Below are 140,273 nucleotides of genomic sequence, written 5' to 3'. Positions count from 1 at the left end.
TCTCGCTTCTCTGATCTGGCTTCACCGCAGCGTGGAGGAGTGATGTTAACTAAACCAGAGGAGACTTCTTTTTCTGTTGTTGTTGGTTCCTCCTTCTCCTCCTCCCGCTGCACACAACCTCGTGTCCGTGTGTGTGTGTGTGTGTGTGTGTGTGCGTGCGCCCCCCCCCCCCTCTCTCCTGCACCCCCCTCCTTATCTGAACCACTCCTCTCATTTAGCCTATTGCTCCCGCTGCAGAGCTTTACCTCTCTCTCTCTCTATCTGCTCCTTAGATCTCTGTTTGGTCGAGGGCTCTTCTCTTCTCTTCTCTTCTCTTCTCTTCTCTTCTCTTCTCCGCGTGTGTTTACACAACGAGCCAGCAGCTATTATTCGGCGCGAGGCTGTGGAGCTGCTGACTCTCTGTCTGCTCTTCACATAACGAGGATTTCTTTAGTGAGTGGTAAACAACAACTCCAGGCCATTGACAGCGTTATCAGCAAGTGTTTGTTGTCTTTGACTGTGTGAGATTCATTAGGCCATTTCAATTTCTCTCACTGCCTTAATACTGTTTCTCCATCGGCCGATAACAATACTGTAACAGCTATTGTAGCCTAAACAGCATTGATCCTTTCAGTAAGTATAGCTACTGATACTTCAAACCAAACCCTGCAGTCCAAAATATATTTGCATAGGCCTAATTACATAAAGTAGTAATGAAGATAGGGCAACTTATTTGCAAATTGACCATGAACATTACTTAGCTGTTAATAAAGCATCTAATTATAAAAAGCATTTTTATGTTGTAGTCGCAGCTTATAATAATAATAATAATAATAATAATAATAATAATAATAATAATAATAATAAATTCCCCAAAAATCCTAAATGTAAAATATGAATGAACTTTCTACATCTCTAAACCAAGTGAATTGCAGAATACAATATTTTCTGATGTACACAGAACTTGGACATTCTCAAATATTATCAATATGTCTTGATTAAATGTTATAACTATTGGAAAATTAAACATCTAAATAATTATAATACCCATCACTCATAAAACCTAGCATAAATTATATGACTCATCATATCCTGCAGCATGATGATGCGTCATGTGCATACAGTGTTGGTGAAGAGCAAATATAAAAATAAAAATAAAAAAATAAATCAGCAGCTAGCTAGTCCAGTTACATTCATGTTTGTGTTTGAATTCATGTAGATCAATCACTTTTTGCCATTTTTTTGTGTGGTTAACTAACACAACCTCAAAGCTGTAAAAGGAAAGGAATGATGTTTTATTTTGCCTAGCGTCTCTACTGAAATTAAACCCCCTCTGACCAGCCCTGCCTCCTTATTTCTTTTATCCTGACCACTGTGACGAATACCCAGGCCATACATTCCTCAGGCGGCCACTATCACATACTTGACCGTTGTGTAGTAGGCTACATGTCCAAAAGCTATAAGGCAGTGGTGTTGCTCAGTGCTCACATAGCGACAACATCATCATGGATAAACATCCTGAATCAAGAATCAACCCGGCCATAGTTTTTTTTTTTTTTTGTAGGACCTTTGACATTTCTTACTCTTTTCCATGCATACTTATTTTGTGGGTTAATGTATAAGAGTGTAAACAAGTAGGGGCTTTTATGTAATATATTGGCCTGTGACTTATTCATGTTACATTTTGTTAGAATTTCATATTACATGTAGATTGTAAATTTATATGTTATATAATATATATATTATATAATTTAATTTATATAATATGTTTTCACAAAGTAGTTTGAACTGCTTTTTATTCAGTTTATCAAACTTTTTTTTCCTTGGCTAGCTTTGTTGTCATTCAACTTTCAGTATGAGGACACTGGCTGCTTTCAGGACGTTAGGGTTAGTAAGTATGGTGTTAAGGTTAGGTTTAGGGTTAGGGTTAGTGGTATGTTTTCAGAGTCAGCTTCCTCTCAACAGCACCTGCTGACCACTTCCTGAGTGCAACCATCATATTTTCCCCATAAGCCCCTCTGAAACGGAGGAGACACACTGCAGGTGTCTCATCCTCTGCCTTCCCGTTTGCTTAATATATTCAGGCTATGTGTGAGTGTGTGTGTGTGTGAGTGTGAGTGCCCAGCATTGTGCCATTGTCTCCGTGTGTATTCTGTAATATGAGGAAGAGTGTGTTGGAGCTTGGAGCAATGGCTCAGAAGGAAACAGGTTCTTCTGAGCGGCGACAACAGGATGCCCTCACTGACACCATCTCCACACTGACATGGATACGAGATTTGAGCTACTCTTCATCTGGGCTCGCTTTGGCATCACTGACCTTTCCAAAATAAAATAAAAGAACATCCTCCAGGGTGATACATTTTACAAAAAATGCTGAATTACAACTCAAGTCGTGGATGAAGATGTGTTTTTTGCACGATGTAATCAAACAAAAGACACAGTTATTGGGTCAGATTGAAAAAAAAAAAATAGGCTAAACATTTTAAAAGGCTTTATGCGCAACTCCACTACTTCCTGAACTTAAACTTAAGACAGGAAATAAAGGAGCTTGTTTAAGTTCAGGAAGTAGTGGAGCTGTGCATAAAGCCTATTGTTATAAACTTGCACTTGCACTTTAGAAACTGGCACTTTATACCAGGCACTTTATAGATCACATGCACTTTATGTATAGGTATGAATGTGTATATGATTGTGAACCACTGTATAATTCTTGTGTATTTCTGTCTGTTTGTGTGTTACCTGCCAAGGGACTACGGATGCAAATTAGCAAGTTGGTAACTCTGACGCATTTACATTTGTGTTTAATGTGTATTGTCCCTTTTAAATAAATAAATAAATAATAACCTAAACATGGGTACACATCTATTCTGAAGTTTGATTTTTTTTTTAAAGCATTATCTCTGATGCATTCTTGTTGTTATGTTGTGTTGTCACTTACGGCTTCATTTCCTCAATCCTGCCCATCATCAACGTACAATAATTTCTACAATCCTCTAGAGAATGTGCCTGAACCTGTCGCTATTGGCACTTGTCAGCTGTGAGAGTGACAGCAATAAGGAAGAGAGAATACTTTCTGGTCTAGAAAATGATTTACGGCCCTCACTCAGTGCACAGCATGGCTTGTAGCAACAGCAGTGCATTCTGGTTTATTGAGGTTAGAGTCAGGAGAGGAACTGGATTTTTTGCCTCGTGTGATGAGTGATGACAATGACGAGTGTGGAAAAGAAGCTCTCAGTCTTGGTCTGAGATACAACAATGTTATGTTGATGATTTCATCCCTATATTTCTTCTCGCCAATGTTTATGTTTAATGAGTGTATGGAGGGTAAATACGGGAAGTAGTTAAAAGTGCAGCACAAGGCTTGTAGGACAGGGAAGGTCATTTTGCCTTCAGTGCCATTAGAACATTTATGGAGGGTTGTTCAAATGTAAAATATTTTTACAATCTCACAGATATAAAGCTACTTCCCCCAAAAATGATTTAATATCTGAATGAAACCATGTTTAAATTCAAGATTTCCACAGACAACATTGCTCGCTCTTCTCCTCTTCTTTGTTGATCGTGTATGTTACGTCTCTGCAGTCTGTGGAAACAAAGTGGGTTTAACCACAGGCAAAGATTTTTATCTGTCTGCACAGACAGAAGACATCTGCGGGGTCACAAAAATACCTTTAAAAATACAACTTCCCGCTGGTTAAGGGGATAAAATAGAATACATTTTGACTTTTCCCATATGGTTTGTGTAGAGAAAGCTGCATGACTGTTAAAGACTGTTCATATGTTTAATTTTCTTCTGATTACCACTCACAAAGTATGTTTGCCAGTATTTAAGATCACACACTGACAAGTTTAGGTAAAATTGCAATTATTCTTCAACAAATTAGCAATGATATTAAAATTTTCCATAATATATATTTTTTAATATCAGAGTAATAAAACGATTCCACAATGAAGTAAGAAGCAGTTATCCATTAATGCACAAAAAAGACAGACATATTCAACCATTAAGAATAACATCCCGTTTTGTTTTTTTGTTTTTTTTTACTGGTGCTTGTAATAAAAGTTGTGACTCATGAGTAATGATGATCAGCGACACCAGGCTCATTGTAATTGATTGTGACAATTGTTGTTCAAAAACAACCCTAAGACGTCCATGTTCAGTTTTTTGGACAAGGGGTTATGTTGTGTCGTGGGTGGATGTTGGACACAAAAAATCAAAAATGATCTTCCTAAATGATTGTCTTATAAATGCTTTGTCAATAATAAAAAGACCATTGAAAGAAAAACAACCCCAAGACAAACTAGAAAAATCCTTCATTGTCACATTGAGGCACCAAATGACATTGGCTTTGGGAAGTACGGCGACCCAGACATGATGAACCAGTCTGCCTCTGGTTCAAACAGCAGGCGGGCAGGCAGGCTCCTTTCTTCCACTGGAATGTGTGGTGGAGAAATAAAAGCTGCCATTGTCTCTCTCTTCCTCTGATGACTTCAGTTAGCTGTCTGTCTATCCTCTCGCCAGCTGCCAGGATCCACTGACACACTCTTACTGTCACAGTCGTGTCATCGGCGTTCCTCCTGTCACGAGACGGGAACGGGGTGAGTCTTGCGTTTGGCAGAGAAGAGAAAGATGTCAGCTGGGGGCTTTTAACCAGAAATGAGAACGTAACCCGTGCTGATGGAGATGCTCATGTCAAGTTCAACTTTTTGTTGTGTGAAACTCTGATGTGAACGCCGCATGAGCAAGACAATCCCATGCTGAGGGAAACAGAGAGTACTCGGTAAAGAGAGGGAGAGAGAATATAAACACGAGGAGAGATGAATGTAATATTATACTTTGCAGGGCTTAACGCAATGTGAAAGGGAGCGAGAGCCCTATAACCACCACATCTGCGTTTAGATGCCCCCTCTATCCAGTCTGCAAAGCATAAGGCCCATATTGCCTCAGCCTAATCACCCCTTAGCATCACCTCCAACTTCAATCACAAAATCCTCCCTTTTTGACTTGAAAGTGCCTGCAGCACACTTGCTTTTTGGCAATTCCCATCTTCATCTCATTCTTTCTACATTTTTGTTTTGTTTCAGTTTGTACCACTCACTCCTGACAATAGTTTTTCCCATTTGGTAACACTTTACAATAAGAGCCTTAATTAACGTTAGTTAGTACATTATTAAGCATTAATTAACTGTTTACAGATATATTAACAATCATTATTATGTATTAGGAAAGACATTAATTAATGTAGCCTAAGCAGTTAATTAATGTTTACTACTCAAAGTTAGTTGAATTAGTTATCATTATGTAGCCTATGCATTACTCATTACATATTATTTAACACATTAGTTTATACATTAATGCTTAATAATGTACTAACTAATGGGACCCTTATTGTAAAGTGTTACCTCCCATTTTGTGATTCTTTTACTGTCTACTTTTTGTTTGCGGAGAAACAAAACACGGTATCTGTAAAAAAAACAATGCCACTTCGATTTGTTTGCTTCCTATAAACGAACCTCCCAAAAGCTCAGAAGTTTAAAACTACATCTGGATCCACAACTCCTCATATATCAACTCCAGTAAATGACTTTAAGATGATTCAGACTTGATGAAGCTTCGCGTGTATGTGGAAATCCTCCACAACAAAGCAATCTGACTGTTTACAAAAATATAGCTTTTCTTAAAAGGGGTCATACATGGTTCTCACAAAATATTACCTCATTGGTGTTTTGACACTGCTATTGCAGTGCTAAAGCCCTCATAGGGTTCTGGTTGCACTGACCCACAGCGTATGTTTTAAAGTCACCACACAGTTCAGTGACCGTTAAGGTTCTGTACGCAAACATCTGCAAGTGTTATGTTTTCCGTACTTTGTTGCTTTCTAACTTTTAACAGCTAAACCTACTCCAGCACAAGTAAAAACGTCAGTGTTGAGAGACCAGGAGGCATATTCCCACTTCACTCCTCTGAAATGATTTTCCCCTCCCTCTGTCTCTAATAAACACACCCAGCATCCCTCCATTACTCCCCACTGGGGCCAGTGATGGAGCAGCCCTCCCTCCCAGTGAGACAGCTCTCACCCATGCTGCTTATATGTTGTGTGTGTTATTTGACTGACCCTGGCCTCTAGCCGTGCAGCCGAGAGGCCCCTCAGGAACACACGCATGTGCAGGGCCAAGGTAGGTTGTTTTCCCAGTGTAATATATTGCAGATCTCTATTTGATGAAATAATCCAAACATTGATAAAAAAACAAAAAAAAAAACACACACACAAAAAAACTATTTGACATTTGATTCCCACTTGCTGTCGGCCTTATACAAGTACAACCAATACTTCGTAATAAACAGTTTTTACTTTCCTGACTTCTCCTTCATTCAAATATGTCAAGTAAGATTTAAAGGGATACACCAACATTTTTTTGTGTCTTGCCTCATTCCCGAGTCCATGACAAGCAGATAGACACCATCCTTTTGACTGTGTGTGCAGTAACAAGGGAGATAGAGCCGTATCGTAATTAGCTTAGCTCAGACGCTGGAAGTCTATAGGTAGTGTTAGCCTGCCTCCTACCCGAGCCGAAATCAGCAGTCAGAAGCTGATTTCATTTTAGCTCTAAACTCTGTAAATAGTATATCACTTTATCGACATTTCAAACATTTTTAGGCGAGAAAGTAGCCGTTTAGATCAGCAGTGTGTCGTTAATTTGTCTAAATACCAGCTGTTCACAATTTTGTTCGTACGAATTTGGCACTACTCAAGCCAGCCGTTGTGACCAACGCACTTCCGGTTCCTTTCACAAAATAAAACACCCGTTGCCCTTTACATGCAGAAAACCATGACGATAGAATTTGTGCTTTTATTTTGAAATAGGAAGCTAACCTACCCTCGATGTAGCTAGCTTGAACCAAAATAAACCGTCTTTGCTCGAACCCTCCGTTTTGACCGATCTCGTCCCATTACCGGCATTTGAGCGCTCAAGATGCCTTACCGGAGAGTTTTGTCAGCTCTGAGATGAAGATTGGCCCGCCGGTTTCCATTTAGAGTTGCTGAGTTTCTCTGATGCCTTTAGGTGGAGGCAGGCTAACACTACCTATACACTTCCAGCGTTTTAGCTAAGCAAATTACGGGCGATACGGGCTCTCCCTTGTTACTGCACGCACAGTCGAAAGGATTGTGTCTATCTGCTTGTCATGGACTCTGGAGTGAGGCTAGACACGAAAAAAAAATGTTGGTGTATCCCTTTAATTTACTAAATATATGAGATTAATCTGTAGAATGATTAACTTACTTTTTATAGACCAGATGATAGATTTTGTGTTATACAACCAAATTATTTTCAACCCATTGCATGCAGTCCACCTTCACTGCACAGGAATTTGCCCCCAAAGAAGCAGATATACTGTACACATGGAGGAATCTATACACTGGCCCACACAAAAGCAGTCATATGCTCATATACCCCTTCACTGCTGCTCTGCACCCATCTTCGCCCTCTTCGGTGCCCCCCATGTCTCAGGAATGTGGGAATGATTGCCTTAATTTTATAAAGCGCACAGCTTCCTTTGGTTCAATTTTCACCAACACCATAAAAAAGAAGCAGTTGTAAGGTCAGCAAGAACCCATCTGGTTTTGCCATTGCTGCGGCTTTAATGACCAGGTAATAAAAATTCAATTTGACAGAAATTACAACAGATGTTTCAGGCTGTAAGCCTCAGACAGAGTTGGTTCCACAGCAGGATGAAACCTCAGCCTGCAGGAGCTGCCCCATTGGACTGATATAGTGGATAAAATCACTAATGTTTGTACAGCATGAGAACTGCTCACATAACAACACATACAGTATGTGGAGGACTCCCAGAATTATGTGCATCGCTTTTCAGTAAACACCAGCTGTCTTATCTGTAACGCTCATGTGTTTAGATAATTTCACATGTAACAATGAAGGAATGCAACTCTATCATTAGTTATCACATTATCACTGAAGGTGACACATCAACATTAATACTCTAACGACACAATGCAATCCATTAAAGGTGCCCAGTGATAAATACAGCCTTTGTGTCAGCAAGATGATGATTCATCTCTGGCAGTTTGTGAGTCTGCGGTTCAATGTGTCATTGTGTTGGATTGTACTACAATGTACTATAAGGTGTTCATGTTTTTTTGTCCCTAACTTTCCAAACATGCCTCACCTTAAAGACTGCCATTGAATTGTAACATAGTATATGGCACATTGCTAAACATAATTCTCTTTTGTTGTGTTGGTAAATTGACTTGATGATATAACAAGGAATTTAACTTTGTCATCTCAGGCTTAGTTAATTTTCTATATGAATATATTTTTCACAATTTACATTTATTTTACTGAGCAATGATCAACTGCTTCTCTGAGAAGTCAGCAGATAAGTTGATAGCAACAATAACCACTGATAACAGGCTATCACTGTTTGCATATATTTCCTTTGGTTGTTGGTTTTTTGTTTGCACACACCGGATGAATAAGTTGTCACTCAACATCGTTAAAATTTTCAGTTTATTTACTGTCAGACCTGAACTTGTCAGACTCATCATCCTCAGTAGCAGCTACTGTACTGTTCACTGAGGATGTGTGAGAAAATAAACTGTCTGGTGACACTTTTCTCACCCTACCCAGGAACTGTAGCCCATAACAGTAAACGTTTAGAGGAATGTCTCAGCGGATATGTAGAATTGAACATCCTCGGGGCAGGTATTCATTTGACTCTTCTCTGTCTTTTCTCATGTGTATGAAGTAGCTGTGTCAACCTGTGTGAAAATGAAATACATTGCTGCTCCCTGTGTGACACACTTTGTGAACCCAGAATCAACAAGATGCCACTTGTGAAAAGGCCCAACGCTTTAGAGTACAATCTGATACATAGAATCTATCACACACCTGAACGACTGCACAATATACTGTAAATCAGAAAATCTCTCAATACTGTCCAAGGTGCAACTCTGAAGTTGGCTCTCTTCTTCAAATGTTCTGGTCCTGTTCACAACTGTTCAATTATTGGGAAAGCATACTAAGAACCATATCCAAGATAACTAAAACACCTGAACCAAGGTCAACTCTACCAGGGGACACGTCGATGCTACCTGTAAAGGGCAACAAAATCAGATTTCTAAGAATAGCTTTGACAATAGCTAATAAATGCATACCTCTTAGATGGAAGAGTGAACACCCACCCCACCCTCTCTTTGGCTCAGTGAACTGACCTCTTGTATCCCCAACGAGAAAATAATGTACAAACAAAGGCCAGATAAATTTGAGGGAATATGGGGTAATCTGATTGAACATCTGAATTCAGTGGACATAGTTGATTGAAGGGACACACCAAAGCTGTAGCTGCTGGCTAGAGATATTAAACTATCTATATTTTATTTGACTTTTCCTTTTATTAATTTATCTATATATTTTCACTATGTATCTTCATTTGTTTTGTTTTATTATTCATTTAATTATTATTATTATTTATTTTACCTATTTTATGTTATGATCCTGTTTGTACTATAATTTGTATTTAAGTACAGTATATCTTTATAGACATATTTACCAGTAATGGGAAATGGGAGGAGGGAGTGCGAGGGGGGCTTGGATTGAAAAATATGTTCACAATGTGTTACTCAAAAAAAATTCAATAAACAGAATGTTAAAAAAAAACAAAATAAACAAAAAAAAACAGGATGCCACTTTGACCATGCAGTCACAACTAAGCTACTGTCTGTACCAGTGCAATTCTGAAACAGCTACAAACTGCTGACTGAAAGACAAACACAAATGTGAAACACAGCTGGTGTTCAAATGACAGCCCAGACGATCGACACTTGTTCTCACTTGTGGTGATTTATAATTCCCCTATGTATGCAAATATAGCAAAACCTCAGACAGTCTGCCTCTCTCCTATGATGGACGATCTCCTGAGAGAGTTCTGCAACCTTTTCGCTTTTTGAAACCCCCTACACCTATACTGCCATTGAACTGACACACAACAACACACTCTCAGCTCTTCCATTTCCTGTGCACTGGCCCAGAGGTGAGACAGATACGTTCACATGGAGCGTTGCACGTTCCCACGACAGAGCAGAACTCATTGGACTTTAGGATCCATGCTTGAAAGCAAAGGGCTTTTTTTTTTTAACCTCGCTCTCTCTGAAAAAGACAAGGCGTGTCGAGAGTATTGTATTTCTGTGCTGCCCATGTGACTATGTGGAATGGTGTGAAGCAGTTTCACAACAACGTGGCCTTTTGTGTTATTGACAATGAATGTGTTTTTCTTCAGATTTTTGACATTGCTGGTTGATGACAACACTTCTATAAGTGGTTTTCCTTCAGGTAATGGTTTTTAAGAAGATCTGGGAAAAGGTATAAGATCTACTTTGCAGCATTTGCGGCATCAAAAATTAAAAAAAAAAAAAATCTAAATGCGAAAGTAACAAAATATGTTCTGAACAACATGCCACTTTCCCATACAGAGATGATTTTCACCGTGCGTCAATCACTTGTCCTGCTGATGTTTCCATAGGCAAAATGCTGACTCATTCACAAGCTGTTGTTGTGTTTGTCGGCGCTGTGCCCTGACCTCGATGTGAGAGGGAGGCATGGTGAAAACTTCCTCACCAACACAGATTAAGTATCATATTATTAGACTGTTTGCATTTTTTTCCCATGAAATCTATTCAGCTTTTATTCAAAGTGGTGACAGTCATGCTGCTCTTCATAACTAAAATGACTAAAATATAGATGGGTTAGTGTGTGTTCACGTCAACATGGATTTAAAACAGATTTAATTAAATCCTTATTTGCCATAGACTCTCCATCTACACTACTGTGTGTTAGTTTTAAAATGCATCACTTTTGCAACATTTATCCCTGGTGTCCACATTACTTTTGGATGGTGCTGGCCCAGTTTCAGTTTGTCTTGAAGTTTTCAGGGGCAGAAGCAGAGCCTTTTGGAAACATATAGGCTACACCCACCGCTGCCTCCTGATTGGGGCTTATACAACTAGTGAATGCAACACAAATCATGAAATACAAACATTACTGACCTTGCTAGCAGCTATTGAGCAGTAAATGCTACCACTGTGATTACTTTTCGTCTTTGGTCGTATTTTCTACAATTACAGAACTGCAGAGTTCTAGCCTACTTCCTGTTTACACTGACATGCACAAGCCCAGTATGTAAATGAGGTCTGTGCTGGTATGGACGGCGGTTATGTTCTGATGCAGCTTTCTTTTCCTGGTAAACAACAGACCCAACGAGTGGATCTTTGTGGTCTAACCTCTCCCAAGATTCACAATACGCCATAACTGACAAATTATCACAGCATTTCATGTAACAATATGACTGTCCACCTGTTGATGGTGTCACCCTATTCTTCATAGGGTTTTATGTTTTTATTATTTCCTTTATCTTCATTCTTAATTCTTAAAGCAATGTGGTTTGTAAATTATCTCTACTTATACAGTAGGCTATCACAAGCTTTTATATTATTATCCATTCTAAGCTCCATGTTGTCTGATGTGTGTTGTATTGACTATTTACAGTATTTATTGACTGTTTATTGTGGGCCATGTAGGCTATATAAACCACGACAACCTGCTGCTCAAAATGAATTGCCCATTGTGGGATTACAGTAATGAAGTTGTTTGAATTGAATAGGAAAGGGGATGCTTACAGTGTCGATCATGCTGAACTGAAACAACATTCAAAACATGGCACATGGCACCAGTAACACTGATAGTAGAAATGTATCTAGGTGTTGGGGACAAATAAGGGAGTAAAATGATTGGGGGGGGGGGGGGTTCTGCTTGTCCTAATAAAACGTAATGACATGCATCGATAAATCTAAAAAATAAGGGGTGAGCATGTGAGTCACTTCTGCATGATTCTAATTTCTACAGCATCTCAAAACGTCTATCTCACAAATATTCTATTTCACTATGAGCACTTATTTTAAAAAATATAATTACACTTAATGAACTTAACCTGCGGCACTGAGCATTACAAAGGGATCACTGATCCCATCCTACTCATCACATAGTAAAACAATGTCAAGTATTGCCAAGTGCAATCAAATAGGATATGCTTTTGGAGGAAAAAAAAAAGTCACAGCCATTGTTAAAAAGTACCAACTGGCTGTCTTATGTTGCTGTTGTGGCAACACAACAGAGCAATAAATGAGGGGAAGGGATTCCCCGGCTAAATATGCAGCAAACAAACCTCAGTGACAAACATCACATGAACAGAGCCGCAGCAACTCATTTTAATATAGAGCAGTACCATACATCACAAATGTTCATGGCCTTTTAATCACTAGGCAAAAAACAAAGCTTTTGTGTTGGTTTGTGTGTGTGTTATGATAATGATAAGGGATTAGAGTTGACCTGTGAGGGTACTGCATGATGTCATTGCTGCCTGTGTTATGTTGGATTCCCATGGCTGGAAGGCTAAAGGAAACTAGAGTTCATTACATGACCTGTGCGTACATGTCTGTGTGATTTCTGCCTCTCTATTGGAAGGCACAGAGAATATTTAATCACTGTCAGCAAAAGGAAGTGAGTTGCAGGGGACAGAGAGTAATAAGATCAGGGGAAAGAGGAGAAAAGAAAGAATGAAGGAAAGAAAGGCAGAAAAAGAAACATATTTTCAGTCCTAAAGTGAAAACAGTGTTAGGTTTAAAAAGAAAATGTAGATACTAAGACAGAAATAGAGGACTTTTTTTTATTTCATTGGCTCTTAGGAAGACCATCGATGAGTCCTCATCATTGGGGACAAGCTGAAAACATCTCTTCTCATAAATCCTGCTCAAAAGACGAAAACAGCAAAGTTACAGAAAATGAAACAAAGAAAGTGAAAGATTATTAACACAAGAAAGCGCAGGGTGTTTTTTTGAAAAGAGACCATTTCAAATACTTTCTTACGGGTTCCTAAGTTACAGACGCCCTGCTGGCTCGCAATCTGAAACAGATTTTAGTCTTAGAAAGAGAGAGCAAAGCAATAGAGGAGAAACTGCTTTTCCTCTCCACTGGATCAGACAGTTCTTCACAAGACAATCAAATAATAGAAAGAACTGTAGGTCAGAAATAATGTTAGAGACCTATACTGTGTGGCCATGACATACTATTAACTTGAAAGATGTTGCTGTTCTTCTTTCACCTGGAGACAGTTTTTATTTAAATTTCTTTTCATTCATTTTATTGTAGTCTTCCAAATGAAATTTTACAATATGTCTGAGAAATTCTGAAGCAGGCAGATTTACTTTTAATGAGGATAATAAAAAGACTGGATAAACGTTTGCTTAATTAATATTTATTCAATAAACAATAACAGGAACATTGTTGTTAAATGGATTATTAATATAAGACAAATTGCTGTGGCTGGTTTACCCATCTGTTTTCACGGTGTTAATATTGATTTATTCCAGAATGAAATGTGTGGAAAGGGCTCTGCCCTTGGCCTTTTGACCTTTTCACCCTGTCACCCAAAAGCTTGCACATAGGTCACTGAAATTGATTGCTGCAAATCAATAATTTGATATCTGATAGCGTAGAAGAGGAAGCTAATGGATGATTGTGGAGATTTGCAGAGCTGGAAGATGTGCATAAAGACCAAATCACAACAGCAGCAGCTCTGACAAAGACGTTTCTCATTGTAGTTTGTCCCTTTCTCCCAAAGGAAATACTTTTTAGAGCAATGATGTAAAAAAAAAAAAAAAAAAAAGTGAAACCTGCATTTGAATTTGTGTTTTTCTCTTTTGGAATTGATATGCAGAATTAGACTTTTAATACACCACTTTTCATCAACTACTCAATGGAAATTGCTAATGTCAACACTAACAAAACACATAGAACATCTATTAACTGAACATATAATTTAATGTATATTTGTCTGACTAGGAATATTTCACTATTAGTTCAGTTCATCTTTACAGTTTGCAGCCAAAATAGACTCTCCTTCCACCATTTTATCCCCCATGCACTCATCTTTCATATCTCTGTTTTCTTCTTTTGTAGAGGCAGCATGTTCCTGTACTTGCAATTTAAGACATTGTTCTTATCTTACAAAATTTTGATACAACCAGCTCTTAAAAGAGTATTACTGAATTACCCTGTGGCTTACATTCCTTAGCTGCTGAATAATCTGTGTCACCTTTTCACCTTCATGAACGGAGAACAGAATCTCAGAGAACAAGGAAATGATGTGGGAGAAAATTGTGATGAGAAGACGAGACACTTGTTTGACTCCCATAGTAACTTGCCCTCAGTGATCAGGATTGAAACTCCCTCAGGCTTGTTTTCTCTTTTTTCTTCATTGTTGAAGAGAAATAGAAGGGAGGGGCGAGAGAGAGAGAGGCCACAGGTGACCTTTTGGATTATCAGTTCGATGCCTGGGGTGATTGAATGAGAGAGAAAGAGGGAGGGTGGAAGAAGAAAGGTGTGGATGCATAGGGGTAAAAGGTAAGAGGTGTGAAAAAAGGAGCGATGTGTTCATTTCCTCTCTGGTCTGCTTGGTGGCTCCAGGCAGTGGATTTTCACCGTGGCCTCACGTTGTTGCACATTGTCTTGTCACTGCAAAGTGTGTGAAAACTCCGCCCACAAGGAGCTGAACGCTGAGGGAAAGAGAGAAGGTCTCAGTGTTAACGCTTGATGATAAAGCGCCCAAAATCCCCAGTCACAGATGAATGTAAAACAGCAAATGAAGAAGCATCACCTTACTTGAGGGAACACAATTTCACAATGTAAGAAATACGTGCTTAGCCATGTATATTTCTCTATTTATCATCGCACACACTGAAACGCACCAACATTGTGCACACCGTAAATCGACCCAAGACTTTCCAAAGCAGTTTGGCATACAAGTGCAAAAACCTTTTGCACACAGAGGACACTTGATCCACTTTCATTGAGACCTGTTGTATCTCAATACATTCTCTTGTCAGTGCATGTATGGTGTATTATTTTTATTTCCATAGTCAATGCTTATAATGTATATTGTATTCTAGTTTTTTCATATCATAATGACCCATGGGTTAACCCATAAGGACTATGCTCTTGTCTCTACTTTGCCAATATGATGCTTAGATTTTAATCTCTGTGATGACTTTTCCAATTTTGACCATGATTGTATAAAATCTCTTTAGTTTCGTATGATTCTGCAATTTGTTATGAATATAATTTGATCATGAATCTGTTTCTGAAAATTATATGAGGCAGCCTGCTCCCATATAAGTTACTATATCTAGTCTATAGTCCTTGATTCAGGTCAATTCAGTAATGTCAGTCTTGCTTTTCATGAAATCACATTAAGTCGCTATGACTGCCCATTCCCCTTAAGGTTTTCCAATATATTTTGTGTTATGAGTGGACACTTTGAAGTTTGTCACACTGTTTCCATAGAGATAACAGAGATGTCTTTATGTGAGCCTTGACACATCCTACGAGCGCCAAAATATGTAACATTTCATGGTTGTAAACCAAACACTGACTGAGGGCAGTTTGTCATCATGTCAGTCCAAAGCCTCAGCCCGGTGCGTCATTTTGTCATTTTGCAGACATGAAAATCAAAACCACACTAGACAGTGAGATACCACAAAATTGTACTGGGACACTACTCAGTGGCCATAATTGAGCTCCAGTTGCAGAAAATCACTGTAATTTCTTAAATGTACATCTATTACAAAACACTGCAGATAATAAAAGTGAACTTTAACTTTCATGGGATAATTGTTCATTCTGATCTTTCACAAACTAGAAGTCAAGAGAAAGTTAGAAGATCTAAGAAGTCGACAAGTTGATCAAAAATGTCTGATCAGTTTATGTTTGTCATACATTCTGTATCCTCTGTGTTTTTTCATCTTCCTTCGGCAATGTGTTTTGCGCTGTCATTTTTGCACCACTAATTCCATTGTGATTATTATGTTTTCTCTCAGTAAGAAAAGACAAGTGTAAAGCCTGACTGTACCCATCCCTGTCCTGCAGACAGTGCTGTGAATCCACAGAGCGCTGAGGCCCAACGCGTTTATGGCCATTATCTCTGAGCGGTTGACAGGCGTTGGAACGCCACACACAACCACACCTAATTAGAACAAGACTGTTTGACTTACTGCATTAGCCTGTTATTACTCAGGCTGGGAGTGAAGGACACATGGCTTAGTTTTAATAACTCCACACACAACTGAGGGAAAATCTGGTGCAATAAAAGTCAGACAAACTTTATAGCATTCATCACTCACGGCTTCTGAACTCCGCCTTTCCCAAATTGTCACTGTTGCTTCTGTTTGGATGGATGGAAAACGCCCACGGACACACACACGCACACACCTACACACACGCATACATATTAACATTAATGATTAACAACCCCCAGAGTCTCTCCAAAGATGATCAATAATTCATGTATCTGATCAGGAACATAATCTATTGACTAATTTAATCATCTGACAAGTAAAGAGGCTCTTAAAAGGCACTGTTCTTTCTATTAAGGTAATCACTCTATTGATAAACCACCAGGATGTAAGTAGCCCAACTGTCTTGGGACCATGACTGATGGATGCTGAGTGTTTTCTTTGCATTGTGAATGACCCTCTATAGTTTGACCATCCCCCCCTTTATGGTTTTACCAACTCAGTCTTACCACTGTCACACTGTGGTTGAGGAAAACTGTAGCATGACTCAATGGTTAAATCTACCCCATTTGGAAAAAAAAAGACATTCTTGGCACACAGCAGCAAGCATGAAAGTTAAACTACACGGTGGCCCAACAAAAACTCACCAAGATTTGGGCAAGGTCACATATTTCTCAACGGGATATCTAAATTCAGCAGCATGAGTTTCAACTTTTGAAATCGGTTTACACAGCTGAACTTCTTGAGCTGATAGTACAAGAGCCCAAATCATATTTTTTCATTGGAGTGCAACATTTTCCCAAAAGATCATTTGCTCAAACTGTCACCACGTTGCGCTGCTCCAATCCATCTTAGTTACTTATCTGCCTTTCATCTCCTTCATCCAGAAAGGGTTTTCCTTCCGTCTTTTCACCCTTGCGATTCACGCTGGCAACAGTGAATGCTGACCCAGTCCCTCTGTTGGCAAAATCTTTCTCCATCAGTGCAACCACACTGTGATTCTGACAAGTCTGAACAGTTTTGGGAGCGATAGAGGCACAGTCGAATGGCCAATATTAACCCTGGCTCACTGGGTCCTGTGACAAGGCTTTGGAGAATGAGCGCCTGTTTCAGGCTTAAGGGTTGTGATAATAGTACTTCAGGGATCCATAAAAACTGATGGCTGCAGGGGTGTCTGCATGTCTCAATGTGTGAATCATGTTTTCTGCTTCTGAACTCAGCTTGAGCTCAGCTATATGGTTTGAGTTTGTGAGAAATGTTTTTGGTTGTCCCTGTCTTTATCACCGTCTTTAGATGTTGTCTGGCAGCTCATGAACACAGGATCCTATAGCTATATGCTGCATGGTCTGAATTATGGAAAAGCTACATGTTTTGCTGTATCTGTAAAATATTAACTGTGCTTTTGGTGTTTCAAACAGCACTCCTCTGGAGGAGTCTGCTCATCGTAACTTTAGGGAGTATAACTTGTTTTTAAATAATCAGTTTTGACAGTTCAGATCAGTGTAATAACTTAAAATCATACATGCCATTCAGATTTCAATGAAAAATTTGTTTCCATGTAAAAAAAATTACAAGATGTTATTAGCTTTACATGTTTCTTGGTTTGGTTTTGTCTTTTAACAACTGTCGTTAGGGCTTTCTAATTAATTATTGCAAAGTAATAGACTATTTAAAGCCATCAATAAATCACTCCTTCTAAAAACTTAAGTGCACCTAATCCAAGGCTGAAAATAGTCATTGATGCACAGAAAATATGAAAAGGAGGAAGTTACTCTAAGGTATCGCCAGATTCACTTTAAACTCTTGACTAAGTCATTATTCTTCATCACAGACTATTTAAGAGGGGAAAAACTCATTTGTATTTTTGTGAAAACACTGCCTGTTTTTGTAGTTTAAAGGTAGAGTCTGGAGGTTTTTGCTCATGATTAAAGGTTAAACTTATACGAATGGAATCTGGCTTAATCATCACCTATGGGCTTCTAGTCCTGTGTGGTGGTGACTGTGTCTGCAGAGCCCCCTCCCCCGCCTGTAGGAGCCCCGCTAACTTCCGCTAGTGGTGGCGGCTAGCATCCGCCGCTAGCACCCGCTTTCCAGCTCACCACAACAGCCCGTACTTGCAGCATAATTCTTGAGGCTCCCGGTGTTGGTGATGGCCGGGTATCGGTCCACCGCTCCAGCGCTTCACTCAGACTGCATTTCCATTTCTTTGCAGTCTTGATTAGTCCTGACTACTACTGCTGCTGTCAGGGGCAGGAGGCTGCACAGTTGAGCCCAAGAGGAGGGGCCCAGTTTGAATGTACAAATTGCTACGAACAAACCTCCACTCTACCTTTAACTCTTCAATCTTATATAATGTTTATTGTGAGGTTATGCAGTTTTTCATGTCAGGTAATTTTCATGTCAGTTTTAATCTGTTGAGCTGCATGGCTACAAGGGTCTGGATTAGTAGCAGCAACAATATACACATACAATTCTGTTTGTGTTGCAGAAAGAACACCTACACCATTTAATAGCAGACACATATTTTGTATTCAATTTTGAACGCAATGAAAGAGCCTTAAGACACAGACATATAACGTAAGAAATAATAAAACGGAATAACAGAATAGAATAAAACAAAATTACATAAATGATAAACATTAGAAACTGAAAACAGTAACATTTTGAATCAAGAGGCACGCACATGGAAGCACTACAATGGCAGATGCACACACAATTTTGATTCAGAAGACTACATTTGCATGTGAAGAAGATTAGTTTCAGTTTCCCAAGTTGCTGAACAGACTTTGCACAACAAACCACAAACTGCTTGTTTACCATCATTGACCATTAATTCAACAGCAAGAAAACATTCTTTAAAAGTGGACACTGTGCTTATTTCAAATCTCCTGATCTTTTAGAGGCAGTGATTTAAGCCTCAACTCACAGACAGGACCCTCGTACGTGGGTTGGTGAACTGCCTCTGGAGGGGGATAAAACAATGGGTTCCCTAATTTTCCTGGAAGTGAATTGCAACATTGCAAAATATCCAAGATTGGGCTCCAGAGGACATTGAGGACATTGATCAATGAGCAGAGACAGGAAAACAGCTCCTCAGAATCTCCATCCTTTGGCTGTAGGCCTCAGCATAGACTGATGACGAAACACAGACATTTGTCATTGGTCTTGTCTTGGGTTTGCTCTGTAAATACCATGCTCTGGATGCCTGGTTACCTACACTGAACACCTGGTGGAATGGAATTTGATGCTGAACTCAACAACATTTCTTCTAGATTAACGGATAGGTGATTATGCTAATGTTTGCTAAGAAGCAAGAGCAAAACTTAAAGAGTGGCCTATACCTTACCTATACAAACGGGCTAATAGGGAGTCAGCAAGTAATGAGTTGGACTCAGATATTATTGGTTTTGATTTTAAAACATGATGTGTTGACAACAAGACAAAATACGGAATATCACCAGACCTCTTCTTAAGTTATAGTGGACTGTCCTCTATTGCAGCAAAGACACTCTACAAAGTGTCATCTTTGACATTAACAGAGTTAGAAAAGTTTTCTAAATATTAAACCTCACTAAGAACATTTCTTAGTGAGGTTTAATATTTAGAAAACTCTGTGTGAGCTTTCCAGTTCATATCAAGACCAAGGCTCTGAACAGCTGCTGCTACACTTTCTCTCTGTGATGTAGCTGGGAAACCTGAGCTGTACTATTGATCAGACTTCCACTACAAGGTTATTAGCTCGCAGCCTGATGTCTCCACATTCACTTCATGACCCTCTCCTAAAAGAAAGTGGGAATGTGATGAATGATGGATAAAAATATAGCTACCACATAAATCTTCCCAGTAGGATTTCAGCCTTCAGACACTCAGAGGGGTGTCTATTTTACTTTGCCTTCTTGTTCAAGACCGATAAGTCCTATAATGCTCTGTGACCATTTCTTTCTTTTTTATGATGTATATTTAACAATAATTACAAAATTGATGTCTCCAAAGTCTACAAATAACTCACTGCAAAGGCTTCTACTAATATACTATTGAGAAAGGTATGTTCTCCTACTGTCACTTTGAATGTTTAAACACATTGATGTGCCTTGGTTGAGACAAACCAGGCAAACTTGGATTTATTTTTTCATACTTTAATGATTATCTGGCTGGCTGTGCTCAACATTATTTTACTGCAATGTCACTCCGGCCTGTGGACATGGTTGTTAAACTTGGCCTAATCCTGCCTAAGGAAGAAAAAAAAAAGAAAAAGGAAAAGCCAGACCAGTGAAAAGATAGGCATAGCGCAGGGGGGACGCTAAAGAAAAATATCTGAACGGCATTTTGCTAAAGCACCTCTTAAGTTGAGAAAACATAGGAGTTGAGGAGAAACAGCTGTGTGCACTGAAGCCTGGCATCCTTAGGATGAAAACACAGGCCGTTAATAATAAAAATAATAAGCCTGCTGAGTTCCTAATAAAGGGACCCTGATGAGATAATTCAGTCAAGTCAGGGGCCCTCGCTGCATCACAGGCTGCCCTTGTCACCACACCACATCAGCTCCAGCACCACAGAAGAAGAGAAAAGGAAGGAGTTGGCAGGGACAGTGGGACAGTGGGATGCTGCTGGCTTGGTTCTCTGGTGCCACACACCAGCTTTACCACAGGAGAAGAAAGTTGGCGGGACGAGCCGGTGTTACTCCACGGTGCCACACGTGGCCATGGACTCTACCATGTTAATGTTGGAGCAGAGCCAGCAGCTGGACTGAATACTTCAGCATTTATGTGTGGGTATATTTGTGTGTGAGTGTGTGGTTTGTGTGCATGTTTGTGTTCCTAGCTTAATGCAGAATGCCAGGGGAACCTCAAACCACCCAGTTTTTCATCCTGTCCTTTTCCTACCTCTTTTTTTTTTGCCATTTCTGTCATCTGTCTCCCCCCTCCTTCTCTCTTTCTGCCATCTGGCTTCAGTGAACAGACCCCTGACAGAAGAGCTCAGACAGCTCAGTCATACTGGTCTGTGTGGTGTTAACGGGGCTCATTTTATTCCTCTAAATCTCATAGTGAAAATTTCAGTGATGGCTTTGCCAATAAAGACTTGGGGGCAGACAATAAATAATTGTAGCTTTCTTATTCTGTTTTTATGAGTGGAGAAAGATGGGAATAGATCATCAGTAATTATCGCAAAATTTATTGCAAAAAGAAATGACTGAATGTCAGTGATGTTCAGGTACAGTTTCAGTCGTTGATTGTCCCTTGAGGAGTGTTTGCTGTGGCATGAGTGGCACGCAGCCAAGCTTGGCTCCATATCTGCACTGATTTATGGGAACCCAGGGAGAAGGGATAAATGAGAGAGAAGCGTATTAGAACATAAATCATCATCATCACAATAACCACGCCGTCATAAAACAGCAGCCAAACCTTTGGTTGGGGCAAAAGGGAGATCTTTAAAGTCGACAGAAAAATGAGAACTGTGAGAAAAAGGAGCGAGACCAAAGGCCAGATATGGCCAGTAAGCTAATACTGCCAAGACTGGTCATGTCGTCAGTGGTCTTCCAAAAATTACCCTGCATGCCCATGGACACCATCTACAAAGGGCTTTGTTTGTCTTTTTATTTTTTCAATGAAAGTTAAGCTGAATGAATGTTTTCAGTGTCTCAATGCACCGCCAGTCAAATTTTTCAAATTATGAATTTATTAATTCCTGTTTACCATCTGACAAAGTCATAAATAAAACATGTGCAGAGTGTACCTGTAGAGCCGGAAGTGACATGACAACAGTGGAGCTGAATGGTCAGCTCAGCCTCTGACCCTGGGCTGTGGTGGTATTGTTGTAAAGACAGTACAGGGAGTTGGCCAAGGAGGAAGTTAAAACAGCATCCATCCACACACATGCAGTAGGCCTATACCCACAACACATACATGTTACTCCTGGGTATCTGTTTCAAGATGCAGTGGCCACTAGCCAGCTGTTAACCACCACTCAGTGGGAGTGGAGAAGGTGTTAGTTAGTTAATGCTGTTTATGGTTCCTTAGGGCAACTCCAGTGAATAAGAAGAAAAGCTGCTTATGCATGAGGGAACTCCCTGTTCTCATTCTCTATTTAATAGTGCACTGCAGTAATTATGTCATTTGATTGTCCGGATTCTGTCTGTATTGACTCCCTCCAAAAATGGAGCCTAACTTTCTCCTCATAGGGTCATGATGCAAAATTATGATGACAAATCCACACAGAAAGTACAATTTAATTAGTTAATTAAGTGCAAACTGTATCTGATAAAATAATAAAAGACTTAGGGTGAAGCAATTACTAAAGTGTAAAATTCTCTCAATCCAAACAACACACAGCTGCCACTGACAGCACTGAGGACCAGCTTACACACAATGTGGAAATATGGGCTTAATGTAACCTGTTACTCCACAACCTAATGTAATGAGTTAGTGTGGGAAGTCTTGGCCACAGAATTAATAATTTTTACTTTTCTGAATTGAACTACTTCGCCAGACACGCTACCATTAGCTTAAATTATTTCTTTTTGTTTTACTTTTGTGTTTTTGGATTTTTATGGACTGAAAGAAAAAACACCCAAACTCTGGACAATCTCAGATGTTGCTCCACATTGCAGCTGCTCCATGCACGCCATCTTCACATGGAGGGAATCCAGAATTTGAGAATACAAAGACGTGCTATTACTGCTGGTAGATGATTGGATGGTCACCATTTTGATGGTCAATTTTTCACAGATTTTCAAAATCAAATCTGAATGAATTGGTTCTTAATTTAAGTCTAATTTTTTAGGAACGTCTAACCTAAAAGAAATTGTCAGATGAACAGATATCAGTGCACTGGCCCAAGTCTGATCATGTGGTGTTGTTTCAGGGCATAACCTTAAGCTCTGTGCAGTTCGTCTGAAAGCCTGACCACAATGTGTGATGTCAGTATTTGGAGAGCTTAGACTGGAAACCAGCCTTTCCCTCCTCCCCATCTTTGCTCCTTTATCCCCTTTTCCCCTTGCACATATACGGTTCATGTGTTGCTGATTACCCCCAAGTCCAGGTCTGGACCCTGGGCTTCCACCTTCTCTGTTCATATGGTTTGAAGTAGCAAAAGTCTCTCGCTGAAAATCCCCCAACAGATTCTCATCTTAAAGCATGCGGCGTGTGCACAGGTATGTGATGTTTGCAGTTTGTGCACACAAGCACACATCCAATTCCAAATGTTAACACATGCACATACGTACTGTATGCAAACATACCCACACACACACATACACACAAGTGCATGCACATGTCTTCCCCTCCTTTTCTTCCCTGGGGTCCTTTTGATTGACAGAGCCTGTTCCTGCAAAGGATTATGTGGAAAACGGTGGGGTGGAGGGAGGGGTTGGAGGTTCTGGGGAGGGGTGACAGGGTTTGAGGCCATGTCGAGGGAGAGGGCTGAGGATTAGGCCCACTGAGCTTCATTAACCTGAATGTTTACACAAGCTGATCTCTCGCAATGAGACCCTTTTCCTTCCCACAAGTGTCTCCTTCAAGAATCCGCTGGCCCTTCCTCCATCCCCTCCATCCCAGTGAAGCAATGAAGCACCATCCTCAGCCATCAAGTCAGGCATGCAGTCCAGCCTGATAAGAGGCCAGAGTCGTTGTAAAGTAGCATTAAACAAGCAGCAGCTATGAATGAACTCAAAATGTATTTTTTGATATGAAAATGTAGGATTAAAAGCCTCAAAAATGAAATTGAAATGAGAATGGTTTGAGATATACCGTTTCCACTTTCCAACACCTTAGGTCCAATAATGTTTGCAAGATTTACAGAATGGGCTTTCTGAAAATGTTATGGTTGTTACACTTTTCAGAGAAAAACAAAGTCTGGAAATGATAGAGACAGAGGCTGGAGGAAGCCAGTCTGCTTGTATTTTAAATGGTCCCCATCAGCCTGTTTCCTTTTCCAAGGCCAACACTGGTAATATACTGTATTCAAAAATTATTATAATGGTAAGTAAAAACAACTCAAGGGCACATGTGACCTGTGGAGATATGTTACCCAACTATGTAATGAGGCTATATTGCATTATTAAGCTATTTTTCACTACCATGTTGTTTTTTCTTAGCTTTGCAAAAGTTTCAGCGATAAATCTGCATTAAGTCTTTGCATAATGTTTCTAAAAAAAATTAAGGCAATAACTAAATTAGTACCTAAGGTCATTGTTTTGATTTGCTACTGTAAAAAAAGGGAACATTTGAGATTTTGTTGGATCCCATCTGTGGTTTTCCATAATGGATGACTCTGAGGATTTCAACTCAGAGCAGAACATTTGACACTTTTGACAAAGCAGTTCCTGTTTTTACTACGGCAGAATAAATCACAGATATTCTAGAGGGTATTACAAGATCATGTAATGCAAATGTACAAAGGGGCTAAAGAGCCAGTAAATTAGTGCCAATCACGAGGCGGACTTCAAACACGCCGACTTGTGCTTTTGTTGCTGCTCTCCAAGGACCCATTGAGCTGTCCTGAGTTGTGCCTGAGCTCTAAGGACAACACTTGGGGCTATTTGCTTCTCAGATTAAAGAGGCTGAGCGAGATAGCCAGCTGAGAGCGGCAGCAGTAGGAAGACAAGCTCCAGAGGTTCCCCCCCCTGAAGAGCAGTTAGCAGCAAAGGACTGCCTGTATTGTTTAGCATCTCCAGGAAAGCGGGTGTTTTCTCTCGGCACTGAGGTGGAAAAGTAAATTAGCATTCCCTCTTTTCCTGGCTCTGGCCATGACGAACTGAGAATGGTGTGTCGACAGCCACAAGATTGCTGTCTTCAAAAGGTTGTGACTAGGGGACATTGCTCATGCTAAAGTAAACAGAACGAAATCTGGGGCTCTTAGTCAGACAGACAGGCTGTAGCATGCATTTCCAAATCGCCATCACATCAAATGGAGAGGCGGATCAACTGGAAGTTATTCTGAGAGACGCACTTCTGTGGCGGCATCTGCCATGTGGGTCTAATTTTTCACCTTGAATGATTGTGAATGCTGTGGAGGGTCAACGTGGGTCCGTGCCTTCTTGACAAGATGCTGATTCGAGAGACAGAAAAAAGGGAAAGGGAGGGAGAGGTGGAAGGGGGGGGGGGGCATTTGAGACAGAAAAAAAAAAGACAGAAAGACAGACACACAGAGAGCCAACAAGAGTGCCAAATCACGACTGCTGAGGACCAGCCGTCTACACAATCTCAGACAGGAAAGGGAATGTGGGGGAAGAGAAGGGGAGTGAGCGATTGGAGAAAGGGGTGCAGTGAGGAAAAGAGAGAAATAGTTTTTGAGGAGACATCTGGCTTTGATTAAGAGGGGCAGTGTGGACAAGCCAGCCTTTGCCGCTTGTTTTGACTGGGCTTTTGAGGGGGAAGTTGATGGTGTTTGTTTTTGAATAGCAAGTAGTCTGTTAATTGATAAATACAAGGCATGGACACAATGACTGAGCAGAGATTAGGCATTTCAGTAGTGGTGGCACGACCCTGTTTTTGTATCAATGTCAAGTTATGGGACTGGGTTCTTCAGTTTTGCCTGCAATGTGCTTTGATGTAAGATGGACATGAGCACCTCCTTTTTTTTCTTCCAGAATCTTGCTAAAAAAAAAAAAAGCCACAGGAATTCATGGAGTTGATGCTGATGAAGAAATAAACCAAACTGTGCTGAAATGCATTATATTATGGAAGAATAGAAAAGAATGGAACTGAGGGGAATAAAACAAACATTGGAGAAAAAAAGCTTAAGAATAGAGAACTTTTAAACTTTGCATGACTAGAGTTAAATAAAAGAAAAAGAATTACACTAAAACCCCTTATTTGATAGTTGAAAGAAAGAAAACATCTGCATCATGCATTTCTGGAGAGAAATACAGTGAGAATCTGTGCCTGTTTGCTGACTTCGAAAATGATTGTTGTTTCAATCTCGAGGTGAAAGCGAAACATTTCAAAGGCCCATGCAGCAAAACTGGGGTTCAGACTTCCTTTCTGTCACTTTCTTGCAGACGTATTGAGTGCGAGAGGAACCTCATGGCACAGCGTCCTGCACCGCTGAATATGAATAAACCATCAAGTGCAGAGACTCCAGCCAAGCCAAACTCAGCACGCAGGCATCACAGCAGAACAGGGCAGGAGGCCCTGGAGCTCTTACTGGCAAGCACAGACGAACTCCACCACCTCCCTCCCTCGCCGCAAAACTCCTGTTCCCGAAGTCAATTGCCCATCAAAAAAAAGATAATGACTTTAAAAAAAAAGAACATGATATCATCCTGCAGTGATTTTTTTTTCTGCTCTCTGATTTTCAATTATTGTTATGGTGAGGACGCAGGCATCTCTCGCAGAAGGAGAAGATACTGTATGTAAACTGAACGGGAATCCGAGGGAATACTGCTGAGGCCGGAGGGGTTTTGAAGAGTGTTGTAGGGTGAAACTGGAGACCCGGAGTCAGGCTTGCTTGTTCTCGGGCCGCTCTGAGGGCTGTGATGATAATTGGGAGTGATGTGTGTTTGGTAGCTCCTGCTTCTGCTTCAAGGGCAGCTGAATAAATGTGAGCAGGGTTTGAACCTTGGTTCTCTGGCACAGTTTTGGCAAACTTAAACCCAAAAGTGTGTGAGGGATTGAAGAATGATTAAGAGTGGCATTTATTGGCGAACGCTGTCTGAAGGGCAACCAGGTAAGACGGCTACTTGAGCAGTGCATTAGATCAAGTGGGACTGGCAGGGACGGGGTGCCAGTACTAGCCTCTTAAATTCTGGCAAAGTACAGGACAGATTTATAACTGATCTTTCAGAACTATAATGTTGAATGAATTTAAAATGTTCAGAAGTGTGTTATTTCAAAATGCTTCATCTGTTTTGGAGAAAAACTTTCTAATTTGTCTGTCAATATTTCAAATCTACCGAAAAATGTCTTGCAGATGATCTCAACAATCCTGGAACAGATTTTAACAGATTGAAATGAAATGATGGCACATTTAACAGTTTACGCTCATCAAAGATATAGCAAAAAATAATCATTTACTGTAAAACAGGGCTGTTTCTTGGCATGTGTGATTTCTAATGACACCAAAGTATTGTTAACACCTAAGACAGAGGATAAGCTTGTTATCAGTTGTGTTAAACTGGCTCAGAGGTCTTGAACCTCATGCCACTGCACCTTGACAGCAGCAGCGGCAGCAGCACAGTCAAGGGATGAGTGAAACATTATCCACAGGATGGGAAACCACCTGGGGAGTGGAGAACGGGAGCGGCTCAAGGATGTTCTCTCTGCTTACCAAACAGAAATCCAAGTGTAACTGATCCAAGGGTGAGGAGGAAGGTGTTAAACAAAGTATCAATATCCTGACTCTTCTCACTTATCTGGCGTGTCTGTCACTGAGTGTGATCTTATGCACACTTTCAGGTTGTACAGTGTTGTACAAAGGCTCCCGCACACTGTCTTCACTTGCATAGGTTTATTAAACAACATTTCGGTCCTGAGACCTTCTTGTTTCCAAGTGAAGACAGTGTGCAGGAGCCTTTGTTCATGTTTCTCGACCACGCAGGTCTTCTCCGACGCACCTGTCCATTCGTGCCGGTGCATGAGTCTCAGCTCAGGTTTTACAGTGTTACCAGGAATGAGAATTTGGCACGATATTGGGAGGAGGGGGGAAAAACACTGAGGTTATAGTTTACTTCAGATGTGTTACTAAACCACATCCTTCTAAGGAAACTGTTCCCCATATTTTCTGATCATCAACTTTAATGTAGCTATTAGCAATATAGCAATTTTCAACTTTAATTGTAAGAACCACTTGACAGTCAGGGGTAATACACCAATAATCATAAATAATATGAGTCACAAGGTAACAATGTCACCATTACATATTTGTAATATATAATATATAATCACTGTTTCTACACTTCACAGTCAGGCCGGCCTTTTCTTTCACTGTTTTCTTGGGCACCTGCCTCATCCCAAAAATGAGCCAATCAGTGCAGGAGCACCAAGAGCAGGTGAGTGCAGGCGAGACCTGTGGCTGTCTGTCATTATCTCATCAACCCATCAATCAAATGGAAGCACCGCCCTCGGGGCAGTGTTTGCCAATAGGCACACAGGTGAACCCTTAAATCAGCTTTAATTGGGCTGCTGAGTAACAAGCGTGGTTGAAAGGTGTGGGAAAGAAAGACTGTTGGTGTTGGTGAACTTTATTGGGCTCTGACAGGCTCCCTGCCAACCGCCGAGGCACAGTGCTAATAGTCTCCCTATCATCACTCGTTAACCAGCCAGAAAACAAAATACACAGAATAGTTTTGTCATGAAACAGAATTATCAGTTCCTGTTCCTTATCCTTTACACATTTCTCTCTTACCATTACATAAACTTACACCATATTAGTATATATTTCATTTTAATTATTTTTTTGGGAACATTGCTCATTTCACCATAACAGTTGTTTGATATTTATTTATCATAATTATATGACTACGAGCAAGGTGATTTTGATGCAGGTGTAGATTTTGCTAATTCCTATTTCATATACTGCATACAAATTATTTTGATACTTAAATGACTGACAAGACATGCTGCTAACCAATAGCTCCCAAAGACAAGCACCCACCCAGCACAGGAGCCCAATCTCCTTAGCTATAGCCATAGATACTTCTCTCAACTCAACACTGCAAATTTATTGACAGCTTTTAAAAAATATTTACTGCCCCACTTCCTCTCCCAGCGGGCACCTAGCCTGTAATCTCCCAACCCGTTTATTAGATCATTTGTCAAAGCCCCAAGCTTTTCTTCTCTCTCTTTTTTCTTTTTGTCATCATCCTCTCCTTTTACTTTCCGCAAAGGAGGAGTGTGTATGTACTGTAGGTGCATGTGTGAATGAGAGAGAGAGAGAGAGAGAGAGAGAATACAGGGTGAGACATAAAAGTGCAATGGGCCTTGGAGATTAACTCCTTCCATGCCTTCCTTTTCCTTTTTAAAAGAGAATTTACAGCTGATTAGCCTCCACTGTAAAGACAGGCCCCAGTTCCCAGAAGGAACGCTGCTAAACATTTATGCAAGGCCAGACGCAAAGACCCTTATTAAAAACATGTGTTCTTGCAAAGACCCCTCAGAGAGACATCTAGGTGGGGAATGAATGTAAATGCTGCAGACTGAGGGGCTCATTTTCATTGTAGTCCTACACTGGACACATGAAAGGGCCAAATATTGACACATCAGAGTAAAAAAACATCTGTGCTCAGACAAAAACCAAAAAAAAAAAAAAAATGATGACAGGTTGTTTTAGTTTTTGAAATCTATGTGAATTTGTTTTCTTGTTGAGTGTAAGATAAGATTATTGATACCATTCTAGCAACTGTATGATAAGTGTGTAGCTGAATCCAACGGACGGGTAGCTTAGCATAGCATTAAGGCCGAAAGCATGGGAACTGGCTTGCCTCCAAATGTAACAAAGTCTACAGTTTTCCAAATGGACTTTTGGTTAGCATTCAAAGTTAGCACTGAGCTCACCATGGCACAGAATCACCCACTGTTCCCCCTCATGTCTGTGTAGTGTGAGTGTGTGTGGGCAGCAGAGAGGGGGGAGAGGGCACGAGGCGGTGAAAAGTAAGAGTAATATAAAAGAGCAAAAGAGAAAAGAAAAAGAGAAGTGAGAGTGAGTTTTATTATTGCTGAAGACGTGTATGGTGAGGAGGCGGCTGGCGGGGACACCCAGAACCGTAGCTACTGTTGCTGCCAGGCCTCAGCTGCTACGTGTGCTTAGTCTTCACCACGTGCCCACAGAGTACACAAGGGAGCCACAGGTATGTCCCCATCACCCGGGGCAACACCGATCACAGCCAGGATGCTGTCAGAACTTTTTGGGTATCCCGTCAAAATAATGAGTTGTGACTGAGTCTGTGCTGCCAGCGCGCAACCAATTGTTCCATTCATATAGCCTCCACTGATGTATGGAGACTTTCCTCTCTTGGTCACAGCCATCAAGGAGGGACCGAAGATCATATGTGTATGTATGTGTGTGTGTGTGTGTGTGTGTGTATGTGTGCCCTAGGGTTGTCTGTTTATACAGACAGCGAATGTATACATATGTATCTGAGCCGTGTGTGCGTGTATGTATCCATTTATCTGTTTGTGGGTTTGTGTCTGCGGGTGTTCAGTCTGGTTTGCCACAGTGGAAAAGATAATCATAAACTGGCTGATGGTGAAAATGTGTCCAGGTGGACTGTGTGTCTGTGGGTCTGCGACTCAGCTTGGCTGAGATCACAAAAAGGTCCCAGTGCTTGGTGAAGTTTGCGGTAAATAAAATGTTGAGCTGTACACTTCAGCGCAGCCGACGGATTAAAACTGTCACACAGCCGGCTGGTGCAACAAGAAAAAAATGCTCCACACAGTCATCTGCTGGAGGAATCATGGCAACATTAAGCATGTTTTTCTTCATCAGTCATACCCTGGAAGCTGAGAGATACCGACAAAACCTGATTTTCTTGCTGCTGACTCATCCACAGCGTTTCCAAATCCAAATGGAATCACCTAAAATAATAAATCCTAATCCTTTAAATTAGAGATTTTGCTCTGATCATATAAGCAATCACAGTAAAAACAAAAGTTCTGCTCAAATTCCCTGTTTATGAAATTTTGCCAGACTACATGGGGTATTTTACAGTACAAGCTATCAAAAACCTGTGTAAATATGTGGCAAAAGCTCAAGCAGGCTAATCACACTCCAAGAGGATAGAAAAATTAGTTATGGGCAACGTTTCCAACTGACATAATTTTAGCTATTTGAGATTCAACATAAACAGAAAAAGGAATGAGAAAATAATTGTGGTTGACTGGTGTGTGTGGTAATCCGTTGCCGTCTTCATGTTGGATGTGGTGTGCTTTTTCCAGGGTTTTGGATTTCTCATTATATGTTAGGTACATGAACTTGCATATGGCCTGATACATGGTGTTAGAGTTGACTGAGTACAGTGGTATGTCCTATTCAACTATAAATCTCAAATGAAATATTTAGTTATATAGCCGGCTCTGCTGTGGTGATGGTAGGATTTATGATGACATTCTTGACGCTCTTGGTAGCCTATATGTTGTCACTTCATACACTAGTTTTTACAGGAAATTATGAAAGGTCTTCACAACTGACTTTATATTATTTGTCTTTATGGATCATAGGATTTTTATCCGTATGTGCTTGAGAATTGTAGTAATGATACGCTGAAATAAATTCATGTCACTGAAACATTTAGGAGGGGGCAATAGAGGCCAAAATACTGAGATAAGTGATCAATACATTTATGATGAAAAATGAGATATGTTTGATAAGTAACTCAATAGTTTATTTATTTTTTTTATTTTATCAATCACAAAAGTGATTTGTAAATTATAAAGAATAATTATAATTCGATAATGCCTTTTGGGAATTTGTGCACATTTGCTTTCCTCTATTTTCTCATGTTTAAAAAATGAACAATTAGTCATTTAATTCAATCATAACCACAGAAACAGATTAATCAACAGTGCAACTATGGCCAAGATACTATTTTTTTTCTTTCTTTTCAGTGCACAAGATTATCCCCAGTGTCTCCCCACCTCCTCCTGCCCTTGATAAATATGAGTAAATACTCCTCTGCTCTGCTCCAAATAATTTCCTTCCAGCTCTGTCCAGAGAGATTTTAGGGACCAGGCAGTTTGGATTTTCTCCTTCACAGAGCTTGTGCTTGGTTGGCTGGAGGGCTAAGGGTCCGGCTCTATCAACTAGCGCCAATGTAAACACAGCAATTCCTCCCCAATTAGAAACGCTAAATGCATTGGACTCGGTGCACTACCAGGGCTGGTTGGTGCAATTAATGCTGCCTCGGTCTCCACTGGCTGCTTCGGATGGCTGGGATGGTTGAGATGTATACAGTTTCAGTTCAAGGCCAGTCAGTGGAAGTCTGATTGGGCAGGTTGGACTCATCATGGAAGTATAAACATTAGATTGGATGGGTGCTCAGTGGTTGGGGTTTTCTTTGGGTCAGCCGTGCTGGGTAGCACCACAGCAGGCCAGAAAGATATGTGTGGTAGGAGGATCAGTCAGGGAGGGGGTTACGGTTAGGACTGGGGAGGAGGAAGCCACATTTTCAGCTGTGCAAACTTTTCAGATCTAAAGTAAAAGAGCAGAGCATATCTGATCAGTACAGCAAGGATTTTGATTTTTAAAATAAGACCGCAGTTTGGTAGTTCATTGCACTTTTGTTTTTTTTTGTTTTTTTTGTTTTTTTAAGTATATTTTTTGGCTTTTCATGCCTTTATTCGATAGGACAGTTGAGAGTGTGACAGGAAATGGGAGGTAGAGACGGGGGGAATGACATGCAGGATAGGGCCGTCCGACGCGGGACTCGAACCGGGGCCGCCTGCAGCGAGGACTATAGCCTCAACACATGGGGCGGGTGCTCCACCAACTGAGCTAAACTCCGCCCCTGCACTTTTGTTTTTATCTGATATGACTACAAACATGGAGGCAAAGTCACCCGTACCATTTCACAATTGACGCGCAATCTGAAGCCAGAATGTGTCACTGCCAGTAAATATATTTTCATGATCCTGCTTATTTAAAAAATCACAGGATCATATTCATTTAAAAGTTTCCATGTAGTCTTCAATGCACACTCACCCTAACTGTTTATAACCTATGATAGTCACACTTCTACTATCCATTGTCAGTTTCTTATCATGTGAGGGTACCTGTGACAACACACATCTTTCTCTGTTACGTAAAAATATGGTAAATAACAAAAAGCAAACAACCCTCCAGCTTCCAGCCACCCCACTTTGCCTGTGCAATTATGTGGTTGTTCATTGTATTTCCAATTTACAAAACTTAAAATTAATTCCTTTTTATGGCTGATATAGTTGAAATGTATTGCATAAGGGTGAAATAAAACATTATGTCAGTTTGTGAGTTACTTAACACTGAGAAGATCTGTGCTGAATGTTTAGGTGCATTGGATACAAGCTGGCATAAATACAAAAAACTACAACAAAGCTCAGAAAATGACTAACCAAACATGCTAGACAGGAAGAGTAGACCATTGTCCATTGTCTTATCCCCTTTTGTCCACTGCCCATTGTGCATTGCGTGTTCCTGAGGTGTTGGTTTGCACTATCAGCTTGGGGTGCTCCACTGTCTCAAAGATAGTTTGCTAACAGAGCTTTAACTCCATTGCCTCTAATGAAAATCCATACTAAACATTTAGCTCTGTGTGAGAAAGGGGGGAAATTCAATAAGACACGTAACGCAATTTATAAATTACAGGAAGAACCAATCGAACCAACAGGCAAAATGGAGAAATGTTTTTATGTTTATATCTGTTCATTTCACCTCATTTTGGGAACCACAATAGCAGCTGCCAGTGTGTGGTGAGCATAAAGAGGTCAAAATCCATGTTCTCAACCAAAATGAAGTCCAGCACTGTGTTTTTATTCAGTCTTATTTTCCACACAGATTATCAGTCATGCCGCCAGAGATGTCTCCACTGGGGTATTCCCCAACTAATGGTCGCTCTTGGACAGCACCATCGATAGTAAACTAATCTGCAGCCTGCAAGGCACAGGAAACAGATCTCATTAGCACTCATTGAACTATCTTCCAAGGAAACTTTCATCTTTAGACCACTCTGACAGCAGGCCTGAAAGCCAGACTAATGTCACTTACTAGTTCTGGGTTTAATGGCTGACTGAAAATGTTTCATAGATGGATGAGCAGTTAAAGAATGAAGTAATCTGGGGTTTTATGCCTGCATACAATTAAAATAGTGTATTTTTTGTAATGTAATTAGCCTATCTAATCTTGAGTAGTATTTACTACTACTTATTCATACTTATTCATCACACTTTGTTATATCCTCCTTTTACTTTTAGCTGATTATATGAATATGTGCTTATGCTATCCTGTGTTTGCAGAGTGAAACAATAAGATTATAGCCTACTGACGAAGTAGTAGCCTAATAATCAAAAGTTGCTTATCTGCTCGATGATTATGATATTACACTCACCTTTTCCACTGCTTCATACTTCACTGGCAGCTCCCATCAGAAACTAGTAAAGCCATATTTGGACTGAGACCTCCACACTGTGGCCAGAGCTTTAAAATACAGATTTCATGTGTTGGTCATTCAGCCACTAGAGGGCGACATCTTATTAACCGCACATCCCGCGATGTTTGCGGCTCTCTCGTTGTTTGTTTACAACTTGAGTAGCTTGGTCCACACTCACAGCAAGCTAACTGGGGGAATAAACTTCTCAAGTCAGCAGTCAAGATGGGATGTGACGGTGGAACGATTCCGAAAAGACACGAGTTGGTGAAAGGTCCTAAAAAAGTCGAAAAGGTGCGTAATGCAAATGTATTTTACAGTTCCCTTGGCGACGTGACGGAAATGTATCTGTAGGTTGCTGCTCACTATTAGCCAGCTAACATGCTAACACGACATTATTGTGGCTACCCGTCTGTCTTGTAGGTGGTTACATTGCTAAAATAGTATTTATTTTAGGTAGACACGTTTGTCACAAACGTTACCTATTCAGTGTATGAATCAAATTCTTTCAAGGCTTTCTTGATGATAATGTTTAGTGCATGAACGTTGCTAGCTAGTTAGCTAACGCTAGCCCTGACAAAGTAGTGTTTATGACAACGCTTGGGAGGAACAAGGCAAATTAACGCACTTTTACTCGGTCATTTATTCTGTCTTTTATCCCTTGCGACGTTTCTTGATGTGAATCACGTACAATATGCCATAATGGATAAGTGGCCAATGGCTTTTGTGTGGAGTAACAAGAGCTCGTACACGAAATCATATACAGTATCTGGATGAGTTATATGGTTGTGTCGTTAATTGTGTGTCCAGGTCGATAAAAATGCAGAGCTGGCTGCTAAGTGGAAGTACTGTGCCTTGAGCCAGGAGAAACTCAGACGCCCCATCGTTGCTTGTGACCTGGGAAGGTGAGAACTAACTTAACATCTACCATTGGGAAAGTAGTTACAGACTTTTGGACTTCACTGTACACATTGTATGATGTCAATATGTGATTATGAAAATAAAAGCTGCAGTCATTCATGTCTGATGAGTCAGTTTGACTGAAAAAAGCAATTCAATCGCTGAAGACAAGTAATGGAATCATCACTGTGGGAATACAAATCTTAAATCAATTAAAATAAAGCGAAAATAGGTCTGATATATTTATTTAGTGTGCTAAACTCCATGTGCAGCTCTGTTTTACATGTGAGGTATGAAACAGCAAAAACATGTCCACTTATTTATACAACTGTGCTGCTCACTATTAAAATAATATGATAATTGTGAAGACTATTGTTTCTGGTGGGATCCTGTAGGAATGATACCTCAGTTTCTGGTTTGGCAGTTGAAAGCTCTTTGTCTGATCCAAGTTAACCTGCTTGGGAGCAGGTTAGGAGTTTAACATAACTTACCATGTCCTGGTAATAAGTGGGCCATCCTAGTAGGAGTGAAAATTAATTATACAGGCCTCAGTTTTTATGTGGTCAGCTGCCTTGTTGCAAGTGGGTAAACTAGATGATTTGATGCAGTCACACATGCATTAATATATGTAACTCAGTCACAAACATGTCTTAATTCTGTGTTAACCCACAATCTAACATGGTTGTCGTTCCACTTCCTGTGCTACGAATGGTGTGATTTGTAGATTAATTGTTTTTTCCCTCAGGGGGCCTACCCAAATCTTGTGTTTTAAGTATGGTGTGTTATTGAGGCTATTTAAAGTGAAATCCCTGCTTAAATTGCACACAATGTATACTGTATGTTATGTTTCAGGCTCTATAACAAAGATGCCATCATTGAGTATCTTCTGGATAAGTCTGCTGAGAGACCCAATGCTGAGGCTGTTACACACATTCGTGGGATAAAGGTATGGTAAAATAACTGTAGTCTTCTAAGTTTCCTCTGTCTAGGTCTGTTTATGTGTGCATATCTACATTTCTCTTTGACTGCATGTGTGACTTTGTGATTCTGTGCGCGTCGATTCCCTTTCTCCATTTCTAGGATATTAAGGAGCTGAACCTGACCGACAATCCTGAGTGGGAGGGAGAAAGAAGAAATGCTAAAGGAGACCGTTACGAGGACATCCACTGTGGCATGTTCATTTGTCCTGTTGTTGGGTTGGAGATGAATGGCAAGCACAGGTAAACAATAACAATTAGAAAGGGATATACTCACTGTTGAGGCACGTTCTGAATCATTGTGTTCTCTAGAAATACGTGTCTGACATGAGCTGTCTTGATTCCTCCATTTATATTTTCTACAGTTGTTAAGCTATATATCATTAAAAACACTGTAAAAATGCACAAGAATGTATTGTGTACAGGGAACAGCTACAGAAAAAAGTTAAACAAATAAATAACTTATGTTTCCTGCTATTTTCCTTCTCAGGTTTTGTTTCCTGCATACCTGTGGTTGCGTCTTCTCTGACCGGGCCCTGAAGGAGGTCAAGACAGAAATCTGCCACAAGGTGAGCAGGATTTCATCCTGTCTTTCTCTGTCACTCCTCTTCTCATACCTTTTTTTATGTTCATGCAGCTTGTATTGACTTTGGAAGTAGCGTCTCCCTTAAAGTATACACTTTTAAAGACCAGTTTTACTTCACAATACTTATTTTTAAATTGGGGCGGATTTTGTTGACGGTTTAGTAGTGTCCCAGCTCTGACTCTTTTTATATTTTCCTGATAGATTTTTAATATACCCTCCCATGCAACTGCTTTTAATTGCTTACTCCTCACTGTTTGACAGTGGCTATGATGGTATGATTCACATATAAATAGTTGTTGTTTTTATTTTCATGTCAATTTGACCAGTCAGTAACATGCCACATTCAAATAATCATAATTCAATAAATATCTCATCAGGCGCGCAGAAACTAGAGTAATATACTGGATCAAGGTAGATCGCTTATTTATTGATATGTCAGTCCATTATGAATGAATTTATGTACGTTCTGGGTTTATGTATTAGTGTACTCCAGGGCTTTAGTTTTAGACAATACAAAATTGTGCATTTTATAACTTACAGGAAATAACACTCATGGAGTACCTCTATAACTAGTATTTCTGACTATTCAGAATTTCGTAATGCCCCCCAATAAAAGCGGTCCAGAACTGGGCCTGATATGATACTGATGATTTCCTGTCTTTGGAGGAAACGGTAACTCAGCACATGTTAGTCATTTGACCCTAAATGGAACAGTTTCTGAAACCACAGGAAGATGGCGTGTGTAGCCGGAAACAGACTGAAAAACCCTACCAGTTGACTGTAGAAAAGTAATGTCATTTTTCACTTCATAGAAACAAAATCACAGTTTATTTATAATTCTGATATCCACATTCAGTCTGACATAAGTTACAGTGAAAATTCAGATAAATCTGATAAAACATCAGCTTTGTTTTTTAAATAGAGAAGAAGGGAATACTTTATCTTGTAATTGCCCTTCTTGGTTTACCTTCACCAACCATTCCTTCATGTAATAAATGTACCGACAATAATAGTATTTATGTTTCTGGACAACACTCAACATAATTAAATAAAACTATATCAACTATTAAATAAAATAAAAACATTCAATATATTATTCAGTAATTTAGTCAATACTTGATGTAGTCTTGTCTCAAAAACAGTCTATGGTGTATTATGTACTAGTGTGTTTTTTAAGCCTTTGTGCTTCTGCTTTAACAGTGTTGCTTTAATGTAAAGATATATTTTGTTAATCCCCTGCCAGTACACTGGCATAATACAGTGTCTCTTGATTATAAAAACAAAAGAAAAGAATAGACAAACACATCTTTGAAAAGTACTCATGCTATTGACACTGGAAGTGTACAGTGTATCATCCCTTTGTTCTGAATTCAGTTTTTTCCTGCTCAACTCTTTGACATTCAGAGTCACTGTGCAAATAATATAAACTACACAAAGTCCAACTTTTGTGATCAACAGTGATTTCATGCTTCAGTACTGTTGGTTATGTGGCTACTGCTATTGCTTGAGTTGCTGTGTGTATTTAGTAGCCATGATGGTTCTATAGGAAAAGATGCCTGACTCAGCACTTTGTTTCTGTGCCACTGCTCCAGACAGTCCAGTGCCTCCGGAAAGGTGTTTTTCTCAAACTTGTTGGCAAACATGCCTTTCTTGTTAATGATCCAAGCCAGGTCTTCTACTCCATAGACACAGATGTCTCGCACATAATGTCCTGGAAAATGACATCAGCAATTTTATTCAAGCAGATAGTGTGCATTGTATATATATTGTATACATAAAAAATAATATTTTTTTTCTTCTTTTTTACAGTTTTACCAGTGAAAGGTTAAACACAGACTAAACAGATAAATCCTAAAAACGTCATTTCACAGTATGAGGTATACTGATGTGATTAATATGACATTAATTAATACTAGTATTAGTATTGAGATGAAGCATGAATTATTATTGTGTATCAGGTTCTAGATGAGATTTTGATAGCATCAGGAAGTATACCTGACCACAGATAAGCTCTGCAGTGCAGGTATTGATTAGTAACATAGTACCTCCCACACATGCTCAGCTATTCCGTACCTTTGCAGCCATTGTGCGTCTTTCCTTCTTGATCCCTCCACTTGATCGCTCGAATGGCTCCCGCCCAACCTCCATCTATGTGACTGCCTGGAGCTCCTGCAAACACATAACCAGATAGAATGAATAATTAGCATGTAATTGAATTCTAAAGGATTTTCTTTGCGAGCATTACATCCACTGTGTGGGAGATGTGCCCGGATGCTTCTCATTGAAAAGCCAAGGGAAGTTGCTGTGCTTCCTCAGAGGTGGAGAGGTTTTCTAGATATAAATTTCCCAAGCAGCTCAGCTCCTCCTTTTCCTGTGAAACATTCTTTCCTGTAATACTGAAACAGACGGTTTGAAACCACATCCTGTTAAGTCAATCTTTGTGCAACTTTTACACCACAATTGCGTGCCTGCTTAACCTTGCCACCACCTGCAGTCACAGCCACTTAAAGAGGAATTACAGTATGCAGGTTTTTTAGCTTAACTATGCTACATTTTTACCTTAATTTAGGTTTAATAAATGACATGTACATTTTTGTGAGGGAGAATGGAATCGCTCTGCCTTCCAAGTAGCGCCTCTTGGCTGAAAACCAACTTTGCAAGATCAGTGCCACCGCCCCAGTGTCCCAGCTCTCATCTCTGCGCGCCGCGACACAAACGTGCTCCGTAATCCGTAATCCGTAATCTCTTGTTTATGACAGATAAGAATACACAAATATACTTGTAACATTGTATATGATACATAATGTTATGTACCGCTCTATCAATTGCTTTCTCGTTGGCTTTGGTGTAAACAAATGCACATGAGTAGGGTTAGCAAAACAGAGGAAAAGTGACAGGACTTGCATAGTTCCCCTTTAAATTAGCTTTTCTAAATAAGACCAGTATTAGACAGCAAGACAAAGCAAACAAATTCTACAACATATACTGTTATCTATCTTTATACCAGCAATCTCAATATCAACACTGTCGGTTTCCTGTTCAAGGCCATATTTCCTCAGAAGTAACATACGGCACCTCTCCTTTGCTATCAGCAGGAAATGTTGAGTTGTGTTTTACTAAATCTGACCTTTCTGATACTTGACTCAAGAATGACTCTAGTATGAGAGATGACAACAAACAAGGGCGTGTGGTGACAATACAAATGGTAGGACTGTAGAGAATTAGGAACAGCTGCCTTCAAGCACACAGTCATTTGTTGCGTTACATTATAAAAAAACATCATTTTCCACTGAATTTTAAATTTAGTACAGTCACCATCATTTTCACTGTTGTTGATTGCTGTTAGATTTCCTAATGTGTCAGAGCTACGAGGCCAAGTTCCCAAATGATCCCAAATTTACCACTTTTATACTTCTAAATGTAAAAGCCTTTAAGCAATTTTACATTTTGAATTACTTACCAATTCTATTTTTATTAAGATTTTTCAATTGAAAAATGCACATTAAAGCTTAGTGAATAAAAATGCACTTAATGTGATAGCACATCCAAGACTTGAGACTTCACTGTTTTTACACTAAATCCTGTAACTTCTTGGATCTCTTTTATTGAAACACTGCAATTTGAATTGTACCCCTTGAATTGGAGTTAATCAGGCTTTCTTCTTCACATCTTTAGATTGTACAACTCACGCAACTGTGAAATACTGAACTGATTAAAGTCACAGCCACTGAGCCAGCATACAAATAGTTAATGATAAAGTTTGCCCTTTGACTTTGTTGCATAGATCGTATTTCTTTATCTTAAAATATCATAATGGCACTAGTTAATGATTTGTAGTTCTTCGTGAAAATGTGTCCTGCAAAACCCAGAGAAAAGGTTATGTCAGTTGTAGTCAAAAGTTGCTGCGTGTCTGCAGACCCATTCAGAACAGGCAATTTACCTTTGACATGGTTGAGTGTCACCCAGTAGTGCTCGTCTGGACTGAATGTATCCTTGGACCACTCTAGGAGGTCGTGAGCTATTGGGCTGGTCAGAACAAAGTCGACGAAGCCCCTTGTGAGAGCATAGTAAGCTGTTCCAAAGTACACTTCCAGATTGTGTGGCGGAGGACCTTTCTTGGGGCTTCTCCTTTTTGGAGCTACATGTGACCCCGTGATCTCCAGGTGCTGGAGTTCTGTCCTGTGCTTCATAGACACCGGCTGCTTGACCCCAGGCGTCATGTTTCTGTCCCTCCACTCTTTGCTCTGCATGTACCGCACTAGTTCCAGGTTGCTCATGATGGGGAAATCCTGTCCACACAGATTCACCACCTTCTTCCAGCCGGTCTTGGACTTTGCGAGATCCCCCATGCAGTTCAGATCTGCTTGCAGGCGGGAAAAGCCAGCGTAGGTCACTTTCTCGCTGCGGCTTGAGAGGAAGGTATTTTCAAAGCAGCTGACGAGTTTCTGTACGGCTCTCTGGTACTCCAGTGGAGCCTTAGCGTCCACATGAATGCAGTAGACATTTTGCGGCATGTAAATGGCCCGCAGCAGGCGCACAAAAAGCTCCAGCTCTTTGTGAACAACTATGATGAATGCTAAAGGGTAGTCTTCCTCCTCACGGCTCAGAGGTGTTGTGATGAAGTGTAGGTCTCGCGTCAAATCAGAACACTGTATAGGACGATTGAGAATATAGTTTTCTACCTGCAGACAGAGAAGAGATGCATCAACATTACCATTAGTATATAACATTAAAGGTACATTGTGTAGGAATTACTCCCATCTAGCGTTGCGGTTGTATATTGCAAGCAACTCAGTTTTTCATGCTGCATTCACGTGAAATTGGGCAGACGGCAGACGGACAACAGCCGCTGCACGTAACGGCATAAACAAGCCTCTATGTAAACAAGTGGTCCGTCAGCACGAGGCAAAACAATACACGTGACAATATGTTGTCATGGCGATGTCGTATTGTTTACCTGACCCACGTTTTACCGGTTTTCTCTGGACTTAAGTGACTAAAATGGAACTCAAAAACAATCTGGTTTGTTACCGACGGCCGTCTGCCCGACTGCACGTGAATGCATTATCAGTGTAACCATGCGTTCAGACCAAACGTGATGGACGCGATGCCATCGCCCGTAACGCGAGCATCGCGTCGCTTGACATATTTGTCACATTTTTCACCATCGCTTCATCGCGCTATGATGCAACCCACCTCCCGCTATTTTCTTTCTCTCCTCAACCATGGCTGAGAAATAATAATAAATATAAATACATATGAAATATTCACAAGGAGGAAGCTGTAGGTCCTCTGACCCTCTGCAGGCTTTATCTTTTTTTATTACGACCGCGGTAAAAGTACGACGTCGTGTCATAAAGCTCTGGGAAATGGCCATGGATGTATATTATTGATCTGAGGAAAACACACACAGCCCCTGGGTTGTTGTTTTTTTTTTTACACAGCCACAGGTTCTCTGTAGGAGGGTCTGGTGAGCGAGACTACAGCCACAGTGATCTTCTCCACCATGTTTTGAAATGTGTGTCTGCAGCTGTGTCGGTGACGTGGTTGAATATCAACACTGATTGGATGTCGCGGCACAGCGTCATGCGATGTCACTTGAAAAGTTCAAATTTTTCAACTTCAAGCGATGGACGCGATGATGCGATGGCCGCGATGGACGCGTCATCGAAACGAAACGCGCCGCCCGACGGGCCATCGCGTGTCATCGCGCCATTTACATTGACTTTTAATGGAAAGTTGTGGCGTTCATGGCATCCATCGCGTTTGGTGTGAATGCACCGTAACGCTCCATTCCTCCTCACTGCGTTACCGCGGTGACTTTTCACAGACGCCACCTCGACCTGAGCCAACAGCTCCGGTGTCTCCACTGAGTTTCCGTGGTTTCCTACCCGCTCCATGTATGAATGATATGAACTACAAATTCAGAGCCGGAACACTTCAGTTTGTTGATGGGGGGGGGGGATTACTGATTAATGAAAAACATACTTTTGAACCAAATAATTGATTTTCGCGAATAGATAACAGTAGAAGTTACACAGTGTCCCTTTAACTTGATGTTATTAGAATACTGGTAGTAGTGGTATTAGTCAACTGGTCACAAATGTTGTTAACATACATTACTGCACTTTCATTGTCATGGAAATATGAACATGTGCATTAAACGGAACAGTAAAAAGTGACTGAAACTCAGTGAAAGGCTGCGACCTCTCTCTCTCACTCTCACACACGCACGCACGCACGCACACACACACACACACACACACAGCAGACAGCAGGGGTGGCGGTGGAAACCACTTTTGGAGGTTTCGGGAAATAGTGACTTTGTTTTTAGTGTTGGTGTGATCATAACCTTTGCTATTATAAAGGCAGTTATCATATACCTGTGCAACAAGCTTGCTGAACAGGAACTGTTACTTCACTCAGCAAATCACAAAATCTATAACACAATATTGAACAGTGCTATTGCACATCCCAGATTCTCCTCATATGGTGCAGGCCTAGTCACAGAGACTGGGTGATTCAGTTCAGTTTACCTTATTAGTTATTGTCATTTCTTAATTTTGCTCATTTGTTTTCAGCATGTAAATAAGTACATTTTTATTTATATAGCACCCACATGTCACTATCACTAAACAACCTTATTTATATCAAACCTAGTATGTGACTGGTAGTCTTGTTAAAAGCACATGTGTGTCATTGTGGTAAAACGTGGTCCTGGAGACATCCCTACTGTAGCAGTGGAAAGTACCTCAGTGGTGGCAGCACTGACAACATTGCAAGGCGGTTGCATGTCTCTAAGGTTTTGTTATAGCAGAAGCATCACAACAGGTGTCTAACATACACTTTGCAAAAAAAAGCAGTAATAAAGAACATAGAAAATCAAATCAAACGTACCTCCCAGTCGCGGTGGAACCATTCTACTCCCTTCTCAGTGCCGGGCAGAAAAGGTTTACATTCAGTGGCAAAGGGTTTCCAATTTGAAGGCTGTGGTTGTAGGAGTTCTGTTGTTGTTGTCCGTGCTCTCAAGTAAATGAATGAACAAATAATAATGCTCAAGCCCAGGCACATTATGAAGCTGCATTTTGTCCCTTCAAGCTGCCACATAATAACCTCACTTCACCTTATCCAGTCAGAACCACCACCGGTAAAACTCCTGCAAGAAAGACATCCAGATGAGATATGAGATAAGAAGGGTCCTGGACCCCATGAGAGTTATTAAATAGGGTTAAATATGTAGGTTAGCACAAATTGATGAAGCCAGTTTTTAGCTCAAGAAATGTAGATTAGTGTACCAGTTTTAGTCTGTTGATAATTGATACTTTAAATGTGACACATGGCAACATGTTGTCTGTTACTTGTATCTGAACTGCATTTAATTGTAGCGTTCCCAGAATATATGTGAAGGATAATGCCCCACGAGGTGTCCCTTATCAGAAATGAATCCATTAATTACTGATAATTGGACACCTCGAAGGGCATTATCCCGCTTATACCATGGTCACTTACGAAATAAATATATATTAAATCAATTACTAATAAGTATTTATCGTTAAAATCATACAATTTTCACAATAAGCGGCTGAGTGGACTATTTAATATAGTATTATTTCAGAAGGCCAGTGCGCTTCTTACCACTTGTGTGTTTATAGACTCCAGTGTCATGATGCGCTGAAGAAAAGTGTATCCGTTGCTGCGGTTACCAACAAGCGTTTGAGCCAGCGCAGTAATATTTAGAACCGTAATCAGGCAATTTGACTGGAACATCTTTATGGGTGTCCATTATCACTTTTTTATGGACACCCCGCAGCCAATCAGAATCGAGTATTCACTCAGACCATGGTATAAAACATTATAACCTTCCCTGCTTCCCACCTCAGCTGTAATGCAGAGCAAAAATGATTTAAAGAAGCTGTACTGTTTGACAAACATAGGAGCAGGTATACAGAGAGCTGACTAAGTCAAGCACTGTTGTCATAGTAGTTTTTGTTTTAAAGTCTTAAATTCTTCGTAGGGCTATGAATTGAAACTAAAATTTGATTTGCTGCATGGTTTATGTCTTGATTGAGCAATAAAAAACATGTAATGTAAAATTTTAAAGTAATGCCTCTGTTTGATGCTATTATGACTTTACCTGACACTGGCCTTTTACAAAAGGTCATAGAGGCTCATTGAACAAGTTCGGCCTGCATAGTCTTCAACTGTCATAGACACATTAGTTACAACAGACAGCAATAAGTAAACAAACAGCATTTTTAAGAGATATCCATAACTGATTTCTGATCGATGAGCATGCACGTTTACTGCATAAAAGCAATTTTTTGCCTGAGTGAAACAAACATGTGATACAACAGCTCATGTTGCTTTCACTTTGAGCTGTGAGCTTCCGAGTTCACATACACACGAAATAAAGATGGGAAGCATTGTGCGTGGGCACAAAAATGTATCTAAAACCCCAGTGGTCTCCTTAAAGCACAGATGGCTTGGACATATCTGAGGATTAGTCCTAGTCCCAGATGATTCTCTGTGGTCAAAACCCCAGTCTTGAGAACAGCACCAAAGATGCCCCCACCCCTACCCCCACCCCACTTATCTCATCCAGCGCTTCACTGATATTAACAGAAAAACCAGACAGACCATTCTAGCACTCTGAGTGCAAATGACTGGCTAGCTTCTGCTGCTAATTGGTGTGAGAAATGCATTTTAGTTTTGCTTTATTGCTCAGCCAAAAACCTTTTGATTGTAATTTGACATAACAATTGATTCACATTTGTTTTGCTATTATATCTATATCTATTATTTCACGTTTACATCTGTCTACATCATGCTTTTATCAATGCAAAATATGTAAACACATGCTGCTACGGTATGTAAATAAAGACAAGATAAACAACTCACCTTCGAGGTAGTTCAGTTTGTAGTCCTTATGATGAGGAGGTGAAACATTAGACACCAGCGCCTGTTGTGATCGTTGTTACTGAAACAGCTACTCCGAATGCGTTACTTGAATCCATCCGGAGAAAATCAGAGTTATTCCCATAGGCGACATCATCAGGTAACAGGAACGGCGTCGGGGAAGGTTCGTCTATCTGCTCCTGTGAAACCTCAGTGTTGTTTCGTTGTTCTCTGGCAGCGAGCCACTCAGGAAGCTGCCTCTCTGTGCTTCAGATCGTGTCGGAGCAAGACAGAGTGTTTTTCTTTTTTCTTCCTCTCTCTAGTTGTGTTCGGAGCTCATCAAGTCGCCTCCCCACAGCAGCCTCATGAGATTAGGGCCCTCCCTGCTTGGTTACCAGATGTAAATGCACACACCTGACACATAGGAACACAGTCATAGCTCTCCCCCACACGCACACACTTTCTCTCTCTCCCTAAGGTTTTTTCCACACTCCTCCCCCATGCAGTTTCCTACTCACAGATATGTTGTTTCTTCCCTATTTTGCTTTACATGATTTCTCCTTTTTTTTTTTTTTTACTCAGGTCCCTTTTTTTCTCGAAAATGCGTTGTGTCGGAGTTCATCTCTACAGTCGCATGCGCACATGTCAAATCAGTGTTCTGGTTGACTTGCCGACTGACTGACTTGACGATAAGGTTCCCAGCTCACCCGGCGGTCCGTGTCGTTGGGGTAATGGCAGCAGCAGAGTGAGGGACTTCACCCACAGAGTTGATTTGCTGCCTGGTCAGCTTCTGAGATTATCCCTCTTGTGTTGAACAGAGCACATGGCCTGGGTTCACACCCACTGAGCCTGCATTACAACCACACAATAGATCCCCTGCAGCGGTTTGATAGTTGTGTATGTGTGTGTTTTCCCCTTTTTTATGAAGCAGTCATGCCGCATGTGTTGGTGTCATTTCTGATTAATACACAATTTTTGGGGGGGATGAGAGAAATGTCACTGTTTGATGATTGTTTTTTCAGAGACTGCACCTGATTTCATTGTGCTATTTCTGTTAACAATTAACAAACTCTATATAAATAGATAATGTATCAGGAAGTAAAATACCCTACTACATTTTAGTCAGTAAAACTGGACAAGGCTTTCTTGTTATTGCCACCTTATCAGCAGCAGTCAACTCAATCTACATTCTGTGAAAGATACAAAGCAGGTGGATTTTTAGATTGTGGATATAAAAACAGACTTGCATCATTTATTCATTGCTCATACATTACAGTGAGACTGCGTGGTGCAGTAAACACAACATTTATTGATTCATTGATGTCATCGGTCATTAATGGGTTTCCAGCTTGTCTCTGATTATGTTCCCATTAGGGTTAAAGAGCATTGTTCACAAAAATAATAATTTACCACTTCTTGTGCAGAGCTGTTACAAGCCCACGCATTATGTCACTGTCTTACTGTCTTTCTAACTGACTCACTGACTTGACTGTTTCCATTGCATCACTTCAATTTGAGCATGATTTTCCTCAGAGGAGACCAAATGGGTCCCGGTTACAAGTAAGACGTACATACAAACTTTTAAAATCTTTTTCGTATAGCTTTTAGCTGAATTTTATTTTATGCAATGTTACTTTGTTTTTAGCTGCATTTATTTATTTATTCTCTCATTTATTGTCAGGTTTATTATAGCTTTTATTCCTTAGCTTTATATTTGATTTCTTTTTAACATTACCTCCTTGTGTTTCCTCATTACAAAGTAATGATTACGTTTCCTCAGTTAGCTCTGGTTTATTACAGCTCTCTTAGGATGAGGAACAACAACGCACACCGTAATTGTAGAGGTGCTGGCGATGGATAAGGTTGAGAAAAGAAAAGAAGAACGCCGCTCAGCTCCAGTTGCAGAGATTTAGCCTATTTGAAAACGTTTCGGCCAAGGCCTTTGTCAAGTCTTGACAAAGGCCTTGGCCGAAACGTTCTTCTATTCTTATTACAGCTCTCTGTCAAGTACTTTCATGATGACATTGATTTGTGTGTGTGTGTGGGGGTGTGTCTCTTATGTCTCTGTATGTAAAGCACTTTGTGTTGCTAACCTCGTATGTAAGGTGCTGTACAAATAAAATATGTTTTGATTTAGATAAGATGGGACGTGGTGTTACAGGGAGATGATTTGGTTGCTGGCCTTTCACAATTGTGCCATTTTATACAACTTGTCAACATGGAGTATGTTTACATATCTGTTTTTTTCCTGGAGAAAAACCCGCAGCCATGATTAGGAATAGCTTGAACCATTATACCATTTGCTTTTCCAGTCCACCTGTCCCTGTCACAGAGACCTCACAAAAAATTAAGATTTCCATCAAGCTGGATAAACAAATCATTGTTTTGCAAGTGAAAGTAGCATTACATCTCCCCACCTGTTGTGCACCTGATCTTTTTTTAAAGTGCAGCATTTTGGCGTTTAGCCTAATCATATGTAATGGTAAGATAATTTGTTTTATAAAGAAAACACCTTTCTTCCCAGTGGAACACATCTATACAGTAGCTTTACATGCAAATATATATTTGAAACAGTACTACAGTATGTTTAAATACTGTCCAGGAAAAATCCTCTTGACAAATAAAATGCTTAACTCTCTCACACACTGTAAATGTGTAGCTTATCACATTTAGCTCAATCTCACACTATGTGAAAGGTTGCACTGGGCTTTTTTTCTTATGAGACCTGTGTTTCAGTTGTCAGCAGATGTTTATGTCACTCACACAAATACATAATCCTGACCTCATTCAACCGACTGGTGAGCTGTCTTATTTAGCAGAACAATAGAGCTGGGTGGGGTTGTAGTGTGTGGACGGAGTTGAAATCAAAACCTTTGATGTTTTCCAACATCAATGACATTCACAGCATAACAAACATATGCAATTGCTGCATTCAGCTTTGTTTCACTGCTGTTGCCACTGTTATTACTTAGACAAAACTCAGCAAAGACTTTTCTCATATTCATTGATTTAGAAAAGCCTATAAAAACACAATATGGTTGTGTCCTCAGTTAGTTTTATAGCCCCAGTATGTAACTTATTTGGCTTTTTATTGGCAAAAATCAAATATTTCTTTCATAAATACGTATTTCACTGAAGTGGAATCACACCTGCATACAAATGAAAGCTTTCTCCTACCTTAGAATGAGTTGTTACAAGTCGTTACAAATACATAAGTGGGCGACGCACTGAACCGAGGCTGCCATGTTGCATCGCCATTTTTTACGTTGAGTGGCAGCGTGACCGTAGGTAACCATAGAAACTCACCGGTGCTGTCAGCTCGTGGAGAAAGTTTTCCAGGTAGCGCCTGTTCAAACTGTCACCACTGTGTAGTGTGAGGAAGGACGGACGCACTGATGTTGCATTCAGGTGCAGTCAGGCAGACGGCCGTCGGCAAACCAACCGGATGTCATTTTACTGGACGAGAGAAAGACGGTAAAAAAAAGACGGTGGGTCAGGTCAACAATACGACATCACCATGACAACATATTGTCACGCCTGTATTGTTTTGCCTTGTGCTGGCGGACCACTTGTTTACATAGACGCTTGTTTATCCTGTTACATGCAGCGTCTGTTGTCTGTCTGACGTCTGCCCGATTTCACGTGAATGCAACATCAAGAACCGCACCGCTAGACGGGGGTGATTCCTACACATTATACCTTTAAGCTATTGTACTTGGACTTAGTGTTGTCTTATATTTCTTCACATTACATTTGAAGTTTTAAAGACAAATGTCATGTTTGTGCTTTAGTGTGGAGACCCGTTTAAAAATGAGGACATCGTTGTGCTCAATGGTGCCAAGGAAGAGGTAGAGAAGCTGAGGGAGAAGATGGAAGAGAGACGGGCCAAAGCCAAAACCAAGGTGACTTAAAATTCTGATTCTTGTCTTGGAATAATGTACAAGATTGACCTTTGTCAGGAACAGTGATTTCATTGTGTAATTAATACATTACCCCTCCTTTTTTAGAAATCTAAGAAGAGCAAAGCAGCTGAAACTGTGTCCACGCCGTCAGAATCTAAAGGTAAGGCGTAACTCAGTCCTTGTTAAGCATTTACATAAACAAAAACAAGCAGCTAACAAAACACCGGAGCCTTTTTTTTCTTTATTTGAATAATATTGACCATCCTGCAGTAGAGTGTTCTGGGTTATTCAAACTTTTAACTTCCATGCAAAATACATATACCCTGACGCTCATGATGTATACAAGTTGTGGGAAGCAACATAGATCCAAACACATTTCATCTTGTAATGTATTTAGTTAGGAGATGATAGTCCAAAAATACTAAGTGACACTGGTGTATAATTTTCCAGGACAGCACAAAGCTCAGGTTGGAATTGAAGAGGTAGCATTTGTGAACTTTTGTTATTCAAATCAAAACTGAGAGTGCAGTGAAAAGAGTTGCACATAATTTTTTACTGTCCATTAGACAAACTAGATTGATGATTTCAAATCTAATTATTCTCTGACTTAATCATATTGTCTGACTCTGGTTTGTTCCTGCAGAAGACACACAGTCTCCTCAATTGGACGTAGCGGTGGGGAGCTCCAGTGGGGACAGCCCAAGCACTTCCTCAGGTAGCTGATGCTTTGCTTTAATATACACATACATATACAAAGACAGATTAAATAGAAACTCTAAATTGGTGGTTGAAAATGGTATTTATACCTGAATTATTTTGGGGAATCCTCCCTGCCGTCAGAAAGCATATCATTGTGAAAGATTACTGGTTATATGCATTTTTTTTAAACAATTTTTGGCATCTCCTGTGAACAGCCCTCAGATTTTCAATTGGATTCAGGACTGAGCTCAGGCTGGGGCATTCTTTGACTTTCATCTTCTCCTGGTGGAGCCCCGTTGCTTTTTTTAATTTGAATGTATTAAAGATACTATTATCTAACATTTATTACTATTTATTATAAATTTAACATCAGCAGCATCAATTATAATAAACTTAAACCCTTGTATCAACTGAGAAAAAAGTTAAAACCCTTAGCAGGAAAAAAAAAAACAGGGAAACCTCAGGATGAGTGACAGGGGGAGGGAACCCTCAACTAGGATGGGCAGATGTGCAATAGATGTTGTGTGTGTATAGTCAAGAAATCAGTTAACAACAACATGGAGTATGGAGAGGTGCAGTCAAGAGGAGCTGATGCAGGCTGCTTCATAAACAAGGAAGGCAGGCATGTTTATGAGCAAAGGAGGAAGTGATGCAGGCTACGGTTGGTACAGTGACAAAAACAAAAAACAAAGACAACGGAGAGTCCGAGAGACTCTATGTGTTATCTATAACAATAATAACATTAACAATAGCTTTAGTTGTTCACTTGTCTCCTGTGTAGTGCTTTCACCTTTGGTCACCCCAAAACTCTAATGTCACTACCGTATCTTACCTCTTCCATTTCAGTATAAAGCCCCCTCCCCCCCTCACATCTACTCCTTGGCAATAACCACACTATGATAAATAATTAAAAAACAAAACATCACACACACAATGTGCAAAGATGCAAGTGTGTCTGACCACAAGTGCATCACATTTACCTCTGTGCTGCAAAACGATTGGTCAAACAGTGTTTGCTCTCATATCTTTTATTCCTCCCTATAGGAGCCACATCTGTTTATTTGTCTGTCTCTTGGGTTTGCGTCAGGTCTCCACGGGTGGCAGTATAGCGTTTTCTTTATTATCACGGGTACAGGTAATCAGGTGACGCATGGGGTGGAGGATCATGCGGTTTTTACCGCTCGCCAGGCTCACCTCATCTCACTCCTTTGTTTCCAGCCGCATCACTTTATTAGTTTATTTTTGCATCAATCAAGTCATATTTTGTTGTAATCATTTTTGCTTATTAAATGGGAACCTCACCCAACATGGACCAGCGCATGGACAGTTATTTATTGAGCGCGTCAAAAATAGTCTCCCACTCCCATGCAGAGTGACTACAGAGGGCAGGATAGTCGCTATACTCCCCTTCACTCAAATAATAAGGGTGTGTGTGTTCACATTTATGTGAACTAGTGGTGTGTGAATCGTGCCCTAAGCTGTATCTCAGGCTGATACAGAAAAAGAACGATTGACTGACCCAGTAGCTCCAGCTCACAGCTCATTCACACCTCCCTCTCAGCTCGTATAGAGCCCCTCCCTTCCCGGAGAAGACTACACAGCACATACAACATACATTTAGAAAATTATAGATTTTGACATGTAAAATCATAATCCTAACTAAGTGATGATAACAAAAATCCTTTTTTTTGTTTGACTCAACTCAAACTCGAGTCAGTAAAAGGAATCGAGTATACAATCATTAATGTTTGAAAGGGATGGTGGAAAGGGTTCGTTAATGATTTCACAAAATCTAGACAAACAACCATCTTCTAATTCTTTGCCTTGTTTTTCTTTTTCCTTATCTACCCCCTGTTTTCTGTTTCATTTTACCACCCAGATGTGGCCGGACCCTCTGGATCCTCCAGCTCCTCTAAAAGTACAAAGTCTTCAACGACCTCTGCCACCAAGAGGTCCATCCAGGACATGGCAGGGAGATCAGAGGCCTTCAAATCCCTGTTCACCAGCCACAGCTCCGCCAAGCGCACCAAAGATCAGACATCCAACTGGGTCACCCACACCCCATATCACTTCTAAGTAACAACCACCCAGAGCGAGGACCACCACTTTTAGATTGTTCCAGAAAGTGTGACCCATTAAAGACCAAATACTGGTAAATCTAGTCCTGCATACCCAACTCCAAATGCGCATTACCTACATGACCTTTAATAATGTCACCAATATGTGGATTCATTCCCAATTTGTCTCTTTGGTCCCCAGTAGCTCAGTGTTTACATGTTGTGAACATTTTGCTAATAGCTCCCTAAGCTGTTCAGATGCCTTGTTTTGTAACCTAATTCCTCCCCCATGTATTCTCTGGCATCACTGCACTCTGTCATTGGTGCTTTGAGAATTGATGCGAGGTAGACTTTGTCATCTCTGTCACTCTGCTGCTCCCTGGTGGTCAGTGATCTCTGAATGGTTGTAACAGTCAGTATAACAATATAAGTTTGAATTGGTATCATAATTATTATTCAGTATGAATAATAACACATGAGTTTTTCATATGTTCCACAAGAATGAGCTTGGCATTCATTTTACTCTTTGTAGAATATATTAAACAACTTTAGCGGAGAACTCTCAAGTCACTTTTCTTTCACTGTATTGGTTATTTATAGTAGAATGGTAAAAAAAACAAAAAAAACTGAAATATTTTCCCAGACAAACTCTTCCAGCTGTCGGGTTTCTATGGGTCTTTTGCCTTTGATGTGACAAATAACAAATGATGTTATATTGGCTTCTACTTTGTGATGGCAAAATGTGGTGAAATTCAGTTCTTTTTCAGACAGTTTGAGTTTTTAAAGGAGATTAGAAGTGTTGTGCTTCATCTTGTTTGAAACTGCAATTGCAAACAATTTTTTACATGTAATGAGAAAATGTCAAAATAAAGTTCTATTCAGTCACATTAAGCTGAGTTTTCTTAAAATGGATTTTGTCACTTTGTGTGTGTTAGTGTGCTGACTGTATTATAACTGCAATGCAAATCAAGTTGCCTATGTTTTGTTTGGCCCGTGACATAAAGCCTGGTCGCACAATGCATGAAGTGCAAAGAAGAGCAATAACAGCAGCAACAACACCCTGTTGTGCACTTCACAGGAAAATTTGCAGCATAAACAAGCTATAAAAAGTTCTTCATACAGCAGCTGTTGTGTATTTACATGTTAAGAGGTGTGAAACTGAAATCTGTTGTGAGGTTCAGTCTTCAGTGTGTTGGTCCGGAGACACCCAGCTGGCAGCGTCTGCTTAGTTAATCTAGCACATATGGTCTCAGGTGGTCTCATTAGGAGACATTAATGTCTTTTAATAACAGAGGTGGATGGAAAGAGCAGTCTCTGATCAGATCAGACAGTGATGGAGCAACTGTTCAGATATTTTACGCGGTAGTTACACAACACAGCACCATAAACATGTTTTTAAAGAAAATAATGAATCCACATTAAAGTCCTATAAGTAATTTGTGAAATAATGTTAATAACACTTATGATAATACACATTATTAAGCATTATTCAAAATACATTAGCTACTAATAAGTAGGATTAGTCAGATACCAATTAGTGTATAATTTATAATTAGGAATTAATGGGAGGTAAATGTTTAACTCTCCTTTATCTATGATAAAAGATCTGTTTACTTACACAAAATATTTAAAGCAGAAGTAAGTGATATATTTGTGTTAATATAAGTCTTAAATAGTTATATCTTCCGACAGCAATCACTTACATAGAGTGTTTGGTCTGAAACACGGGTCTGTCAGTCACTCTGCTCTGCTCTGAGCCGAGGAGAAAACATTTATCGTATCCTACAGTTTTTATCCAATGAGGAGAGAGAACGGCATGCAGGGCTGTGTGTGCAGCCAAGGGATGCGCGTGAATGTGGCGACGCAGGGACGAGGACTGTTATGGTGCGTTCAAGGCAACTCGTAACTCCTGTTTTTCCGACCTGTGAAGTTGTACCAGTTTGATCTGGTATGAGTTCACAGGTCGGAAGTTACGAGTGGCCGTTATAGTGACTTTTCACAGGTAAAACAGGTCGGAAAAACATGAGTGGGTTGCCTGGAACGCTACAAAGTCGTAAGTTGTGACTTGAAGCTGTAATTTACGATTTCAAAAGCCTGCCTGGAACGCAGCATTAGCGAAAACGACCGGATCGCTTACTTCTGCTTTAATGAACCATTGATATCTACGTGTTTTTTACAAATAGATATCAATGGTTCATGAAATATTTTGTGTTGCTGGATCCAAATATTACAAAATATAAAGCACAATCAGATCAATAATACAGATGATCTTATTAATTTAGAGTTAATTGATGTTATACTGGATTTATACATGCCAAATCCATTCATTATGTATATATATATAGAAAGTATGAAAATACAATAATTAAACACATTATATATGAGTTTATTCATCAAGAATTAAACAACTGTAAACTGTGGTTTTTTTACATACTATGTCCGTGTAGGAAGGATGTTGTTAGATGCTTATAAGCAAGGCAAGGCAATTTTATTTGTATAGCCCATTTTTACAAACAGTTTGTCTCAAAGGGCTTTACATGGCATCATAACAACATCCTCTGCCCTTAGACCCTCACATATGACTTAATTGTTTAATAAAGCTTAACTGGCATTATTATTAAGTGTAGTTATTGTTAACTGTTACCAATACGTTATATCTGAAATCATTTCGTCTCCAGAAGTTAAAACATATTTTAAATTGACAAATTTACTATGTTTTATAGATTCATCACAGAGGTTTTAGGCACTTGTGGTTAAAATAGCGTGAAGTTTCTTAAGATAAGATAAGATATAATACATCCTGGAGGTAAGAAACAACTTAGAACTATATTAAAGAGGTGTTGATCCAGTTGCATCATAATTGTGGAGGATGTATTATGTGCTGTTGATCTGCATTGTGTTTTGTTGACAGGTGTTTCTGTTACTTTGTCCACCACATTCATAGCCAGGAGGGACAGACACACCTCTGTGTACTATGAAATGGCCTACAGTTCAACAGCAGCACCACCACAAATTGCATCCTACACCTCATGAGAGTAAACATATACAGTATAAACACACAACACATCCATCATGTGACATGCAACATGTGATCTAACAGACCTTTTGGAAGGGTTGAGGAAATCTTAACTTGTGAAAAGCCTATGAAATTCTTAGTGCAAAAATCTTTAGTATTTCTTTATTTCACATGACCTGGGTTTTTGATGTCTCAGACTTCTTGACCTCGCTGTATGAGCTCAACATATTCTGTGTTTTGTGTTCAAGTGTTAATCTTAACTGAATTGCTGTCTGCAGTGGAATAAAAAGTAGTACCCTAGTTGTTCCTTCTGACATGTTACAGTGGCATATGAAAGCCGCCCTGTGGTAATGTGAGGGCGCAGCCACAAGGCGGCAGCAGAGGCGTCCTTATTCTACCCTCTGAGTTTATTAACCCAAACTGTGGCTTAGTGAAAAAAAGAAAAAGAAAAGCAAAAACAAACGGAACATACAAAGGAGAGTCTGCCTGCTTCTCATTAAATGTAAGTTACACCATAAATAATCCAATCACTGTGGCTGAAAATTTAAATAAACACTCCATCCTCTTGTCCTCATCCAGCTGCAGCCTGTCACGTGTTTTTCTGTTTGTTGTTGGTGTATATGTAACTGTGCACATTTACATCACTGAGTACAGTTATAAAGAAATAATGTATACATGTAAAGAACCCTCGAAAGTGACAAAAGTCTTCTCTGTTTTTTTGTTCTCTTATTAGTAGGCCTACCATAGAAACTTTGCGGAGGGGCAAAGAGGACTTTTGTTTTTCCTTTTCAAAGAGCCCCGTCACTTGTTTTACACATTTGTTTTACATATCACTATAATTTTTTTTCAAAGCATAGAAAATGTTCCACAATTTGTGGATCTCCATGGTAGAATAACTGATCTGAATGGATGTTTCTATCGAGCTCCAAAGTGAAGCAACCGTGGGATGAATGGATCTTTATCTCAAGCTTCTCACTCATTAAAATATGAATATGCATTTTTTTTTTTAATAAATTATGATGGGAACTTTTTTTCATATTACATTCGCATAATTATTATTTGTCAAGACCACACAGGAGAAATATCTAGACTTCTAATGAAGTTGGGAACAGGCCCAACGAGCTCCTCGTGCGTTTGGTCCTTTTGCGATTAAGAGACAATTAATGTTTTTATAAATATAAAAGTGTCAATGGAAGACACGCACTGTTGTTTCCATCGTCTCTCCTCATTATGTGGAATGACATTGTTTGATGAGAGTGTTTCTTTTTTGTTTTGTTTTTTTGAAAGGCAGGTGTCAGGCCAGCAGATCAGATTTTTCTCAGAACGAGATATGTAAGCTACTTTCTCAACCACATAGCAAAGACACTTTGATCTGTTCATTAGTTTAAGCTAAAGTATTTGGAGATCAGATAACAGGAGGCATTTTAGGCCTTAAAAAGCTTCAGTGGCTTTTGAAAGCAGATTCTTTTGGTCAGCCTGAGGCTATGTGGCTTTGGGGGTGGAATTACCTCATCTTGAAATTTCCCTACGTCTTTTTTTTTCACCTTTTCTCAAACTGTAGACTCTATTACATTGTTTCTTTTTGAACTCAACAATAGTAGATAATTATAAGACTAACCATGGGCCTAAATTCATAGCCTTGGTTTAATCGAGTGACTAATATATTTAATCTCATGTTATTTCCAGTGGGCCTATGGCTAGAATGGTTTTTAATACACTTGGCCTATACGCATTTTTCTCACCTTAATTCACTTGAATGAAGCCTTTGCTTTAGGCTGCATGTTGTTGTTTTTTAATTAGAACAAGTATAGACAATTGTTTTGATTTAGCTCAGGTGTATTACACTCACTGGTTGGCGCATGCGCACTGCGCAACCATCAGGTGAAGTCGCCAATGTAAAACCTCTCCTGGTTTCACTCATTCGCTGCGTCTCAGTGGGATTGCTGCGACCGGAGCCTTTCAGATGTCTGTGCTGGAGAGGATAGACTGGAGGGTGAGTTCACTCGCGTATTTTCCCTCTTACAGCTGATTTAATTTAACCCAACCTGCATCATGTTTATCGCTCTTACTGCTGAGCGTCTATTTGTTTTATTACTTTCCACGATAATCACCTGTTTGTAATCGCCCAGCGCCGTGTGCGCTTTGGAATAACCTGTGATTAATGTCAATAGGGCCAAAGCTGTAGCCCATTCTCTCCACAGCTCCCATAGGATTGGTCTGAAGCTCCTGATTATGAACCCAAGACGTTCGTTAATGGTCGAATATGAAAAAAGAAGAAGGCTTTCATTAAAAAATAGAAGTTCTGTTGTTTCTCTGTGACGAATTACAAAATCAGATAAAACACGAAATAATTTAGATTATTATTTATTTGTATTAAATCTTAATTCTATCACAGAAAACAGTCCTACAGGAGCAGCGTGATCATATGGGAATCAAAGGTTGTTAAAGTCATTATGTTCAGTAATAAGGGATGCATGAGGTATATTCTAATGAAGCCTATAGGTTGGGCTATATAACAGAGACTATAGGCTGGTGTGTTATTTAAGGCGTTTGGGGACTTGTGTGCAGTTACCTATAAATAAGGCAAATTTTATGAGATTCATTGAAAAGCCACGTCACTTTTTTTCTTAAATATGGACACTATAGAAAATCAACTGAGCAGAACTCTCTCATTGATTTGTGTGATATTATTTAATCTGTCCGGGTATGGATCCATTTAATCCATATAATCTTTTACACCTGACGTCGGATAAGCCGGTTGTCACTGTGGTCGACCGTCATTAAAATGACAAGCGGAGCATCATCAGGGTTGTTGAAAACATCACCGTTAGGCCATGCGTGACTAACTTCCTTTAGGTCTGCTCCGTGTCCAACGCAAAATAACATTTAATCAGCGCGCATTTCTCTTCTGCTTCGCATCACAACAAGCCAAGGACCAACACGCACAAAAAAAAAGACATAATCCTCAGTGGCCCATGTCCTGTTGTTCCCATGCACAGCCGATCATCACAGCTTGGGTGGACGGACGCCACAGGCTGTTATCCTAAAAGACAAAGGTCTGTCCATTAATCTCACAAATTATAATCTGACAAATTGATATTTAGTGCTCCTCAAATTATACAAAAGTAATTAATGCAATTTCTCCAAATAGCCCATTGAATTTAGAGAAGCCTGCCCGGTGTTACTTTCTGTTGCGGAGGGCGATAGGCCAACAAAAACTAACACAAAACAAACTAACATTAAACTAACTAAGCGTCAAGTCGTTAGAATAAAAAAAGGAGAAGAAAAACATCTTTTGTCCTCTTTTAGAGATTTGATGCATATCAAAGGTTCAAAGCAGCCTTGTTTTGGACATTGCAAGACTCCACCAAAAATGTAAATGAAGTTAAGAAAGAGTTGTTTGTTGAGCTCCTTTGAGCTTTAGAGGTTTTGGAGAGACTGGTGCTGCTAAGCCCTCGGGCTTATTGCGGTTTGGAACAAGCAAACACCGCTGTGAAGCGCCGACTTTAAAATATTAGGGGTGTATTCGAATGATTATTATTATGTATGTGCGACTCAGATCGAAGAGATGCATTATCTTGATAAAATGCTGATTAGCACATCAGAATTGTATAGATTCATTTTGAGTTAATACAGATAATTAACACAAGGGTTTGGTTAAAGGACATGTAGCCTATAAAGAGCGTAATGTAAAATTAACTATAAGCCTATTGATCTTACATTGCAGATAAGATGCTATAAGAATCAAATATTGTTTAAACTATGAGCATTATCAGACAATGATGAACGAAAGAGTGAAATAATTGCAAAAAAAAAAAAACCTAGCTACGTTAGACTTTTACACCAGTCGATACCTAATTAGTTAGATGGATAAGTATTTAGATTAAAAAAAAAAAAAGTAAAGTAGCTAAATACATTTATAATGGGCCAAATAAATTAATTTAAAAAAGAGAAGATGATTATGACAGGTCTTATTAACATACTTTAAAAGCCTCCTTACCTCCGTCCAGTGAAAACAAATGAATCCTGTTTATCTGTCACGTTGTCATCTAATTAGCTAATATAATTGTTCACGACTATCAACATTCTCCTAGCTAGAACCCTGCAATGTAATTGGCCCAGAGGCATTTCACAGGGTGTCACAACTTCACCAGCAGGCACTGTCTTGGTAACAGCAACCCATCACTGTATAGTCTGGTTGGTTCTGACACACAGACATCATCATCATCATCATTATCATTATCATTATTATTATTATTATTATTATTATTATTATTATTATTATTATAGTCCTATAATTATTATTTTCAGATGCAAGTGCAAATAAGTTGATTCCTTAAAAAAAAAAGAATAAGGGGATTAGGCTATTTCTGAGCGATGAGCATTGTGTCAAAAATGCTAATAATCCTGAAAGAGCCATACAGGCGTCCTCCTTTCAAATGAAAAGCCCCGTGTTTAAGTTAGCGGAGGGACTCATGGAGACTAAAACAAACAATAAAACAAACCTCGGTGGTGTGAGACTTCCCTCACTGTAAGCCACGGTAAGTGGAGCAGAGAAAAGACCCTGCTTGTAAATGTCTGACGCTGTACAGACGGACAGGATCCTGATTGGTCCCTCGTTCCGCCAATCAGCAATATTTTAATTTCCACGCGCAGCTACATCACCCCCACACGGCGACGCCCACTCCCAGTGGTTGTGCAGATAATAGTAACAGTGCCCAAGTTTGCATCAGTAAGACTGAACGTCGCTGTTTTGTCCATAAGAGGGAGTCAAGTTTCTTATATGCACACTTTTCGCTCACTTGCACAACAGAGCCACACAGCGCAGTGACCGGAGAGGGGGGAATATTGCTTGTCAACGATTATTTTCTGCCATAGCGGCTGTTGGAGGATCATATCTGTGGTCGGACAGTGAGTCGGTCGGTCACTTCGTCCACTTCAGCTTCACCCACAGCTTCGCCTCTTCGCCGCAGCCCGAACAACAAGAGGGTTCATGAGCACCAGGAAGCTCTTACTTTTTTCTTACCTGGATTAACTCACAGGCGACGATATACTCTTTTCTTTTCTTTTCCCTTTTCCTCATTTGAAACGGGAGAGACTATTACTCGGTCACAATGTTGTGGAAATTAGCCGACAACGTGAAATATGAGGATGACTGTGAGGTGAGTTTTAGTCTAATAGAGAAAATAAAAATGACTTTTGAGTGAGAAAGTTTGCAATTCAACGACAACAATGGAAGTGGGTTGTTTTTTTGTGATAGGCCAACGTCGATAATGATAAAACAGATAGATAATCCAACTAAACGGAGTTATGATGGATATTTTTGAAACAGCCAGAGCGACAAAAGCTGCTGAAAAGTCTATTTAAAAAAAAAAGTTGAGGCGCCTACAGCTGTACAAAGAAGACACAATTTTCAAAATAAATGTAGGTTATGTTTCTGTTATAATAAAAACAACTAAAATCATGATTAAAAAAAAAATGCAGCCCATCTAAAATAATTTCTGTCAGCAAAGTGGCAAATAATTTATTATGCATCTTAATTTGGGGCATTTCTAACACTCAATAATAATATTTCCCATGCAAAAACGTTAATAAAGATAGGCTTATACGTATAGGGTAATTAATTGAGATTAAATTAAAGTCTTCCATAATTTTATTTTTTTACAGTGGACAGTGAATGACAGGCACTTAGCCCCCCTGAGGGACAAATGTTATCACTATACCTGCCATATTGTTGTCATGTCTCAGCTGCCCTGTCTCCTCCGTCCCTCAGGAAAGGCACGACGGCAGCAGCAATGGGAACCCCCGGCTGCCCCACCTGCCGGCGGTCAGTCAGCACCTCTACAGCCCCGCTCCCGCCCTCTCACACTCGGCCAGTTCGGACTTCCAGCCCCCGTATTTCCCGCCTCCCTACCAGCCCATCTCTTACCCACAGTCCGGTGACCCTTACTCTCACCTCAGCGACCCCTTCAACATCAACTCCCTACACCAGTCCCCGTCGTCGAACCAGCAGCAGCCGTGGCCCAGCCGGCAGGGCCAGGACGGGCTCGGCGCCCACGCGAGGGGCGGACTGGCGAGTCAGATCCTGGGCCTGGAGGGAGGCTCGTCCGGGGTGAGGAGGGAAGGATTCCGCCGGCCGGAACTGCTACCCGCACACGCGCACAGCCTCGACTCCTCGGTGATCGGTGATAACATGGGGATGCACGACATGGGCCACGGACTGGAGGACGTTCAAGTGAGTGGATTTGTGCTGAGGAAGTGTCTCCAAGCGGGGGGAAAGTTAAAGTGGCAGTCACCAAGGCTGTAGCGTGCATGTGCTGCTTAACAGTAACAGACAGTATGCATTTAGGAAAACCACATAATAATAGTAAAGTAAAGTAAATTCATTTCTTTTGTTGCATGGCACATTATTTCGATCACACAATAAAATAACCAAAGGCCACTAAGGACCCATTACATGTCCAAATCCCCCATTGAAAATATACAAATTATATATTTTTTTGTTTGTCTGAAGAAGAGGAGTGGAAGAGTAATTTGGATAAATTAAGAAAATTATAGCTTGTATAGCTAGACAATGCAAAAATTAATTCCAGCTTGCTATGTCTATCATTTTTAAAAGTGCATTTTTGCTTATTGCTTCTTCTTTTCTTTTTTTATCAGCATGTAGATGACCACAGTATTATTATGGCAGATCAGACAGTCATCAAAAAAGGTGAGTTTGCTCCAAGTCCACTCGCAAAAAGAGCAGCATTGCTATTAATCTGTGAGGAAAGAAAGTTTTGGAAAATCCTGCCAGGGGTACATGGGCCTTTGTACAGCCAAATAAAGATGCAGCAATTTAATTTTGACTTTTTTTCCCAGCTTCTTCATACTTGAAAATGTCATAACAATTACCTCTATAGTGGCATGTCAAGGCACTCAGAGCGAGAGTACAGCAAAAGGATGAGTCTTCTGTTTGTGCTCAGTGATAATCCTCACAGCCATGAGATGCACTTATCTAAGCTTGATGTGATCTTTAGCCTATTCTGTTGGTGAAGGTGCTTTGAATGGATGCCCAGTGGGAAAGAACTGATCCCTTTTCAAAAAACGGCAGGCTATATCTGACATGACATGAAAATTGAGCAATCTCACAAGCTCTGTGTTGACTGTGAGAGGAGAGGAAAGCTTTGGATCATTTCTAGGCTTGGATAAGCTTGCAATTGCAGCTCTTTTCAGATTACGTTAACAGGAAATTATGAGTTGATCTTGAAAAGCAGTGTTTGGCTCTGCGGAACCAGCTTTCGGTGGGGTGTGGCATTAGGCTTGCATGTGAAGGACAGTTTAGTAATTTGTTGGGACATGAACTGTTTTGAAGGAGAACTTATCCCTGCTGTTTTGTCATCAGGGCCTTTTAACAGACTCTGAGTTAGAGAAAAGATCAGCTTGAGCAATTATACTGTACTGTACTGCTTAGTTTCGATTCTTCATTATATGATAGATAGATAGATAGATAGATAGATAGATAGATAGATAGATAGATAGATAGATAGATAGATAGATAGATAGATAGATAGATAGATATATAGATATATATATATAGATAGATAGATAGATAGATAGATAGATATAGACAGATAGATAGATAGATAGATAGATATATATATAGATAGATAGATAGATAGATAGATAGATAGATAGATAGATAGATAGATAGATAGATAGATAGATAGATAGATAGATAGAAGTTTTATGTTTCAGTTTACAATGTAACCGCTATGCTTTAGTTTCATATTATCATACTTGCAGCATACTTGCACTCCATGACATCTTTGTGACATTATATATTGTTTTGTTTAAGCATACTATGGTGCACACTTACAAGCAGAAAGCCATGTGCACAGCACAATAAAGCAACCGGTCTGTATTTGTTACGGAAATCAGTGATGGTTCATTATATTGTTCCCATGCTCAAGGGCACGCTATGGGCAATCTAGGTTTCCACTTGTAAACAATGGCATGTCATTCCCAACCATGTGCCCCAGAGGAGCCTTAAAGCACTCATGTGACTCTGTGATTTCTGTCTCAGTATTAGGACTACGAGGTGGCAGGAACCTTGATCGCTTACAGAGGACTTATTATCAGGGGGGCATTCTTGCGGGTGAGGATGAAGTTAGCTATGTTTTGTAGTGTTGCTGTACTGTTTTTGTTTGTCCGATGACTGTCAGTGCTTTTGTGGGTGGTTTTTGTAACTGAATTTTTTAATTTTCTAAATTTTGTCCAACCTTTTCGCGCAGCTATACATAAAAGAAAACACAACAGCTTTTAAGATACTGAGGAGAATCTGTAGCTCCGACGAAAGGCAGTGTCAGTGTGTATTGTATGTGTGTACCTGTTTGTGGATGGTGTTTGGGATGAGGGCATCTTAGCTGTTTAACCATCAGGCACCCAAGTGTTTGGAAAACCACACAATATTTCAGAAGTCTTCAATTGCTGATTCTTGTGTATTTTTTCATGCGGCAGACACCGGTTTTGTCAGTTGTGCAGAGCTGCATACAAGAAAACACAGGCTCCCTGTTGCACAGACGGGATTAAGTTGATTAGAGTTCATGCATATACACAGGAAAGCTGCATATATAAACAAAATGCTATTGCAAATTCGGATTAATTTCTTTCTTTTTGTTTTTGCCTTCTTTGTCTTCGTTTCACCCTTTAGCTCACAAACGTATTTTTCTGCACTCCACAGGTCCCGTCACTCTGCCCAAAGGCAACGCACTGGGTCTTCCCTTCCAGAAAGAGTCCCTGCTAGGTATGGTATCGAACCCCACAGAGGTGTTCTGCTCCGTACCAGGCCGTCTTTCCCTGCTGAGCTCCACATCCAAGTACAAGGTCACCGTGGCCGAGGTCCAGAGACGTCTGTCGCCCCCGGAGTGCCTGAATGCATCGCTGCTGGGAGGGGTTTTACGCAGGTCAGAGCTCAGACTCGACTTTCTGTCTTGTGGTTGTCCGTTCAAGTCCTCTACGTAACAAAGAAACACATTATGACATAACTATCAAGGGCAAATTAGCTGAAAGCGATTAATTTTGTTGGTTTTTATCAATGGTTTTTTTTTTTCTGGGCACAGTTGATGAGCTTGTGTGATTGACTCAGCTATGAGAGGTCATTATTAAGCTGAGGAGTTGTAGCTCTAGCGATCTGTAGACTAAAGCTCGGCAGCCCATGGGAAAACGTTTTCTAAAAGCACAGCTTGGCTCAGTTGCTCTGGCTCATCATATTTTTTTTTTTTTGGTTGTTTTTGTTTTTTGTCTAAGGTTTGTGACTTTCTTTGTGTGGTCTGCAATTTCTCTTCTCCCTCTGGGGATAGGTTACAGGAACACAGTTAGCACCAACCTAAAGACTCTGTGGGTGTGTGTGTTTGTGTGTTTGTGCGTTTGTCAGGCGCTGCACCATGGGTATAGGTTTTATCTGTGGCAGAGCAGTTGACCTCATGGCACATATGTTAGTGAGGGAGTGTGTGTAGGGACTGTGAGGTTACGGTATGTCCTGACCGGAGCAGTTTGTGCTTGGAGTGGCACGTTTGCCTGCTTCCCATGTGTCTGTGTTAATGCTGACATGTACACACACACACATACACACACACATACACACACACACACACACACACACACACACACAGACAATCACAGCCATTTTTAAGTAGGTCATATAGCAATAGGAGCAGGATCGTTATGTGAAGAAGGAGGAGGGGAGGGGGGTGCTCCCTAAAGATGCTCCCTCTCTCACCCGCCATGCAGAGGGAGAGCTTGCCTGCCAGTCATGCGGAAAACTGAATTGGCCATGGCAAGTGCAGAGTTTAAGTGTTTGTGCAAACACGTGTATGAATGATTTCTCCGCTACGCTTTTTGAGAGGAAGCATCAATTGTGTCAGTGTTTTTTAGGTCAGGGGAGCCTGTTTGCATGTGACTTTTATCAGACGTGTAGGATGAGACCTGCAGACAGGAGAGGGACTGGTCATTTCTAATGTGTGTTGTTGTCTGTGGATTTTCAGTGAAAGCACAATAATATCATCATCATTTACTCTGCATCTATTGGAAGGACCTTTTCTCATGTAGAGGGTTTTCTTTCTTTCTCTCTTTCTTTCTTTTTATTTATTCCAACCAAGGCAATTTCACAATTTGACAATATCATGGCAAATCACAACATTTCTTTCACTGGTTGGAAGGGAGCTGGGAGAAGATATCTTATATTGTCTTCCCCTCACTCAATATCGAATTATTTTAGTAATCTGTCACTGAGCAACATTCTTGCCATGAAACATACAAAACGAAACAAATAACAAATTTAACCTAATAATCTTCCATAATCTGTGTAAAGTGAATGACCTCATATCCTGAATCTCTTTTCTTTTGTTCTCTTTCTGCAGAGCCAAGTCAAAAAATGGAGGCCGCTCTCTGAGAGAAAAGCTGGATAAAATTGGACTCAACCTGCCAGCAGGAAGGAGGAAGGCCGCCAATGTCACTCTACTTACCTCACTAGTAGAAGGTATGACATGTCACTCAGTAGTTCACAGCACCGACTCAGGTGTAATTGCTGTTTGCACTGGCAGGAATGTCGCTCTAATAGTTTGAGAACGTGGGAATGTCAATCTCTCCAACCGACTGTATGTGTTATAAGCACTGTGGGCCGTCTTATAGCATTTTCGTGACACTATAGTCATTGTTGAAAGACTCTGATATATACAGACAGCATGGCGAAAAACGGTGCAGAGTTTTTGCTATTGACTGACTATGACAAAGTTGTTTTGTTTCACGGCGATGCTGTCCATTTAGTGGCCGAGCTGGTGCTTAAACAAAAAGCCGGTTGACGCAATAATCAATTTCAGTTCAGAGCAACAGAATCGTTCACAACACATCTTTAGCACAAATTCTGCCTTTCAAAGGCAAAGTGCAGTATCTGTCAAAATGCCAAACTGAGAAAAACAGCTTTTTGTGTTCAAATTATGAATAACTACCGAGTCTATAATTGATTAGATAACCATTTTTTTGACCGTTTTATGGCATATTTTGTGACCAATTTTGACAGTTTTATGGCAGATACTGCACTTTTGCCTTGGTTTTGGTGCAGATACTGCATTTTGGCTTTGTAGGGCAGTATATGTTACCATTGTGAAAATACAACCAAACCTAACCACTGAGCAAAGTACTCTGAACTATGTGATCAATATTTTGACAACTTTGACAACTAAAACATGGTCAGCCATACCATAGCCAGACAGTGACGCTTTTCTGCCTTCATGGTATCACTTCCATCACATCTACCTGCCGTGGGCTAACATAGAATATTTTTCCCCGTCTTGCTGCCTACATGGCTAATTTTTTTTATTTTTTTTTATAAATGGGCTGATGATTGTGTGCAGGAGAATGACTGGAGGCCTGTGTTATTTAGAGACCTTCAAAGCTGAATTAAGCCTTGTTATCTTGTGTTCTGCTTGCCAGAAGGGCCGGCTGACCTTAAAGCTTGTGCTTCTGAATAGCTGCCCGCATCCTCAAGTGATGTGCGTGCCTATCAATAAGTGGTGCTGTTGGTGCTGTGGGCACTCTGCGCTAACATTTATCCACATAAGCCCATTATGACCGTGCAAGTCAAACCACCCTCAAGACGTAAATATATTCATCTCACTAGTTCTTCCTCCCTGGAGCTAGAAGACTGAGCACAGCTGATTATTCTGTAGTTCAGATGTTTCACTTCATGTGCCTTGATGCTCGGGTATATCAGGTCCAAAACAGACCGCTAGTGTAATGCTGCAAATTGATAAATTGCTGACCAGCTTACCACTTGATCTTTGCCCAGTGTGTGAAATCACATGTTGCGATAGTGTCTGTGTAAATAATAAGGATCTTTATTTTATTCATGAACGTACAAGTTCCAAGAGCCAACGTTGTCGTAGACGTGGATTAACAGATGGCTTGTGTTGTTTTCTCTCATAACAGCGCTTCATTCCTTTATTTCTCCTCTTCTAGGTGAAGCTGTTCATTTAGCACGAGACTTTGGCTACGTGTGTGAGACAGAGTTCCCCGCAAAGGCGATCGCCGAATACCTCGGCAGGCCGCACGTAGAACGCAACGAGGTTAACTCTCGCAAGAACATGCTCCTCGCTGCAAAGTAAGTCTCTTGATGTGTGTGCCTTTAATTTGAACAGAATTGCATGTATTACTGCAGTGTAGTTGCTCATTGACTTACCTGCAGTGTTGTCTATGGAATTTGCTTTCAGGCCACAATGAATCAGTTTATTTAAGTATTTTCCTGCGTCCCCCCTAAATCAATCTGTGTTTTTTTCCCCCTCCCTTCAGGCAAATCTGCAAGGAATTCACCGACCTGCTCACTCAGGATCGCTCACCTCTGGGAAACTCTCGGCCGGCACCCATCCTGGAGCCTGGGATCCAAGGCTGCCTGACCCACTTCAGCCTCATCACTCATGGCTTCGGCTCTCCGGCCATCTGTGCAGCCATGACCTCGCTTCAGAACTACCTGAACGAGGCGCTCAAACAAGTGGACAAGATGTACCTGAGCTCTGGTAGCGACACCCAGGGATCCTCAGACAGTGGAAGCAAATCTACCGACAAAATGGACAAGCACAGGAAATGAGAGCTCAAAGGAGAATCCCTACGAACTTAAGAACCCAACCCCCCCGCCCCCCTCCCTCTCTCTTGAGTCCCTTAATCTTTCTGCCCTGTCTGCCCTCTTTGGACTTTAAAAAAAAAAAAATCAATATTTAGTATTGTCATTTCAAGAGCTGAATTTGTGCGTGAGTATGCGTGTATGTGTGCTCGCGCTGTTAAATTTCTATGATACTTTTTAGAAGATGAGGATTTCTAAAAAAATTGTCACAGCTGGCTGCAAATCTTTCTTCTTTGGCACCTACGTTAAAAAACACCAGCGGACTGGTCCTGACGGGAGCAGCCCATGTTGAGGACACAACATACACCATAATACTCCAACCTCTATGCAGCCCTATACAGTCGCCAATGTGCCAACGTTACAACCATGGGACCTGCGCCCTGTTGAGACGAAGACGACGAAGAGAACAAAGTGCATACTGTTTTGTTTTTTTTTTTCTCCCTAGAGGACATCATTTCAAGATGAGTCGCTGTGGCTGTGAATTCCTCCCATTTTCCCCCCCTTCTGCTCCGTCTGGAGGCAAATCCACTGATTTCCTGTGTCTCAATGGACTTGCAAAGGACAATTTTTATATATGAGAAAGAGAGAGAAGAAAATCCACTTCATTTTCTTTACTTTTTTTGTGCTTGATTTGTACAACCACTTCAAAATGGCTCCAGTGTTATTGTGCTTTGTTTATGAGAAATGATTTGACTCTTGTGTAGGCCTGAAAGAGAAAAAGACAATTTTTTGTGTTTGGTCAAAAACCAGTGACTTAAAAGTCGGTATAATAGAAGCCTCTTCAGTGTTCATGTGGATTACAGGCATAGCAATGCATTCCATTGCTAGTCTATCTTTTATACCCGGCAGCAAGAACATGTTATTTTTGTGACTATGTTAGGTATTCATCATCCTTAGTATTTAAAAACCCCAAGTCGACAACGACCTACAAACCAGTTCAGTCCTGCCAGAGTGTATGCATGTTGTGAGAATGTGTGTAAATGTACATATTTCTTTCTTTAAAAAAATGTTTTTAATTAGACATTAAATTCCAAACATAGAATTTTATCCAGTGTCTTGTCCTGGATGTAAATATTTTCTAATTTATGTTGTAATTTAATGGGCTTGTGTAAATAATGGTATCATTCTGGTGTATGGTTTAACTTTTTATGATGACGTGTTAAACTTTTATAAATGGGTTAGTTTTTTATTGAGTAGAGGTTAGGAAGTGGGCATGATATACCTTTTTTGAAAATATGTAAAAAAAAAAAAAAAAAAAAACTGTTTAAAGTTTCAGGAAAAATAAAAAAATAAAATCAAAGACGCAAGTCTGATGTAGTGAGTCAGAGATGTCGCCTAGGCCACACACAACACACACACCCACTAACACAGAAACACACACATTTTGCTAATGGATAGCACTATTGTTCTGCAGCTCTCTCCTCAGCAGTATTTCACAGACGATGGTTAAGTCATGTGTTGGAAAATTGTCCTATTAATAAACGGCAAAGAAAAATCCCCAAACTAATGGGAACAGTAGCCATCATTATCTGCTCTCACTTTGCTTCACAAATAGGCTGTGTGGCTCAGCGAAGGCGTAGACCTCAAGAGCACATCATGTGATGAACAAAGATAGCTGAGAGTAGACAAATGGCTTGTTTATGTTTAAACTTAGAAAACTATTGACACATACTGAATAGTTTGCACTTAAAGCCCCCGTCGTGCTGCTGTCCTGCCTCCCTCAGCTTTCTGACACTCACTGACATTCCCTCTCTGTGTTTGGCTTGCAGCAGGTGTCGATCTGCTTTTAGTTCCAAAGGTGTAATAATCCTTCTGTGGAAATGCTGTGCTGCGAGTTCCACGACGCTGCCGATGACAATTCCTTTGATGTCTGTGAGAAAATGAAGCAATGCAAAATTGCAGATGGGATTTACATGTGCAGCGCAAGCTTGCTTAATCATCACTTGCCTGGCCAGTCCCTGCTGATTCATGTGGTCCGTCTGTTTATGTGTGTCAGGAGGCTGCTGCTCAGTGTGTGAGCCGTTGCAACACCAAAACCAGTGCTGACTGCAACAGAGGACGTATCATTGGATTTATGGATATAACGATGTTTGTGTTATATTAGTTTATATCAAATAAGTTGAAACAATATACTGCTTTCACATTTTTTCATGTGCTGCATTAGTCATGTTTCTGGCTTTGGAGGTCAGTGGGTGAAACCAGTGTTTCACAAAGGTCAGGCTACATGTTAGAGAGGCAGCAGCAGCAGCAGCAGCAGCAGTAGCACTGTGCCATACCTAGCAGTTAAACAAGTATCAGCCTCTCCCCTCAGAACCTGTTTAACCAGACCTGTCAACCCTGTGGATCACTGCCCTCACAGCGGTTGACTTTAACTGCCTTCAGTTACTCGTGTTAGCTCGTACTCCTGGCCCTGAGAGAGAGAGTAGATAATGGGAGGAGGAGAAGGAGGAGGAGGTGGTGGCAGAAAAACAGAAGGAGTTATACATGAGGAAAGGGGGATTTTGAACGTCTTTGATGACCAGTCGAACACGGTTGGGCTGACACCTCCCTCTGTCTGAGGCTTTGATTGGAGGTTACTTGCCCTGTGCCCAAACACCAAACAACCCCCCCCCCCCCACACACACACACACACACACCCACCCCCCCTCGCCCTCTCTCTTCATCGCTCTCCGTTTTGCTCTTTCATGTTGTCGCTCTGTCAGTTGTGTCACATCTCAGGACTTGTTTTGGCAGCCGTGAGCTATTAGACGCATATGTACCATTCACTTTCCTCACTGCTCCGAGCGCATTTAGAGAGTGACAACTCGTCAGACCAGTATCAAAGACATCCAATCTAAAATTGGGTGCAACTGATTTTTATGAACACTTCCATATCAGTGATGGCAGCACATGTATGCAAAGTAGAATTCTAAATTACAATGGTGAAATGAACACAAGTATACCAAAATTTAAACAGGCTCAGCCACCATCAAATTATCAGTTTCTCGATCAGACCGCAGTGCACCTGTTTAATGTGTCATCACTTATCATGGGTTTTCCAAAACACAAGCAATACGATAACTGGTCAAACATTTCTGTCTCAACTGTGAGACTGTGTGAGTAATTCACCTCTGACACACCTTATAAAGCTGGGAGAAGGAGGCGAGCAGGGACTTGTTGAGCTTACCTGTTACCTTCACTTCTTTTATGGAGAAAAAGAAAACTCAAACAGGCCTGCGCCTTTTATTTTCAGAGATTATATTTGACGCACTAATATAATCTTTTGATCTCATTAAGATGCCCACGGCTACTTGTCAACTCCAGATTCACTGAACTGTAGTCATATTCCATGCCAGCGCTGACTGAATGACCTTTCTATGTAGGTCATGGCAAGTCACATGATGAAGCTGTCAGAAAAGAGGAAAAATGTGCCAAAAAGGGGGGAAAAAAACTTGATACAAGATTTAACTTTTTAAGATATCATTCAGATTTTTTTCTTTTGCTGGTTTTATATTACCTTTAGTGCTATAATGACAACAGTTTAGAGAAAGACTTGTCACTTTCTCACAACAGTCTAAACATTGCGTTGGCTCCCCCGCAACCCTCGCTGTTACAGATTTCACAGCATTTTACCCCCAAAACTTCCCAGATACTTTAGCGCTTTACTTTTACCCCTCTCCACTTAGGCCGACCACTTCCCTTCAACGACAGCCTTTGAAATCTGTTGCACATTAAGGCTCATTTGCAGTCAGACTAATCGCTTGCTTGCAGTTCCCAACCACTGAAACCACTTTATGAGTTAAACCATAGTCTTAATATCCCATGTCACAAGCGACAAGTCATCCCAACGACAGGAGATTCCCGTGTGTAAATCAAGAGTCAAGGTCTAGCTGAGTAAACACAGGAGGTTGATGCACATTTGAATTGAAGATATGTGTTTCTATCTGGTTTACAAAGAAGAATAAGAATGATCAAGTCTTAAGGTGATTGCCATTGTGAGACCTCGTAGAAATTAGATCAAATGTTGAAGATCTAGAAAGACATGGCGTAAACTAATAAAAGCCTCAGCGTGGACTGCGTCAGTGCTGTATTTTAATATCCTAAAGAGGAGAGTAGTTTAAATAAAATCACTCTCTCAAATTCATTTTGAGCAGAAGATTGGGCCATAGTGCTCACACAGGAAATAGCTAATTTGTGACTAAAAATGAACCACGCTTTTAGTTTTAATTATTCATTCATATTCATAAGAATTTCTTTCTTCATCACCAATGAGTCATTGACTGCACCTCTCTGACTATGTTTTTTCATACTGAAAGAAATATTGGAGAGATACGTTTTTAGCATGTGGAAAGCTTAATTGACATATTATCTATTAAAAACTCAAAGATCATAGTGCGTGTGCTAGAAATCCAGAGCAAGGTTGATAGAATGGTGATTTCTGCAAGAAATGTGAAAATGATGATTTTTCTTCTTTCATTGGTCATTATATGAAGGATTTTAGGTTTTTAGGGTTTCACTTTTTAGTTAAATGTTCTTCAGGGTGGATGATTGAAAAAAAAAGATGTCACGCAGGCAGCTTTTTTATCTGTCAAACTCGGGGCACAAGTTCTTTGTTGTTAATTTAATATTATGTGAAACCGTCTGGTGTTCATGTGGCCTCAGCACTTTGTTCTTGCTTGCCATGTAGCACTTTTCAGAACAGAAGCTAAAATTTTAACTTTTCAGGAGAAAGAAATGGGGGGTAGGGAGATAAAAGAAACAGCTAGTACAAATGGGTTTTGAGAGACTTTTCAAACATGTGTCAGTTTTGCCCCTGAGCTTTGCTCATCTCAACAAAAAAGGAAGTGATCATCTCAATTGGGCAAAAAGAAAAGATATTTATTTTTTTGCTTTACATTTTCTTTACATTTCTGGAAAGATAATAGTTATTGTGTTTACTTGTTTTGGGAAACCTTTGGGTTGTGTCTGCTCCCAGTGTGATTCGCTCCTGACTGGCATTAAACGAACACACCTGGAGTTACAGTGAGTACACTGTGCTGGAATCTGCCTGCTGCGCTGTATATGCAACAGCAGTCAGAGGTCCAGAGGATATACTGTCTGCAGTCTTACATGTGTATGTGAAATGCTTCTCTTAGCATCCTCACAACATTTCTCTTTTTGTTCATCCCTCTTCAATTCAGTGATGAGAGAATGGAGGTAAGAGGGAACTCTCTCATTCAAGAGGGAAAACCCTTCTGATTGTTTCATAACAGGCCATTTAAGCCAATAATTGCTGCCATTACAAAAGTAGAGTTGTACAGTCATTAGCAATACATCTGGTGACAGTATTTGAAAGCAGAACAACTCCAAGTTGACTTGGGGCAGACGGTTGCATCAGAGAAGCTGAGGGGAACGAAGCCCAATAATGAGAGCATTAAGCAACTATGGTAGGGGGTGAGGTGGAGTGAGTGTGTGTGTTTGAATGTGTATGGAGGAGGAGCTGGGATTGGGAAGGAGGGGGGTCCGAGTGGGCTGGGGGTGTGGGTGTAAGAGGGGGGGCTGGGTGGGTTGCAGCCTAATCCCTGAGGAAAATGTGGAAGAAATTAATCTAAATTACAAGGATGAGGCTAGTCTGGAGTCTGGGTCTGGAAGGGCTACAGAGGGAAGGGAAGGAGGGCGAGAGGGGGGAGGAAGAGGGGAAACATCTATTACTCCTGTCCTTTTCTGCATTTCAGTCACTGTTTTCTTTTTTTTCTTTCCTTTTCTTTTCTTTTTTCCTCATCCTGTGGGAATGAGGTGGCCTGTCCTCCTTCCTCTTTGGCTTGCCACCCAGACACCCCTCCTTCACTTGCTCACGCATAGGCCTCTTACCAATTAGTCAGCAGTGTAGCCACTGCCGGTGCGGACAGGACTATGGGGACCCCTCATCCCTCCTCTCCTCCCTGTGCTCTCTTCTCACAGACAACAGATGTCTTGGTTTCTCAGGGAACATGCTGCTCTTCGCTGGCCTCTTGCAGCCGCTGCAACAAAATAAAGATCTTTCCCGTTCTCTTCAAACCTGCCACATCCCAGAACTCTAAGCTAAGTGGAAAAGGATTAGCTGTTGACGAGGACTTGATATGCTCCAACACACACACACACACACACACACACACACACACACACACACACACACGCACACACACACACAGCCTTATTCGCACAGCCTTATTCGCACACAAACGCACTCCAAAACTAGTTAAAGCTCTTTCTTTTTTCTTATTTACCCCGACACAAAAACAGATAAATTACACAGGATGGTTGCCGCCGCTCATCTATCTAATGAAAAGCATCTGGCGTCTCCCCTGCTAACCAACATACAAGCAAGTCCTGTTCACCTAGGACTGAGCTCGGTAATGGGAACAAGCTGTTTGGTCAACAAACAGGCCTGTAAACACGAAATGTACTCTTTTTTTTACACACAGTGCTCTTTATTGGTTTACCCGAGTCAGAAATCCTGAGGATAGGCCTTTAACAACAACACACACACATAATATGTGGCATGTCTGTCACTCGGTCACTAAGGTGTTTGCTTCTAAAAAGGTTTTGCACCAATAACAGTTATTTAATTCTGGGAAAGGTCAATAGAAAACAAATAACTCTGGAAAAGTAACATTTGTTGCTTATTGTTGTTACTGTTAATGGGATTATGGATTAGCAGGGATTATTGATCTGTCTATGCTTCACTGTTCATCAGTTCTTGGTCTCATCATTGGCCCACACATGGCTGATTCCCAAGCCTGGTGAATGGAGCCTGTGACTGCATGGCTGAAGAAGAGGTTAATGCTACATTAATGGTCATGTCAGACTGGTGAAGCATCATGAAGAGTTTCTCAGAAACCACGTGCTGCCATTACAGCGCATGTCTCACAATTCACAAGGAGATGATGACTTTTTGTGTATGTCAAGTCATATCACGGAAATGCTTAAACATTTTGGCAAATTGGCCCATTGCTATAATCGCTATAGTCTTAGCAGTAGGTTCATTACCTTTCATTGTCGGTGCAAGCTATTTTTAGAACGGTGGAGCAGAGCCGTGAGCTGCTCAGAGCTACGCTATGGAGGCTAATGGAATTTCTTGGTTTCCCTCATCAAACTCATCAAATACACAATCCAACAACTCCAAAACGCTCTGGTGGACAAGTTGTGACCTGCACATTCACCACACTATGAGATAATAACAGAACGTTACCAGACAGAGTTGTTTCAGAAGTAAATTCATGCAAAACCGCTGATATGCGTTGCCTTCAGGGATAGTTTTTCAGCAAGCAGACTCTGTATTTACCTCGAAAACGTTTCTGTTTCGTAATGTTCGATTATTATCTCATAGCGTGGTGAATGTGCAGGTCACAACTTGTCCACCAGAGCGTTTTGGAGTTTTTGGATTGTGTATTTGATGAGTTTGATGAGGGAAACCAAGAAATTCCATTAGCCTCCGTAGCTTAGCTCTGAGCAACTCACGGCTCTGCTCCGCCGTTCTAAAAATAGCTTGCACCAACAATTAAAGGTAACGCTATGACTATAGCGATTATGGCAATGGGCCAATTTGCCAAAAATGTTGAACTATCCCTTTAAGGAAGAATGTGAGTGCAGAAACCTTTTGGTTGGAAATCAGTCTCATTTGGCGATCATTCTGTTCAGCAGAGGTGGTAAACCACTTAGATTCTAGCTCATCATGTCTCTTGATCAATCCATTTAGTAGAGGACAACCTGAACTTAGACTCATTAAATTTCTGATTTGCTACGGGAGACAGCACATCATGCTTGCTATGTTTCCTGGAACAAGTATTCACTTTTTTTTTTTTTTTTTAATTTTCTTGCCTATTGTGTACTAATTACATGCAACTGGTTGCAAAGCACAGTAGCAATCACATGGCTAGGCTGACCTGACATCAAAGTTGGTGCGCACGTTGTGTGCTTCAGTCATGCCCTGTCCATCTACTCCACTATTGACCTCTATCTCATTCTACACAGAGCTCACGGTGCATCATCTCCTGTTGTAGCCAATGTTATTAGATGGAAAGTCTTACTGACACCTTGAAATTGCTAACATTAACCTTAGCGAACAATCAGGAATGTACGGACATGCTGCTGGTCATAAGGTGTCTGCTATGCAAGTAGTGTAAATGTGATTACTTTTTTTTTTGTTGCATCATTCACAGGCGCCATCTAATTGTTTTCTGGATCACATGACAGTGTGTGTTGTCTGTGGAACACAAAACATGTATTCTATTGTTTTCTAAGTGACAACATTCCCACTCTGTGATCATTAACTGATCCTAAACCTCTTTCTTTTGTCTTTGTATCACTTTGAAATGGTCACAAGAGAAGCTGGGCATAAACTATATAAGCTATTATTTTTCCAGTCAGCTGAATTTAACTCACACTTAGCAGTGAATCTAAACGATGCTAAAAAGAGCTGCACAGAGCCAAGGGCTGTTACTGTGTCTGATTAGTCATTTCATCAATTGTTAATATAAAAACATGGATTTGTGCAGCTTTAATCAATATAACAATACAATGTGCCTCACTAAATGTGAAAAAGATACATAGACACAGACAAGAAAAAATACTTTAAACAATTATAGAATCTGAAACAACATGATACTCAGGGATTGAAAAAGGTTTGGAAATTCATGCTGAGTTGGTTCCCAATTTGGGACCGTTACACATATTGACCAACTGTAGGCTTTTGTATTTTAGATAAGAGGGTCAGCTGAAAGCAGTGACCTGTCAGGTTCATTGAGTGTGAGTAGGTCAATGTTTTAATCCCAGAGCAAGATCATTAGACAATTATAATACAATGTGAAGGACCTTAAAATCAATTCCCTACAGTTCACAGGCAGCCAGCAAGTGAATTTCAATTCATAAGGGATCTGTCACAATAATAACATCTCTGCACCTTGAAATTGCACATGCTGACCTCTGTCAAGGCTCAGCAGCATATGATGCTTTGCAGAGGTCAACACTCAACAGTCAAAGACCTCCAACAACAACTCCAGTCCTTAGTTGTACATGCATGATGTGGGGTAACATTTAAAAGCCGGAGAGTGGGAGTCATTACAAGCAAGGAGACGGGACGTCGAGCATACATGTGCATGTGTTTGTGTGTTGTCCTCACTTCAGAGCAGGAATGCCCATAGGCAGGCACCAGCCTTTATGGTTCAGCTAAAGGTAAAGCTCATTACTTCGGCTGACAGTCCTTACCCAGCTGCATGGTTTAAGCTCTGGCCCGAGGCACTTTGACTTTCCACTAATAAAGATAGCCGAGCAGAAGAGTAACATGTAAAAATGAGGGATTCTGCAGAGAAAGGGGGACAGGACCAAGGAAGAAGGAGAAGAAGAAAAAGCACAAGTTAAAAACAACTTAAGACTAAATGAAAGGCAGGAAGGCAGAGAGAAGGGAATAGACTTAACAATTGAAAATGGTGCCTTTTGTAAAAAAAAAAGAAAAAAAAGAAAGAAAGAAAGAAAAAGAAAAAAAATCCCTAAAACTCAGACACAACTATTCAACTTAGAACAAAACATGTCCTTGGTAAGGTGCGTTATAGAGGTAGGAAATAACCAAATGAAAAGATACATATCTGCCAGAGTGAGAGAAAATAGTAAACATGTGAAGCCAAAGCTGCTTTGAATGGATTTCTTTGACAGCAAATGCTTCCAGTATGGAGTGAATCATTGTAAAACCACATTCATTTCCTGCCTGTGTTTATCCAAAGAGGGATGAGATACAAAGCTGTCCAGACTTGTTTGCAGTGTGCAGGATAGTGAACAGAAAGGGAGATGCGCTCATCTCAGACAGGGAAAGGCCATACTTAGGCAACTTGTCGTAACACTTCTATGAATAGTAGTTTGACAGCCCCATAGCTACTGGATAGAAATTACATGCTGTTTAAAATTCAAGCCTTTTTGTTGAGATTTTGCAAATTTCAATCAATAGTAAAATTTAAGAAAAAATACACAGGACTGTTACTGTTCTAATGCATCTTTTTTCACTTCCTTTATGTACATGAATCATTCATGACCGATTTAATCAAGGACACTGAGCCGATTTTCATCCTTTCTTCCCTCTGCTTATTCCTTCCTTCCCAGCAATTTATCCAGCCCGTGTTTGGCATATGGCAGCCACAGACTTGCATGCCTCAATTATGTTGGACGCTATTGTGTTAAGAGGGAGCGCAAGAAAGGGAGTGATGATGTTTACAGTACCTACCCATGGCATCCGGCCACAACGCTGTTTTTTTTTTTTTTTTTGCATGAAGAGAAGGAGGTGGTGATGAAAGGTGTCAGTGTCCACTGTCAGATTGGGGCAGCTCCTCTTTAAACAACAGGAGAGTGAGACTGAGATAGGAAGAAAGTGAAACAGTGAATATATTTTCTGCTGTGGTTATAGTTCAGAGAGAGACAGCGTGACGAAGCCTGACAGAATTTCACCTTCTGATATTACTCCATGTACTGTATAAAAAAGGGGGAAAAAACTATTAAATTCAGGCTGAATTTGTGTGTGTACAGTGCACAGTGCTGTGTGTGTGTGTTAAATCAAGCAAACACTATAGTCAACTGAAATGTTTGAATTAGCTGAGTTGTGGCTGCTTACAAACTTTTTTGTTTTAAAGTATATTTTGGGGGGCTTCTGCCTTTAATCAATAGTGTAGTAGTAGAGAGAAACAGCACATGGGGAGGCAGAGAGAGGGGGAATGACATGCAGCAAAGGGCCGACTGAGTTGGGATTCGATACGGGGCCGGCTGCGGCGAGGACTGGAGCCTCTGCACATGGGGCGCCTGCGCTACCAACTGAGCTAAACGATGCCCCAGTTTGCTTGTAAATTTGTTCATGATCATAACACTGTATGTAAGTTATTTGGCTTTTTATTAGCAAAATTCAAATATTGCTTAATACGTATTTCACTGAAGTGGAATCACACCTGCATATGAAAGCTTTCTCGTACCTTAGAATGAGTTGTTACAAGTCGTTACAAATACATAAGTGGGCGACGCACCGAACCGAGGCTGCCATTGCATCGCCATTTTTTACGTTGAGTGGCAGCGTGACCATAGGTAACCATAGAAACTCAGCGGAGCTGTCGGCTCGGGGAGAAAGTTTTCCAGGTAGCGCCTGTTAAAACTTAGCCTCGTAAACCAGCCTCTCGTGGAAGTGCATATCATTTCATTTCTGACGGAGAGTCTGGCCTCATCCCCATTCTAAGCGTTTGGCCTGAAACCCTCAGAAGGCCGAGCCAATCAGCGTCGCCCGCTGTGATTGACACAGCACGTTGGCCAATAGGGACCGACTGGTGCAAAGCCCCGTCACTACACCAACTTGCTGATTGGCTGAATGGGGTTGTCTGTCAACGCTACTACCAAAGATATTAAACCGTCTTTGCTACTACTCCCGCCCAGCTCCCGCCCACCCCAAACGCTTGCAGGGGGGATGAGGCCAGACTCTCCCGAGAAATGAAATGAAATGCATTTCCGCGAGAGGCTGGTTTACGAGGCTAGTTAAAACTGTCACCACTGTGTAGTGTGAGGACGGACGGAGGCACTGATGTTGCATTCAGGTGCAGTCAGGCAGACGGCCGTCGGCAAACCAACCAGATGTCATTTTACTCAACAAGAGAATGACAGTAAAACGTGGGTCAGGTAAACCATACGACATCACCATGACAACATATTGTCACGCCTGTATTGTTTTGCCTCGTGCTGGCGGACCACTTGTTTACATAGACACTTGTTTATCCTGTTACATGCAGCGTATGTTGTCTGTCTGATGTCTGCCTGATTTCACGTGAATGCAACATTAAGAATACGTTCAGATATGCAACCGCACCGCTAGATGGGAGTAAAGCTATAAAGCTATAGTGCGTAACTTCTATCGCCCCCTAGAGGATTTCTGTGTTATTACAATGATACGGCCGGCACCTCAGTATGGCTTATGGCCCGGTGTAACCCGCCCCTCCTTTTTCTTTTTAGTAGGATCCACCTCTGAACCTCCTGGTCGCTTCTTCGGGTTCTCCGCCATGTTGCTTCTAGCAGCGCTCTCCTCCTCCTCCCACCCTTCTCTTTGTCAGGTAAAACCGAGTAGAACACGTTATTTCCTGTGCGCCAGCACGGGAATGTTGCCAAAGACACCAAATACAAAAAGAACAAATACTGAAAAATACCGCGAGGTGTTAGAGGAGCCGAGCGGCTTAATCAGCGTTGTATCATCTCCTCTTAAAGTGGCTTGGGTGAAACGGATATTTACAGACACGTAACAGTTACGCACTATAGCTTTAATCAAAAACATAAAACGCAAACAATTCTATATTCTGCTGCTTTTTTCACAGTCACTCCTGTGTCAATGCACCATAGTGTATGTGCGTGTGTCTGTATGTGTGTGGGTTGTGTGAGTGCATTCTATAGTGTTTGTACACTAACGTGCACCTGCTTATCCAGGGTATGAAAAAAAAGAGAAGCTAAATTAGCGTGACTGCCACAGACCACTGTTCTGCTGATGTAACCACTGCTGGATATACGAAAGGAGAGGGAGAAAAAAAACGCATGAGGGAGAAGGAAAGTGAGATCCCAGATGTCAGTGATATGAGGGCGATAAAGCTCATATCTCAGCACGTTTACACTCGGAGAACTGCTGCTGTGTACTATCTGATTGTTTGGTGAGAAACAGAGGTGTCGCTCTTATCGAGGCACTCCGTCAAAACCCTTCAAACTGACACACCGCTCTGTAATCTATGATGAAATCACTACGCACACTTAATATTTTTCATACACTTTTATGATACACGACATGGGTGTCAAACCTAAGATGATAAGAAACCATCAGCCATATTTTTTCTTGTATTCACAGGAAGTAGATCTTCTAAAATGGAGAAAGACGGATGTTGGTGACATATTTCATCATATGTATTTAACCATGGGCCTGTCAGGGCGTTGGGAAATGCATTCTGAGATGCCAGGATCTGCCCCACGCAGTTCTGATATGACACCACCTGCTTTGGGTGTGTGTTTGTTTATGAGACACCTCAAACATGACCTTTACATCTTGGATGATCATTTTACCAAGATTGTACCAGGATATGTAGATTTGTGGCACATAACTCAAGCCAGATTTATTTTTTATTCCTCACACAATACAATCAAGACAGACTTATACTGCCTACAAAGGCAAAGTGCAGTATGTAAAAATGCCAAACTGAGAAAAACAGCTTTTTGTGTTTTTCATTGTCAGGTTTAAGCATCAAATTATGAACAACTACCAAGTCTATATAATTGATTAGATAAAGGTGGACTGAATTAAATGTATTTTGTAGTTTGTCTTTCTGACCAATTTTGACCGTTTTATGGCAGATACTGAACTTTCCCTTGGTTTTACTCCAATGGAATTATAGAGTAACTTATAGAATGTAGGGAGTACAGTACTCTTTGCCTTGGTTTCACTGTGCTTTTTTGGATGGACAGCAAAATAAAAAGCCCAATAACTCTGGAAATTTTAGCAGTACCAATATCAAATTCTACCAGATTGAAGAGAATATGCCACACTTTTTGATTGGTCAAAAAAAAAAGAAAAAATGCAGATACTGCACTTTGCCTTTGTAGGGCAGAATGCTGTGTGGTGTGTATGTGTCTGTCTTTATCTGTACACGCATGAGTGGGTATGAATAAGAGCTGGAGTGTATGATTACGGCAATGTGTGTAAGTCTGAATGTATGCATGTGTGTGAGTACGCTTGTGTGTGTGTGTGTGTGTGTGTGTGTTTAGTGCTTTGTCCAAACAGACAGACAGAAGTCTCCAGCAGGGAGAAAAATGTGCAGCTTGAAAATATCATTCTTGTTCTGACATGTCTCATCATTTTTTTGCTCCACACCAACCGCCTCACTTAAAGCACAGCTGTCTACCGAGCGGCCTGACAGTAGCAGAAACTTCACGCCACCAGCTGATCAAAAAAGACAACTTGAAAGATTGAAAAAAGTTCCCTGAAACATAATATAATCTTGATGCAGATGTGTTTCATTTACTCCCACTTATATGTAGTCACAATCATTTATTATATAAAATGGTGCTGAAAGGAAAAAAATACACAATAAAGCACAATGGACAAGTGTGATTCAAAAGATATATCACAACAAAGGTTTATGCGTTTGTTTAAGTCATAGCTCCAAGGAATGAGACTGTTACCAGTCATGTTTTTGTTTTGAAAATCTTTTTTCCACTCAGTTTGGCCCGCTGCCAAGACAAAATAAGTCAACAGATAAATGTAGAAGGAGGAAAAAATCAGCCTGTGTCTGTTGATTTATTGCAGGCGAAGGTAAACGTCCAGAGGGAAATAGGTAAATTAGTTCTCCAGAGAAGCTGAGCTTACAACATAAGTCCATTTCCTCTGTTCGCAGGTCACCACTGCCGTAAGCTATACAACACAGTCCCCTCTTCCCCCATCACGTTGTTTCTCCTTACATTACCTCTGAGGGGGGAACATATTCTTAACTGTCTAATCTCCATCTGATTCTCATTTCCTCTAACTGTCCCGTTAAGAGCAGTTTCCCTACAGAATTTAATCTGGATCCCTCCAGAGAGTCATGTGCGTGGTCTTTACCTGTTTATTCTGATGTTTCATTCAAGTGTGAGAGGTCAAATCTGAGTTGATATTACAGTGTTAAAACAATAATGTTAAAGGATAATTACCATTTTTTACAATCTGGACCTTATTTCTAGCATAAAATACGATAATTTACTCACCCAGATAACTTTGGTGTCATTACGAGTCGTTCCAATGAAATTAGATCCAGCCGAGAGCCGCATATATCCATATAATGCTAGTGCACGGGGCAGCGCAATGCAGCCTCTAAATAACACATTATCTGCCGCGAAACCTGTTCATTTCCCCAATATTTTGTTATGATACGCTAGTGCTATTCCCCTCTGAGTCCGGGGTTAGCTGTTACTAACCTCTGACCTGGATGATGTCATTTCTGACCGCTGCCTGGCTCATTCTGATAATTATCATTCCGCTTCAGCATTCTCCATTTTTAGCGCAACTAGCCGGAGCTTTGTGGAGAGGAAGCCTGTGGAAGCTGAACTTCATCCAGCTGCTCATTTTGTTCTGACAAGTTGAAAACACGCAGAAACGAACCGTAGCATTAGCGGTAGCAACAGGCCACGTCGCGCCGTGGGGGGAATAGCACTAGCGTATCAGAACTAAATATTGGTGAAATGAACGAGTTTTGCCGCAGATAATGTGTTATTTAGAGGCTGCATTGCGCTGCCCCGTGTACTCGCATTATACGGATATACGCGGCTCTCGCCTGTCTACTTTCGTCTGAACGACTTGTAATGACACCAAAGTTTTCTGGGTGAGTAAATAATCGTATTTTATGCTAGAAATAAGGCCCAGAATGTGAAAAACTTATCCTTTAATAACATAAGACTTGCACGTGCACTCACAGTCAATCGGTCATCATATCATGGAGCCTTTGAGCCTACATCCTCAGGAAAGGAGGTCTTGGTTCCCCTCACTATAGCGCTCCTTCTCTCGCTACAGCTGGTAAGTTTAAGTCTGCCACTTCAAGAGCCACACACTGTCCTTGCTGACCTGCGATCATATCCCAACAGTACTCTCAAACACATAGATTTGTGTTAGAGTAAAACTCTGTGACATGATATTGGAGCTATAACCTGTCACAGATTATAATTAATCTGTTTTTCATTTTTTATAATGTACATTCAAAGTAAGGTAACAAAGAGGACTCCCTTTCTCCCCAACCTTTTGCACTGGAAAGGGTTTCATTATATATTTCATAAAAATGTGTCAAGTCACATTTTAAAGGAGAATATTAGCCTTTCTACAGCCTGCTACATGTTGTGGTCACATCAGTGCAGCAGAAAACACAAAGCCTTTGGAGATCAGTCAGAGTTCCCGTGGTCTCCTGTCCACGTGGCCCCAACTTGCCTCTTTGAGAAGATGCATCACAATGGTGGTTAGGACACAACGTGCAAAAACAAAGTCATTGTATATATTGTTTGTGGCTGTAGGCCTATGTGTTTTTGTAAAATGGGATCCTGTGTCACCGATATGCTGTCCTTGTGTATGTCTGCTCTTCTGCCCACACTGCGGATCAGCTTCCCTGAGGCATTGTGAAGTTTAACAAAAGGTGAACATGTCATACTGTAAAAATGACACAGAAATGTCTCCGTCAATCACATTTTGTAACAGGAAAGTCTGGCTACTTGACAGATAGATCACACATTAGTGGAAGACACTAAAAGACATAAAACAGTAACACTAATTTCATTCCTTTGGGTATTTATTTATTCACACTTTTCAGCAAGTTGGACGATGAAAAATTAAATATTCAATAAACGGCCTTGGTGATGGTGATATTGGCGAAATATATTGTTGCCTTAAAGGGACCACAAGGAGTTTCGCAAAGCAAATGTAACAGTTGGATATTTACTTTAATATAATTTCACCAAAATATTCAGTTATTTTCATCTTTTACACTGTTAAGGTTTTTTCTATGCTGCCTGTCTGTTTTGGGGAGCTCTGTGTGTGTGTACGTAGGGGAGGGGATATGACGGGGAGTTTTGAGGTTCTGCGCCTGCGCGTTCTGGTCAGAGTCTGACTGGAACATGTCTGCAGGTAGGATGTGTGGAAGCTTCTCTCCCACTAAAGTCGTTTTCCCACTAAAATTTAAAAAATTGCCGATTGTTAGCAGGTCGACCCGCGTTTAAAAAACCCGCGTCGACCCACTAACAATCGGCATTTGGCCCGCTTGGGGATCAGACAGAGCATAGACCAGTCGCCCCGCTCTCATCCGCGGTGCAAGAAACACCGTGTCATGCCACAGCCGCCCGCCGCAGAGTGTCCATCCGCCGAGGCAGACTCTCTGGCTGGCTGACCTGAGCACCAGGACCGCGGAGGACAGCGAGTCTGCTGCGGCCAGATGACGGACGTCCGCGGCACAACACGTCAGTTAAACAGACTGTCGCTTCTTTTCTTTTCTTTTCTTTTTTTCAATCGTTTTTGGTCAGTGTTCTCTGATCTTTTGATCCCAGTCTCGGATGAGAGCAGAGCGGAGCAGAGCTTTGTTTTGGTACGTGATACGAGACGCGACCGGCGCGATGACGTGGCGTCACGTAACGGTCAGCGTCATCACGTAAATTAGCGGGTTGACGCGGGTCTGGCGTTCCCACTGCAAGCCGATCAGAGCCGAGCCGATTAAAGGCGATTTTAACCCGCGTCGCTTGCCGCGTCGACGCGGCTCGGTGCGCCTTTCCCACTGCCACCAAAAGCCGATTGTTAGCGGGTTTAAACGAGTTTTTTGACCAGTGGGAAAGGGGTATAAAAGTACAAAAATGTTGTTTTATGAGACTGTTGTTTAACGGGGCCAGTGCGGTTCATGCCGGGATGTTGTTGGGAGTGTTTTCAACCGTTAACCGCATTGTGTGTGTGTAAAAAGTAACTCCGAAGCAGTCTGTGAATATCGCTAGTTAGCGTTAGCTTGTGCTAATGTTTACATTACACGCTTCATTAGCCGAGAGCCGATTCACGGTGTTTTGTTTTGTATGTGACTCTTTTTCTTTCTCCTCGGCAGAAGTATCGACAACCTCCTCATGTACACCGCTCAAGTCTCTCCTGTTTTTGTTTATTTTGTGACAGGTATGGAGATGGTTAATTACGTTTATTATATGTCCACTGGTTAATATGTGGGGATGCTATTTACATGTGATATGTATGAATGATAAAAACAAGCAACACAAGTCTCTCCTGTTTTTGTTTATTTTGTGACAGACCGAGTAAAACGAGTGTCAGAGCCCTCCAGCCTGTTTCCCTGGTTTATTGTCGCACAACACATCGCAGAGTACCCGGCAGAGAGGGTTCTACATGGGTTACATTGGTGCCGTGACCCAGATCATCAAGCATCGATGCCATTCCGATCGCCGAGGGAAGCTCTTCATACACACCTTCATTTAAAGTCTGGTCATTTCATTTGAGTGGGACATTTTTTGATTGTTGTTGACACATTTAACAGTAATATAGCAATATAACTGAGATTCATATTGTTGTGTAGTTTTGATATGTGATTTACATTTTTTTTTTCTCTTTTTCTACTGCTGTTTGGGGTTGTTAACATGCATTCAGCAACTAATATGGGAGACAATGGAGTTCCAATAGGGGAAACTTTCTCCACCACAAGTTTTGGGAGAGGGTGGTTTCTCAATGAGGGAGTTCAGACACCCAAAGTGGGCGGGTTGGGGACCCCTAGGATTAGCTCCACTCGAATCCAGGTTCCCCCTTGAGAGCTTCAGTCCCCACAGACAACACCCCGTGCTGATTTGAGTACTCTCATTTCAGAGCTGGCCGATCAGATCGGTCAGTCCATTGCTGCCCAATTGCGAAGTGATAAAAATACTACTGAGCCTGTGTTAACAGAGAGCCCTAGGTCAGAGAAGGGACATTCTGGGCTGAACCTGTCTGGTGTAAGACTAGTCATGCAGTCTGATGTTAAAGAGCCACTAGTTTTCAGGGGTGACAGCAGTGATAAATGTTCTGTTCGCGAGTGGGTTGATTTGATGAACATGTATTTTGTTAAGAGAAACACTCCAACAGAGCAACAGTCACAGGAAATATTGTCTAAATTAATGGGCAAAGCTAAGACATAGTGAGGGTTACACTTCGCAACAACCTTTCACTTGACCACATTCTGACCCCAGGACTGATATTTGACATCCTGAAACAGCATTACAGTGAGTTGACATATTCCTCCATGCCGATGGCTGACTCCTACAACACTAGGCCACTGCAATACGAAGGGGTTATAGAATATTGGATCAGGCTGAACAATGCTATTGGCATCGCTGATGAGTGCTTACGGCGACAGGGATGCAGTGTTGAGGATCCAGGCCGAGAAGTCACAATGATGTTCATTAAATATTGTCCTGATCCTGTCCTGTTTAATAGGCTCAGCTTCAAGGCAGCCGAGGAGTGGACAACCAGCGAAGTCCAAGAACGCATTCATAGCTTCCTACGAGAGCTCAGGACACGCTCTCATGCTGGAAATCGAACCCCGCATACACATGCTGTCAGCCACGCCCAGACCACCATGTTGCAGGGAACTGAGGTATCACATGCATCACCACTGCTCTCCACCCCACAGTTCACCTCACCAGCCTCACCTACAGACACTTACCTGACGACACCAACATCAGCTCCCACCTTTCAGCTCTCACCCACAGCTGACCAATTCATCCCATCTTCAGCCACAGCAGTGACTCCTCATGCCTCCCAGGCAGCAGCATCGGCCTGCTCAATGCCCACCAGTGCATGCCCGCCAGTGTCCCAAGCGGCTCACCACCGTTCTGCCCCACCAGTCACTGAGCAGCCATAGACGGGAATGGCATGCAGGCTCTGATAAGTCTCTTGGATCAAATGATGGCTCGTCAGGAAGTGCAGGTGGCAACATCTTCGCCAGTCTCACCACAACAGTTTGCTCCAGGCCCTTTCCAGAGAAGGAGCTGCAGGGTTTGTGGGGACACTAGCCACACCACACTTATGCATTGCAGAAAAGAGAAGCTGTGCCTTTCATGCTACTCCCCTAGCCATTTTAAAAGAGACTGCAACAGACACAACAAGAGGCAGGTGGGCCCCAATAGCTCCAGCCAGAGTCAGCCTCAGGGAAACTAAGACACCCACATTTGGAGAGGGGCAGTGTGGGAGGAGGACAAGAAACCCTCAAGGAAAGTGAAACAGATCTTGAGCTTCTCTATGTTAACACCTGTTCGGCGGTTCCTGAAGGTTACCAAGTCGTGGTTCAAGGGTCAGCAGAGGTGCCAGCCTTCAGTGAGTTATTCTACACACAGGTCGGAGTGAAAGTCCCTGTGTCCCCTGGCAGCACAATTATTGTGGAGCCTTGCACTTCCAAGTCCAGGCCGAGAGATGTTCTGGTCGGGCGGGTTATCACACCGATGTGGGGAGATCGGTGGGTGCCGCTGAAAATAACTAACCTGTCTTCAAGGCCAACCCTCCTGAAGCGTAACTCTCTGGTTGCAGAGGCGTCACCATGTATTGCAGTGGAGGATTTCAACTTACAACAGGGCTCCTGCAAAAAGGAGACAGAGAAAAAAGAGCAGGTCACCAAGTCCACCCCCACTACAGCTGACCTCAAGGCCAGACTCTCGGAGCTGGGGCTGGATGAGCTCGACATTGACTCGTGTCACACAAGCATCCAGTCAAAAGCAAAGCTTGTTGAGCTTGTTGAGCAGTACGAAGACATCTTCTCCAGGCACTCGCTTGACTGTGGTGAAGCTAAGGGGTTCGTTCACCGAATCCATCTGACTGATGACCCGCCATTTCGCATGCCATATAGGAGAGTGCCCCCGGCCCATTATCAACAGTTGCGGCAGGTACTGACAGACATGGAGGAGAAGGGCATCATCCGTAAATCCATCAGCGAATATGCGTCTCCTCTTGTCGTGGCCTGGAAAAAGGATGGAGGGCTACGGATCTGCACGGATTTCAGGTGGCTTAATGCACGAACACTGAAGGATGCTCACCCCCTTCCTCACCAAGCAGACTGCCTTGCAGCCCTTGGAGGCAATGCCTTCTTTAGCACCATGGACCTGACCTCTGGGTTTTACAACATCCCCATGTGCGAAGAGGACAGAAAGTACACAGCCTTTACAACACCTGTTGGCTTGTACGAATACAACAGGATGCCCCAAGGACTCTGCAACAGTCCAGCTTCGTTTATGCGAATGATGTTGAACATCTTTGGTGAGCTTAACTTCACAAGTCTGCTTTGCTACCTAGACGACCTGCTCGTGTTCGCCCCCACTGAAGACGTTGCTCTTGACAGGCTCCAGGTCGTCTTCCAGAAGTTGAGAGACAACAATCTCAAGTTGAGTCCAAAGAAATGCCATCTGATGCAGGGGGCATGTAATTGACCAGAACGGTGTGGCTGTGGACCCTGCAAAAGTGAGTGTGATTTCAGACATGCAAAAAGAGGCTCTGATGAAAGAGGATGGGTGCACTCCCTCAGTGAGGAGGGTTAAATCCTTCCTGGGCATTTATTTTATCAAAGTTTCATCCCAAGGTGCTCAGCCAACGCTAAACCCCTATTTGCTCTGACGGCGGGCCAGAAGAGGAGAGGGTGGTTTGGCAAGGCTGGTGGGGGTGCTGGCCTGTTCAGGAAGCTGACAGCTGATGATTGGAGCCCTGCTTGTGAGGAGGCTTTTTATGAGCTTAAAGAGGAACTCGTCAATTTTTCAAGACCTTTCATTCTGTCTGTGGATGCATCTCTCCATCGCCTCTAGTTCATGGCTATGAAGTGGAGCATCACAGAGAAATTCAGTCAGTGGTTGAAAGGACATGACTTCACAGTGTGGACAGATAACAACCCGCTCACCCACATCTTGACCAAGCCGAAGCTGGATGCTTATGAACAGAGGTGGGTGGCTAAGTTATCGTCTTACAACTTTGACTTGAAATACATCCCCGGTCCGAGAAATATTGTAGCCGATGCTCTCAGTCGTGACCCATTCACCTCTTCCATTAGTGGACGTCTCATCCAAGAGCCTTATGACAGATTGGTGCATGAAGCAGATGGTGCAGAGGCTGACACGGTGCAAGATGTTTTCAGAGCTGGCATCCAACACCTTCAAGTAATCCAGCAACATGAACCCACCTTGGTAACACCGGGTTCCTGCAGCTCATCTGAAATCAAGGCTGCTTTACTGTGTCATAATGACTGGGAGAGTCACTTAGAGACAAGAGCCTCAAGTCTTGTTCATCATGTCCAACAGCTGCAACCTGCTGGTCAAGACACCTTGCCATCACTTACCTTACAGGAGCTCGAGGACCATCAGCTTCAAGATCCAACCATCTCCAGTGTTTTGCCCTTTGTAGTTCGGAAAAGACGTCCGTCCCAACGAGAGAGGCATGGTATGGGAGCAAAATCACTGGCTCTGCTGAAGCACTGGGACAAGCTCAAGGTTCAAGGTGGCATTATGTACAGGGAAACAAGAGACCCTGTGAGCAAGATAAAGAGGCTACAGTTGGTGTTGCCAGCAGGCTTGTGTAAGAGAGCATTGGAGGGAGTTCACGACTTGGCGGGTCGCCAAGGGCAAGCCAGAACTCTTCACTTAGCGAGGCAACGGTTCTTCTGGCCGAATATGGAGAGGGATGTGAAGAATTATGTGCGGTGTTGCGAGAGGTATGTGCTTGCCAAGACTCCTGAGCCCAAAGCCAGAGCCCCATTGGAGAGTATAAAAACCACCTGCCCCATGGAGCTCGTCTGCATCGACTTTTGGACGGCTGAGGACAAGAACAAAAATTCTGTGGACGTGTTAGTGGTGACTGACCACTTCACGAAGATGGCCCACGCTTTTCCCTGTCGTAACCAGACTGCCAAGCAGATTGCTAAACAGCTGTGGGACCGGGTTTTCTGTGTCTACGGGCTCCCTGAATGTATTCACTCGGACCAGGGCCCCAGCTTTGAAAGTGAGCTGGTGTCCAAGCTGCTGCAATTGTCTGGCGTTGCCAAGTCACATACCACTGCTTATCACCCAATGGGCAATGGTGGTATGGAGCGGTTTAACAGAACCCTCAGCAACATGTTGCGAGCCCTCCATCTTGGTGCCAAGAACAACTGACCACAGCAGATCCACACGTTAACCTTTGCCTACAATGCAACTGTGCACGAGACTACTGGTTATGCTCCTTTCCACCTTATGTTTGGACGTGTCCCGAGGCTCCCAGTTGACATTGTGTTCAAATCTGTGCTACATGATCCCTTGGTGACAGATTTCAGCAGCTACTCTAAGACTCTTCTGTCATATCTCACTGAGGCTGCCAAAATCGCTCAGCAGCACGCAACCAAAGAGCAAGAACATCAAGCTCATCAGTATAACAGGAAAGTGAAAGGAGTTGCTCTCCACATTGGAGATCGGGTGCTGCTCGCCAATAAGGGAGAGCGTGGCAAGAAAAAGCTGGCAGATAAATGGGAACCTGTCATGTACACAGTGGTTGAGACGAATCCCAAGACCCATATATACAAGATCAGTGATGTTTCAGGCCACTGCAAAGTTGTGCACAGAAATCTACTGTTGGATGTGACTTTTCTCCCTGTTCAAGATACACTGGAGAGTCAGTCTCTGGACACCTTCTCTGGTGCTGAGGGTTTCAGTGGCGATGGTGAGGCAGATGAGCTCAACAGCTTGGAGAGAGAGTCCTCTCAGGCACGAACGTCCTTGTGGGTGCAGTCTGAACTGGATCAAGGGGATGATGTTGATTCTGTGGCGGATGAGCTCGCGTCACTAGTCTCGGACAGCACTGATGCTCTATGGGATGGTATTGACAAGGCGGACCTACCTGATCCACAGGTCAGCACTGCCTCAGACTCACCTGATCCACAGGTCAGCACCGCCTCAGACTCACCTGATCCACAGGTCAGCGCAGCCTCAGACTCACCTGATCCACGGGTCAGCACAGCCCCAACCCCAGCAGTTTCCCCTGCTGACTCTGAAGAGACTCAATCTGCACTGACTGCTGACCCTGACATACATCAGTCTCTGAGTCATGACCATCGACACACTGATACACAGCCTGACCTGACCAGATATGACACTGACCAAGTTACAGTCCCAGGAAGGGTGGTTACTAGAGCTGGGAGGGTAGTAAGGTCAGTTAATAGACTCATTGAGAACATGGTCCAGAGACCTATAACGTGGCGTAGGTTATCGCCGCAGAAGGCGTTGTCTGTAGCATGAATAGGAGTTAAAGGGTGCTTGACTTTGTATATTGGATGTGTAATTTGATTAAGACACTGTAATACATATGAGCTGCTAAGAGACCGTGTGTAAAGAGGTGTAGACTGCACCTTTAAATTCCTGAGGGGTTGGAGGTCTGATCAACCTTCTACCTGCTTTTGATCTGTGTTAACGGATAGTTTTTTATCTGACCTCTTTTGGTTTACTGGTCCAGAGAGCGAAGAAAATGTTTTAGTGTTCTTGTACATCCTTCATTTTAAAGCGCCTTTGTAGCCCTGTGTGATTTTGGTGAAATTCGGAAGGGGAGAATGTAACAGTTGGATATTTACTTTAAAAGTGTTTTCACACTAGACGCAAGACGGACGAAAGCAATAATATTTGCCAAGAATGTTTTTATTAATCAGAAACGAAAGTCGTAGTTCTGACCATAAACGGCGATCCAGCAGCGTTATTCCCATGACCCGCCAGACAGTGTCTGGGAAACCGAGACTAGGAAATGCTGGGCGAGTCGACCACTAAATAATAATATCAAAATAAAGACAAAACAATGTATTTATAATCGAAAATGGAGCCATTAACAAGTGTGGGTAATGTAGATTCATCCACATTAATATGAGACTCTTTTATAACCACAAGCAAACTCCTCGGGGTCTCTTTAAATGGCTATTTGATTACATTTAACTCACCTGCCTCAACTGACAGCAAAAAACAAACAACCAAAAACAAATACCCCCCCCCCAACTCATTACATCCAGGGCGAGGCATTATAAACTATAGCCTATAACTAAGCCTGGTTTAGTCTGGTGTGACCAGTAGCTGACAGTGGATAATATTAAGGAACTTTGTGGTTGTGTAAGTGATATTATTGAGTCACTTCACCAACTACATAACTTTTCTTGACTTGTGCGGTTACATAACATTTCAACAAAAACATTTAAACCTGTCTAATTGTTAATTTTGTTTAATTATGTTTTGACATCGGTAAAGGAAGAAATAAACATGTTTCTTATCAGGAGACACATTTGTGTTTGTGGTCCCAGTGCTCTCACTCTCAGTCAGGAAGTCCAATGATGACCACCGCAAATAGTCACATTTCACTGACAGTGATCTAAACAGGCCTTTTTTTTTTTTAATAGAAAAAGTTAAATCCCTCATCTGTTTTTCAAATATAACTGTATTGCAAGCTTTGGAAAGATTTTAGTTTTGTCATTTTCAGCATTATAAATATAATTTTAAACATTTCTTTAAGATGTTGTCTCATACTATATATTGAATATAGAATGTAAAATATAATTGTGATGATGAGAAATATCAATATTTTAATTTTATTGAAATATTTTACATATTTTATGCACTCATTTTAAAACCTACATAAACTACAAATTTAATTGAAAAAATAAAATTGATGCAAAACTCACAAACCTTATCTTATCTCTATAGAATGCCGAAGTGGAAGCAGGAAGTAATGTCACCATGGGTCCTCAGTTTGGAAAAAGTCTCCATGTAAGTGAACAGGAGTTTTATTTCCGATCCAATTGAATTGTGCTATGAGAAAAAAATATGACCTCTACCTGTTTATAACATTGCGTTTCATGCCAAGATATCAGCAGTTTGTTGTAATCTGTAACCAGAAAGACTACAGGTGGTGTAAGTGACGTCACACACCACATGCCGCCCTTTCCCGTGTCAGTTGGTGATGTATTTTTTGTGGGACACCAGATCTGTAGTCTGTTGCCGTTTTACGATAAACTGCTGATTTCTCGGCATGAAACGTAACCAGAAAGACTACAGGTGGCGTAGGTGACATCACACACCACATGTCTTTGGCCCACTGTCCCTGTGTGCTTGTGTTATGTGATACTATGTGCTATGTGCTATGTATATGTTATGTGCTTTGGCCTGCTCACCTGTCCTGCTTCTCACTTACCTGCACGCCCTAATGACTGCCTTATTGTATGTTGTCATATGCTTGGTTATATCTCTTGCAGCAAGTTTGTCTATTGTCTGTATACGCTTGTAGGCCTACTTCTCTAACTTTTTTTTCTTCTTTCTCTTCCTTTCCTAGTTTTCTTTCCCTCCCTGCCCATTTACTACCTGTTTTATACATGTATATACCTCACCATTTTAGAAAAAGGCCTATGTGTTCTACATACACTACTGTTTTTACTGGCTGGCAATTAACATCATGCCCAGGGACTGCAGTTGAAAATTAGCCACTTGGCGCATTTACAGTAATGTCAATCAATGTGCACTGTCCCTGAAATAAAAAAAAATAAATAAAAAAAAAACGTGATGTTTTAAACAGGTTAAGGTCATAATTTTTTCTCATGGCACGATTCAATCGGATCACGAAATAAAATTTTGACTCCCGTTCACTTACATGGAGATTCTTTCCGAATTGAGGTCCCATGGCAACGTTACTTCCTGCTTCCGCTTTGGCTCTCTATCATGCATAACTAGTCTGGCAGCAAGTAATCAGGCAATCATCAATACTGAGTGTACAGTCTGTGACAGTGACATCTGTTTGCATTCACCACCTGGCTGGCACACGCACACACACATACACATACACTCACAATGATGAGGCCACCTCAGTGATGCAACAGGTAAGACTGGTAAGGTGGAGGAGAGGAGGATGAATATTCGTGATCTCCCTCGCTCACTCTACTGTCACACAGAAACAGAGCGGAAATACAGCAGTGTGTGTGTGTTTGAACTTGCACATGTGTGTGAGTGCGTGTGTGTCAGTGTGTGTGTGTGTAGGGAGGGGTGAGGGGGATGGAGGAGGGGGGGGGGGGGCATGCATGTACACACATAAACATCCTCCAGGCAATTGGAGTCATCCTGGGAATATTTATCTTTGCTGGTAACGCAAAGAGGCAGCCAACCTCTAATCTGGCCCTCAGCTATTTTCTCTGAAATCTCCGAAAGGGAGGAGAGAGGGGAGGTGGGGGGGGGGATGAGAAGAAAGAGGAAGGAAGGAAGGGGGGAGAGACGAAGAGAGTCAGTGGGGAAGGAGGAAAGAAATCTCAGAGAAGGTGGAGGGTGGAAGGACAATAAATGGGAGAGACAGCGCTTGTCTGGTGCATGTGCATGTGTATTAAATGTGTGCGTTTCATGACATCCTTGTACGTCAGTGTGTGTCTTTGTGTAGAGAAAATATAGGTGTCTGTGTTTATGTGCTTTTCTTGTGTGCATGTGTGTGTCCAGGCAGGTCAGGAGGGGGGGCCGGGGGCTGGGTGATGAGGCGTGTTAGGGACCTTGTGTTTGGTGCGTCTGTGAGGCAGAATGAGGTGGGGTGATGGAGGTAGGTGTGTGCGAGTGTCTGTATGTGTGTGTGTGTGTGTGTGTGTGTGTGCATGTGTGTGTTGTAGTGGCAGTGGCCTTGCCCCCCCCGGGCTGAGCTGGATCTCTCAGTGCGCGGCTGATTCAAAGTGAATGGCAGCGTGCTGTGTGGCTCCATTGTGGCCAAATGATTTCTGACACTCCTCGCCTTGTTCTCTGATGTCTGAGGAGACAAGATGACACACAAGCGCACACACACACACACACACACACACACATGGATGCATGCTTACAAACACACACAGATGTGCACAAAAAAACTGGAACATTTGACAAGATGTTCCACATTTTTTGGCTCCAGTGTCTTCAGATGGAAAATTGTATGGAAAATTTGATGCTCAAGCGTCTTCCAAAAGAAGGAACATGACAGTTGGTTGTTCTGTTTGCTTTCATTTACTTGTATCTATTTACTCTACATGTGTTTTACTTTAACATCCCTGACCTGAACTAGTCTGGGCCTGGGGGAGAAGGACTGTCAGGGGACAGGGTTCACACACAAGGAATGAGACTTTTCGCTGCACTGCTTCATCTCTCTGTTTATACTCTACATGTGTACATACAACATATGTGCATGTACGTACTTATGTATCATTTACTGCTTGATCACTACCACTGTGACCGCATCTCCACACACACACACACACACACACACACACACACACACAACAAAAACAATTTGCCTGGGCAGTCAGTGTGTGTCCATTTGGGTTTGTTTGGAGCTCTGTCATGTCACATGCTGTCTGCTCGGTGTTGCGCTCGTCCTTGCCTCGGGGTGGACACATCCAAGAAAAGCACTAGATTCGACTTGGGCCATGTTTTCTGGTACACCACCGTGGCTCATCATTACTGAACTCTTTGGATCTGCAGCTACAACAGAGCGGAGCTGTTTGCTTAGATTTTGAAATGAAAAAGGGGGAAACGCTTTTCAGCCTGAAAGATAAAAAGGGATCAAGGGATGGGAAGTCTCCAGGGATATCAAAATAAGGTTAATTCAATTTAAAATCCTTCACCGATTCTACTGGTTCCCAAATAGGTTATTCAGGCTAGGGATGAAAGAAACACCGGACTGTTGGAGGCGTGTAGGTGAGTTGGGTACCCTAACACGCTCTATGGTCATGCCCAAAGATTCAGACATTTTGGAAAAGGGTTCATGAGATTATCACAGAGGTCATAAGAGTGGATTTTGAGTTCTGCCCCAGCCTTTACATATTAGGTAACCCTAAACCCATGGCCCATATTGTAAAACACTTAACCAACTGGATTCAGACATGAATCATGATTGGTAAACAGATGATAATGAGAAAGTGGAAAGATGCAGAGGGCCCGGTATTTCAAGACTGGCTTACAGAGTTAGGCAACGTAGCTGCTTTTGAAAGGATATCCTATAGTATAACAAATGATATTGATAAATATAATGAGAAATGGGTAATGTTTTTAAGACTATATTCTTTACAGGGTAGCTAAAATGTATCTGCATACACTGATCATTATGGGCTGTTCTTGGGGGGCTGGCATTGAAATGAAGGTGGAGGTGGACAGGGTTCATTATAGGGATCTGTTTACTGGAAGATTACCTGTAGACAGTGAATTTCACATGGGACAATGAATAGACATGTAACAGTGTGGTGGTTGTCTCCTGTTAAGACTGTTTAACATATTGAGCTTGGACTAATTTTACCTGTCTTGGACTTCTTATGTACTTTATTTTATTGTTTTTACTTTTATGTTTTAATGTCATAAGGTTGTGTATCTTAATTTTGCCTTTTTTGTTTTACTGGTTTTTAGTTTGGTCTTGTAAAACATTTAAACTCAATAAAAGTTGAATAAAAAAAAGGGATCACGGGAGGTGGAATAATTATATTGTCACAGCACTGTTCAGAAAGTGGTTATAAAGTGGTTAAAAGTAAAAGTACATTTTGTAATAGCCTACTGCAGCGGCTAGTGTTTCTTTCACCTTGTTGTGTCTATTAAACTCAGAATGGAGAAATACAGGTTTACAGTGGATAGTATGAGCGTCACTGCAGGAAAAAAGTCTAAAGTTACCACAGTGCTGTAAATAAGTTGCAATGAATTTTTTTTTTTTTTTAAAGAGCCTCTGATTCATGCTTATAATGTATTTTCTTAAATAAATGAAGGAACATTCTCTCAGATAGTTGAGTAATGGAGTCTTTTTGAAGTCAATTATCCTGACTCCAAGTCGAGTAAATAAACCAAGTGTGCAGCCAAAGTAACATTTTCCATGTAACTGGAGCCCCGTACACAGACTTTATATCTGAGCGTAAAATTAAAAACAGTATCATACTAGGTGGTTTGAGTGATGGTTGATGAGCGTGCCAAGGCCTGCAGGCTGCTTATTGTGTCACACTGCACTCCCAACCTGGGTAGGAGAGAGAGATCAGGGTGATGATTTAGAATATGAATGTTGCTGTTTTATAATGCTCAGTGGTTTTCTACTGCGCTCCGCCCAAACTACTAACTCTCTTTCCACCTGTGTTGTTGTGCAATTGTTTGTTCAGAGCTTCAGCCCAGAATATTAAAAGTTTTGCTTTGGATATTTTCCCCAAGAAAAAAAGGTATGTGTCTCAGAGTGGAGCTTGACTTTAGCTGTCCAAAAGGAGATGGGAGTTCACACCATGTTGGAAGGTTAACTAATACAAATGGATAAATATCTCAGTGTCCTCCCTCCTCTTTATTCCATCCATAGTCAAGATGCTGTGCAATTACTTTAAAACTCTGCCACAAGACTCCTCACTAGCACCGCATATCGCTCTCGCATCACTCTGGATCTCATGTCACTACTCCGGCTTCTGACCAAATTTAGGACTGAATTCAAGATCATCGCTCCAGACTACATGAGCCAGCCTCTGGTCCTCTGAACAAGGGCTGATACTGTACCACATACTAGTCTGAAAACAAGGGGTTGGGGAGAACGCATCTTAGCTCTTTTGTCCAAGGCTGTGGACCAGCCCCCCCCCCCAGAGAGTCAGGTCAACAAACTCTCTTGACAGTTGCTTTTGTTTCTCTATCTTTTATTTGCAATGCTTTTTTGTGTGTCAAACACTTAACTTATGTTTTAATATGTCCTATATAATAAAATTTACCGTTACTAAATCATTGAGTATTTGCATTAAAGCAGAAGTAAGCGGAATGTTTGTGTTAATATAAGTCTTAAAGCAGAAGTAAGCGATCCGGTCGTTTTGGCTAACATCTTGTCAGCTGATGGAGTTAGCAGTCCCCGCCCTCGTCCCTACGTCACCACATTCATGCGCATCCCTTGGCTGCACACACAGAGAGGACCCTTTATGCCATTCTCTCTCCTCATTGGATAAAGGTTGTAGGATACAAGGAAAGTTTTCTCCTCGGCTTACAGCAGAGCAGAGTGACTGACAGACCCGTGTTTCAGACCAAACACTCTATATAAGTGATTGCCGTTGGAAGATACACTATATTACCAAAAGTATTCGCTCACCCATTCAAATGATCAGAATCAGGTGTCCTAATCACTTGGCCGACTGTGAAATTTGGTGGAGGAGGAATTATGGTATGGGGTTGTTTTTCAGGAGCTGGGCTTGGCCCCTTAGTTCCAGTGAAAGGAACTTTGAATGCTTCAGGATACCAAAACATTTTGGACAATTCCATGCTCCCAACCTTGTGGGAACAGTTTGGAGCGGGCCCCTTCCTCTTCCAACATGACTGTGCACCAGTGCACAAAGCAAGGTCCATAAAGACGTGGATGACAGAGTCTGGTGTGGATGAACTTGACTGGCCTGCACAGAGTCCTGACCTGAACCCGATAGAACACCTTTGGGATGAATTAGAGCGGAGACTGAGAGCCAGGCCTTCTCGACCAACATCAGTGTGTGACCTCACCAATGTGCTTTTGTAAGAATGGTCAAAAATTCCTATAAACACTCTCCTCAACCTTGTGGACAGTCTTCCCAGAAGAGTTGAAGCTGTAATAGCTGCAAAAGGTGGACCGACATCATATTGAATTCTATGAGTTAGGAATGGGATGGCACTTCAGTTCATAGAATGAGTAAAGGCAGGTGAGCGAATACTTTTGGTAATATAGCTATAACTATTTAAGACTTATATTAACACAAATATTCCGCTTACTTCTGCTTTAAATAGTTATATCTTCCGACGGCAATCACTTACATAGAGTGTTTGGTCTGAAACACGGGTCTGTCAGTCACTCTGCTCTGCTGTAAGCCAAGGAGAAAACTTCTTGTATACTTCCTTGTATCCTACAACCTTTATCGAATGAGGAGAGAGAACGGCATGAAGGGCTGTGTGTGCAGCCAAGGGATGTGCGTGAATGTGGTGACGTAGGGACGAGGACCAATAGATCCATGAGGAAGGTGGGGACTGCTAACTCCATCGGCTGACCAGAAGTTAGCCAAAATGACCGGATCGCTTAGCCTACTTCTGCTTTAAACAACATATGAAATTATGTTGATGATTTAAAGGAATTACCCCCATTTGGCGGTGCGGTTGCATATCGGAACGTATTCCTGATGTTGCATTCACGTGAAATCGGGCAGACGTCAGACAGACAACAGACACTACATGTAACAGGATAAACAAGCGTCTATGTAAACAAGTGGTCCGCCAGCACGAGGCAAAACAATACAGGCATGACAATATGTTGTCATGGTGATGTTGCATTGTTTATCTGACCCACGTTTTACCGTCTTTCTCTCGTCGAGTAAAATGACATCCGGTTGGTTTGTCGACGGCCGTCTGCCTGACTGCACCTGAATGCAACATCAGTGCCTCCGTCCTTCCTCACACTACACAGTGGTGACAGTTTTAAAAGGCGCTACCTGGAAAACTTTCTCCCCGAGCCGACAGCTCCGGCGAGTTTCTGTGGTTACCTACGGTCACGCTGCCAAAAAATGGCGATGCAACATGGCAGCCTCGGGTCACCCACTTATGTATTTGTAACTTGTAAAAACTCATTCTAAGGTACAAGAAAGCTTTCATTTGTATGCGGGTGTCCCGCCCACTGCCCCCTAGTCTCTCTTAGTGCTTTATTTCAGAATAGGAGCTCCTGTGCTGGAGGTTGGGCCTCTGCTCCACAGCTGCCATCCATCAGCCACCAGCCTCCTACTTAACCAGTGCTTCTCAGTCAGTCGGTGCTGGATGATAAAGAAAGGTTAGGAAGGTAAGGATCGCCAGCTCAGTTCTGCACACAGACCAGAGTTCTTGAGCCAGTTTCCTGCAGAAGAATAATAAATTCTTGCATTGATCTGCTGCCTCTGCCTCTGCCTCTGCCCCTGCCTCCGAGTCCATTTACCTGGTCTTAACAGTGGGTGTAATTCGACTTACGTGAATACGTATTCATGAAAACAATATTTGATTTTTGCTAATAAAAAGCCCAATAAGTTACATACTGGGGCTTTAAAATGGTTCACCAATGTGACTAGATAGCAACCCAAGCTAGGAAGCTACTACACCAGTAATTATCCGTAAATTGTCAACCAAGCCTGTCTCTCTCGCTCTCGCTTACTTTATACTTATTATGTATTATTGTTTTTGTCTTTTCTTATGTTATAAAGCTCCCCCTTCTACCTATCTGCCTCCTTGCTCCCAAAATAAAATGGCCATGTTGTGCACTTGAAGTAACAGCCATCATGCAGTAAGATGTCAAAAATATATGCCGTTATGGCTGATGAGGGCGTAACGTAAATCAAACTTGCTGTGTACATTGTGTCACAGACGACAGCATGTTGAAAGACTGAGTCCTTAGCTTCAGTGCTTTTAAACTCATTCCAAGTGTAGTTAAAGATGTGCTTGAATCCACTGGGTTGAATGGCAGAGTATGTGTGGCTGGAGCTTGTGATGAGTGGGGAGGATGGAGCTGCTCTGTGTCTCTGATCCCTGCTACAACCGCAAGCTAAATTTGGTTCTGTGCCGCACTTTCGGGGCTATACCAGAAGCAACAGGACTTTTTTTGTGACTTGAAACTTCACTAAATGTGTATATTGCCTGTTTTAGTGTTTCTCTTGTGAAATAATGAACACCCTGGCTGAACTCACTGAAGGTTCAAATCAGTGCTATCTTGAGGTGCCTGGTGGGAATTCCAGCATCTGCTGTCGGACGGACTTGCTGCAGTTTGAACTTTCCAGGTTTTTTCAGGGTCTACATGATGGTAATGTTATATCATCCTCTACAGTAGAGCTGTAGAATAACTGTCTACAGAAAGAGTGAGTGGACTGTGCCAATAAATTCAAGGTTGGAGGAGTTGGAAACACAGAAATCACTGCAGACTGATGACAGACACTCTACATGCAAACTGAATAAATGTGTGAATGCAACAATATGGAGAACCTGTCTGGTCTCAGGTGCAAACAAAAATAGCTGGTTGACTAAAAGTTGAGTCTTTCTGTTTTTGCACAGAACAGGGAAGAGGGTAATTCCTGACATGTGCTGTGTGTACAAACTGCCTGACCCAGACATGTTCCCTAGCTTGAGTGCAGTCTTTCAACCACCTTGTTGTGAGAGACCATTCAGTGCTCACGGCTTACAAACACGGCTTAGACAAAGCAAACAATGGGCCAGGACAGACTCACTTCTTTCGCACTTTTTTTTCAGTCTCAGCGCAACTGATCCCAAGTGGGACATTGGCCATGCAGACCAAATGACCAAATAAAACTTTTTTTATTTCGCCAAATGACTAAAATGTTTAGTTTCCCCATTGTAAAAGTTTAAACAGCTCCTTAATCCTCCGTGGTCGCAGCCAAAATGAATAACAGTGTCTGCTCCTCTTCTTGAGGGGAGACACTACAGGTGAATAGGGTAAAAAATTTTAAATAACAGATATCACCATGAAACTTCCTAAGTTTATCACTTACATTAAGACAAATATTTTTTGTATTACAAGTTTTGTCAAATTTTATGTTTAAATATGTAAAATGAGGCAATATTTGATGAAATATGCACTAATTTGCATACATTTCCAGAACTGAAATCTGAAAAATGGATAAAACCCCTTTCAAAATTCTTGTTTTATTTTGTTGACATATGAGAGTCAGAAGTTTTTACAAAGGGGATTTTGGATATCCCTTTTTATCACTTTGTAATGAGAAAATACTGTCACTAGCCCTAAAAAAATATATTTTACAAATTTTGCCATGTTTTTAGGAATAAAATGTATAAATCAGGCTTTGAATGATATATCAACAATCCCCTCTGTAAAAACCTTCAGAATATAGACAGGAATAAAACTGGAAGGTTTGGTGTCTCTAAGTGCTGCTGAAGTGGAGATTCCAGGTTCAGAGGAAAAACTAATTTTGAGAAAATAGCTTTTAAAGACTTGTACTGTAAAATTCACACAGTAGCTGTGTGAATTTAGGAGAAATCTACTGACGAAAGAGACAAAATGAAGTAAAATAATAATGTGGATGTTTCTTTTTACTTTTCTGAAAGAATACATGCCAAGGAAGAAAAATAGGCCAAAATCTCAAAATTGATCAGTGCATGAAAAAATGTAGTACCTGATGATGTACTGTCACCTGAAATGTACTGTATATCCACTGCTTTGTGTAGAGCAACTGTCTCATTACATCTTGTTTGTTTTAGCAGCCGTGTGAATGGGATTAGAGAGTGTGTGTGCAGGCTCCCTCAGTCATCAAACCCTTTTACATTTATTCATCCAACCCCTTCACATACACCACTCTGCTTACCGACCACATTCCCCGGTGTGCACAGATATGTACGTATGTGTGTGTGTGTGTGTGTGCCTGTCTCAGAGATTGTGTGTTGGTTGCATTTCCCTCTGTGTATCAGCATTTGTGCTGGTTTCCTCCCCAGTGTGTGTGTGTATGTGTGCCTGAGCATGTTTGTGTGTACAGGTGTGCATTTGTTTGCTTCAGCTGAATATGAAAGAATTTTATATGGTTTGAACAGCAAACACAAACATTAACCACATGTTATTTTAGAGCACTAGGTGGATCCACGATGATTGGATTAATCACACTTCATCCAGCCGTGTTAAAAAAAAAAAAAGTGCTCATTGTTACAAAAACACTCTCCTATCTCAGTGAACTTTCTCTTGTGCAAAAATGCACTTTTACAAGTAAAATGACATGGCTACTTTGCCAGCTGGCCAACGTTTCACTCCTACTTGAGTGGAGCTGTAACACATATATTTGACAATGCTACTTTTACCCCATGCAACCAACATATTATGCAAGAGCGGATTATGTGTTGTGTTGCATCTAAGGGCAAATTACATACTTGTCTCTTTCAGTGAGTATCATCCAGACAAGTACTATACATGGCTGCCCTTCCCTGCAGCCCACTGTAACCCTTCTCTGCAAAACAGACGAGGAACAGAGAGAGAAACAGAGACAGAGGGGTGTAAACAGGGAAAGAAAGAGGGGAGAAGAGTTCAAGAGCAAAAAAAAAAAAAGTTTATATCACCATGATCAAAACTTAGAAAAATGTATTCTGACAAAATGTGGAATCAAACAGAGATCTCATAAAAGTAACAGATTGTTTAAGACTTAGTGAGAAACATGTGGCGCTTTAAGGGATAATATCCGCTCTGTGGCTGCTGATGTCATTGTCAAACTTGTCCCTCCCGTCACACACACACACACACACACACACGCACACACTCACCCACATCCCTCCAGCCTTCTGTCCTTATACCTCTCTCTCCCTCTCGCTCTGCGCCGAGCGCCCCTGGCCCTGCAGACGAGCTCTATGAGGATTAATTAACCAATTAGGAGAGGAGCCCCTCGGAGGCGTTTGAGGGTCCCCTCGTTGTCATTACACACACATACACACATGCACGCGCACACACACACTGAGTGAAAGACACAGACCTCAATTAGGCTGCGCTGTGATAGGCCTGGGTAACTGGAGATGCAGCTCCAGCAGCAGTGTTCTTCTCCCCCCTTGAGTGACTGAGTAGGTGAGTAACCTTTTAATTGAATTATGATCATTATCCTGATGTCCACTGTTTCTGCCCCGGCTAACCCCTCCTCATTTCCCCTCGAGGTGCTGCTTGATGAAATTAAGGAGGACCCCCTCCCTCCCACATGATATGGAGGTTCGCTCTCCTCTCTCCTCGACTCATCTCCCTCTTTTTCTCTGCAGAGATCAATGTTCATTCCATTGCTCGGAGCAACAGGCTAGAAAGCTTTGTGTCTGCAAATTTACCTAAAGGGAACGTCTGTCTCATACAGAGTCTGTACATCCTAGTGGGCGTGGGGCAGAGGGACAGTGATGGAGTGATGACAGGGTGCAGAAGAGGAAATACAGAGTAGAGGAACATAAGAAATACCTATATCTTAAAGGAGAATTCTGGTCATTTTTGACCCCTAAATCGTTTTCCAGATGATCATTCAGTGTTGGGGGGAGCAAAAAACGCGACTAAAATTGATGCAGGTGTGACAGTTGAGGGTCCTGTCATCATGCCTCCAATTGATCATGCACCCTGGCTACTTGGCCAAGGGGATGTCCCTTTGGCCAAGTGGTTAGCATGCATGACTCTTACCTGGGAGTCTGGGGTTCGACGCCCGCCCGGGCCCTCTTCACCTTGCCACACAGGCAAACCGGAGTTACACCATGGCTAGATGGCGCTAGGGATATAGCAACAACGCTAACCTATGGGGGCAATTCTTTCAACCAAAACAAATTTAGCCATGGTGTAACTCCGGTTTGCCTACATTAATTTTAGTTGCGTTTTATGCTCCCCATAACACTAGGTGACCATCAGGACAACGATTTAGGGGTCAAAAATGACCGGAATTCTCCTTTAATATCTGTCCTCAAATGTCTCAGACTTTGAAGTGAGATTCCCCTCCTGCGCTCCCTCTCTAGACTGACAGGAGCAGGGATGCTGGTGGACTGTAGGCCATGCAGGGCTGTAGTACAGTATGCTGTGTGTCAGCGCTGACTGGCCTGATTAGGACAACAGCACACAGACAGAACACAGCAGGGGAGGGGAGGACTGATGCTGCTAGATCCAAGACAAGACAAGGCCCCCCCCCGCTTCTCATCATTTCCTCATTTGTCTGCTCACTTGGCCAGCCATCACAGCCCATCTCCATGCCAACACTTGACCTGAATAGGATGGGGTGCAGTCAGATATATTTGTTAAATGATGATGACCTGACCTCTTGACTGAGACACTTAACCTCTGCGGGAGAGCCGTGCCACACTCTCAGATTGGACTGTTAGAGTGTTGACCCTCACAGAGCATTTACACATGAAACAGGCGCCCTGGGGCCAGTCCACGAGGCTCCATTACACTGGTTCATACTGTCCAGACCTTCATATATGCACTGATTAGTGACAGTGTTACAGTATGCTATTGCCATTAAAATTGCACTGATTAAAAAAAATATTGTTAATTCAATCACTTTTCTCTGCACAGTGTAAAGAAAAAAAAACATTTAAAAGTGGCTTCACTTCAAACACTTTACACCAGGTAGTGAACTAACTGTCATTCAGATAAACCAGGATCCCACAACACAGAACTACTCTTCACTGTCTTGTGGTACTGCAAGTATTCCCAACAAATGCATCCCTATTGAACCTAAGCGCAAATATCTAATAATCTCAGTAGTGAGGTCATCTTAAAGAGACATTGTGTAACTTCTCCTGTTATCTATTCACAAAAATCGATTATTTGGTTCAAAAGTATGTTTTTCATTAATCAGTGATCACCCCCATCAACAAACTTAAGTGTTCATTTCAGCTCTGAATTAGCCGTTCATATCATTCATATCTACATAAGCTCGGTGCTGGCTGCCATGTCGTGTTGCCATGTTTTTACGTTCAGTGGCAGCATGACGGTAGGAAACCACAGAAACTCAGCGGAGACACCGGAGCTGTCGGCTCAGGTCGAGGTGGCGTCTGTGAAAAGTCACCGCGGTAACGCAGTGAGGAGGAATGGAGCGTTACACTGATGCAGCATTCACCTGCAGTCGGGCAGACGGCCGTCGGTAACAAACCAGATGTCATTTTAGTCACAGAAGTCGAGAGAAAGCCGGTAAAACGTGGGTCAGGTAAACAATACGGCATCGCCATGACAACATATTGTCACGTGTATTGTTTTGCCTCGTGCTGACGGACCACTTGTTTACATAGAGGCTTGTTTATGCCGTTACGTGCAGCGGCTGTCGTCCATCTGCCGTCTGCCCAATTTCAGGTGAATGCAGCATGAAAAATACGATTGAGTTGTTTGCGATATACAACCGCAACGCTAGATGGGAGTAATTCCTACACAATGTACCTTTAAATCTTATTTAAAAAACAAACAAACAAACAAAAAAAAAGGTTCAGAAAGTCAGCATCAACATATAATCATCAAGGTAAGAAACACAACAGACAGTGTATGTGTGTGTTAGGAATCACAAGACTTCTATGTGCAGTCAAGTGATGTCATATTAAAAGATTTCTGGGTGTTAATGTTTACATTTTTCAAATAGCTACCATGTGTTGCTATGTGGGACAGCTCGGTTACCTCATGGTGTTTTTACACTCACAAATGCAGTGCTTACTTTTCAAGATTCATTAATTATACTTTACAAGACACGGAGCTGTCTGTGACAAAAAAACAAAAACACACACACAAGAATGTCTCTTCTTTGTCGCTAAATGATCCGACTCTATCTCCTTTCCATCTGTTAGTGATCTCTAATAGCTCCGTGTGCTGTGAACAAGCACAGCGGAGAGAGAGAGAGAAAAAAAGGGGGACGAGAGGAAAGGAAAGTAGAGGTTTTACTGCATCCTGGTACATCCTGCCTTAATGAGGCCCCCCTCTCTGTCTGCCCATCTGTCCCCAGCGGGATTGGCCGCACAGGGCCCCCATGTTAGTGAGGAGGATGTTTGCGTGCATGTCTGTGTGCGTATGGGAGATGTGCTCGGAAGTAAAGAGTTAAGGTAAAAGTATAAGCCCATCCCCGGAGGAAGACGCTTTGACACACCAGAGAGCAGGTAACTGTGTGGATCTGGACAATTTGTCTGTTATTTTGTCACTTCCTGTTTGTTTAGGTTATAGCGGCACATGTTTAGGATTCCCCCTCCGTCTCATTTAACTCCTCAGTAGGAAGGAGACTGAGTCATCCATCCTTAACCCCCCTACCCCACCTCTGATGACCCCTCTCCGTGGTACAGTCTCATTAGCCCGAGCTGCAGCGGCTTGTTAACCCCACTAATCGAAATGGGAATGAGCATAAAAGAGCCCAAGAATTTACTGGCAGCTACACACTTCAAAGGGACAGTGGGGGGAAGGACGGGGGGCATCATCTAGCAGACTGAACGTGTGTATAGGTGTGTGCGTGAGTGTTTTTTTTTTTTTTCTTTTTTTAATTTTGATGAGTTGGTTTTGCTAACACTCTGAAACAATTTGCTTCTCACCTTACATTATGCAGAGAATGGTTGTCACAGAGAAGAATAACAAACTCAGCACATTGGTCTCGGGGGCCTCGGCTAATGTGATTATTTTTGGCTTCAGATTTATTAATAAAAAATAACTTGACACTCAAAGTTGAGGTTTTCTCAGCCCGACTACAAAGTGTGTGCACTGCAGTGAGCTGGATCCTGTGTCAAATTCCCACACCTCTGCAAATAATGTATGTGTAACAGGCATGCTGCAGCGCGCCCTGCTCTCATCATCATCCAGTCTGGCTGCCAACACTGACAGACTCCTGTATAACTAATATCTTCTCTATACCACCACAGCAAGGCAGAATCTGCTGTAAGGAACTGTGTTTTGTTCAACAATTTGAAAAGCACACGGCGTCGTAACAGTCACATGCAACTTTAATGATGTGGTCTTTCACTCTAATCCTATGTTTATTTTAAGTTTAATCAAAGTAAACCACTGAACCAACCATTAAGGACCTTGAGATGTCCTAATATATTAAGAATGCAATCTCTTTGCGACGGCAGGAGAAATAAAGTAGAACTAAATAGGAAACAAACAAAAAGCAGGATGCTGCAGCTTGCCAAAACAGCTGTTACAAGCATCCGAGCAGACTCTGGAGTCTCCTCAACCCACGGTGTTAAAAAGGTTGCAAAGCCTATTGAGGATTTCGTGAAGCCCTAATAAAATGAAGCTGGTGACCGTAATCAAGTAGGAAAATATTACTAACTCTGCACCTAGAGCCGCAAGGATCCATCAGCACGCCCCCTTTCCCCCAAATCTATTCACTCGGCCGGGCGTGGCAGTCAACACTTGGCAAACTTCAAAATCCCAGAGGTGCAGAAAGCTACTTTGTCAAGGGGAACATGTAATCCATTTATTTCAGTCACACATGTTTATCTTTTGGATCCTTTGTGTCACTTACACTGTGCTTGTTTGCTTTGTGCCATTTCCAGTGTCAGCACAAACTTCTCTTTTTATATTATCCAAACAAAGTGAGACACTGTGGTTTGGTTAGGTAGGCCCAGAGAGGGATTTGGCTCATCCCAATTCATGGTGCACCACAATAGCTGGTATGAAATCTGTTAATACCGGCCCACTCGCTGCTATCTGAGCCCTCGGGAGCTCTTGGATACGACGAGGCCCGGTGGGGAACAGTAATATGCAAAAGCTTTTCCTCAGAGGATGATTACAAGTTTGTTTAGAAAGGAGCTGGGAGCTGATTGATCGAAACGCATCCGCAAAAATCAGCACTGAGGTCAATCGTGATCCACTCCGCTGAAGTCATCTCACTGAAGCAACATTATTAACCCACGCACAGAACCTGTGGAGTGGTGCTTCATCTGTATAGAAGCGCCTACACGTTTATGTCATACTTCCAGCTATGCGCCTGTGTGTTAGGGTTACATGTGTCATATCAGGCCTGCATGCAAATGTGCTGCAAATACAAACTTTTCAGCTTGCAGCCAACTCCTCTGAGCCCCCTCTGTCTCTGCCCTGTTTGTTTTCATCTTGGTACACAGCAGAACGACTGATTAAATCTATTTGTTTGATGTTCACTATGAAATAGAGAACAATCGGCTGGTCTAGAGGGTGTTTAGCAGAAACGAGCTTTGAAGGTTTCTGTGCAAATTTTGCCTCGTTGCAGGGAAAGAGAGAGAAGAGAGAAAGAGACGGTAGAAGAAAACAGTTCGACACTTGTGTGGTTTGGCTGGTACTGTTCAGTGGGCCTGTATGATGCTTCTAATTTTCACCACATGCTATTTACCAACTTATATGAGCTTCACAATAGAAGTGTAGTTTAGCAGCAGTAGAGGAGCTTTTGTGTGTGTGTGTGTTTTTTTTTTTTTTTTTTTACAGAATGGTGAACTGGACTGGAAATACACTTTATTGAAAGACACAGCATGTTCTTCATTATGCACAAAAACCGAAGCAAAATGTGTCGCCCATGCCCCCCCACACCGCCCCACCCCTCCTCTGAATTTGTTAATGAAAACCATTTTGGAGTGTCTCTGTTGTGGCTGACGTTGCACGGCTGCTCCATACGTATTCATTCAAAGAACAAAACAACGATGAATGAGGCTCTCAGTTTATCCATCTACAAATGAACACATGTTCCAGTAAATTCTGTTTGCCACCAGTTTCTCTTGTAATCAGCTGTGAGTTTCATACTCACTCACATCACTCAGTGTTGTTAGTTTTGTGTGTTTTTTTTTTGACTTCCTAAAGAGCATAAAACTCTAACCTAGGATCATACTGTTTTACAGTGAGTTTTATGCAACATTCAAGTTAAATTTTGATATATAAAAAAAAGAGTCAAATGCACGGTACTGACATTAGAGAAATGAAATACTCTTTCATGAAACATGATTAGGCCTGACAGGCTCACAAGAGGAATAACTGTGAGTTTTAAGACCTAACTGACATCCGTATTATATCACTTGTCAACAAAGCAACATTATCTGGGCTCAACGGCCCAACCGAGCTCTTCCAGTAGAAGACAAGAATATTTTTAGAAGTCCATGTCTCTGTCACAGGTCTTTAGAGGCAATCATGTGGCCGTAAACATTAAACCATGACAGATGTTTTACATGCTTTTGTGAATGTTTGTGAGGACAGTGCGGTTAGTCGGGATCAAAAAGCTACTTTTTGTGGTGCAACAGATCGATTGATAGAGAGATTACAAGAGAGACAGAAGTTGATTATAACTACCATTGTGCGCTGCGGGTTCTGAAAAAAGGGGTTCACTGAAGGACAGTGATATCAAACACGTCTAACCCAGACCTTACGCATATTTCAGAGCATATTGTAAAGGGTTGGTGCAAGTGGGTCCATGTTATATTCATTATCTCTTTTAGTTGTGTCAATGTGAGCCTCCACTCCTCCGCTGCTTCCCTCTGTCTGACAGAAACCACACATATGTGTTGGTTTGTGCGTGAATATCTGCCAGTGGCCCTGCCTTGTCAGGTAGGCTGCATTTGAATAATTTGATGAGACAAGGAAGCAATAACCATCAGACAAAGCAGCTGGAGTAGGAAGTGACAGCCAGAGAAAAGATGAAGCAAGGAAAATATTTTCACACCCATGTTTGAGTCTTGTGATGAGTTCAGTGCAGCTGAAGGGGAGGAGGGGCTTGTTTTTTTTTAACACTTGTCTTGGGATAAGATTTGCAAGGATGATAATATAAACAACATTCTGTTCAAAAGTAATTGTCCTAAAGAAGACACATAAATGTTTTAAAGGAGTTGGTTATGAAGCAGATTGTAGATATATGCTCAAATAAGTCCTTCAGTGCACATAGGCTATTAGGACTGGATGAATAAAGTTGGACTTTCCATGGGCGATATATTAATGAGAGGGACAATTATGACAAAGTATAGAAAATTAACTCAATGAAGCCCTGACTATCTTCCATGATGTCATTTTTTTCTTTCTTTCTTTAGCTTGACTTAGAAAGAAAAAATAAAAAAAAAATCTGTCATTGCACTTGTCACTTTGTGGCATGTCAACAGTGTAGAATGTATTCAAGCCCTTGGCAAAGTGTGACCTTTTAGGGAAGCCCAGGCGCAGTTTCCCTAATTAACCCGCCCTCCTCATGCATACAGACATTCATATCCACACACACCACGGTGCCTTCTTCATTAGACAGACACGGAGATCAACAGATTAATTTAATCTGCATAAATGCAAATGTCCTACTTGAGCGTCCTGAGCGTGCATGGAGATGGTTGGCACACAAGATTATATACCAAGACACTCTAGGTAACTAAATAATGTTATGCAGTTTAAAATTCATTCTTTTGCGTCGCATTTTTGTGAAAGAGAAAAAAATATGAAAATGATTATAATGTTATGAATGCATATCCTACATAATTGCAGATGAAGTCGTACCCTATATTACAGAGAAATCCCGCACTTCGTTTCTTTTTTCTCCCCACAGTCAGATGTGGGACACCGCAGCGTGCTTCGTGTTTATCTGAGAACAATGAACACTCGTCAACAGCCTCATTAAGACATTAAAAATACACTCGTTATTAGCGCAAATTAACCTAATTCGGGAGGTCCGCATAAGGCGCTCCACTCCAGCAGGCCCAGATCAAAGCAGTGACAAGTCTGTGACAGGGTCCAGGCGTGACAAACGGGACAGGGCTGCGTCTTCCTGCAGCGCTGCGCAAAATCAACCGTGAAAACATCCCGTTATTAGACATGCAAAACGACTAAACACATGTTTACTCTCATAGACAGCATGCACACAAAGACGACGATTTTAAGTGAAAGAAATTGTGATCGGATTGAATACCTTCAGTGAATCTGTCAAACAGAGTTATGGAGGTTTTTGACATTTTTATTTGCTTAGAAATAAATAACAAACCAAAAATAAATAAAGAAAAAAGACCTGAAAAAAGAGGAAAATATAGTGTAAAATATCTGGAATAAAAATGGATAAATTAGAATTTTTTGCTAGTGTGTTATGTAAAAACATGGTGGTAAATACTTGCTTGGCATTTTGAAAAGACATAAATTAACTGCATCCAGTGAATGGTGAAAATGTCACTGGCCGTATTAACTCACAGTCAGTTGTTCTTGGAGACCACAAGAAAATGTAACACAGATTGAGATGTAAAAGGCCATAAAATCCTGGGTTCACTTCACTTCATAAGTCATTAAAATGTGCATTTAATTACCAAATAAATAAATAAAAAATCCTACGTGCCAATTTGCTGCACTGACTTGCAGTGAGGCCTTTGAATAAATGTTGGAATGAGCCAGACAAGACTGGAATGAGGTGAGTGGAGACACAATTCATGAAAAAAAGGCTACAGAAAAAAGAGACCTAACACATGCATTATGGGTCACTGATCTACTTTATAAAAATATTTTTTGTAAATGTAATAATATTACTGTTAATAATATAGTTAACAAAAATGCACATATTGCCAGATAGTATGAAAAAATAGCATTTTTTCACCCACCCACCCACATACACACACACAGCTGTGTTAAAGAGCTTTGGTGGCATTTAAAGGCTTTATGACGCGCCTGAGTGGCAGTGATACCTAAAAGGCCTTCAGCAGCAGCCTCACAACTGCAGCTTCACTCCTTCATGTCCTGGTGTGTGCAGCGGGGCCTTGCTGGCCTGCATTTAACAAGTTCCCCCCTTCGCTTTTTAAAGACATGTTTAAACAAACACAGCTCTTTTCTACATCCCCCGCCAGCCTCCCTTTGAGCCCGGCACAGTGTGAAAAGGTGGAACTGGGCTTTGACGGTTTGTGTGCCGCAGCGGGGAGAACAAGCATGCAGAGGGGCGAGAGAGAGCAGGGGAGGAGTGGTGTGTGTAATAAGCCGACTGACTGCGGGCTTGGCCTTTGGTAAATGCATGGGATTTCACACAAGGGCCAGTGGGTGAATGGAGCTGCCTCTCCTGGAGAATAGAGGTACCAGTGCCTGTGCTCATTAGCCTCCGAGGCTGCGGGATAAAAGAAGGCAGGGCGAGCCCGATTCCAGGTACAAAAGAGGGTCTTCATGAGTATGTGTATCCCTGCTGGGGTCCCAGTGAAATGGAAAATGCCATGCTCGCCCTGATCTAATGAATGGTCAGCTCCTCCCAGGCCGAACTGCCCCCCCCCTTGTCCTGCTGTGATCACATTATTGTGGGGACTCGAGCACTTGAGAGAGAAGTTAGGCTATCCACATCAGATTTACCTGTTGGCACCTTGTCCATGCCTCTGGACAACAGGGATGTTTAATACTCTGGCATAATCTTGAACTAAACCACTTTGTCCACCAGTCTCATGAACAACATACTATTTCTGATTTTTATTTCAATTTAGGCACAAATTGATTGTTCTCTTGGAATTTGGTCAGTCCTCTGTTCTTCCCTCCTGCATCACATGCTAAGTGTGAAAAAAAGCATGAAAGCCCTGTGATCTCACATGACAACAACACAACCTGACACAACAAGCAATATCTGGCACTTAAAGCAGAAGCAACAACAAGTCAATGCTGCTATTTTTAACAATTAATTTGGTTCACAGAGCCGATTGTATGCCTTTCTACTAAAGCCAAAGCCGAGCCATGTACATTTAGAAACACAAACCACCCTAATTGAAGTTGTTTTGTCGTCATTTATCATTGGACTGAGACTTTAAGGAGTGTGAACAACCTCTCTGCACCAGACAAAACCCTTTTCGTACATCATGTTAAACAAGACAGACGTGCCTGTGAGTTTCTTCTCTCTTTTCCTGCGGCGCATCTAATTTACCCACTGCATGGAGCAGCTACAGGCTTTGTTTGCAGTGTCCCTGCCCTGAGACAGAGCAGCTCTCCTGGACTACACTAAACCGGCTTGGCAGCCGGCGTGTGTGTAGTGCCAGGCTTGAGGGAGGGTCTGTATTTGTGTGTGGATTCGTGCACAAGTTATACCCATATCTAAGTTTTAAGCCTGTGCAGGGATGGAGGCGTTCAGAAGCCTTGCATCATGGGCCTGCATGGACACACACACACACACACACACACACAAGTCCAGCATTAAAGGAACACAAATCGGGCAAATGAATCCTCGTACCACCTCTTTTGGCACTCATCAGTTCGTGACTTGTGAAAAGCGCCAAAGTGAGGATTGTAAGTGAGCAGGACACTCGTCACAGGTCCGCCCATGAGACTCAGTGACACCTGTCATCACAGCTTACTCTGAAGACCTGCTACACACCACCTCCAGCCTCGCCTCGCCTCGCCTCTGCCGCCGACAAATGGGGGGGTGGTGGAGGAGAGAAGTGTGGCGGAGGGGGTGGATTTATAGATCCCCTCTTTCTCTGTCCTCCACACTGGTAGCGAGGTTAGAGGGCACAGAGCAGGGTGGAGAGGAGGGAGAGGGATGGAGGGATGAGGAAAGTCTGCCTGGTTAGCGTTTGTCCTTCAGATGAGCATGCTTCTCTGCCCCCCGTGGCAATAGCTCGCCTTCCCGCCTGACTGCATACACGGGACAAAGAGGTTGTGTGTATTGTGTGACATAGGATGCTCCGACTACTTAACAGTTCAGTTTTCACTTTGGTAATGAGTCTATTTCCATTTTTAACATCCTCTTTAAAATGAATTTATGTAGAAGAACAGAATTCTTAACTTAATGGGAAGTTTCTCCACATTAGTTATTATTTCAGCGTGGAAATGTTTATTTCTCCTCCTCCAGCTTTATTGCTTGGTAGTTCATTATTGCAGACTGAACAACGCACGGCTGATTGCGGGCCCCTGCATGAGTTGCCGTATGAAAAGTAGCTGAGAAAGAAAAGAGGGAGAGAGAGAAAAAAAGGGCTTGTTTGGTTCAGAAACCATTTAACAACTTCCCCTGGAAATTGAAAGAGGAAATAGTTTTGGGCTGGATTGCAGTAGGGGGGAATGAAGCCCATATGAGGACCAGATGAAGAGAGTAAGCAGCCAAGCAGGACTGACAGTGGGAGAGGGAGGGAGGGAGAGAGAGAGAGAGAGAGAGAGAGAGAGAGAGAGAGAGAGAGAGAGAGAGAGAGAGAGAGGGTGGGGGGGGTAAAAAAAAGGGAGGGGGAGTCTTTTGATGTCCTTCATTTACATCTCACAACAAAACGTAGGAAAAACAAACTGAAATCACTGTAAAACAGTGACAGAGGGAGAGATAGAGAGAAAGCCAGAGAGAGAGAGAGAGAAAGAGCGAGAGACACACGCAGCAAGGGAGAGAGTGAGGGGACTGGGTGTTTATGAGGTCATTTACCAAACTCGTGTTTTCAACATTTCCTCCCCACTTTAATTTTTCAGCTTTGTTCTAGTCTAATTATTTCCATCCACATGTGTGTGTGTGAGAGAGCCTGTGTGTGTGTGTGTGTGTGTGTGTGTGTGTGTGTGTGTGTGAGAGAGAGAAAGCCTGTGTGTGCGTGTGTGTGTGTGTGGACCCATGTGCTTGTCACTGCAACTGTGCACATTGCAACATAGACAGAATGAAAACATGCCCACTTAACTTCCTTTCTTTCTACATTAACCCTTGAACGTTCCTGTAACATGCTCGCACAAACTGCGGCTCAAGGCATGACCAGAGTTTTTCGAAATCTTGCTCCCACACAACTGATGGAAACAAACACAGCGGCGTGTTGTTGTGGGGAAGGCGATGACATCCCAGAGAGTCATTCCTGAGTGGGCGCCTCCTATAATACATTTGTGAGTAGATTACGAAATAATTGACCTCACCTTATTTCCTTGAAATGTCAAATATGACATTAGGCAAAACAAAGTGGAGCTGCTGGTAAGTGATGGACATGTGGTCGTGGTGCAGGCTGGTGAAGCGGATCTGTAGCCTCTCGGCTGCAGGTTGAAACGGGTCAGTAAATGTGTGTGTTTTTGGGCAGAACACTGTCAATGCTAGCAGCTACTTAGCATGGTTTGCACAGCCAAGGCCTTGTTGTATAAAATTGTATACAATTACAGTGTAGCTGTTGTTTTTCTGGTTTGGCAGCTCCACGCTGGGCAGGTGAAGTTCTGTTTTTGCAAGCCTCATATTTACGTCACTGCCGATCAGAGCTGTTAAATACCGCTACCACTCATTTGACCTGGGACTTTTTCCCTTTTCACAATAGGTTTTGCTTTTTTTCTTCATTGTGAAAGAAGCAATTCGGAGTCATCTGAGATTAGGTGAAATTTGTTTAAGATAGCATCAACAACAACAAGAGTATTGAAGACATTTTCTACTTTACGTGAAGTTTCACTGAATAAAATGTAAGTATTGTAAACTGCAATGCATTGTTGCTCCCACTGTTAAGTGGCCTAGAACTCCTGATCTGAGTGATTGGATTGCATTGTGCAATCAGATTAAATTTAATCTTGCACTCGTCACGTTAGCACATAGCACTTTAATTAGCACTGTAGCACTTTATAACTGTTCTGTAATCTCTTGGTCCCCTTAATACTTTTTCGGCCAGTTAATATACAGTACGTATGTTGTTCATGTCATATATGTTGTGTAAGATGTCAAGGTGTTATCATGATGCATTGTCTATTGTTGTAGTCCTGCCTCTTGTGCTTTTATCTTCATTGTTTAACATCAACCTGCCAATGGGACTGGGGATGGAAATTAGCCACTTGGCTACAATCCCACACAACAGTGTTCATTAATATGTACTGTTTCGATAAAAAAATAAAATCAAAATAAAATCTGAATCTGAATCTGGATCCTCAATGCAACTTGGGTGCGTTCACACCTGTGCTTAGAGCTGTCAACCTGTGACTGGATCGCCCCAGACAAATATTAATGCCAGGTCTGAACAGGGCTGAAATCTGCTGCTGGAGGCCAGAGATGAATAGACCCCAAAACAATGCTCACTTTTTAATAAGATATTTGCTTAAATACTGGCTAAATTGTGTCTTACTGGTCTAACCATAATTTAGTCTCTAAGAAACTATGTGTCAGATCATAAAACAGTGATGGGGCATTTTAGAAATTAATTTTGATTTTTAAATTTAGTTTGGGGTTGGTTCATTGTTGATGACCTACACAAACTTTTCTCATTAATGCAGAGCAGTCGGGCCATCTGGTCACATTAAATTACATTTTATGTGCCGTACATTTTGGCTGATGCACACACACAATTCACTTAAAATGTGCTTAAACTCCATAAAAATTATAACTGCCTACCCCAAAACATAATAAACTAAGAGGGTGTTCAACAGTTCAACAGGTTTTTTTTTGTTGATTCAAAGGAAATTTTGGATAAATCTAATTTTAACTTCAGCTTCATCACAAACTAATCTTCTAATCTGCAAATCTAGGCAGTTTTACGAAAATGGCAACTCACCAACTGAAATCTCAGGTGAGTCATTACAAATGATTTTCCACAGAATGCATTGTAACGCTCAATATTAAATCCAGTAATTAAGCAGTCAAACACATCAATAGTTGCTTCATTACTGTCAGGAACCTCAAACAGAGAGCTAGCACAGGTGTGTCCCCAGAAAGCAGTGCTCAGACCTGTCAGTGTTACGCAATCTAAATTACAGAACATTACGGTTCTCTAGTCAATTAATGATGCTATTTCACATTTCAGGTCAAAAGTTGTTACTGCAGAGGAATTGGAACAGGAAGGTCTGGTTTCAGCGTGATGGGAAGTGGGACAGAGGGGTCCAGAGGGGATACACTGATGGTGATGATGATGAATCTGTTATGCCAGAGGCTCATGACATGGGTGGAAGTCTTGGCTTTTACTACTGGAGGGTGGGTATGCTCAACCAGGTTTCTGTCTTTGTCTTGCGTGCATTTTTTTTTTTTTTTTACTCTCTTCCTCTTTTTTTTTCTTTGACAATTCATTCCTGGCTTTCTATTCCATTCTTCAGTGTCTAAAATGTTACATAACTTTCACTCTCAAAGAGACTCTTCATGCCTGTGATGACATTTGCAAATCCCTAACCTGCATGGTTCTGGCTGAAAGCTCCGATCTCTCACTTGTTAATGGTGGAGCTCCTGGTCTTCAGGCATCACTGGTGCAGCGATAGCTCCCTGGCATCCTGGCTCCACTTGGGATCAGAGCATGACTAAACATGTGTTATGACATTCAGTGGTATTTGCATATTCATTTGTGACATTAAGAATTCCTCTCCGCTGCCTCAGGTGCTCCCGAGTTCCTCGTGGAACACCATGAATCCAGTTCCTCATGTTACTGCTGAGTGAACCTGACTAGGCAGCCCAACTGATAGTATATCTTAACCCCTTTTAGATGTTTATTGAAAGAAGGAAGAGGAGCTTTCAGGGCAGAGAGGCAGGGTGTAGGCACACCGAGTAAGCCTGGCTCTGACTCACTCTGGCAGTGGCTTTAATCAGGGTGGAAAAGCAGCGGTGTTCTCATGCGATGCAGAGTCAAGTACTCGCCCTCAGGTCTGCAGGGGGTCAGCCATGGTGCATAGAGAGAGAGAGAGAGAGAGAGAGAGACAGACAGAGAGACAGAAAGAGGGAGGGAGAGGGAGACAGCAAGTGAGAGAGAAAGAAATCCATGTCCCTTGACAAGTAGACTGCCCAGAGGTTATGCATTCCACACTTTCCATCACAAAAGACATTAATTACTGTACATTACAGCCATAATATAATGCCACTGTGTAATGTGAAATGATCTTCAGGTGTTAAGGCTCAGAGGATAATTCCCAAAGTGATGGTGAGAAAAAAAGATGACTCAGATTTATATTTAAAAATATTAAAAAAATATATACAGAATTAAAAGAAAATGTCCACCAGGTCACTATAGAAACTAAAATAAAAAAATTAGTCATTATCATCACAAAATCTTGGACGGGTCTGGTTTTGGTTGCCGCGGCAGCGTTAGGGGCATCAGAATGAACTATGTGACACCGTGTTGTTGATAAACAAAAGCGGTGGGAAGTGATCTGAAAACTGGCCGGTGGACAGAAAAAGGTTGAACCGAGGGTCATTTCACAGCAGCAGTAGCAGAGCACAGTGATATATGAAGAGAAAGAGCGAGAGAGAGAGAGAGAGAGAGAGAGAGAGAGGTGGGGGAGTTGGGGGGGTGCAGAGGGGAGAAAAGAGATGGGAGAGTGGGCAGGAAAAGCGGGAGACAGAACCTGAGCTGGAGTTTCTGTGTTCCCGGGGCCTGTTTGGGAAGGCTGCGTTCAGGGTTACAGGTCTGGCCCCGAGCGCCAGCGCTGTCACTGGGAATTACAAACAGGCAAAGTGTGTAACCTGCCCTAACGCTGTGGCAGAGAGCCTGGGGGGGGCACAGAGCTCATGCTGCCTGGCTGGCTGGCTGGCTGGCCGGCTGCATGCAGGATTCTCTGCCTGCTCTCTCCTCTATTCACTGTGCGGCTCGGTGGAACAGAAAACACTGATGATTAGTTGACGTTTTACAGCTTCTCTGTTGCATGGATCTCTCGCTGTTGTTGGTGAGTTACAAGCTAAGTGAAACTGTAATTATTGAGTAATGTTGAATGGAGCAGAACAAGTGGGACATTTCTGTTGGTGTAAAGAAGATAAATGTACCTATAACAAAACCTCAGCCGTCTAAAAGTAGAACACCACATGTGTAATTCCAAGAAGTTGTAAATTACATCAAGTGCAGCCGTGAACTCACCACACAAATATTTGTTTTTAGGCTTTAACCTGCAAAATAAAGTAAAGACGCACATTAGTGAGGCAGATCCTTTGTTTTAATGACGTAATTTACAGGAGAGTTTGGTTCATATTGATGCCAGTCAGATTTAAACTAGCCTACTACATTCTTTGATAATAAGACTTCATGAAAAGCGTTGTCAAAACCAGCTTATCTGTGGCTAATGTTGACAGCCATGTCAATGTTAAATCCATTCTGTCATCTTGAGGGAAATTAGAAATGACAGTATAAAAAAATGTGCTCACTAGTTTTTTAAAGGTTTACAGTGTGTTGTCTATTCAACACAGTTTTACTGCAGCGGCAGTAAATCAAACGTACTGTAGGAGGGGAACTTTACAATACACAAACAGACAAAACCTGCTCTACATCACGTCAGCATTAAGACACTGATGGCATTCGTCAAAGACGACCAGGTTCACATGTCACTCACTTCAAAGTCAGCTTGCTTTGATATCCAGCGTCACAAACCCAAGTATCCTTCAGTCTGTGGCTGTAGTAATTGTTATTAAAACAGAGCCCGTGGCAAAGATCTGCCCCATTCATTAGAAAGTTTCATCAATTAGCAGGACCCACAGGGAGGTTTGGACAGCGCTCCGAGCCACCGCAAAGGCCACACTCACTGTCACAGAGTGTAGCGCTCTGCTCCAGCTGCTTTCAGCCTGACACATGACACACTGCTCGGATTACTTTATAGGAAACACAACCTCCCAACACAGAAAAAATATCTCTGAAAATAACATTTAAAAAAAGCACTGCATTTAACAGCGCCAATATTCCACAAAGCACACTGAACTGAAGGGCAAATTGCAAGTGCAAGTTGTGTCAGTGACACATTTTGCTGTGGCTTAGGAATCAAATCAGAATTGAATATAAAAAGGAAAAGTACTTTTTTTTTTTTTTTTTTTTTAAAGTTGTACAAAAATGATTATCTATAGATACAAATAGTATTTTATTTTATTTTTTATTTTATCTCATCACACCAATTTTCCTTTATTCTATTTAACCTAAATTTTGATCCTCATTTCTTTTTTAATTTTATATCTGTTCTACAGTAGATAGGTCACCATTACGCTTAACTTTCCCCTAATGTCTGCATGGTGCCCATGAGCTAATAAATTAGAGAGAAAGAGAGCCCTCTGGTGTTTGCAGTTGCCATCAAGCTTTCCACCTCCTGAGCTCTGCAACACCAGAGTGAGGCCATTTCTTATCGCATCTGTCACCACATAAGTGTCCATCAACAAATTTCAACTGTGGCTTTCGATACAGCTGCTGTCAACTTTGCAAGCCGGTTTGAACTGGAGACTTTGAAAAGGAAAATGACGGGTTATGAAATTTACATAAAATGCCACTGAATGGTTCAGACGGTTCCATTCATACCTGGTGAAAATGTGGACAGCAACAGCAACAAACTGCAAATAATGTATTATATTTAAATTAATATGAGGTATTTAACAATAATTCTAATGATGAAAGTGTAATGGGACCACAACCAAAGCTGGGGTGGAATTCCAGGCCCACAGCAGGTTAAAACAGGGTCAGAAGATGAGGTCAGCAGCTTTAGAAAGTACCTGCATAATCTTTCTTTCTTTGCCACAGAGACACAAACATGCTGGCCCTCTGTGCTGGCTTTGTGACCCCCCCTCTATTGTCATGTATACATGGTTGGGCAGGGCTGCTATATGCAGACAACATGCCAGGCTAAGTGTTGGGTGTGGTGAGGTCACAAAGATCACCATCTCCTTTAATTACCCAGGACCTGGCCAGCCACCGATATTTCAGTTCACCTGTGTGTGTGCGTGTGTGTGGGAGGGGGTTGGGACAGAGGCCTTTAATACAATAGACACTGTAGAGCCCATGCTCACTCCTACATTCCAGTGACAACAAGCTGCAGGTAAACTAACTCCAACCTCCTATGAAGACACACGAGTTGTTTTCTGTTCCAAAGGGAAAAAAAGGAAAAGAAAAAAGTCTGTCAGGCCAAACAGGAGAACACACAGCAGGGACCCCCGCCTTAGGGACCTGCTTTCACCACGTCTTATACCACTAGTGGTAACTTAATAGCTCTTCTTACCTAATACTTTCTCTTAGTGCTCAGAGGCAAAAACACAGGCCTTTGGAACGTGACAGCATTACTCTCAGGTTATGTGCTAATTATTATGTCTGTAGTGCTTCGGGTGGATGTAACTAAACACAATCAAATGTTTTAACTGCAGTCATGTATTACAACTTTTAATTGCACCATACACTGTACATATCCGAGGCTGTAAACTCAATGTTTGCTGCAAATGACTACCTTGAACATATTTCAGGAAGCTGATATATATACTGCCATACAAAGGCAAAGTGCAGTATCTGCATTTTTTTTTGACCAATCAAAAGTGTAGCATATTCTCTTCAATCTGGTAGAATTTGATATTGGTACTGCTAAAATTTCCGGAGTTATTGGGCTTTTTATTTTGCTGTCCATCCAAAAAAGCACAGTGAAACCAAGGCAAAGAGTACTGTACTCCCTACATTCTATAAGTTACTCTATAATTCCACTGGAGTAAAACCAAGGCAAAGTATCTGCAGCTAATACCAAGACAAAGTGTAGTATCTGCACCAAAACCAAGGCAAAAGTGCAGTACCTGCCATAAAACGGTCAAAAAGACAAACTAGAAAATACATTTAATTCAGTCCACCTTTATCTAATCAATTATAGACTTGGTAGTTGTTCATAATTTGATGCTTAACACCTGACAATGAAAAACACAAAAAGCGTTTTTTCTCAGTTCGGCATTTTACAGATACTGCACTTTGCCTTTGTAGGGCAGTATATACAGTATATATATATAAAAAAAGGATACTCGTGTTGAAATGCAAAGAAACAGAATTTCTCAGTTGCTGGTGTGTTATCTTCTTTGAGTGGCGTTGATTTTCATAGCGTTTTATTGCTGCATTTAGCTCTCTCTTGCACCCCCTCTCCCTTCTCTCTTACCCCCCGAGGGCTTCACCTGCAGAACCTGCTCTGTCATTAAGCTATAGGAAGGGGATTTATGCACAGTAGAAACACAATAAAAAGCTACACCCTCCAAGGCACTCCCATCCTCTGCATGGTCAGCAGCTGTGACACTCCAAGTGGATATGAGATTCATTTGGTGCAGCGAACATGTGCACCCCTTGGTGTCTGTGACACTTTGGACTTATGGGATGACGCGCATGCTGGAAAGAAAGGAATACTCTGCCTTTTATGTTATGCTAACTTCATGGAATATGCCCCCACCCCCTCACTTCCATCCACCAGCAAACCAAACTAAACAAGAAATGACAGAACACAATTGAAATCAGCCACTTTCTTTGTCTTCATGCATGGCCTCTCATGAGCAAATGCTCATCTGGTAAAGATTGCTTTGATATTTAAATACATAATTTGAAAATTAAAAAAAGCAAAGCACAAGAAAGACTACACTGTGCAAGAAAACAATAGTCCCCTATACACAGTTTGGGTTGTCACTGTTTTAAGTTTGCTCTTGCGGCAGTTATATCTGTCCAAAACTGGTAGTGAAGTGGGGGCAGGAAAGAGACGAGTTCACCCATTTTGTTTTAATCAGCCAGAGAGAAAGGCAGCAGAATATGAATAAAGACTAAAAGGGAGAAAATGACACATTTCTTCTTCCTCGGAGATGCTCTCATGATGCTCTGTTCCTTTGTCTTGTTTTTTTTACTTCTTCTTTTTTTATGTCACATCTAATCAGCATTGTCGAACGAATGCATCGCAGCCAGATACAATCCCTTTCAGCTTTTGTTTACCATAAACAACTTGATAGGCATCATGGAGGAAAAAGCCCTGGGGCAGGAGAGTGTAGGGTTAACAGAGACCAAACCACTCCAAACATTGCTTAAATTACGACTTAATGACCTGTTGAATACCTGTATGACTAACATCCAGTGTATGGCAGCTGAGCTCTTGTTTTTTCGGATAAGTACTTAGTTGGAAATTCGCAGCACGTGAGTCACATTTCAATTTTCGATATAATTTCACAACTCGTTCTGCAACTATACAGCGAATCCTTTAAAACACATCAAACTCAGGTGCTCTGCTATTAAAAGTACAATATAAATGAATTAAATGAGATAAATCAAGAGGTTAAGCTGTGCTGTAAGCCATCGCGTGACAGGCCAGGGTGCAACAGGGAAATGACTGGCAGGTCGACACTGTGGATGCTCAGTGTAGGCAGGAGATATTTACCATAAGTTGGATCTCTGTGAGAATCCCAGTGTGAGCCTCCTTATCTCCCAGGGTGATTGGCAGCATGGCCCTGCAGCGAACCAGGAAGAAGAGCGCGGGGCCGCACGACTCGCTGAACAGACATCACTGATTTATTGACTGAAGGATTAGCGCCGTGGTGACCATTTAAAATTGTGAAGAGCTCTGGAAGATGTACAGTATATTGTATGTAAACACAGTCCGGAGAGGGTGGCAAATATTTTTTTTAAATGTTTGCAAGTTGCAATGCATGTACTTTTCTGTCAGACCCCTATTGTGCAGTTTCAAGGTTCGATTGTCTCAAACCTTTTACATGAATAAGTATCCAAACAAAGAGCTACTCCATTTTGCAAAACAAGTTGGTGACATATGATGATGGATGACCTTGTTGCATAGGGGTAAGACAGCTGTATATATTTGAGGCAACTCAACGGAAAGCTGAAGAAGTCATGCCATGTATTTTTCATTTGTAATGTTGTCACAGTAAGCAGTGCGTCCTCTAAGAAAACAAACGTCCCACCTGTGCTATCATGATGACTGATGTACGGTCAGATCAGTCGACTCAACCAAAGGCATTTAACTTGATCTTCCCTGCAATAAAATTACATTTTACAACCCTAAAAGAACTCAAATATGCATGCATAATTTAATAGGTAGTATTGGCTGTTTGTTGCATATCACAGGCAGAGGATTAAAAAGAAAGTCCGACTTGCTGTTATTGAATTTAAGTTGGAGAAATGTGCAGAGTTCAAGCGATTAAAGGACAATAGTTCCTCTTTTTTGCCTTCTCGAGGTCAAACCGAGGGAATCGTTTGTACAGTGTGTTCATATTCATGACTGAATCTGTTCATGCATGCAGTGCTAACACCGTTATGATTTGACTATATCTGTTTTAATTACAAAGACGGCAGGTTAGTGGAACAGCTGTTGACAGAGTTTAGTGGTAAACTAAGCCAGATGATTCCCACTGAAAATGAGCCGGGCTGGTTAAAAGCCAAAACCTGAGCAGGGCGGTGAGGCTGAGGAAGGATGAAAACGATCTGCGCCCCAAGGGCCTGCTGCTGCCATCTATGACTTATTCACTCACAGCAATTAACCAGGCCTGGATTCAGCAGTAGGAGTCACATTCTTCAGTACACAGAGAGAGAGAGGAAGAGGCAAAAGGGGAGAGAGCACACAAAACATTGCAACATGTCAAAACTAGACAAGGAACCCTGTGCACGCCTTGCTTCTTTTATCAGAGCGGAGCCACTGCTCATTTTCCACCACCAGGGTGAAGATTTATTACACAAGTATAAATACCGGATTCCACAATACTTCAATGGACTTAAAAGCACGTTTTTAACTGTTGTTGCTTTAGTCAGTCATTATCATCTTCATTATCATCATCATTATGTGAAATGGGACCTATATTTGAATTTGGAAATTTTAACCATCCTTTTCCATACATAAAAAAATGAAAGGATGTAATTATAATTGCATCATTATTGGCAAGAATAAGAAATCGTATTTTCTAAATCTCAGTTGTCAGTTTTTCCTCTGTCATCCCCAGCCAATTCTATCTGACCCTGGCCAACTCTATTCAAAAGCAATCTCTACAGTTTTAAAGGGACAACGAGGAGTTTGTATTTGGTTATAAAAAAGTCTCACATTAATGTGGATGAATCTATGCTACCCACACTTGTTAATGGCTCCATTTTCGATAAATATATCGTTTTGTCTCTATTGTTATTTTTAGTGGTGGAAATGCTGGGCGAGCCGACCAGCGTTTCCTACTTTCGGTTTCGCGGACGCTGCCCGGCGGGTCATGGGAATAACGCTGCCGAATCGCCGTTTATGGTCGGAACTACGACGGTATCTGATCGTCTTCGAACCTCTGACTTTCATTCTGGATGAATGAAAAGATTCTTGGCAAATGTTTTTGCTTTCGTCCGTCTTGCACCGGTCCAAGAATTTCACAGTGCGCGCGGAGGCTCATGGGAAATGTAGTTTGAAAATACTTTGCTTTCCAAAACTTGTTGTCCCTTTAATTTTCAAAATGCATTGCTTTCTCTACACACCTGACATTTTTGAGCCCATAAAGGGGAAACCTGAAAATGCTGATGGTTCCATTTTATTTAGAAAAATCCAAGGTAACTTTTCAGACTGGACAATTGGAAACGATGAAACAGATGGACATGCTCTCTTCTTGATTGGGTTTCATCAGTCACAAAATATCATTCCCTGATTAGTGGATTCTGGGATGGACAATGCTTCCACCATCACTCTTATATGTCACTGTATTTGTTTTGCAACCACTCCCTATCTGTGTTTTACACTACTTTATACTCAGGTATTACTTTCAGTAAGAGCTCCACCTCGTCTTCAGTCTGAGTGAAGAAGTCTCTGCTCTTACTTTTGCCATTGCTGTTCCCCATTCAATGTATTTTCTGCAACTAAGTAACCAACTGCAGAGTATCTGCAATCTGTTTACATGTATGTACATTCCCAGTTTATGATACATCAATGGCCGTATGCTGTGTTTTAGGCATGTTAGCATAGATATAGATTTTTTGGTGATATGGAGCTGAAACACCCCTCTCCACACAGATCATTGTAATTTTCAAATGGAACATGTTGTGCATGTGGATGTAGCCTAAGGTAAAATCTAAATGGGCTCTAATCACCCTGCTTAGTCACTAGCGATGTCTGGCATACACACACACACATAATGCATATGTTTGAAATTAACCAGCTGATGCCTCAAATATCATCCAACCACTTCAGCTGAATGGTGAGATAAGACAGAGAGGGCCAAGACCAGGAAATCATTCCAATGGGGATGGGACTTAGAGGAGATGGAAGTTTTTGGACAGTTTTTTGGACAGTCTGTCTCCCCAGATGATGTATTCACACAAAGTGTCAATGTTTTTTTTCTGAAACAGCACAGTCTCTAATGAGTGACCCACTACGATGTGTCACGTTAAAAACAAGTTCTGAGGTGAGTCACAAACAGCAGCTCCACACTAATTCCCGATCTGTGGCTCAGCCTATTACACATCAAACAATCCCGCATCAAACAGTAATACCCTAATGAACACTTGAACTCGCTGCAACTTTGCATCACCCCTGTGCAAACTGACAGATTTGGCGGAGAAATAGCACAGCCAGTTGTGAAACAATAAAATCCTCCTCACACTTCTTCAGAGAGAACTGCACCCATCACCAATCATCTGTCTCACACCTTTCAGTCTTTTCTCTGACAAGGTCAGCATTCAGCCCTGCAGGCAGACAAGCAGTTCCATCGCTGCAGCGCTGTCAGTGACGACCAACGCAGGTGAGAATGTGGTGATTATTTAATTTTATTATCGCAGTTTAACTGTAAATCAAATGAAGTTTGACAGAGACTGAGTGAATAAATGTTGTCAATGTCCAAGCTGCTCATACAGATTCCATTTCTGTCAGAAAGCGATGAACCAGACTGCACAGGGTGGGATAATTAGTCCAAATGAATCATTATAAATGGTTAACTGACACAAGATCATAAGCAGTGTATTATATTTTTGAAGACAAAAATAACATGCTATTATGGAAATAATATTATTAATATAAATTCTAACATTAAGATTAAGATATTAAGATTTCAGACTCAAAACATAAGGTCACCCAGGGGGATGATAATTACACCATGGTGATGTTTCAAACCAAAATTTTTTGATGACATATCAGTGTGTTGACATGATCAGTGAGCCTCTGTTTTTTTTTTTTCAGACCCTTTGATGAGCGCTTCGTGGTGTTGACACTGATGAATCTACCGGCAGATTACTGCAGGCCAGCTTTGAAATGTCACTCTCAGTCGAGTCTCTGGCATGCCTCGTTTGTGTCTCTCTCTCGCGCATGCAGATGAAACACATGGAAATGTCAAGAAGAAGGGGATCATGCAATGATGAAGTGTGTGCAAAACAAAAAAAAATATGAATGAGCAAAACCAGCCAAATATGTGATGAGTTTGTGGGGACTAACAGAGAACCTGCTTCACAAACACTGTGAAATACGCTCATCAAGACTGAAAGTGTGAAGCTCACTGACAAGTTGACAAACTAAAATTCTAATTGCCACTATTTTTATGTATTGTGCATTGCCTCTGTGTGTGATGATAATGAGTCAGAGTTATTTATATGTGAATGTGATCCGTTGGTTTCTATACATTTTTTAAATGTCAGATTAAATTTAATCTTTTAAACTTGCATCATATAAATGAAAGTACAGCAAATATGAATAAACTTCAATATTTTCACACATTCCCTGAATCATATCCATTAATCAGGTTCAAATATACTGGAACTTCCTTGTTAATGCTGCCTGAACATACAGTTCTAATAGACCCTTCTTCCTGCTGCCATTGAACCAAACAAAGCAAGCATATGGCCGCCCCCATGTGTAGTTTTAGATGGCCTGTCGACTGTTTGGAATGGAAGGCTTGATGTAGCACAACTGTGTCTGTCCTGCAATATCCACCCTCCCTTCTATTACTGTAAGACATGCTCTGACTGTGGCTACGTCTGCTCTCAACCTCTCCACCATGTTCTGTGTTAGTACCTTTCACACTGGACCACGAGGCACAATGAGGCTGCAACATTCCCACCTTAAACAGGGTTTAGTCCTTAATGCTGATCTTGTATTTTACATTATTTGCAGCCTTCATTATTAAAGGCATTTGGGTTATTTTATGTTCAGCATACTAATTTGTATTGTTTATTAAGTGATGCAATAGTATTTGTTTTTATTATGTTATTAATCAATATTACCTCATTGAGTCTATTATGTAATTTCAGTATCAGTTACAGCATTTTGTTATTCCATTTACAATAAATCATTTATAGGTGTATCATTTAGTGCTGAGTTTACAAATCCATTAAATGTGAAGCATTTCTGTTTCCCACCTGCCGGTGTAACACCTACAGGTGTAAATGTGACTCTCTCTCTCTCTCTATCTCTCTCTCTCTCAATTCAATTCAATTCAATTCAATTGTCCTTATTGGCATGACATACATTATAAATATTGCCAAAGCAAGCGTTTGGAATTAAAAAATAATAATCATAATATTATTTATTTATATTTATATTTATATTTATTTGGAAATAAATGTATAAACACTGTAAATACAAAGAACAAAACAACAAACAACAAACAACAAATGTGTGTCAGCTGATGAGTGTCACTCCCTGTCCCTCAGTTTATGGCAGGCAGAGACATAAGAGACATAGACTGCTGCTAATTTATTATTCTTTGATTCTTCCCCCAGCAGGATGGGCAGTTTTTCCTAAAAAAACCCCAAAACAAACCCTTTGTTATTGATTCAAATTTTGGGAAATATGTTTCTCTAATATTTATATATTTTCACATTTGGTGAGGAAGTGTAATTCTGTTTCTGGTTGACTAAGGCTGCAGTGACAGCCCAGCCTCTGCTTTGCAGGGAGCCAGGTTTTCCTGTGCCTCCCTCTTTCTCTCCCTCTCTCTGTATGTCACTAAAATCATGTCTGAAACGATGGCTTTGTTATGGGCTTTAAAATTTAATAGCCACTTGAAGTCAATAATAAAGTCTGGAGCCTACATCATTCCTCATGTGTACAGTTTGTGCCCAAACCTGCGCTGGTCATTTCACATCAGGACAGAAACAAAGTATGGAAATATTATGCAAGAAAACTGGCATGTTGCCCACTAGCAAGGAACTCCTTTGTTGAGCCTGTGATGGGAATCACTGTGATGAATCATAACCCTCACCCCTGGGGCATCTTGCTTTAGTTGTAGCTGAAATTGTATTTACAACCTCCATGGAAGTTTGAGCTGTCAGTGTATTGGTGGCAACTTGCAAGAGGATGCCGGTCAAACTACTCATCCTGAGAGGGGCAGCCCCCCTGCCTCCAGGATTCAGGTAAGGCCCCTACTCTCTCTTTGGCATCAACCAGAGTCATTTACCATACGTTTGGGGCCTTTCAGTAGATGGCCCTAGCTAGCTATTATATTAGTGTGCTGCAACTGGATGTTAGGCTATTCTGGTGCATGTGAAATGCTGAGTTATAAACAGAGCTGCACTTGTTGACCATAGCCAACATGAAGCCCTTGGCTAACCGGGTAGGGGAATGGAGCACTTGCTGCTTCTGTCAGGTCGGTGAGCTGGAGACTGGCTGAAAAAATGAAAGCCTGAGGTTAGGGTGTCAGGGCCTGTCATGACACCCTTACTGGTGCTTCACTAAACCACCCCACAGGGTACAGTACAGTTATTCTGCTCTTTCATTTTACATTAAAAAATCATTTTATCCTTACACTTTATATTTTTAATGTTTCTCCTGTGAAATGTTCATAATTTATTCATTCTCTACTTCTTAATCTCTCTACACAGTATCTCTTCTGTGTGTAAGGCCAAGGGTTTACAAGGGTCAGGCCTTTGCATCTTAGAGATTTCACATCTAATTCAATTCAGTAGAGCCATGGGGATCAGACCTCACTGCCTCCCGCTAAATAATGAGAGACCGATATTGCCAGACAGAGAAACCAGACAGGCCTGTCTCCTTCTATCTCTATTAAATGTCATATTGCTAACTACATTGACCAAAGGGTATTGGACTTACTGTGTGGGTGTGGGATGGCTTGTTTTACTATATTTGTGAGGTCCACATCCCTGGAGCCCACTAGACTTGTGGGGTCCAACTGGTTTGTGGGGACCAAACTGCTGAAATGGCTGCTAACGTTTTTTTGTTTTTTTTTGCAATAATGAGTCTCCATCACAGTAAAACAAAGATTTGTCTGTTTTTCTACTGTTACAGTAAGTGCTTTGCTTATCATTTCTTTTCTTCATCAGTTTTAATGAATGGAAATTAAATTAATGTGATCAGACTTTAAACTCCACTGTATGTATTTACTCTCGCTGTGGTATGATTTTCTTCACAGCTGGTGAGTTTGTACTTAGTTACAGTTGCAATATTACAGATTAGAAACTCGACTGTGAAAGACACTATACCACTCATGGGAACCATATAGGTGTCTTATAGGCATCCACAAAACATGCAGATAGAAAAGTTATTAATAGACATGTTTTCATCATTAAAGCTCTGCCTACAAACTGGACTGGATCCAAGATCGTAAAACTAAAATGCATTTTGAGCTGTTGTTGGTGGCAATCAGTAAGAAGTGCAACAGGTTACATTTTGAAAGGGAGTTAATTAAAGGTGTGAGACAGAGACGGGACACTGAGTGGTGGTGCTGTCAGATGGCTGACAGGTAATTGCGGCATGATTTTTCAGGCACTTGGACATTTGAGAGGCAGAATTAAATGCAACTCATTAACACGCTTCTTAAATAGGGATTCTTGTGGGAGCGACGAGGAGGTGCTCAGACTAGTTCTGAGGCTGAACGCCTGTCATTCCGACTTCTGTGGAGGAGGAGGCGCATATGTGTGTTGTGCTGATACATGTGGTATTACAGGTTGTGCTGGTGTGAACCTCTCTGTTGTTTTGTCACTTCCTCTCTGGCCCTGTTCTGTTTTACATCTGTGTTTTTTTATTTGAAACCTTTTTGCACATTTTGTAAAAAAAAAAAAAAAAAAAAATCGGATCGTATGACTCATCCAACTGTTTGGTTGTGAAAACCAAATTAGACTATGATGTGCCTCCGTTTTGTTTTTTGTTTTTTTTCATAAGTCATCCTGCAGCCAGCTGACAATAACAAAGAAACACTCCAGAGCCACAGCAGCTTAAATGTTAGACAAGTACAACTGGAACCAAACTCTCTGGCTTGAATCACTGGGAAAATACGGAAAGAAAAGTGGGTTCAGAAATAATGAAAAACCTCCATTATAGTAACTTTGGTTCTTTACCCCAGATGCTTAAAGCAAAAATATTCCACTGCTAACACCCTTCCAGTTTGTTGAAGTAAACAATAAAGTGTTTTTATTCTGTGTTTTTACCATGACTTTTCAAAATCACATCAACATGCTCAGTCTCACACACACACCACATCATCATTATCATGTGAAGATGGACAGATAAGTAAAGCAGCAATGGCTGTAAATTAAGTCCTGCATTCCTGCTGTAAAAGCTGCTACGACAAAACAATGGAAACAATTTTACACACATGCAGTCATATGCACGAGGACTAATACGTTATGACACAGAGGACAAAGAGAAGACCAGCTCTATTAGTGTCTCAATCCATCTTCTAATTCAATGTTTAGATTGGATCAGTTATTTGTTGTTTCCATACTGGGGCCAATGCCAACATATTTATTTTGTATATTCTGTATCTGAGAATATCAGTTCAATGTTGGAATCACAGCAAGGACGGCAAATAATTACCCCACCAATTAATCACTGGGCAAATATTATGTGTGGGAATCAAGATGTGATCAGCTGCCAAAAGTATTTCAACATCACCTTAAAAATATTAATTTGGGTGTACCTTGGATCCAAATGATCTACGGACACCTGCGCTACCAAAACACAATTATGCCTTTCAAGATCTATAGCTTCATACTCTTCAACGGCCAATTTTCTAGCCCCCTTCTTTTTCCCACATATTCTCCACCTCCCACCTCTACCCCTCAGGGCTCTTCCACTTGCTGCTTTAGTATGAAAATTTGGCCTATGTGTTTCCAATAAATCTTCTAGAGTAATGATGCCTTAGCAAGGTGATTCATGAGCATGCTGACAGCTCAAATTGCCGGTGTGAATCTCTGGCACGGCATGAGTCGTCCCTGAGCCGCCCTCTCCGCCTCCAGGCATGCAGGGTGGAGAGGAGAGGAGAGGGGAGGAGCTGGAGCAGGGGGGAGCTGCAGGTTTAACCCTGTCACCTGCAGTCTGATACCTGACCTGCTGCACTGCACACCAGAGACACAGGAAAATCATGCGTGCTTGCCTGAGTGTCAAAAGCCAGTAATAGGGGGAGGCCAATGTTGGAGTTTAAAGTTTAAATTTAAATGGAAGAGTTTGTTGTATTCCTTTATATAGTTTTATTAGCAACATGTTGTTTAATGTTAATCCAACACTGCAGGCACGTAGACGATTCGACTATGAAAACAAGCTATGACGTTGGGTATCAGAATTCAATGTAGTGAGGACGTCTGATGCCAACACATGCTTAACGTAGAATAGGCTACTGACAATAGCTGATGAAGATTATTTAGTTTGTTGTTACATGAACAAATCCGTTGTCTTGTGGCAACACCATCTCGACATACAACATCCTAACAATCAAGTCGTAAGGAGATCATGTTTATTAGTCATTGTTTAGTTATGACGACAACCCCATTTTCCTTTTCAACCAAAATTTAACATCTGTCCAATGTTGGAGTAATCTGATCAGTCTGATGTGACAATACAACATATCTTAAAGATAAAGTTATATGTCAATGCTCGATCTATCTGACTCTGTTGTTGTTGTTGCTGCACAAAATAGGAGACAGATGTGGGGACATTACATTTATGTAGCAGCTAAAGAGCCTTATATCGTTCCTCAGAAGCTGGTGGAGACCAAAACAGAGCTAAAAGACGAGTTAATATTTGATTTACATACGTCACGTGAGCAGAGTGATCTCAAATGGACACGTATAGTGTTGAATGGATGCTAGAGCATTCACTATAAGAACTCCATCATTGATACAACATTAGCTTTGTCTGCTGCCCTCAAGTGGTCAGAATATCAGTTCATGCAGCAGTAAACTGATTCTATTCCTCTTAAGTTTTACACATTTCAAGAACAAATTAGATATACTGTACCAGGAAAATGACCACGCATAATGACATCTCATGGAGATTCTTGCAAACAATCAAAATGATGTTTCCATTCAGTGTTTCTCACTAAAAAACTGGCTGTGTGTCTCCTTGATGGCTTTAATAATGTGTTGAAAGCCATTCTGTCCCTGTAACAGATTTTTTAAATAACGTGGAAAACTTGTTTGTTGTTTTCTATCTAACAGCCTTCTCCTTTTTCCTCCTTCTTCCCGGAACTGTTGATCACCAGAAGACAATGAACCCGTTGAGAGGGCAGTGTTATATTAGCAACAGAGGGACAGTGTGAGTTGATTCGTACAAAATCAAAAATATGCTTCCAAATGCGCTTACAGGTGAAAAACATGGAGGTTTTAAACATCTCTAAGTCACACAGTGAAACAGTCACTGTTTTATTATGTATATTAATTTACATGTAGAAAAACCTGCTAACCCTCCAATATATACATGCACAGGCTTTTAAGGAAATATTATCCTTTTTTCTTAATGAAACTCACTTGAGCTGATCACACGTTGGTTCACTGTGTCTCACCTCCCCTCTGCTGTTTCTGAGGCTCCTTCTTCACCCAGCCCTGATGAAGCAACACATCACAGAGAGATGGGGTTTCACGCTCTGCTGGCCTCAGCCTTTGTTTACATGTAATAAATTGATGTGAAAATCATAGTCAGATGAGCCCTGGCCATTTGGAAGCCATTAGGGCAAACACTTACAATGAGGTAGCTTTACAACCTCATAAGTGTCTTTTTGGTTGCACATTTAATGACCCCTGCTGTGTAAATCAGTCTTACGTTGTTAGAGAAAGGTTTCTGTGGGGAAGAGGGGCAGGCACTGAATGATATAATGTGTCAAAGGCCTAGCAGGAGTCTGGTCAAACAAACTGGCTTAGAAAAAGAAGTGCAGACTGGAGGAAACGTGCTTCTGTTGTGGAGGGTGATGTTAAAAATAACCCAGTTTGTGCAGTGAAAAACGAGAAGAGAAGAAATAAGGTCATGACATGTCATGTATTTGTAGACTGGCCTATAGGAAGTCAAACCTAGCGATTAAGTCAATGCAGCCACTGAACAATAATTTGGTGGCAGAAAAGCACAAAGACCGGACACTGCTCTTAACAGTCCACTCAAAAGTTACTTTTATTAGAGAGAAAATACAAACTTGATGAAGTTAAACTAAAAACTAAAAGTCGAAATGAAATGATTCCTCCAACAAACTCTTAACAGTTTGTGTAAAAAGTGTTTTGTAGAGAGAAATATCCCTTTCATGACTGGTTTTACTGATTCAGCCCAACATCACAGCAAACTGAAGAAGCTCCCATTGTAACAGAAGAACAAAAAGGCTCTTATTGCTAAATCCACGATTTCCCCTTCATATTTTTCCAATTACTGTTTGTTCAGAAGGATTTCAGCCTCATACTAAAACATGTTTCCAGTAAAATACGTCTTCTACCTCCCCTTTGTCACCCCCAGCCCACCCCCCTCTCTCTACCATTCAGCGTTCTCCTTGTTTCTGTGTCTGTTTCTGTGTATGCCCCTCTTCCCACCTCCCTTGCTCTCTTTGACCCCCCGACTACCTAAAACAGCGTTAAGGACTTCAATCCCCCCAGGGGGTTCTTGTGGTTCGATGTTCCCAGAGAGTAGCGGAGACTTAACGGGGACATGCTGGAACAAATGACAGAGACAGACTCTGCAGGCGCGCCATCAGATACGCAGAGGAGCGCAGATCAAGGAATCAAGGAAATTATGGAGATCTGCAGCACCACCAAAGCAGCAACGTGGCTTTGGGATGTCATGCCACCATGGCTGCTGCAGCCACCCACAACATGCATAGATGTTTGTACATGTGGCATGAAGGAAGCTATCTCAAGTGATATCATGACACGGGCGACATACTGTACATGGCATGTGAGTACACACTGTACTGAGAGTGCCATAGAAGAACTAATGGTGTGTTAATATGTGTAAGTGTTTAATATGCAAATCACTAACTTTCCTCACAACCATCATAAAGTTCAAATTTAATCTTGATAAAGTTCAAATTCAATCTTGTGTGTCTCAGTAAGAATTAGGAACCAGATGACTCATGTGCTGGCCTCTGATTCTTTCCATATTTCACATTGCCAATAAATCTTCAGCACGCACACATGTACAAGCTCAGAACTTTATTAAGCGCTTTTATAGACACTGGAACTGACTTATTCACCCTCTATAAAGCAGCATCCGCCCTGCACGACAGTCAATCTAGATGACATTCAACCGCTGCCAAGGTTTTCACTCATCTGCACTCTATATCTGTCATTGACTCTGACTGCATGATGGCATAATCAAACTTATGAAAAAATAGCTGCAGAGTAAAGAGGAAACCACCAAAAATGCATACACACTCAGCGCAGTGTGTGTTCCTCTCCTTTCGATCCTTTAATCTGCAGTAACGTTAAAGGCAGCGAGGCCGTACTGAGAGGCAGCAAGGCACAGAGACGGGGAGAGGAGAGAACCAGAGACACCACAGCCACCACAGCACTGTCAAAAAGCTGGGACTCTTGTCCAACATTTAACCATCAGAGCTCCGCTCTGAGACTAAATGGGGTGACAGTTGAAAGGGAGCCGTAGTGGTGAATTGTGAGTCATATGTAGCTCTTTGTTTCTGCCTCCTAGGAGGTGGTCAGACACATTGCACATTAGAGGAGAACAAGGCTTTTTCAGAGTTTTGTTATTTGTTTCCACATTTGGGAAAAGGTCTGGCAGTGTGTGGGGAGACTGAGACTCAACAGAACTGAGAGTGTTGGATAGGCAAGAGCGTGACAAACAAGGAACACATTTTTGTGTGGAAGCAGAGGCTCTTATCAAATCTTTTAAAACCAGAATACAAAAGCTTTGTTTGTTCGGTCACAAAAACAGGGTGTGATTATATTTGTTTTGCTAGAGTCATGTTCTATTATGTCTAATTTGAATTGTACGAATATTTACATTATTTTTTCCACACCACAAATTATGTAATTCTATGCTTCCTAAGTTTATTGAATGGTTTTGGGAGTTGCCAGCTTGTAACTGTAATATCTAGTGATGCTTTCTGGCATCATTACTATAAAAACCTAATAGATTCTCTAAACTACAATAGCTATTAATGACTGTCAACATGATTTTAAAAACAATCCACCACAAAACCATGTAGGTCAACTAAGGTCTATAAAAAATTAGAAAAACATTTAGATGTTAAATTAATTTTCCACCAGTGTCCCTGCATCCCCTTCTGCCCTCAGGGTCCAGGGGGAAAGTCCGTGCTGGAACTGGACTCTGGGGTCAGATTCAGCCCCTCCCCTGCCTGAGGCCAAAAACATGACCTCTGACACCAGAGCTCCTCTTCTGGGTTAAACTCATTGTTGTGTCGGCTAATTAGATATCACCATGCCCAGCCACCATAAACATCTAAATCTCCTTAGCGATGGCCTCACTGGTAACATGCGTCATTTTGCAAAACAGCAGAGAGGACTATGTAACAGAGCGGTGGGCACGTACAGTAGGCCCGCTCCTGAGAAATCACACTGATCAGAAACTATTTTCATTCTGCAACGGCTGAGCAAGGACACAATGGAAAGACACATGACATATATTTCTTTGCAGGATTCTGTAGAATGCACTTAACCATTTCATGATGACCTGGTGGCAGAGCACGCTAAGAAACATAATGCACATAATGTACCACTTTGAAGTTCCAGAGTCAGGGGTTTGAGTCCAACCAAGACCACCCATGCTGTAAAATGTGGTATTCAAACTCTATTACGTGGTACACAGTTTGTAGTATTATTCTGTCTTCTCATTAATGTTCCTATACTACAACGACAAACGTGGTTTGCATATTTAAACTACATGTCTGCATTTGTCAAAAAAAGAATAAGAAAAGAAAAGAAAAATATACATACATTTCCTGTGCATAAATATATGTATTAATATAGAGTTGAGTGGCATTTCACCAAGTACAAAAGGGCAGATACTGCCGTACATACTAAGAAAATGTTGAGAATGTGGTTTTAAACACTCTAGTTTGAAAACACATGAACCCTTTTGGGCTTTTCCCATCAAATCTGCTTGTTTGTGATCACAAGAGGAACATGTGTACACATGATATGCATGTTTGCAGGCATGCGTGCACATACAAACACACATTTGCAAATGTATACATACATATCATAAAAGAATACATGAAAAGAACCAGAGAAGCTGGGAGAAAGAGAGTGAAGCCGCACGCTGCATGGGTACCCTGCTGCCTGGCACATCACCCTGAAATTCCACTAGTTGTGTCATTGTTTGACAAATTATTCCACCTATAGTAAACACAGCTATCCACAGTTATCCTCCAAATGGAGCCCTCACACACCACGTAAGATCTTACATCCAGTATTGAATTATTACCTTTTTTTAAATTTTGATTTCTGTCATTGTCTCCCTCGCTCTCCTTCTCTCTCCCTTGACTGGTCTCAATTTATTTATTTATTTACCGATGTCACAGAAGACATCACAATAAGAACTGACATAAAAGCTACATTTTCAATTCATATCATTTTACCCATGATAATGAGCCACATTTCCACCACCAAACAGACCATCTGTGAATCTCTGATGAGTGTCTTCTGTGAGGGAACGGAGGGGACTGAAACGCTTTAAACTGACAGCATGGGCATCATTATGTCATGTAAACAAGCCTGGCATCAAAGGATCCAACATCACGCACCCTTGTGGTTCAGCCATGGTTTAAGCAAAGAGAACAGGGCACTGACTGCGCTATGTTGCTGCTCTTTATGCTATACAGGCCACACTGGAATATTTTCCATAGTGTGTTACAGCAGAACTCACACGCTGCCAGCGTTGTCAGAGCTGAAGTTATTAGGACTTGTCTCAAGTGGGTAGCATCATTTAAAGAACCACCCTGATTAAAATGAGTCATTTTTCATCTGACTAAATTTATTCGTTATTAGTCTGCGTCACACTTGACTTGACATGTTTGATTGAACCGTGTTTCTCTGAACAGCTGACAAGTCAGCGCACTGATGCCCAGTGAAATAATTTATCGCACAGATAATTCCCTCAGTAATCAAACTTGTGAACCCTGACAGAACAAAATTACAAGATGACATAAAGGGAATTAATGTGTTATATCATGACCTGACAGATCAGTTAAAGCCCCAGTATGTAACTTATTTGGCTTTTTATTAGCAAAAATCAAATATGTCTTTCATAAATACGTATTTCACTGAAGTCGAATCACACCTGCATACAAATGAAAGCTTTCTCGTACCTTAGAATGAGTTGTTACAAGTCGTTACAAATACATAAGTGGGCGACGCACCGAACCGAGGCTGCCATGTTGCATCGCCATTTTTTACGTTCAGTGTCAGCGTGACCGTAGGTAACCATAGAAACTCAGCGGAGCTGTCAGCTCGGCCTGTTAAAACTGTCACCACTGTGTAGTGTGAGGAAGGACGGAGGCACTGATGTTGCATTCAGGTGCAGTCAGGCAGACGGCCGTCGGCAAACCAACCGGATGTCAATTTACTGGACGAGAGAAAGACAATAAAACGTGGGTCAGGTAAACAATACGACATCACCATGACAACATATTGTCACACCTGTATTGTTTTGCCTCGTGCTGGCGGAACACTTGTTTACATAGACGCTTGTTTATCCTGTTACATGCAGCGTCTGTTGTCTGTCTGACGTCTGCCCGATTTCACGTGAATGCAACATCAAGAATACGTTACGATATGCAACCGCACCACTAGATGGGGGGAATTCCTACACATTATACCTTTAAGAATAAGTAATTTTTAAAAAAAAGAAAGAAAAAGAAAGAAATAACTAATTATCTTAAATGTATTCTATGGATTCTATGGATAATGTAATTTTTCTCAATACTATTCAACATAAATTATTTTACCAGCTACAGTACCTATGATTTGTTTATATGTATTTGTTATTGTGATCTGTGCTGTATCATTTCAATTATATAATTATGGCTTTAAAGTAATATTCAAACACACACATGATTGCACTCTTCTTGTTACATCCTGAACATTAAACCTCCTTGGGGAGTCTTATTACGGTATCACATCATTGCAGAGTATTACACACTGAAAACCACTCTAAATACAAAATAGAGCCCAAGAGGACTATTCCCTACTTACAGACCCTGGAGAAATCATTTTCTAACCAAGTCTTTAGTTTCACTTCTAGACTCTCAGCCTCAAGGAAACAAACAGCTCAACATGCTGCCAAGGTTTTACAAGGCCCAGAGAGTGTTATCAGGCCTAATCCTTGATGAGGAGCTCAGAAAATGTGGAAATACTGAAACATGGAATGAATATATTGTTAATGGCAACGTCTGTCCACAGCAGGTAGGTGGGAGGATGGCTACACATAAACAAAACTTTTCTATTGAAAGAAGAAAAGGCTTACACATACTGGCAAATATCTGAGTATAAACACATCGTGCTGCGACTGTGCGCACACACACACACACACACACACACACACACACAGAGGAACAGAAACAGGGCCTTTTGAAGTACTTCAATAAAAGACACACCAGCGAAAGATGAAAAACAACTCAGAGACGATTGCTGGAGTGTAGTATTATTTTTGCTCCTAGAAACATCGTGTGATCTCTCTGAGTGTAAATGTGACTTGGTTTGGCTGCAGGCCTCTCACACTCTCTTTACCTTCTTCACTCTGACAGGCTGCAGCTTGAGGGCATATTACAGTCTCCAGGTGAGGGCCAGATGGATCTAAGCATTGCTCTCTCTTT

At 41.4% G+C, this 140,273-nt stretch overlaps 3 protein-coding genes across 6 annotated transcripts; 2 read left to right on the top strand and 1 right to left on the bottom strand.

Moving 5' to 3' along the window:
• The first annotated feature begins 34,314 nt into the window (after nucleotides 1–34,314).
• Nucleotides 34,315–52,602, top strand: rtf2 (replication termination factor 2). The gene is made up of 9 exons (XM_085777700.1): nucleotides 34,315–34,467; nucleotides 34,984–35,078; nucleotides 35,926–36,019; nucleotides 36,154–36,293; nucleotides 36,541–36,619; nucleotides 49,323–49,433; nucleotides 49,539–49,593; nucleotides 50,077–50,148; nucleotides 52,012–52,602. Exons 1-9 carry the CDS (start codon nucleotides 34,399–34,401, stop codon nucleotides 52,206–52,208), a joined length of 912 nt encoding a protein of 303 aa, XP_085633826.1. The 5' UTR covers nucleotides 34,315–34,398; the 3' UTR covers nucleotides 52,209–52,602.
• On the bottom strand, nucleotides 37,032–46,005 carry gcnt7 (glucosaminyl (N-acetyl) transferase family member 7). Its single transcript, XM_085777699.1, has 5 exons — nucleotides 45,535–46,005; nucleotides 43,534–43,792; nucleotides 40,577–41,318; nucleotides 38,710–38,805; nucleotides 37,032–38,347 (listed from the first exon to the last, which is right to left on the bottom strand). Exons 2-5 carry the CDS (start codon nucleotides 43,741–43,743, stop codon nucleotides 38,100–38,102), a joined length of 1,296 nt encoding a protein of 431 aa, XP_085633825.1. The 5' UTR covers nucleotides 43,744–43,792; nucleotides 45,535–46,005; the 3' UTR covers nucleotides 37,032–38,099.
• Nucleotides 52,603–57,057: 4,455 nt separating the features above from the next.
• Nucleotides 57,058–69,154, top strand: tfap2c (transcription factor AP-2 gamma (activating enhancer binding protein 2 gamma)). Of its 4 annotated transcripts, none has more exons than XM_085777696.1 (8): nucleotides 57,058–57,198; nucleotides 60,979–61,440; nucleotides 61,866–61,917; nucleotides 63,271–63,342; nucleotides 63,928–64,150; nucleotides 65,606–65,724; nucleotides 67,203–67,344; nucleotides 67,533–69,154. In XM_085777696.1, exons 1-8 carry the CDS (start codon nucleotides 57,169–57,171, stop codon nucleotides 67,825–67,827), a joined length of 1,395 nt encoding a protein of 464 aa, XP_085633822.1. In that variant the 5' UTR covers nucleotides 57,058–57,168; the 3' UTR covers nucleotides 67,828–69,154. The 4 variants fall into 4 exon arrangements, with proteins under 4 accessions (XP_085633822.1, XP_085633824.1, XP_085633821.1 ...); XM_085777695.1 differs by lacking the exon at nucleotides 57,058–57,198 and adding an exon at nucleotides 59,940–60,367; XM_085777698.1 differs by lacking the exon at nucleotides 63,271–63,342.
• Nucleotides 69,155–140,273: the final 71,119 nt, after the last annotated feature.

Source organism: Trachurus japonicus, chromosome 5, assembly GCF_045865225.1.
Source record: "Trachurus japonicus isolate A0001 chromosome 5, Traja_1.0".
NCBI classification, from domain to species: Eukaryota; Metazoa; Chordata; class Actinopteri; order Carangiformes; family Carangidae; genus Trachurus; species Trachurus japonicus.
This window is presented reverse-complemented; position numbering and strand designations above follow the sequence as displayed.

Excerpts from the sequence above, each read along its gene's own strand:
- rtf2 (XM_085777700.1), top strand. The coding sequence starts at position 34,399 with ATGGGATGTGACGGTGGAACGATTCCGAAAAGACACGAGTTGGTGAAA. Across the intron at positions 34,468-34,983 it reads GTCCTAAAAAAGTCGAAAAG|GTCGATAAAAATGCAGAGCT; the intron begins GTGCGTAATGCA and ends TTGTGTGTCCAG. Across the intron at positions 49,434-49,538 it reads GGGCCAAAGCCAAAACCAAG|AAATCTAAGAAGAGCAAAGC; the intron begins GTGACTTAAAAT and ends CTCCTTTTTTAG.
- gcnt7 (XM_085777699.1), bottom strand. The coding sequence starts at position 43,743 with ATGTGGCAGCTTGAAGGGACAAAATGCAGCTTCATAATGTGCCTGGGC. Across the intron at positions 38,806-40,576 it reads GACACTCAACCATGTCAAAG|GAGCTCCAGGCAGTCACATA; the intron begins GTAAATTGCCTG and ends ATGTGTTTGCAG. Across the intron at positions 38,348-38,709 it reads GACGCACAATGGCTGCAAAG|GACATTATGTGCGAGACATC; the intron begins GTACGGAATAGC and ends GTCATTTTCCAG.
- tfap2c (XM_085777695.1), top strand. The coding sequence starts at position 60,320 with ATGTTGTGGAAATTAGCCGACAACGTGAAATATGAGGATGACTGTGAG. Across the intron at positions 60,368-60,978 it reads AATATGAGGATGACTGTGAG|GAAAGGCACGACGGCAGCAG; the intron begins GTGAGTTTTAGT and ends TCCGTCCCTCAG. Across the intron at positions 67,345-67,532 it reads AACATGCTCCTCGCTGCAAA|GCAAATCTGCAAGGAATTCA; the intron begins GTAAGTCTCTTG and ends CCCTCCCTTCAG.